Source organism: Carya illinoinensis, chromosome 1 (genome assembly GCF_018687715.1).
Source record: "Carya illinoinensis cultivar Pawnee chromosome 1, C.illinoinensisPawnee_v1, whole genome shotgun sequence".
Taxonomy (NCBI): Eukaryota; Viridiplantae; Streptophyta; class Magnoliopsida; order Fagales; family Juglandaceae; genus Carya; species Carya illinoinensis.
In genome coordinates this window covers 41319147-41424394 of record NC_056752.1, presented here as the reverse complement: position 1 = coordinate 41424394, position 105248 = coordinate 41319147, and the positions used below count along the sequence as shown (strand labels likewise).

The window sequence follows — 105248 nt, the reverse complement described above, 5'->3', positions numbered from 1 at the left end:
GGTACTATTTATATATTAATATTATATATGATATATTTTATATTATATATAATTTTTAATCACATAAAAAATAATCACATATATACTAATACTAATATTCTAATATAGATTATAGTTATACTCATACTAATATAGTTATACTAAATCATCAAAACTAACACTAACATATAGCTATACTAATAGTCTAATATTAATACTATTATATTGTCTAATATATTATATAACTATAACTAATACTAATATATATATACTAATACTAATAGTCTAATATAGGATTATAGCAGATTTTTTTTTTTACACTAGATTTCTTATTTTAGTTTTTGTTTTATAGCAGTTTTTATATAGCGAATTTTGTTTATATAACATATTTTTTTTATAAAACAGATTTTTTATATTATAATTTTTTACATAGCAGATTTTTTTTTTTTATAAACCAGATTTTTTATAGCAGAATTTTTTTACATAGCAGATTTTTTTTTGCAAAGCAGATTTTTGTAAATGGTAAACAGAATTTTTTAAATCATTTTTTTCTTTTAAACAGAATTTTTATAAAAAAATTTGTATTTTATTAAAACCGAAAAACCAGACCGGAATACTGGTTTAGGAGGAAAATCGGTGCGTAATCGATTTTGAAAAATGCAAAACCGGTGCCTACCGGTTCGGTCCTAGATTTTATATAAAACCGGACCGAACCGGACCGGTTACACCCCTAAGTTCAGCCAATAATTTTTAGATTACCCCTGCACGAACTGTTCTACTCCGTTCTCTTAAAATAATTCTTTGCCCTGTTAAACCAACAATTGGCAATATGTAAGAATTTCCACGATCTCAGACTTCGAATTGGTAAACAAGCCATAATGGGAAAATACAATGTTTAAGAGACATAAGAGTTTTCAAACCTAACAATAGAACTCAAGAGAATCCAGATAAGATCATTAGATATCTTCCATCCATCAATTTGACATCACTTGCATGACTTGCTTGCCATTCTACCATGTCAAAAGCTCGCTAAAAAAAGAGTAGCAGAGACAAAAGGGGCTATATCGATCTGGTGCAATGTACAGACGGTAGAAGACTTCCTTGTACCCAAATATACTTTATCTTTCAAGAGCATAAACATGATTTCCACACACATGCATATTACTGCATTAGCTAATGATTTTTTTTAAGAGAAAAGGACGGTACATATAATAGCTTAGAGTTTTTTTTAACACACAGACTCAGTATTGTTATCAAGAAAGGCTTGTCAAGCTGGCTCACAGTATGAGTAAAGTATTAATTCACATGATCCGTTAGTTTAAAATACCTTCCAAGTTCTTCCTCTGTACCCTGTAAGGCAAGACAAAGCAGAACCCCAGATACAAGGCAATTAGTCCCCGGGAAATTAGTAAAAGTTCAGCAGCTGCAAAATTGTTCATCTAACTGAACACATCGACGCTTACTCACAACACATTCATTCATTCATAAGAAAAAAAAAAGTAGAAAATCTAAAGTCAGAGAGCATCATGAGCGTTAAAACACAACAAAATCATACCACGCATGGATCTCCATTTCTACTAGTTCAAGTAGTTCTGAATGATTTACTTATTGTATGCATTTAATTGAGAAAGCACGTCAATGATCAGTGGCACCTCAACCCGAGCCACAACAACAAAGGGAACCATTACACGGCTAAAGATCAAGCAGAATATGTTCCTTGGCTTTGTCGCATGCGCACATCTGTAGCATGTAACAGCAAAATGCCTTCTATTTACACTTCAGCATAGACTTGGGACTCACTTCCTTTTTTTGTTTTTTTTTTTTTTATTCTTTATTTTTATGCATACTTAACGTTGACTTGAAAATGAAAAATAAATGATAGTTCGAGTAAAACATACAATTTCTCGCTTGAATAAAATCAAAGGAATAAAATCAATAGCCAAATGTCAATTTTTATAACTGGAATTGAAAGATCATTTCATACATGGAAATAAAAACAATCATTTTTGCTATTCTTTAATCATAAATGTAGATCAGTGTAACATAATGTGAAGGAAAAATATTAGCCTTCTTACACACACACACAAAGCACATTTCTTTTTTCCTTTCTTTTTATAGGAAGCAATTACAAGCTACAATTCCTGTCTCTCGATGCTTAGGTACACGACATTCATTTATCAGATTTTGCACGAAAAAAGAAGAAAAAATCTTTTCATCTCATCGATTATTGCTGTTTCGGAAAAAGTTGAAATCCCAACGACGCATTAAACCATCCATAACATTGCCTGCCGGGCTACGTTCAACAGTCAATGTGGCTTTTGTATTGGCTGACATGTCCGCATCCAATGAGCTCTGTATGCTTGCTGAAGTATCGCTACGAGCAGAAGTTCCTGTGCTTCCATTTTCCATGCCAGATGAAGAAGCATCAATTGCATGTCCCGCAGTCACACTCGTATCAGGAGATGGCTGCTCAGATGCCAATTTCTGGGCATTGAAGACCGAAGTGGAAGTGGATTCTGTTTTTGACAGTTCACAATGCTCGACTGGATTGGAATTGAGTTGTGTCTCTGAGGACCCACAACGATCTGTAGGAGAAGCATCCTGGTCATCTCTATATAAAGGCTTTATAGAACTGGAGCTATCGATAGGCAGTTCTCCTTCCTGGGGATGTCTCATTTCCAAGTCTTTTAATGATTCCATCACTGCTTCCATAAGCATCTGAAAGTTTTGGACATGTCTAAGGTCAACTCAAAGCAACAATTTCATGGAAAACATTTTGGATTTAGATGATGCGAAAATGTGTAATTTGACTCACTCTTTCTTCCTCCTCCACATTGGACGGAAAACCTGTCAAGTCATCAAGTGGATATTCCACATATTGATCGTCATCTGAAGTAGTTGGAACATGGGGGCCACAAGGACGGCCATTGGAAAATTCAAAGCTAATCATTTCAGATGATGATGGGCAATGCTCATCATCCATTTTTTCATCCTGCTGCAAAGAATCATGTGTTGTAACTGACAGTGTCCCTTTATTTGTATTTGTATTAATAATTTTATTCTATATTGCTTCCATACTTTTTATCTTTTACTTTTCAAAATCGTCCTCTTCCTTTTCCGTAAGTAGAGGATTATTGTATCACATATGTGGCTCAAAAGCCGCTATCTATGGGAGGGACAAACTCAATGGAAGAAAATTTAATATATAAACGGTGAAACAAGAGATGTAAAGAAGATACCTCATCTTCAGATTTATCATCTTTAGAAGGGAAATTAGAAGGAACCTGAGTGAAGTAAAAGAAACCGTAAATAGACAATTTTACAAAACTACATTTGAGTCAATACGGCTGAAGTATCAGAAGTACCATATATTTTGGGGTTAGTCAAGTCAATCTCAGAATCCCCAATCCCCAAAAAGAAAGAAGAAGAGAATGTCAACCTAATTTTTTCCCTGCCAGATTTCCTGTGTGTACATGTGCGTGGGCAACTGTGTGGTTGTGAAGAGATAAAGGGACAAAGAGGAAGAGAATGAGTGGAGCGGGATCCAGAAAATTGTTCCATGCAAATTGGGCATGCAGCACACACTCCTATTGATATAGAATAAATTTGATGATAACAGGTTTGAAAGAAGTAATTTCTGGTCGGCCTTTTTGTATTGGGTATCAATTTGACATCTAAACACCAAACCAACCAATCACTAACCTCTGTCCTGCTCATAGGTCTTCTCGTACGGAGGTTTTTAATGGCATCTGCCGTGCTGCTTGTTGCTGGTTCTGCAAATAAGAAATCAATGAGACAGAAAAAAGAGTGATTACTGAATAAAGATCCTAAAAGTCATCAGTATTTGAGAAGCAAAGAAGATTTACTTATCAAAAAATAAAAGCAAAGAAGATTAGGTACTTGAGTCTTGCCTTTAGATGTAGTTGAAGATTTATGGTCATAGTCAACTCCATGTACATTTCTCCAACCGCCCTGAAGGTTTTATGAAGGGTTGTTATTATGAAAGCTGGCTGCTTGAATAAAATAAAAAATTACAACCAGATCTATCAGCTTTTACCTTACCAAAGTAATCATCCATGGGATCAAAAAATGCTCCAGCTAGTTCATCCTCTGGAGGTTGCAAAACATTGTGGAAAAATATATTTATAGAATCAAAGTAGAACTGTGGACGTGGAGAGTTATGGTCCCCCTCAAACTTGATAATGTTTTTGTCTCCCTGTAAAAAAGAAAGAGCAATGCTACATACAGTTACTTTTGCGTACTCCCTGCGCACTCCACTGATATGATTGGCTGGATTAATTTTTTTTTAATATCCAACCAATCATATCACTGGAGTGCACAAAAGAGTGCACAAAAATGACTGCACATAGAATTTTTGAAAAAGAAATGCATTAAAAGAGAAGCCTGACAGCAAACAATGCATGGAATGGCAAACTACATATGCCTAGATACCATTTTCTCAAAAAAACATATGCCTAGATACCAGAAAGGAGATCCAGGCATCTCACGCTAATTCTAGAAAATAAATGTAGAGACATCTAGTGAATTCAGTATGAAAACCAAAGGTAGGAGGTCTAAAGGCTCTCTTGCAATAGGAAATTTAGAAGATTACTAGAGCATATGTTGGGGATACAAAGGCAGAAACGATCATGAAATTAAAACGTTACAGCCTAATAATGAGTGTGGCTCAACAGTGCATAGGGACTTCCTAACTGAACCGAGACAAAAGGTCAGGTGTTAATCTTCAAAGGGGAGGGGGCTTCTTATGTTTAACCTTCCAAAGCCATGAATTTCTCATCGAGAACAAAACACTAATCAAAATTGAAAACACCAAATTACACGCAGCATGCAGATAATGAAGCATGTCTGCCAAATTTTATACAAATACTTACAAATATCATGCATACCAACATGATGATATGAATGATAATTACCATATATGCCTCAAATATACGATCTGAATGGTGGGGGCGTATGAAATCATCATCAATGGCATGCCCTAGTAAAACAGGGACGAAGCAAGAATTTGCCACCTATAGTGAAGAGCAATAGTCGAACACTTTTGTCAATAAGAGTAAACAACAAGAAATAAATGCTGAACAGGGTCATTCATTTTCTGACATCATGAATATACGTAAACTTCTCACACATGCTTCTTAAAAACTTTGCATTCCCTAAAATTAATTCTCTTTCCTAGTTCAACAATTATTCATGCAAATTAAAGAAAATAAATTAGTTACACAACCACGAGAACAATAGCAGGTTGAGTCCAAGAGCTTGTTTGGAAATAATCGCATCCCAAAATTCTCAATCTCATCTCATCTCATCTCCTTCCCAAACATAATTTAAATACATTTTTTTTTTTGTTTTATAAGTAAAAATATTTTATATATCAAAAGGAGTAAATACAAAATTTTCAAACTAATCATTACAACTTTTTCAAACTAATAATTACAACTTTCCCAAACTTTCAAACAAAAAATAAAAACAATTCAACATTTTCAAATCCCAAAACAAAAATTATATTATAAATATATATTCTAACAATATTTTTACTTTATAATACTTTTTATTCAACTTTTTCCCTCTTTTCCCAAAACCTAAAAAATACTCAACGTATCTCACTACTGGTCATAAACTATCTTACTACTATTCAAAATTTTTTTATCTCATCTCACTACCCAAATGAGCCCTAAGGCTAAAACTAGCTAGCTCGTGTCCAAAAATTAAACAACAAGGAAGCTCAACTGACAAAATACATGGACAGGTTTTGAAAGTTTTATGCATAAACAAGTGCTTCTTGACATTAGGTGGCATCCAACAAATGAAAAATTCTACTCATCATCCCTCACACCACACACCATAACTTTTTTAATTTTTTTTTTTTTCCTTTTTTCCATAATAAGTATGTAGTGTATTGAGGATGAGTAGAACAACACAATTAATTTAACATGAATAAAATAAAATAAAAATATATATTTCAAAATATTTTATAAAAGGTGTGTGGTGTGGAATGATGAGTAGCATCCCTCTTTTACTATTAACACCCTGAACTGGTCCTAGTAAATCATCTCGTGGGTGAGGCTTATTCCATAATTGCTGTATAGTCAGATTTCGCTATCCTCAAAATGAGCAAGCTGTCTTTAACCAAGCATGGCAACTATCCCGAAAGTTTGTTGCACATTAAGCTTGAACATCACTCGATGATATGAAACAAAAACCATAAATCCTCCACAGTGCTTTTATTCAAAGTAATGGACCAGAAATACAACCCAAAAAAAAAAGTAAAATCATTGATAAGACTAAACCTTAATGGTGTTCAGGTCCGTTATGTCAAACTTTGCCTTTTTCTGAATAGCTCTTCGCATGTATTGGATTGCAAACTTCACCTAGAATTAGCAAAGAGGAAAAAAGCAAAGGTGATAACAGTCCTTCGAAATATTTATGCAATTGTGCTCCCAACCATTAATCAAAGTAAACAGTCAAAATCGTGAAATTCAGGGTGACAGCAAATAAGGCAATGATTACAGCAATATACTCGATCAGAAAAAGATACAACTGAATGTCTTAAATAACCCAAAGATGTTTATGAGTGCCTGATGCATATTTAGTATTCAAACCCCATTTAATAGAACATATTCATATAGGATGATCTCATAACTTAAGGTTCCATTCGGTAAATATGTTAACAAATATTCAGACTGAATTTGATGGAAAATTTCACAAAAAGCAAGCGAGGAAAGGCAGCCAAGTTATGAAAGTCATTTTCCAAGTATTTTAGTGGAAATGATTTACTCTAAATGTTAGTAAAGTTACTGAGTTTGGTAGAAAGTTTCGCTATTTGAGAAAACCCAGACCTAATAAAGTTGAAGGTACAATTCCACCAAATAAACTTTGGTATCTACAGATCATAAAGATACATCATAACCAAAGCTGCCTCAAACCAAGCAGAGAAAGGGGTTTTACAATTGTGCCCCAGCATATGAGTATATAATAGTTCCTTGATGCCAATAAAAGGATGAGTGATGAATTTACTTACAGTGAACTTGGGTAAACGGATCTTGTAGGTATCTACCAGTTCCATCATCAGGTCAACTAGGTCTGAGAAGGGACTATCCAAAACCATTCCAGCTATGGAAGGGTCCTCAGCTCCATACATTAGGCTGTGAAAAATAAGTTTATATCATCAATGTCTGATAAAAAACCAGAAGGACCTATTAACTAACCACTAGAGCAAACAGTCAAGCTAAGGCACCATCAACTATTATTAGGCATAACTGACAACAGCACTACCTTCAAAAAAATCCATAAACTTATGGTGGTATTTTTTTTTTTTTTTTAGTTTTTGATAAGTAAAAGATTGTATTAATAAGAATAAGCATAACCTAAGTACACATGGGGTATACAAGAGGTAACACCTAGTTAGGAGGAAGAAATGGAAACAAGAAAATTATGAAAGTCTAGGCAATTGAAATCTACAGCTTTAGCCCATAGGAACAAAGTTTTAACAAAGAACAATCTAATCTTTTTTTCTTTTTCTTTTTTTTTTTTTTCTTTTCTTTGATTTCAGGGAACCTCTCCAAGGCAAGGCCCTTCGGACCCATCCCTGCAGAGTAAACCCCGGTCTCGTGCACCGTACCCTCATAAGTTTCTCCATACAGAACTGGTTAAATCGCTGACTTTTCACCATGGGGTGTGGCCCTAAATGATTGTTTGCACCTATGAAGTGTTGAACCTTGGACCTTGAAGTAAGTGATACCCCAAAACCAAGGCCTTCACTACTTGGGCCAACCTCTTAGGGTTAAGAAGAATCTAATCTCCTTCACTGAGCAGTGAGCGCTCCTTATCTTCAAAAGTCCAAACCTTCCATTCCTTCCATAGGCACCATAGAATACAAATAGAAATCATCTTCCACACAGCTGTGATTTGTGGAATACCACCCAGATTCTTCCAGCTGGCCAGAAGCTCGACCACAATAGCAGGCATAACCCAGGATAACTCTAATCTTCTGAAGACATCGTCCCATAACGCTCTAGCGACCTCACAATGCAGTAGAAGATGATCCACAGTCTCACCACTCTTTCAGCACATACAGCACCAGTCCACAACAACCACCCGGCGCTTCCATAAATTATACAGTCAAAATCTTGCCCAAAGAAGCTGTCCAAGCGAAAATAATACTGCCTTGGGAGGCGCCTTATTTTTCCAAATCCTTCTCCATAGAAAGTGATTGTACTAGGGATGGGCGAGGGACTTATAAAAGGAACAAACAGAAAATGTACCTTTTCTAGCTGGTACCCACCACAAACTGTCAGTTCTTTGAGTACTCGATCTCAGGCATACAAGAGTTTGAAAAACTTGGTGGTATTTCACAACTATTATAGAAAATCATATAAATACAGCTATAGAAAACTTAAGTTGGAATATACAGCTACTACAGCTATAATATATGTATATATATGAGAAAACTACATTTTGGACCCCAAATCTACCTATTAAAAATAAAGTTATTTTTTCCTATAAAAAAAATCTACCACCACCTTGTCAATTTGTACTCTAAACAACAAAAACTGTCAGTAGGCACCCTCAATCTATAGATCCAATCCGACCATTAATATCAGTGAAAAATAGCACATGTGGCACAATTGTAATGGTCAAATCTTGACAGAGGTTGTAAATTGTCAGGATTTAGTAGTTTAGGGCATGATTGACAACATGATAGTTTAGGTGCAAACTGGAAAATTGGTGATAGTTCAGGGACACAAAATATAATATCCATGCCAAAATAGGCATAGCCAAGTGCACGGACATATACAAGACCAACACCTAGCCATGATTCTCTAGAGATGCAAGGAATTCATTTTTGAAAAGTAAAATTAAAATTTTACATGGATTTTAAACCATTGATTCTTGAAATTAAAACATTAATATCATAATACTCGTTTGAAAATAAGCTATTAAACTAAAAAATAACATATTTATGAAGTGAAAATTGTTAAAAATACCAATTGTAATCTTTCTCAAAATTTCCACTTCAATTCACTCCCTCAGCAGAAACCTGCCATACACTCCTACCAGCAGACATGTTAGTGCCATCCTCCTATCTTATTTGGCGGCAACAATCATGCAGATGCAACATTTAGACCCCACGGTTCTTTGTGATTTTTATCCAAGCTGCCAAGTAAAGTTTACAACCACCAGATTTCCTTTTTTAAAAGCCTCAACCACAGCTGATCTTAGTTCATTTAAGGCTTTTATATGAAATAATGTCACAATTCAACAGACTCAACTCAAGAATAGATCAAATCAGATCAAAGAAGGTCCAATAGGTTGGTTCATCTCAAACAGTACATGCTTGTTCTGGTGGTAAGAGATTCACATTGATCTGGTAGGATGTATATATAATTATATATTATATACATTCTTGGTGTCTATTTCTACATTTAGACCCCATAGTTGTATATGTCCGTCCAGCGTATGCCTATTCCTCCATTAGTATTAATAAAATCTCTTTTACATATATAAAAAATATATATAATCGCATAATTCTCTTGATTTTTAGCAGCCAACTAACTTTTTTTTTTATAGATAATAAGAGAATTTATTCCAAGTAAATAGGCATAGCCCAAGTACACAGGAAGTATACAAGTGAGTACACCTAAATACAAGCTAAAGCAAAACAGAACTAAGGCAAAACATTACAAATATTCCCATCCCTCTTCACCCAAAAACTTATAGTGCTAAAGAAATTAGCAGCCAATTAACTATAAGACATTAAAGAAAAAAAGGGTTAAGTAACAACGAATCAAACTGCTATATACAGTCAATGAACGCCCTTTCCCTCCTGGTAAAGTAAAGAAGACTTATATGTTCTAATTTCTGTACACATGAGATTAAAGGAAGACAGAGTGCATGGGAAAAACCTAGTAACAGCACCCATTGAACGGCCCCACAAGCCTATCAAAGAGATATTACCATCAGCCCGCAGATATTCAACCACAGACCTGAGATCATCCTTCTGAAAGACAGTACACAACATCAGACAGAAATTACATGATGAAGAGCAGTGCTCTAATGCATACACAGAACTCTGATGAATAAATATGAGAACTCATATAAATATACAACATAGGTAATGAAAAATAGATGCATAAATATGTGTCGAATTGTGCAGGGAAGTTAGCCCAGATAGTTAAGTTATGTGCAACAAAGGCATACAGATGCACCGGTGTGTAATTATTTTAGAACTAAAAGTGGGTCAAAGATAACATGAATAGACGTAGCAAGAAAGAATAAGGCCATAAATTAATGGAGAATATGCATTTGATAAGGCTGAGAAGATTAAGATGAAAAATCGCATAGGTTCAGAAAAGGACTTCTATAGCCAATAAAGGCTTTATTGAGTAGAGTTAGATGACATGCAATCTTGTGTGGCTGACTTGTAACACCCTGTGGCTATGAGTGTCTCTTTCTTGTATGATCCTGCAAAATATGGATTTAACTGAAAGACTAAAAAGACATTGGGTTTCTTGATAAAAAGCAGAAAACATATTGAAAAGACTCCATGTGAACATGAGACCATGCATGAATAAACACCAGTGTATTTAAACATTTGACTTAATGTTAGTTTCTCAATTTTCGAATAAAAAAACAGCGAGTGTTCACTTCCCTGAAGGTTGCAAGCCCTTTTATATCTAGTTTACCTTCTAACTCCAAAAAGCAGAAGAATTAATGGTGTTGTATGGAATACAAATGGTAAAAATGTGGATTGAACACAAATAAGAGTAGACTATCGTTGTTAAGGTTTATCTGTACGGCAAATATCTTCATATTGGTTATTCAGTGACTTACTTCATTCCACCCCAGGGTGACATGCTCTCCTCCAGAGAGTCCAGATCCAGAGAAATCAAGAGTGAAAACTGAAATGTTCGATGGCAGCAAAATTATCGCAGCTTCACTGGCATCAGCCCTGCACCCACTGCCAAGAAAATAAAGAACTAGTCAAATAAGATTAAATAATCAAATAGCTGAAGAATTTGAATAAGAAACTCTTGAAAAGTTAAATGCTGTCAATCTTGATAGAGAAGGCTAGGCATACAAAAAGATGAAAATAAGCTAGAAGTTTCAGGTTTTCTACGGTCCATCATCCAGTTCTAATAATGGTATCCCAAGAAAGCTGCAGATATATTGCTGTATTAAAGTTCAAATTTTATATGTTGCAGAAAGATATCTTCTAGAGCTATTCAGCAACGTGTCTGTCACGTGTGAAGCACTTCTCATGTTTCTGTAACAGGATTCTTGTAGTGGCACATATGATACAAGGGAGAGAAACTGTCATTCAATCAGAATAAGACCCTTCTATGCCAGAGTTTTCTATATCAAACTATTCATAACACCGTTCTCTCCAATTATAAGAATGTGACCCACATGTACCTCAACTACTATATTGTAGGTTGAACCCAGCCCAAGTAAGAGCCACTTCAAAACCAACCCAGAACATGCCCAACACTGAAAAATAAAAGGAAAATGGCTGCTGGAATGGACCAAACCCAATTCTGCGATTTACAAAGGTAGGGGGTTGAAGGAGTAGACTTTTTAGCTAGGCATATCTACAAATATATGCCTTGTGTACTTGGATAGCACCTTTTTAATCATTATTAAAATTATCCTACTTATGAAAAAGGGTTTAAAATTCCACAAGAACAACTGTAGAATCTATAACTGAAAAAAAAAAATCCTTTAAATCATCCCAAGCAACCATATTTCTCAGGCACAGATTCACCTGTTCCCATGGCAGTATATCACACAGGGCAAAGGCTTTCCTTCGGGAGTAACAATAGGCGCATAATGACTGCACTGAAGAATATCCCCCCGACTGTTTTTAACCTGCAAAATTTCAAAACCCCTAAAATGAAAGGCTGACAAAAGCCTGGGATTCTTAAAGTTCATCAAAGGATGTGCAAAATAAAAGTATCGAAGAATTAAAAAATTAAATAAATAAATAAAAACAGTAACAAAACCAGAGTAACAACTACACTGTCATAGGGTGATATAGCAAGTATACTTAGCAAAGAGTTTAATTGTGTGAGCCTTCTAAGGCTACCCTTACAAGCCAGTCCATTGACCCATTAAGTGTAGGCAGTTAAATGGCTTCACAATGTCGATGGACAAAAGGCCTTTATCCTTCTCTTCCTCCTTTACACAATGAAATTGATACAATACACACCATGACACCATAAAAATCATTTTCCTTGATTAAAGTTATAGTCTTGTAAGATTGTAAGTATTGCTAGGTAATCTCTAGCCACAGAATCTTCTGGATTTTAAAAGCTACCAGATCTTGCAAAGTTCATAACATCATTTCATAAAAGATCTTAGATTTTAAAAGCTAGCAAACCTTTCTTGAAAATTTCATGAATATGCAAACCTAACACAGTTATAAGCATACATCAAAGACTTTTTTCTTTTTAATTTTAAGATTATGAACAGGTTTGAATCCTTCAGGTGGCTATGGTTGTGCTCCTTCAAAAATTAAGCAGTAAAGTAAGATTAGATCTTTTTTTTCACAGGTAAAACTAGGAATGGATCCTTACCTCTACATCTTTCCTCTGATACCACTTCCCTTTCAGCATGAACTCTTGATCTAATAAATCATCTTTTGGGTCATATTCAGCTCTGCAGCCCCGTAAGGGAAAGACCCGTAATCATTTCAACTACTTAAGCAAAGTTCAAAACTTTAAGCCCAAAACACAAATAACTTGCTTGGGCGACAGAGTTCAGATATTAATAACTTTAATTTCCCAAAGTATCTTCTCACAAGTTCATGTGATTATATTTTTTTATTGGTAAAAAATTATAATCACATGAACTTGTGAGAGGGTATCTTGATAAATGGAGTCTTGTGCTTAACTCACATCATTGCCATATTTTTGCTTCTTTTGAGTGCTTCACAGACTGAAATGTGTGCCTTTGAGTATGTGCCTCAAAGTTTCCCAGTTCTCAAATTTCAACCCAAAAACTGAGGATTCTTTTCAAATACTCTAATCATTATTTTTTATGGGTAATTATTTTATAGGTAAATACTGTAATCATTGTCAGTAATATAAACCATCTCATTTTAGATGCAAAAAAAAAAAAAAAAACAACACACTTAAAGCTGACTATGACTTATTGATATTCGACATGATTATCTGCCAGCAGAATAGTCTGTAACTTGATTCAAAAACTGGTTATAAACATAACAACTATTATATTTAAAATCTTGGTGTTGTTGAATCAAATCAGATGATAGCTCATAAATTCGTAGGATTACAGTCACAGCGAATAGCCATGTGAACCTCACAAGCGTATATGGTTGAGGATTTTTTTTGACATTAACCACAGAAATAAATAAGAACTAGAACTTAAATGGTCTAACAAAAAATTTAAATGATCCAAAAATAAAAAATTAAATGATATCTTCAAAAGATCTCAGATTTTGTATGCATCAAATAAATAATAAATGGATCTTAATGCAGCGACTCCCTGCACAAACACCAAAAATAAAAAATAAATAAAAAATAAAAAAAACCCTCTTAGTTGGCAGCTAAGATAATTAAGTAAAACTTGAATCCTATGCTCTACTTTTTGCTTCTTTCCACACATACATAGAAAATAAGGAAACAGAAAGTGGGCTACAACTCAATTTTACTGTGCCAGTTTCCAATTGTTGAATCGGGCTTAAATTTGTGCAGCGTTTCGTTTTCCTAGCATCCCATACTCAGATACCCAAATAAATATCTTCAATTATTATTACTTCCTCACCTTTTTCTCAGCAACCAACGGAACAAAAAACCAAATCCCATTTACAACTTTTTTTTTTATAAGTTCAAATCCCATTTAACCTCATTGTTTTATTTATCAAAAAAAAAAGTTCAAATCCCATTTACAACTTCAACAACAAAATTACAAAAAACTTATCAGAAACAAAGAGAAACAAGATGAGCGGAGGTATTGGGTCTGTTACCTGGGTGGCCGAATGATAAAGTTGACGAGTTGTTCCATGGATTCAAAAGTACACAAGGATCTCCTCCTCTAGCTTTGTCTGAGCTGTTCTCCTAGTATTTTCGTGGAATATGATATTGAAATATACGAGTGCTTTCTTGTGCAATCTCTTTTCTACGATACAAGGGAGAGGAAGATGCAGAACAAGAAAAAGAGAGAGAAGGTTCTTGATGGGTAGTGGTTTGTTTGTTTCTTTAAACAAACCAACAAAACGAAAAGAAGGCGAAGGTGAACCGGCCTTTGTTGGTGGTGTTCCCAATACATGTTTCTTTGCTTGTAAACAAAAACAAAATGATAAAAAAAAAAAAAAACAATATTAATAGTATTCTTATTTTTTTCTCTAAATTTATAAATCGATATGAATATATGTAATATAATATATTATAGTTTAAAATTATTCTTATTAGATAAAATTATTTTAATTTTATTATATATATTTGTGACTATAATATTTCTTCTTAATAAAAAAATATATTATATTATAAAATAAAAATTACAAATTAATAAGATACATGATATAAATTATTTTTATTATAAAATAGATTTGATATATCTTATTAAGTGATTTCTAAATTTAATCTTTTAATACTATTTTAATGTTTTTATCTGAGTGATAAATTTATATAAAATTAAAATATCTGAATAGGTCTGATTTTTTAATTAAATATATGAGATATAATCGATTCATATGCACATTTAGACATGGATTTCATACAAAATTAATGAGTGAAGGAATTAACTTATTTAACTAAATTAAAATTAACTCGTTGTTGTCACGACTTTGCAGCAAAATGTGTGTTGGCCCTGTTGGGTTTGCACTGGGTCTAGTGGTGGTGGGATGGTGGGAATTTAAGCATAATCTTAATGGGCCCTGGGACCCCACCAGACTGAACCCAACTATCCGAATCAAGACCAAACTAAGGTAAGGTAGACAAGTGAGATGAAAGATAAAATTCATCTTATCTTATTTTATTATTATAATTTTTTAAAAATTTTAAATAAAATATAATAAATAATTTAATTTTTTTAAATAATAAAATAATATTATTATTAAAAAAATAATATTTTAAACTTTCATCTAAAATTAAAAATTCTCCAAACCTACCCTAAATCAAAGAAAATAAAAAGATCAAACATAGATAGGAACGTAGAATAAAAAAACGTGAAAGAGATGGAAAGGATACCATTATTGTTCAATTTGTCTGTTTAAAGTAAAAGGTAGGCTCATCGCTTTGAAAGTTGGAGGAAGCGTAGTAGCAGATAAAGCAAACAAGAAGTCGACAAAAGAATAGAAGATTGCTTTCTTACAACTTTAAGGATGTAAAAGTAGCACCAAAATCAGGTTGTGTCAGCAACAAAGACCATTCACGCTCGCTGCCTCTCAGATAATAGACAGCCACAGCCCGCGCCTCATCCAAAGACCATTCATTTCCTCCTCTACTTCTTTGCTAACTACCAAAATTTTGAATATCATATCAAATAATGTAATGATTAAAATAATATTTTGATATTGATATTTTTTTAAAATAATCGATATATAAATAAATTATATATATAAATTATATTTTAAAATAATAATTTATATATAAATAAATTATATATAAATACATATATATATAAATTATAAATAATCTGATATGAATTAAAGATTAAAAAATGAGCTTAAGATTTAAAGAAATGAAAAAAATAATAATAATAAATAAATAGGTAAAGACCGAAAAATCACAGGTACAAGTCAAAATATTGGCCGGTACGACCGGTATATGAGCCAATATAAAATAGGTATAATACCTATACTGGACCAGTAGCCAATACGATATTTAAAACAGTGCTAACTACTCTTTTCTTTTTTTCATTTTCTTGATAAATTTTGGATCTGCTTTGACTTTGATAACCACTCATCTCACTTCTCAAATATGAACCTTATTGCCACAAAGGTTTTTGTCTTCAAGACCGCGAAGCATATTTTGTTAGGAGAAATATTTTAATTATAAAAAGATTATATAAAATTAATCTCACAAACTGATGTGGTAAATTTAATATAATTCGTTAAATTATAAAATTATTTTTATTATAAAGTTGATATAACAGATTACATTAAATCATGTCAATTTATAATATTATATTTACAAAATTTATTAGTGACTGTAACATTTCTCTTTATATATATATATATATATATATATTTCTTAGTGCATATAGTCTCCTTGTCTAAAGCATCTATTTTGAATTGGAATTGTACTCTATGCTCTTTAGACTCTAATTTGGACCCAATGTTTTTAGATTGGAAAATTCACTTCTTTGAGCGTTACCAAACGCATGCATCAAGCTTTCAACAAACTTGCGAGCCTTAGGCCTTATTTGGAAATTAGATTAAACTGAGATCAACTTAATTCAATTTAATTTTAAATTAAATCTAATATTCAAACACTCAATTATTAAATCATTCAACTCATTTTAACTCAAAATCTCTTTACACGTGATATCCACAATATTTTTCAACTCAAAAATTATTTACACACAGGATTCATAATATTTTTTAACTTTCCATAAATATATCTAAATCATCTTAATATTTAAATACATCTAAACTCGTCTTAAGTGAGTTTCTCACTCAATCATCTCAACTCATTATTATTCATAAAAAATTCAATTTAACTCAATTTAACATCTAATCAGGACCTAAATGTGTTTTATAAGTTTAATTACCATAAATTTTTGTTGCGACAAAAGCTCGAATTTTTGCATTTGTGACTGCCATCAATATGATTAGAACTTAAACCTGCATTCATTGCTATAATATTTTTTTAATCCTATATTACTGTTTAAAGATTGGAAAATTCTATACATTATATCACCATTTCATTTTTATCCCATTATATAATATGTGACACATTTATCACTATTAGATGATCATTTATTAAATAATTTTTTATCATCCAATAGTGAAAAATATGTTACATCTTATATAGTGAGGTGAAAGTGAGATGGTGGTGTGTATAGCATTACACTTAAAGATTATATATTTACACAAGTTAAGAGTCTGATAGCATATAATCCGTTTCTCAAAATGAAAACCTAGATTCGAAACCCTCCACTCATTTGTATAAAAAAAAAATTATATGTTTACATTTTTCCCATTTTAGATTCTAATAAGAATTTTAAAATCTAAATTGATTTATGGGATTAAAAGGGGATAATCACAAGCGGGCCCCAAACACACTAATCATTACAATTCATCCATTTTTATCTCATTTAATTATTATAAATTTTTCAAATTTTTAAATAAAATATAATAAATAATTTAATTTTTTCACATCTTTAAACAAAAATTATATTAAAATAATATTTTATTTAACTTTTAACTTATCTCATCTCAATTCACTATCCAAATTTTCCCTAAAAGATAATTCCAATATGGGCCATGATAATCACTAAAGGCGTGATTTGGCAATGAACAAGGCTGACAACCCCAATACAAACCCTTGAAATCGATTGGAGAGGGACACTCCCAAACAAGCCCCATTCATAAAAATAAAGAAGATAAATTATATTTATAATAATAGTTCACAAGTGATGCACACTTTTTTTTTTAAAATAAATAAATATAGAATCTAAATAAAAAATTAATTTTTAAATAATAAATTTTATTATTATTATTTTTTAAAATATACATACTTGCATAACTTATGACTGTATGTAATATTTATTGAATAAAAAAATATGCTAATATGTTAAGAAACCTATAAACCCATCGAGGAGGGAGAACTTAGGTTTCCAACTATATCGAGGCAGCGTTTGGTTACCAAGCCTAATCCAACTTAACTCAATTCATTTTATCTAATCATTACAATTTTTTCAACTTTCAACTTAAAATATAATAAATAATTTAATTTTTCTAAATTTCAAAATAATAATAATATTAAAAAGTAATATTTTAAACTTTCATTTCAACTCAACCCACTATCCAAATCGGACCTAACATATCATAACTAATTACAGATAGACAGTATCATATCATGAATACAAAACACAACTATCAAAGATCTAAAGATCTATTTGATAAAGAAAAATCTCAAACCAACTAAATAAATTACTTATCACATCATGATTTTTTTTTTTTTTTTGTAAAACGAACACGCGATAAGGAAGAGAAATTCTCATCCCAAACAAAGATTCCTCCTCCAACTGCCGTTAAAAGTGCAAAAGAAATGTCATACTCACCAATGCAATCATTCAGTTCCGTTTAGACGTTAAAATGATTTAAATAGATTTGTGAATGGTAATATCTTAAAAAAATGATACTCTCACTATTAGTTCTTACACTTGGTGTTATCGCTGCAATTTTTTATTTAGAGACCAATTATGCCTAAAGGTGGGAGTGTTGGAAGTGGTGGACATAACACTGTCCAATATTTTATGATCTAATTAAAATGTGTTTAAATATAAATACGAATGAAAATAATAATAAAAATGAGAAAAGCTCGCTATCAAAATCAAGCATTTGTCCCACCAAGCAAAAAGATAATACAAATAATAAAGAAAAGAAAAATGCTGTATGAACGGATTGTCGATGATTTGATGATTTTTATTTTTGTTTATAATTTTTTTTTAATGATTAAGTAAAGAAATATTATTGAGTTTATGTATTTTTATAATAAAAAAATATTTAACGATATTTAAAAATAAATAAAAAAAGAAAAAAAATCTGAAATGCACTTATCTGTTGATTATTGGGAGGGTTTATCAGTCCATGTAGCATCATCTTAAAGAAAAATTTTACTTATAAGTATAGATAACACGCATAATAAAATACTTATATAATATAATCATTTTAAAATTGAAAAATTTTAAATTAAATATTATTATTTAAGTTAAGGAAAAGAAATAACTTAACAATAGATATCGTTTTTATTTTTGAAATTTTTGGCCGAGTTGTAAAGTTTACACATTTGCATCAACCACCAATTCCCTAATTTTCGGTATTCCATATTGAGTTATCACTTTCTATAATAATATAAAAAAATTTAGTTACAAGTATAATTATGTATTAATATGTGTATTAATCTAATACAGTTGGTCAAAAAATAGATTTTATTGAAAACAATGCTAATTTAAATTTTGAATATGAAAAAATCGGTATTAATATGTAAATTAATACGCAACTTTATTTGTACGTAGCAAAACTCAGCAATATATATATATATATATTATTCACAACAGTTGGTATAAATTTTCGAACATAATAAATATATATTTTTTTTATAAAGAACATATCAAATATTTAATAAATAATATATAACGTTATCTTTCAGTTTAATCCTTAAAAAATTCAAACATAAATTTAAACGAGAAAGTACGTAGCAAAACTCTAGCAATATATATATATATATATTATTCACAACAGTTGGTATAAATTTTCGAACATAATAAATATATATTTGTTTATAAAGAACATATCAAATATTTAATAACTAATACATAACGTTATCTTTCAGTTTAATCCTTACAAAATTCAAACATAAATTTAAACGAAAAATTGTCATTATAATCCAAGCATCTGTTAGTTTCTCTCTACCAACCATTTTCCACCAATCGTAAAACACCCCTATCTGCATACGGAAAGCCAACAAATCTTTTGCGTATTAAACACCCATTACAAGGCTTCCCCACCGAACAAGCGAACCGGGTCATCACTCTCCCTCTGTGTATCTTCCCTCAAGGTAATTCCGGCAAAACCCACCGGCCATCCGCCATTCCTGATGTAAGTTCTTTGTCTGTCTCTTTACCTTGTCCTTGACAACTTTGCTCTGTACAAGTCAGATGCATTGTTTTAATGAAGTAATGGGCTGCTGGTGTTTGTCAGAGACCCAGGTAGCAATGTCTGACACATATGGTATCATACTTGCCAGAATCTGGCGAATTGGTCGCCAAGTTTAGCACTGCACAATTTGTGCAAGTCTACATTTGTTCTTTTTCTTCTTCAGTAGTAGTTTATTCACAAGTATCTTTAAGTCAGCATCGTTAGAGCAAGACAAAATGTATAATACGTTATCCAATGAGTGCCTGAGGCCAGCTAGTGGGACTGTAATCACTACTGGTTTAACAATTTTCTCAAGTTTTGACAATTGTATCCATCTTTATATTACTATATATTTACATATGGAAAAATGCTAGTATGCAGTTTGCCCACTTATTTTGACAGCTCATGTATTTAATCTTTTTTAATTTTTTTACTTAATGATTAAGGAAGTGATTTTTAATATATTAGTATTTTTTTTAAAAAAATATTTAAATATGTTAAAAAAATGTAAAATGAAAAAAATGAAAAAAGAGATTTGTGCTAGTGAGCACACCTGGCGGTCAAAGCTGGGCGGCAAGCTAGCACTGGCCTTTACATATATATATATTGATGTGTATATATATAGATGTGTATGAATACATATTTGTAGACTCATTGATAGATGTGTGTATGTGTGAGTGTTGTATATAGGATTTCTAAGCAGAGCTGGGCCCCTTAAGGCATGGTTGGGTATATGCCAATGTATAAGATAGACCATGCATGATAAATGTCTACAAAGTCAACTATGTAATGTAGAACTTCATATTTGTTCATTATAATTTTCCTTCAACTTGTCCTTGACAAATGTCCTGTTTTATTTTATATTTTCTATTTCATTTTTTTTGCTTTATAGCGAGTTTTTCCTAAACTTCTTATTTAACTCAAATGCATTTAATTTTAATGTATAAGATTCACGTCTGTGCAATGCACCATGATTATAACTGATGATACCAAAAAATCGATGGCAGGAAAAAGAGAGCAAGGGTGCATAAAATTTTTAGTTGTTAGGCATTCATTTTTCATGACATTTCATCTGAATGTGCCATGATGGTTTTGGTTAGGACTTGGAACAGGTGATTGTTTCAGTGAGAAATGGAAATTTCAATTTGGTGACATGTGATGAGAACCATGTTACTTGACATTTCACCACTCAATAATGGTTGCCAAACAAATATAACGTGTTTCCTTCTAATCTGTTTTGGTTATTGGATTTTTTGTATCTTTAAAACCTTTCGATCTGAATCCATAGCTGTTTCATTTTCTGTTGGAAGCAGCTGAAAATGGCACATATCTTGGCACCCACTACGCAATGGCAGATGGGAATAACAAAGAACCCTGCAAATGCTAGTCCTACGACAGCAAAGATGTGGGGTTCTCTGTTGTTGAAACAAAACAAGAAAGGGTCATCTAAAAGCTCAGCTAAGTTTCGGGTTTTTTCCATGAAGTCGGAGAACAGCACTGTCAACAGAATAGAAAAACTACTAAATTTGGACCTCACTCCATATACTGACAGAGTCATTGCTGAATATATTTGGTACATATATTTTTCTAACATACGTTTGTGAGCAACTTCTGGTTGACTAAATCTGTGTGAGCACCCCGTAACATTTAAAATAATGTCATGTCATTTTGCAACAGGATTGGAGGGTCCGGAATTGACCTGCGTAGCAAGTCAAGGGTATGATAATGTTAATGATGTGATGAAAAAGAGAATGCAAGCTTGCAATCTTCTCAATGTTTCTTCTTTTTTTCTTCATTAGTTTAAATGTTGAATGTTAGTATTCTCGGCAAATTATTTTCAAATTTTCAGACAATTTCCAAGCCTGTTGAACATCCATCTGAGCTTCCTAAGTGGAACTATGATGGATCAAGTACTGGTCAAGCTCCGGGTGAAGATAGTGAAGTAATCCTATAGTAAGATCTTAGAAACAAAATGAATCTCTTTTATGTATGTATTTATTATACCATTGGCTTGACCTAATATTTCCTCCAGCCCTCAAGCGATCTTTAAGGACCCTTTTCGTGGTGGTAACAACATCTTGGTAAGTACCTAGTTACTTCAAAGATAGTGTATTCCAATTTTAGACCAACTTCAACTCTGGATTTGTTTCATTTCGATTGATATCTTATGTCTTGTGCTTTCAAAAGGTAATTTGTGATGCGTACACACCGGCAGGTGAGCCTATCCCAACAAACAAACGCCACAGGGCTGCTGAGATCTTCGCTAACAAGAAGGTCGCAAACGAAGTTCCATGGTCAGTCTATTCTCATTATTGTAGTCATAAATTTAGCTTCCCATGCTCGTCACCAAAAAAGAGTTTAGCGTCCAATGCTTTACAATCCAAATGCCAGTGTATGAAAGAGACAGATTGCATCCACACTACCATGTTGAGAAGACCTGATATACAGCCATACATATACTTTTTAGTGTTACTAACCCTGATTACGAAATGCAACAATGGATATTGGCATATGGCATTTTTCATTGAACAATGATTAGACACAAACAAGACTTTGTTTAGGATAATTCATGGTGGATAGATACCATGCTCATATGCATTTTAGGCAGTGAAATAGATATATAAATGGAAAATATTGTGATGATTACCGATTAATACGTCAGGTATGGAATAGAGCAAGAGTACACCTTACTACAACAAAATGTGAAATGGCCATTAGGTTGGCCTGTTGGAGGCTATCCTGGTCCTCAGGTACTATCAATTTGTATTGTGAAGAGTATGATTACGGGATTCTGTAAATTTAATCTGGTTTTTATTATGACATGAATCTATATGATACTTTTTATGTTTGTTTCAGGGTCCTTACTACTGTGGTGCTGGTGCAGACAAATCATTTGGCCGTGACATATCAGATGCCCATTACAAAGCTTGCTTATATGCTGGAATTAACATCAGTGGTACAAATGGGGAGGTTATGCCTGGCCAGGTTCACCTCTCATCCTCCTCTAGCTTGTCTCGTGTATGAAATCATGTAATCTTTCTTACTGTTGATTTTTATGATTGGGTTGCAGTGGGAGTATCAAGTAGGACCTAGTGTGGGAATTGAAGCTGGAGATCATATATGGTGTTCCAGATACATTCTTGAGGTAATCCTTTCCTTTTTACTTTTGGGTGTACAAAGACTGTAGAAGCCATTTTAATTATTTTTATCCACAAAAGAAAAAAAAAAAAAAAAAAAAAAGAAAGAAAAGAAAAGAAAAGAAAAAAGAAGACTGTAGAAGCCACTTCAATGAGAAAGATTATGAAAAAAAGGAACATAAATGATCTATTCAGAACATTGGGCACATAAAGTGCACGCCACTTATAACACCCCAAGAAGTTCAGTTCTGCCCATGCTCAGACAACAAAATTTAAAAACTGCTGTGCTAAGGAATTTTCATTTAGTTAACAATGTCAGACTTACAGCCTTACAGGCAGGTTTTGTCCCATCTGCTACTTTTATTGCTCTTAGCTAACAGGTATGGTCCATGATATCATTTACAAAATACTTTCTATCCTTATTCTTTACAGCTCAAACTGAGCTCCCCTGTCCTCCCCAACCCCAAGGTGGGTCTTGTCATAATCGAAAAGTGGTACAAGATAGAGCAACTAATTTAATAAATTCTACCAAATTCTATCAAATGATTCACAATCACAACCCTCATAATTTACTTAAAGACTGAATCAGATATCAAACATGTAGTTAATGGGCTGGGGAAGAATTATCCTTGCGTTAGTCTATGCAGGCAGAGCTGTTCTATCATCGAGTTACTCATTTCTTGTTTGTCCTGTCTTACAGAGAATTACTGAACAAGCTGGTGTCGTTCTCTCCCTCGATCCAAAACCAATAGAGGTAATAAACCTCTCTTACACAGTACTCCTTACTTAAAAGAATCTGTTAGATAAACTGTTTAAAATGTCTGTGCATTGCCAGGGTGATTGGAACGGTGCAGGATGCCACACAAATTACAGGTACTTGATCTGCTAGCTTTGTTTCCCTCCCGTTTTTAGTTTGGTGCTATCTGTTTTTGCTTTGTCTTGTATCTCCTCTCTTCAGGCCCATAAGCGGGAAGGAGAGGGACAGGATATTATAAAGTTAAATCTTTGCCATGTATACATGGAAAGCATGCTAATCCTGATATATTATTGATTCCTTGTTGGCCCGCAGTACAAAGAGCATGAGGGAGGGTGGAGGCTTTGAAGTTATAAAGAAGGCAATTTTGAATCTGTCACTTCGCCATAAAGAGCATATCAGTGCCTATGGAGAAGGAAATGAGAGAAGGTTAACTGGAAAGCATGAAACAGCCAGCATTAACACATTTTCTTGGGTAAATTCTTCTCCAATCTATTTCTTATAAACTTAAAACAATTAGAGAATTGAGAAATACGCTTTGTTTTTCTGTTTATAAAATATCTTAAAATCTCAATCTGCAGGGAGTGGCTAATCGTGGATGCTCCATCCGTGTTGGACGTGAAACTGAGAAGCAAGGCAAAGGTACCGCTTCAGCAGTACTGCAGCAATTTTCTTTAAGGCTCCAATTAAACGATAGGGACAAAAACAGAAGATAATTTCATATTCAACTTCTATTGTATTCTAAGTCCAAAGAAGACCAAGGGTTGCAATTCCTTAAGCGACGCTGAAACTATGATTATGGATGTCCTGTTCAACCTGAGTTATAGGCTAAAATAGAAAACAAATATATAAAAAGCATACATGACTAGACTATTACTGAAACTAAAATAAAGATGCTATCAATATATTGTAAGTACTGAAAAGGCATTATTTTATGCATTTATCTTCGCTCAGTCATATGATTATTTCAAATTCCCAATGCTCTTGCCCCATTTTGTTGTCATCATTTGCTTTCTGACTGTCCATCGATTTCTTTTCCCCACTTTGGATTCTGATATCATCTCTGCTTTGATTGCTAAACCTTTTGATGTTATCTATTATTGTGCTAGGGTACTTGGAAGATCGGCGTCCAGCTTCAAACATGGACCCTTATATTGTGACCTCGCTACTGGCAGAAACTACAATATTATGGGAACCAACACTGGAGGCTGAAGCTCTAGCTGCTCAGAAGCTGGCACTGAATGTTTAAAGTTGATTGGTTCAACATAATCTGCAGGCATTCGGGAGGGGATTCACAGGGAATTAGTTAATCCACATGTAGCGAACATTTTTCCCTTCTAGATTGTTTAGAGCAGATTTGTTGTAAATAAGGGATCTTGAAGTGAGGGGTCGTACATGCCCAGGCATGTAGAATAGCAGATGGAATACTTGTGCACCATCATGAATAGATTTGATAGATTATATGCATGTTACTTGGTATGTATGCACCTTAATTTCTCAACCTGGGTTCTTCTAAAATGACGTTTTGTTCCAAATTCATACCAATGATATCGTGGGCTTGTCTTCGGCCATTTTCACCTGTTTTTGCATTGCAAAATGATAATAAAATATTGATGGCAAATGAATTGTGGAGGTTATCTGAGAAATGGACCCTAACCATGACTAAATTCTAGCCTTCGTACAGCTTTTATGGGCCAGCCCATTTGAGCCCAACTGTCAAGCAAGTATCCAATGGACTATTGGGCATGTTTGGTTATAACCAAATGGAATTGGGATGAGCCCCATAACCAAGGGACTCCATTTGTACAGGAAAACTACGCAGGAGAACAGGAATTAAGGGAACCTATATTCTTTTCTTTTGTTTGTTTAGCCAGAGAAAGGTATTCCATTTGAGTGATGTTCTGCAGATTTATTTAATCATGTAAACAAACGAGCCTTACTTGTTAGAAGATATAGAACTTAGTTTTAAAACCAGGAAATTGACATGGATTCTTTTCCCTTCCATGAGGCAAGGCCAACGAGGGAAAGGAATTTTAGCCGTGTCTTTGAATTAAAGATACTCCATTTGGGAAGGTAAGGAACATATTGAGAAAAATATATGGCTGGACCACTCCCTTACGGTTTGCTGGCAAGAGAGAACAACTTACATAATATAAATATACATATTGTGTGTCTCCTGAGATCAAGGAGGGCGACCCAGTTCAGGTTTTTCTTTTCTGTTTTTAAAGATCAAAGGCCATGGCATCTGGAGGATCCAAATCAGCAGCTTCAGTCCTCCTAATCGTCAATCTTGTTTTATATTTCGTTGTAACAGTGATCGCTGCATGGGCTGTAAATCATGGGATTCAGAGATCTCGCGAGACAGGTAGTTTAGATAGTTTGACATAAACGTAATAAGGCCTGCCTCACAATTCTAACTTATTGCAGCATCCGCACGTTTATTGCAGCATCTGTTTTGTCTATTCCGGCTCGCATATTTCCAATATACTTCCCATTCGGAAACATGGCGACTGGTTTCTTTCTCATCTTCTCCCTCATTGCCGGCGTTGTGGGCATGGGTACCTCACTTGCAGGGCTCAACAATGTTTCTCAATGGAATCCACCCAACTTGCACGCAGCAGCCGCCTCTTCTCTGGCAACTTGGGCACTCACTCTATTAGCCCTGGGGTATATATATATATATATATATATTATTTTACTCTCTTCTGTTTCTCTTTTCCTTCATATCGTTTCAATATATAATATTGAATTGAATGTTGCAGACTGGCATGTAAAGAGATCGAACTTGGTTGGACAGGTTCAAAGCTGGTAAGACCTGACCTATTTTATACCCAGAAAAAAAAAAAAGAGAGAGAGAGAAATATATAAGTGGAGTTTATTTTCAACATTGTTGTTTTATATGCAGAGGACTCTTGAGGTCATCACCATTGTTGTGAGTGCGACACAAACGTTTTGCGCTGGTGCTCTCCATGTAGGGCTTAAAGATGTTTGAGCTCCAGCGTGCAAAAACGCTAATTTGATGTTGTCTGTTGATTCCCTCATAACTTGTGTAATTGTATTGCCACTGATTTCGGTTTTTACATTTTATATTTTAAGTTCGTTTTTTTTTTTTGAGGTGAGAATTTCCAAGTGTTGATCTTAATCGGACCATGAAAATAGCATGAACCTTGGCTAGTTTAATAAATGCATGGTCTACTGATAGCTAGCAACGAATGAAAGTGGAATTACTTGCAACCATAACGTGTAGTACTGGCACTACAAGAAAATAGAATTTTTGTGACTAATTTATTGCAACAAAAAGACTATTTGCAATCAAAATGTCCGTTTTTCTTGTAGCGTGTATTAATTAGATTTCCTGGTTTGAGGGAGAGAGAAAGGCAAATGCATGTACTTTCATCCAAAAGTGAAAGAAAAAGAAGAAGGTATGCACTAGGAAGAAGCTGCATCTGTGTCTCATGTGTGTCTGTACGTACCTAATTTCCAACACAGAAGCATGCAGTAGTTGAACAAAGGGACTATAGTCTAATATTATAAGACACATGGTTCCAAGGACTATATATTTAAATCGAAGAACACGATTTTCACAAATATCTATCCTATATTGATGCCAAGAAACGCTGGTTAATCATCCTAATTACAATGGATTGTTTGCATGCAAGTGAGGTGTGAAGGCACAAGTTAAATGAAGATGCATGCTCATGACTTGAAGCCCTTTAACATTCAAAGCACAAGTTATGAGAATCAGAAGTTTCAAATAGAAGCTAGCCCGTAATAAAAGCTCTTTGGCAAATGGTGATCTAGGCCAGTCATGTCCCAACATTACAGAAAGAAAAGATCGATGTGACCCTGACCCAACCCAGAGGGACATCATCTTCTTCCTTTCCTTAGAAAACAAAGCTCTTCGAAACTTTAAAACTCAAGAAAACGGCTGCGTTAACCAACAAGCAACGGCGTCACGCCGTCATGAAGGCTGTTGCATATTAGCATCGCGCATCCAGTTTCTTGCTATAACGGATGGAGCGCCGGCTATATATGCCTATCCGATCGGAAAAAGGTTTTGGAGTGGAGTTCTAGAATGTAACTGCTTTTCTTTTAGGGAGTAATGTTCATGTAAAATAAAAGTGTTATAGTTACAAAAAGATCATATAAAAATAAATATACAAACTGATATAATTTTGTTAGATCTATTTTAAATTAAAGTATCACATTAAATCATGTTAGTTTATGAATTTATTTTTATGGAATGTATTTGTAACTAAAACATTTCTCCAAATAATAAAATGTCAAATGAGACTTAAATCTGAGACTCAAGGTTACATGCATATTGTCAATCCATGCAAAGAGTAAGGAAGAAAAGAAAATGAATGAACATAAAAGATTCAGTATATTAATTCGATATGAAAAACTTTTTGTGCAATATCAAGATTATCTTGGGTAATATTTTTGAAAAATAAAAAGATAAATTCTATATAAAAATTTTACACTACACACTTTTACCTAATTGTGCTGTCATTTTTGTTCTTCTATCTTAATGTTTAAAAAAATGTGCTTACATAGAAAAATAAAAATGATAAATTATATATTGATTAGATAAAAATATGTGACATAAAATTCCCTTGTTTCATTTCTCAAATAAAAAACGACTTTCTTTTAAAAAGGCTATAAAAACTTAAATAAAAATTAAAAAAATAATATTTATAATTATGAGTGTGTAAATATCTTGTAATTTTTTAAAAAATAAATAAATATAGTACTCATATGAAAATAAAATTAATTTTTTAAAAATAAATTTCTTTTTTTTTTTAAAAAACAGTTATACGACATTATACATAATATTATTCTAAAAATTATAACCAAAGTCGGTCCAAGCTGTCTTCTTCATGGACCATATGTAGAGCTCAGCCCATCATATTTTTGGTTAAATATGTATCTGATGAGCCCATCACTTTAGAGGTCGGTTGTATCTAGATTCTAACCTTTCCTTTATCCTCTCACCCTCCCAGCACTGCTCTCTCCCGCCTTCTCAAATCCGCTCTCTCTTCCCCCGATGGATTTCTTCAGGTCCGTATTTGCCGACGACCCACACCCCTCCGATTCAACCGAGCATCATTCAAAACCCCGAAGCGAAGACGTTCCCCTCTCGGACCCCAACCCGAATCCCAGCGGCGCTTGGAGCTTCGGCAGGTTAATTAACACGGTCGCGCGCGACCTCGAGGAGTTCGGTTCCGGTTTGAAGAAAGAGACGGCGCTGATCCGAGACGTCGCCTCTCGCGCGGCCAAGGAGCTACCGGGTTCGCTCGTCGCCGGCGCCTCCGTCACTCAGGAGTCCTTCGAATCGGTCGGCCATGCCATAGACGGCATCGGTAGCTCGGTCTGGAAATCCACAGCCGAGATCATCTCTCAAGGTAGGGACGCGTTTCTAGCCCTTGACTCAGATTCGGATTCCTCTGAAAATAATGATAACAATAATAGTAGAATTATCAAGAATAGCCAGGGTTCGCGCTACAGTAGGTTCGATGCGCAGGTGCGCGCAATTCAGGGTGATATGAATACGTATTTGGAGGAACCGGAGGATTTGGAGAGGTATAATGAGTGGAAATTGGGGTTTGTGTTGGACGAAAAGGGGGAGGAGATAGAGAATCTGATTGGAGAGAATGGGGTAATTGGTGAGATTTATGGGAAGGTTGTTCCAAGTAGAATTGATAAGGACAGCTTTTGGGGTAGGTATTTTTATAGGGTGCATAAGCTGAAGCAAGCGGAGGATGCAAGAGCTAAACTCGTGAAACGAGCGATTTCTGGGGAAGAGGAGGATTTGAGTTGGGATTTTGATGACGAAGGTGAAGAGAACAATGCGTCTGATTCAAAGGTCGAATCAAGCGGCCATGACAATGTTGAAGTTGGATCAAAACAAAAAAACGATGAGACCGGCGGTGAAATTAAGCTGGAAGAGAGATCGGATGAGAAAGGGGTGCTAGAGGGGAAGACAGATAGCGTGGAATGTGGGAGCGAGAGTGAAGTTTCAGTCGTTTCAAGCCAGCGGTTATTGCCCGAGGAAGAAGACCTTGGGTGGGATGAAATTGAAGATGTTGGAAGAAGCATTGATGACAAGAGAGGGGATGCTGTTGGAAGTGCAGATAAGCTTTGATTTGCATGAGCGGCTGAGTGCAGTGGAGGAGGAACAGGATATGAATTAGGATGCTGAAGATGATGATAATTATGATGGGCCTCTTGAGCCATGATACTGTAGGTTCTAAAGATCACATTGTTCCGATTATTATAGTTGATCTCAATACTCTCCCTTATTGTGCTCCCCTGCAAAGCAAAGTGTTCATTTACATGTCAGTCATTTTTTATTATTTACCCTTTATAGATTTAGATGTAAATCCTTGTCTTGGTACTTTTTTTAAGTTGAAATGATTCTTTTACTATTCATTTTTTAAAGACAATTAGAGCCCTGTAGCCTGTTATGACCAATATATGTTCTATTGATTTAAATTTGTTAATTTGCTGCTGAACTTTTAATGATTGCCCATGTTGGTCACCTTGTGGATTTGCCACTTCGGCTCAACACACCTAACCCTGTATGGCTGCGTTCCAATTACTTGAATCAGTTCCATAACTTACATGGAGTTGTTTTCACAATTTAGCTATTTTATACAGGACCGTAATGTCTAAATTACAGGCACTTGTGAATTTTCGTATGGTGTTGCCAGCATTCTTTTGGTTCTCTTTATGTAACATCAAACTATTCAAAGCTGGAGTCTATTGTCAGATTTAATTGTTGTTATGATTGGCAATCTAGATGTATATAGGGGGCACGGCATTATAGTTGCATCGGTTCTTTCTATGTTGATGTCAAAGATCTCCATATGAACTTTTGTATTTCCTTTGTGTAAACCGGCAAACGCTATCTTTCTTCTTAGCGCCACAGAAGTGGGTGGAGTGGCGGTGGCGGTGGCTAATGGCTATATCTCCTACACCGTTGCAGTAACACGTCTCAGAGAAGGTGTACAGAGGTAATTAGGATGGCACTTCAAAATGAGAGTAATGGGATTCGGGGATTGTGTCTAACTCCAAGCTCTGAGTGAGGAGAAAAGATGCATGTGTCACTATCAGTCTGCTGCTATGCTCGAATGTGTTGTGTAATTCTATTCTTTCCGACTATTTTATTCTGAAGTTGGTGCAGTGCGTAAAGCACATTTAGTACAGTACTTACATAATATAATTTATATAATTTGATTTAGAAGATAGATTTTAAAATTTGAATTTTATAAATCAAATTTATCATTATTTAATTGATGTGGATTGTGTATTTCGGTTTGATAATAGAATAGCTCTACTTTCTCCATGCTACAAAGTGTTCTTTGCATAGGGACAAAACTCTTTGGCTATGTAGGGATCAAAGCATTCGGAGAGATGAGCAATGCAATTGCCAATTACCAAATAGTAATGGCTTACTCATTCGTGTTTGATTTGTGGCATTCTGGGAACAAGCCGTCCGCAATTGAAGAACTCGTTCACCCTCAGTCGCACATTTTCAACGAGAGGACTTTAAAAATCGAGTAACAAAAGCAATACATGGCAGCATCTATGGCATCCATAAAGACTCTTGATACAAGTTTTTTTAACATTTAAGATCCTCGAGAAAAGACTTTTAATAATTATATAAAAACTAAACTAAATATAAAATGCGGTTTTATTTAACTTTTATTTTTTATTTTTAAAAGTATTTTCTGTAATCTTTATTTTTAACCAAATAGAATACATTTAAACGTCCTCCATTTTAAGCTTGAAAAACCTGAGACTCCATTAATGAGATTCACGGACAGTGATTCTTCATGGCGAGGGCTCCATCACCCATCTTAATCTTTATACGCCAAAACCCTCGAACTCGCCCAAACCCTAACACCCAGATCCGAAACCTTGCCCTTGAAATCAGAGAAGCTGATTGTGGCGGCGGAGTAATCAAGCCAAACCCAGATCATGAGCCATCACGAAACGCGCACAATGAGTTTACTGAGATTGCCAAAGAGGTTTGTAAGATTACTCGCACGAAACCCAGATGGGAGCAGACCTTGGTCTCCGATTTCCCTTCCTTCAATTTCTCTGATCCCCGGTTCTTCAACGAGCTGATAAAGCACCAAAACAATGTGCTTCTGTCGCTCCGCTTCTTTCACTGGCTATGCTCTTGTGATGGTTTCTCACCTGACCCGTTGTCGTTGAATACCCTTTTTAATGCGCTCGTGGAGGCCAAGGCCTGTAGTGTTGCAAAAGACTTTCTTGATTATACAGGTTTTAAACCTGAGGGGGCTTCTTTGGAGTGCTACGTTCGTTGTCTTTGTGAGGTTGGGTTGGTCGAGGAAGCGCTTGATGTGTTTGATAGATTAAGAGGGGATGGAATTAACCCGTCGATAGCGACTTGGAATTCGGCTTTATCTGGTTTTCTTAAGGTTAGGAGAACTGATCTCGTTTGGAAATTGTACGGGGAGATGATGGAATCCAATGTTGCGGCAAAAGTTGATGTTGAGACTGTTAGGTATCTTATTCAAGCTTTTTGTGATGATGGTAAAGTTTCAAAAGGTTATGAACTTCTTAGGCAGATTTTGGAAGATGGTTTTGACCCTGGGAGTGCTACTTTTAACAGATTGATATCTGGGTTTTGTAAGGAGAGGCAGTATGACAATGTATCTGAACTTCTTCACACCATGATCGCAAAGAACCATGCTCCCACTATTTTTACTTATCAGGAAATCATAAATGGGCTCGGCAAGAGAAGAAATTGGCTAGAGGGTTTTCGGATCTTCAATGATCTAAAGGACAGAGGGTATGCCCCAGATAGGGTCATGTACACAACAATGATACGTGGTCTTTGCAAATTGAGATGGCTTGGTGATGCTAGGAAGTTGTGGTTTGAGATGATTCAGAAGGGGTTTATTCCAAACGAATACACATACAATGCACTGATTTATGGGTTTTGTAAGATTGGTAATCTTGAAGAGGCTAGGAAGCTGTACAAGGAGATGTGTGATAGAGGTTATAGAGAAACCACAGTGAGTTGCAACACGATGATTGCAGGTTTGTGTTTAAATGGAAGAGCGGATGATGCTCGTGGGTTATTTGAAGAAATGCCTCAGAAGAGTGTTATTCGTGATGTGATCACTTATAACACTCTGATTCGGGGCTTTTGCAGGGAAGGCAAGATAGTCGAGAGTATAAATCTGTTAAAAGACCTGCAGGTGCAGGGTTTGCAGCCATCAACAGAGTCGTTTACCCCAATTATTGAAAAGCTTTGTCAGATGGGAGAGATCCAAGAAGCAAAAAAGTTATGGGATGATATGGAAAGTAGGGGTCTGATACCAATGGTTTGTACTCGTGATCATATCATTACTGGCTTATGCGATCAAGGATTCATTGAGGAGGGGATGGAATGGTTGTTAGAAATGCTGAAGCGTAATCTCAAACCAAATAGAAGTACTTTTGAGAGACTGATCCAATGTCTCTCACAAATAGATAGGCCTGATGATACTTTACTTGTATTAGATTTTATGTTTAGGATAGGTTATACTCTTCAAAAAGGCACATGCCAATCTTTAGTTAATAAACTTTGCAAAGAGAATTCCCATTTTGTTGAAGCACTTCTAGGGGAGGTCTTAGAAAGAATGTGATGGATCAGGATTCTTCTTGATATGTTGTTTGTAACTTCTATACCTCATTTATGATCAAAGGCATGGAAATGATCAATTGGCTGTGAAACAAGAGTTATCTTTCGTTTTCTAATGAAGATTTCTCACCTGTCAAAAAAAGAAAAATAAGAGTTATCTTGAATTGTTGCACTTGTTGCACTACATATTGTTTTGGTTTGTCAACGAGACAATGTTGAATAGGCTGAAGTTTACAGCTGAATCACTGGTACTATTCATGCCAGAAAATGGGGCCCAACTGAGTTTTAAATTTTTAGTTTCCTGGCTGAAGCAAAATCAGTTCCAGATGTAAATAACGTTCAAATACTGGTTTCGTCTTGATAATTTGGAGTCAATTAAATTTTTGGTGCTTACAAAAATGAATAGTACTCTAAATATAAGCTGTTAAGTATGGCACTTGTATCCGTAAAAGAGGATATGCTGTGCAGACATTTCATTCTATTTAAATTACACGCTTAGTGCTAAGGTATCATGTTAAAAATTTTGTATATGGCATCATGCAGTTTCATACTTTGTTTCTAATCAGGAAAATCAAAGTGCTACTTCTATATATTCTAACCCTTTGCCAACAGTTACATAAGAGGCATCAGTGTATGTTATAGCTTCTCTAGATGCCTCATTGTAATTCTTTGCTAAAAATTGTTTTCCTTTCCTTATGTCTGCCATAATATGTGCTAGGATTCCATGAGATATTTCTTGAAATATTCCCTCTTCCTGCTAGCATTGCATGTAGAATGGAAAAACTTCAACGTGATTTTTTATGGAGTGGAATAGGAGAGGAGTTTAAGTTTCATTTAGTGGGCTGGGATAAGGTGTGCATTTCCTTGAGAGATGGCGGATTGGGGGTTAGGAATGTGAGGATTCTTAATAGGTCTTTATTAGGAAAATGGCTTTGGCGATATAACAATGAGAGTGGAGCCTTATGGAAAGGGGTGATAGATTTGAAATATGGTTGTGAAATGGGGAGTTGGTGTACAAAAGAGGGAAGGGGGTCCTATGGAGTGGGGTTGTGGAAGTTCATACGGAAAGGATGGGATTCTTTTGCTAGTAATACTCGATTGAGCTTGGGGGATGGAAGAAGGATACGCTTTTGGAAGGATTGTTGGGTGGGTGACACAGTGTTGCAGGAGGCTTATCCTGCTATTTACAGTATTGCAAGGGATCCAGATGCCATGGTAGCTGATTTGAGGGTAACTATACAAGGTTCACAAGAGTGGAATATCAGCCTAAATAGGGAGGTACACGACTGGGAAGTGAACATGCTGGTGGATTTTTTTAATTTGCTGTATAACATTCCTATTGCTGCCACAACTGAAGATGTGATGATTTGGAGACCTTTGAGGAAAGGAAAATTCACAGTACGCTCGTTTTATAATTCTATTACTGGGCAACAAGGACATTCTTTCCCCTGGAAGAACATTTGGAGGACTAAAGCACCAACAAAGGCTGCCTTTTTTGTTTGGACAGCAGCCTTAGGCAAGATACTGACTAATGATAATCTGAGGAGAAGGGGCCTTGTTATCACGGATTGGTGTTGTATGTGTCAGAAGAGTGGGGAAACGGTGGATCATCTACTTTTACACTGTGAGTATGCTAGAGACATGTGGAACTACTTTTTCAGCAAGATGGAAATAGCATGGGTGATGCCAGGCCGGGTGGTTGATCTTCTGGCATGCTGGAGAGGTATTACTGGGACACCACAGATTGCAGCTGTTTGGAAAATGGCCCGTATTTGTATTCTTTGGTGTATTTGGAGTGAACGTAATGAGAGACTCTTTGAGGACCATGAACGTTCCTTGGAAGAGTTTAGGAGTTTCTTTTGGAAGACTCTATTTATGTGGGCTATGGGGTTGGATTTAAATGGGCTTAGTTTTCATGATTTTCTTGTAACTGTTACTAGTTCTTAAAAAGGTGTATGCTTTTGTATACCTCTAGTGTACTTGGGCTATGCCTATCCTTTTATCAATGAAATATCATATTACTTATCAAAAAAAAAGATATTTCTTGAAAACTTCTTATGCGGTTTACAATCTTGAACACATGAAGGATATTGCAGGTATGGGTTCCTTTCATGCTAAGATTTTCACTTGAGGTAATTCTAATGATCTCATTTTTCTGTCTTATTGTGGAGATACTTTGTCCTTATTTTACTTGAAATGAATAAGTATGGAAGTGCTATATCATTTTTCATTATTTCTTTTTCTTTCAAAAAGTTGAGGTAGGATAAACTCTCTCTCTAGGGGGATTTTAAGTTTTAAATCATTGGTAATTTGCGGATAGAACCAAAAAAAAAAGAAAAAGAAAAAGAAAAAAGAAATTAAGAATAACTTGTTGGCTTTTCTGCATTGCTAAGCTAGTGAACTGATTGTTGTATAAAATGAGCAAGCTTAGCAGTATGTTTCTTAGGAGGAAGAAAGTTTTTAGGGGTAGAAAAGTTAGAAAGAATGGGAGAATAAGTTGTACAATGCATGTGATTGAGAATGCAGGATGCATGGTTGGTGGAATTTTTGAGTTTTTGGCTTAAATCAAATCAACTGAGTTAAATTTAGAAGTCACAAGAACTCAGTTCTTGATTCAATACCCACCACCTCAAGGCACCTATTTTTCAAATAAAAGTCCATGTGAATGTAATTGTCTTCTTGAAAAGACAAGCATGATTGGGATACTGTACTAAGTGAGTATAGGAAGGTGGTGAATGGGATTTCATATTGCTCTAGAGGGAAAAGTTCTTGCTTTGTATAATAATTTCAAGGGGTTCCAATTGTAATATTGACTAATTATTTTGACGTCTAGGCTCAGATGTGGCTTAAGCCTTCTTTAGATCGTTGCAAATGGTATTATAACCAATTCTAACCAAAAGTGTGGGACTGGTGTCATGCCACCTATGATAGAATGATTTGATGAAGACGTTGAAGAACTAGGAAGGGAGATTATTATGCCTTGTACTAAGTGAGTATAGGAATGTGGTGAATAGATCCTACATTATTTGGGAAAGAGTAGTTTTCACTCTTTATAATGATTTCAAGGGGCTCCAGATGTAACATTTTCTAGTCATTTTAGAGTATAGGCCTAGATATGACTTGGGCCTTCCTCGAGTCGTTACAAATGGTACCGTAGTCAATCTCAACTAGAACTGTCGGTCTTGAGTCATGCCACCTATAATTAAATGGCCAGACGAGGACCTCAAAGATTTAAGAGGGCGGAGATTGTGATACTCGTGATGGTGTATAGAAAGGGAAGGTGGTAGATGAGATTTCTACCTTGCTTGGGAAGGAGATGCTATTACCCTTTATAACGAATTCCAAGGGACTCTCATTGTAAGCATAACTATTCCTTTTTGGAATCTATATGTCGACGTTGCTTGGGATTTCCCTTGAGTCGTTGACTTGTCTGAAATAAAGATGCGAAAAATGGAAAGGAGTCATTTCAAATTTTCATTATACTACGATATATCAAAGATTCAAAATCCTTTCAGCTGTAGGACAGCTGGTGGCTGTGTATTGGGCCCAATCACAAGGTTCTTTTCTTCCTTCTATGTAAGAATCATCTTTCTTGTAGGACATGCATAATTAGTGTGTTAGGCTGGTCCTATGTAAATCTTGAAAGCTGTAACAAGAGATAATATGTTGATAGTGTCATTACTCTGCATTTAAGGTACCAGAATAGCTCTACCGTGCAAATTTGTAGAATAAGCACATTTGCATATTTCAAAACTTATTCTGCAGAAGGGGCTTGTGGTTGTTCCAAAATTTGTAGTGGTTAGTTGTTCCTTCTCTGTAACCAGGGACTCAAAATGGAGTCCTAGTGAAGTCCAACGGATGCAGTAATAAATACCAGGATTGTCACATGCACACTTCCTTTTCTTTTCTTTTTTTTTTTTTTTTTTTTTTTTTTTTTAAATGTCGGGGAATCTCTCCAAGGCCCCTTTTAGACCCACCTCTGCAGAGTAAACTCTGGTCCCGTGCACCACACCCTTGAAAATTTCCCTACACGTAACTGGTTAAATTATTGGTTTTTCACTAGGGGGTGTGGTCCCAAATGATTGTTTGCACCTATGAGGTGTTGAACCTTAGACCTTGAAGGGAGTGAGACCCCAAGATCAAGGCCTTCACCACTTGCACACTTCTTTTTGTTAAGGAAAGGGAAAGCTCCAGTCATTCCACCCTCGCGAGCACACACAAATACCAGGTCTTGGTCTGTCTTGCTGAAGCAAATGTTGTATTTGCTCTTTTCCTAAGGTCTTATTCCAATATTATCAATTTCTTTGTGTTAATTCCTGTTTATGCCAATATTCTAAGGGCTCATGACGTTTTCATTACTTAATAATCTACTTTTAATCTCAGTACAATTTTGTGGTTGAACTTCGTCGAATGCATTTTCTTCTCTTTTTTTAAACTTTTTGTTTTCTTTTTCAGTTTCTTATTTATCCTGAAATATTCAGCAGTTTAACTGTTGAATGAAATGCCCCAAAAAAGCTGTTCATTGGCTTCACGATGGAAGGAATACCGGTTGGTTTTAACCTCATCCTTTTATGATCCTATATGGATAATTTTTCAAAAGGAAGTGCAAAGAATTGAAGGAAACTTTTTACGTGGAGGACTGGAGTTCCTGCTTGAGACACTGGCGGGAGTAATTTTTTTTCCCTTCACTGCTACCTTCCATAGACATAATGGCCGAAATAGGAATCCTATGGAGGAAACTCGGGCGTTTTTTGGATTTTGTATCAGGAATTGTAGCTTCTTAAGGTAGAGGTGGCAACAGACACTACATAGTTTTGGGGAATTGGTGGGCTCAGGATGGTGAGTTTCACTGGATGGTAAGGGGAGTTTGGGACCAGATTCGACAAATGGCAGATTCTCTTTATGGGGAGTTTGTACAGGGAGGTAAAGAAAGTAGCTGAATTGGCTGCCAGCTAAAGTTGGCCATATGTTGTGGTGGGGGGTGTGTGTGGGATAATAGGGGTGTATAGATCATCATACCTTTTACAATACAAGTTGTTTTCCAATAGATGGTCTAGGTACTATCAGTGAAAATCCTTGTACGTTTATAATGATGTCCAATGTCCAGCAAAACGATTTCTGCAAAGCCAAGTTCCCAGTAGTGACTTATTTATGTGGAAATGATAAACATAGAACCATTTTTACAACATTTTATCCAGTTATGTTTTAAATGATGAATTTTTGTATAGTAACATCACTTTATATAAAATACATTCATTTTAAAACATGGTTGTAAAAAAGGGTTGTACATGTATCGAAGTGAGTGTCGTTCTTTACAGGTCATTTCATTGCATGTGTATTCACGTTTCATCTTGTGTGTTGTTTTCTGATACTGATGTGCCAACTATATCTTGACAACCAACCTAACACATGCAGCATACATTAATGTGTTTTAACATATGTGGAGTGCTTTTAAATGTTCAAAATTAGGCTAATTTTTCACAGAAAGAAAACTATCTGATTGTGTTCATATTCTAATTTCAAAATTGTAGCTTTTATAGTTGTGCATTTGTTTTGATTTTTCACAGGAAGAAGCCGCCAAATCCTGGGGTTGGCCTTTACCTTAAATCCAAAATGGTTCTGCAACTCCCATAATGAATGCTAAGAAATTTGTCATCATCCAAAATGGTTCTTTACTTTCTCCTAATGGCTGGCTGTCACGTTCCATTCATTTCCAAGTTGCTTTTTAACGTTTCCACTACTCTTCCCACCATACTTTTTACTCATTATTTCCACCCCACCAACCCCAAATAAAACTTTAAAAACATAAATAAAATAAAATAAAATAAAATTATTCACACCTTTTAAACGCGTAAAGACCGATTCTCCTTGATTTTGCAGTTGACGTTGAATGTTCTTGGAAAATCTATAATATTAGATTATATCTATATATATATATTAGATTTATTGAATCATCGGTTGAATGTGAGGATGGGTGTAGATTCCAAAAATAATAAAATAGGCATGATCTAATAGTGAAAACAATTTACACTTTTTTTTTATAATTTTTAATAATTTTACAAAAGTCTTTAGTTTTTTTTTTTTTTAATTCATTATTATCCTTTTTTTTTTATTTTGCTAATCTTTTAAAATTAATTATCAAAATTGAAATTCAATTTATACCTGTAAATTAATTGGGGGAAAATTATTTAGTTAAAATTATTTAAATTTTGCTACCAATGTGGGTCCCGGATTGGTAGCAAAATGCCAAAATTTATCCTCAAACCGGGCAACGACGACCATCACCACCTCATTTCCCCTTCCCACGAAGAAAAGAGAACAAAATAAGAGAGAGAATGTACGGGTACGCGGGTGTTAGCACGAAGGGTCGCGAAGAGGTAGACCTAGAGTCCGGTCAGACCCTGTACCCTGGTCTTAGCCCCGGCGAGAACCAGCTCCGATGGGGTTTTATCCGCAAGGTCTACGGTATTCTCGCTGCCCAGCTCGTCCTCACGACCATCGTCTCTTCCGTCACCGTTCTCTCACCTCCCGTCAACGATCTCCTCCGGGGAAATTCCGGGTTGTTGCTCTTCCTCATGTTCCTTCCCCTCGTCTGTACGTAACCTAACTCCTCAGATCCTTGCTTTGGATTCCATTTTTCCTCACCCTTTATTCATGTTCAAACACCTAATTATGTGTATGTACGTATTTTCCGTTGATCTGGGTATTTTGTGAATTGAATTTGTTTTGGTTGGTTGGTTTTTGCTGTTAGATGTAAAATTTAGAATTTTGTATTATGATTCTGTTTATTGCTTGCAAAATTAGATGTAAAGATGGTTTTCTTATTAGAAAAGAGGGCTTGCAACAAGAATTTACGATTGGGCTCTGTTTGATGGGCATTTGATAATCCCCAATAGAAACCTTTTGCAATCTGATGTTTGCTTATTGGAAAAGCCTTAGATTAGGACTTGAGAATCCGCGTTGACTTCTGCTACCCAGCAAGATAAGTGTTTAACAGAACTACTTATTAAAAAAAAAGTGTTTAAAAGGATTTCCAAACCCTTCTCTACCCTCTTTGTGGTTGATGCCGATTTAACAAAAATATATGGATTTCTGCGGTATAATTATCTCCCACCGGTGAGAAGTTTGGTAATTGGAGCTTTCTTGCTAATAGGATTCTCACCGAGGATAAATCAAACCTATATATGTACAGCTGAAGTTCTATGTATCATTTTGAGTGAGCTATACAATCCTACTTTTTTTTATCGGTAAACAAATTTATATCAGCTGTGCTACCCTTAGTCAATTTCATTCTGGAGGACTTGGTTGGATACTTCTTGTGTCTTGTTTTGTTATTGCTATGCTACCTTCATATTTTTAACCAATCCAAGCGTTTGCAGTGTTGTGGCCCCTGTATATGTATCAACAAAAGCATCCCCTGAACTTCATCTTCCTCGGACTCTTCACCATGTCGCTGAGCCTCACAGTTGGTGTAAGCTGTGCGAACACGGATGGTCAGTATATTTCTTTCTCCCTTTAAATTTCGTGTAGAGATTCTAGGATGAAATACAGGTTCTTAGGGTGGTGATCTGACTAGCCTCTTATATTGGGTGCCTGCAGGAAAACTTGTGCTTGAAGCATTAATTTTAACCTCAGCTGTCGTTTCCTCCTTAACTGGTTACACCTTCTGGGCATCTAAGAAGGGCAAGGACTTCAGCTATCTTGGACCAATCTTATTCACCAGCCTCTTTGTCCTTATCCTTACTGGTTTTATCCAGGTCAGACGCCTGCTTTCATTTATCTGGGCATGTTCTTAATTAGTTAAACCTGAAACATAATCACATGCACTTCCATGTGCGGTATCGATCTGACTTGGTGGATCCTGTTTTGTCATGTAGATGTTCTTCCCACTTGGCTCGACATCTGTTGCGATTTATGGTGCAATTGGTGCCATAATTTTCTCGGGCTACATCGTTTATGACACCGACAACCTAATCAAGCGCTACACTTATGATGAGTACATTTGGGCCTCCGTCAATCTTTATCTCGACGTCCTGAACCTGTTCCTTTCCATTTTACGGATGCTGAGACAGGGCAACAATTAGTTGTGTCGGGTAGACGTATACTTTGCCGGCCTGGGGTTTGGCTGATCACTCTAGTGGTGGTTTACATATCATCATCCAAGACTGAAGATATAATTGTGGATAACATATGCTTCCCAAGACTATTTTACCACCGAGTGAAATGTATAACGTTCCTAGTATTTCATATGTTTTGATCGTGTATGGTAAAATATATCTTATGTGGATTGTTTTCCACTCTGGTTGCCATGCTACGCTTATTTATTTTGCTCATTTTAATTTTCGCTCGAGAAGAAAGCCACTACATGGTAGAACGGCATGCCCCCCGTGATCGGGTTTTGGCTACCCTTTATCAAGTGCCATTTGTTATTGCCATGCAAAAGGTCAGCTTCATGCATAAAGTGAAGTGTTTATCTTGGATGATTGATTAGTGTCCATCTCTGCCAGCACTTTCTGGCACATTCATTGTTGACAAGAGATAAACATGAAAGAATCGGTGTGGGTGAAGGGCATGCATTAAATGCCATAGCAATATATTTCCAGTTAAAATCGATCATTGTGAATCCCCAACATAGGATTTTCTAGCAGACTATTAAGAAAGTAATGCATTTTGAATCAACAAGATGAACGTACACAGCTCTCACATATTCTTCCATTAGTTTGTAGGCAGATTATCTACTTACTTCTAGGTCAAAATCAAACAGTGTTTGTAAATTGTAAGATCCATTAATACACAAGAATGGACATTAAGCCTCAAGAATAGGATATCAGACCAGAAGGAAAAGCGACAAACTAGGAGACATGAGCTAGCATTCAAGAACGGGCAAGCGAGATACTCTGGCAATTTCCTTAATGATCAGTTCCTTTTCCTCTTCAAATTGCTCATCTTCGGCACCTGCAAAGATTGATAAGTTAGCGGTGGCAGCCACAACAGAAAATGAAGGTTTCATGCAGACTATTTTAATAGACAATTTCGAGCCCCCTTTTTTAGTGCGTCAATGTGCTGCGGCTGTCTAGAAGATACACTGCTAAAACGATATAATAACCTTTGCCAGCAGAAAGACTGTGAAGCAATTCCAGCAGTTTCTCGTGGTTTTTTGTTAGAATAACCTTTATTTCCCTTGGCTTGTTAGGATTAGCAACAAAAACCTAGAAAACAAACAAATAAATGAGAAGTATGGATGGTAACGCAAGGTAGAAGAACCTAATTCTGAACAAATGGCCAAATATATATGTTGTCAAAGAAGTGGATATTTACAGGACACCAGTGGTACTTTCTAAGTGCATCAGAAGGAACATGTAAAAAAGAAAAAAGACGCAAATTAGCAACTACAGATACAATACAAGAAAGGAGACAAATTTAAGCACCTTGAAAATGTGGAAAGCAGATATCTGGATATTTTTGCTTGAATCCTGTTCAGACAATTAAAAAATTCAAAGCAAAGAGGAGAAACTGTTACATGCATGTATTTTTCAGTAATTTTCATGATACAGGGAACTTGGAAAGCTATTTTATTATAGATTGGGCTTCCCGTCAATTTACCAAGATTTAACCCTATCAACTCAAAGTTCGAATCAACCCAGGAGGCAGAATAGGACAATGTAATCAGACCGGGCAAATAAAGGGGGAAAACAATGCTTGAAAGGCTTAGGTGGATGTGATACATCTAAAGTTCATATTCAAGATAAAACTATTAATTTAGTTTTCCTATATAAAACAGAAATTTTACTGAGCACCAACAACCCATCCACGCTAAGGTAGTTGATACTTTAATTTGTATCGTGAGGACAAATCTAAGGATGGAATTGGATAATTGATAAGATCTCATATCTTGCCATAAACAGCAGAAAGTGATTGTCTTGATGTTGATATGAATATCAGCATAAACAGCAACATCAATTAAACTGTACGCATGTAAACTCGAAATATGAGACAGGGAAAGCTGAGCAAAAGAGGCAAAAGAACATGAAAATGATGTGAATACTGTTTAGTTGCATAAAACTGAAATTCTATTCTCAGCAACTGAACTCTGAAGCATCCATAAAAGAATTTACAGCATTGCCCATTGGTCATGAATGGGCATTCAAACAAATAATACCAAAAGAAACAGAGGACAAAGGACGTGATAAAAAGTACTATACCTTTAGTAATGTCATCATTACTTTCAAGTGCCGAACTTCTAAAATGTAGCGCTTCATTATATTGGAATTTGGAGGCTCCAAAAGAAAATCCGAGAGAAGCTAAAATTCATGAGCAGTCTATTCTTAACACATCTATGGATCAAGAGAATAGCAGAAGACACAACTGGAAACTATGATGAGAACTACCTTTAAAGATTGCCTCCTTGTCACATAATTAGTGGATGTCAAGAGTTTCTCATATGAATCAAAGAACTGCAAAGATAATCTCCTATAGATAAGCTGAATAATAAATGTAAATATGCAAAAATAAGTTTTGAACAAAGCTATGTTCACTGCCTACGCCATGCAGGTTCACAATATCAGGTAGGTGCACTTGATTGTCTCCAAAACAATGAATTAAGAAAATTTAGATTATCCTCCAAAAAGCTTCATGGTCAAGCAGATAGCCTAGGGATAAAATACTTACTAAAAGAACACATTAGAAGTTCCAAGCAATATATGCCGCTGCCTAAATTTGTTCATAATGAGGAAGAAAGATTTGGAGCAAGCAAACCTCATCATAATGAGCAGTCAAATATTCACAGACCACGGTTCCATGTTTAGTAAGCAGATCCTGCCAAGAATTTCTTTAGGGAAAAATAAATATAATGGACTAGCAAAGAAAGGGACTAAGATATTCAATGGGTAAACACAAAAGAATATACAAACTTAAACATTCATAATCTGACCTTAAACGTAGAAAATGCATCAGAAGCAACATCAAAATTAGGCAACTCCACAAATTTGAAGAACAGCTCGAAGCTTGCAGACTCCAATATGTATCTGAAAAATCATTACCAAATGTAAATGTGTAAAAAAATATGAAACTCACTTGCACAAAATAAGACAGCCTCAAAACCAACATTAACCAGCAAAAGCAACGACCACAAAACCCCTTTTTACTTGACAATACAATCGACTTTCAAAGTTTCAAATAACTGTAAAACAAAATTTTAACACAAATGAGAAATCCTCAACTTCTGAAGCTATTCCACTTTGCTCATTCCACTGCATACTGGAACAACCAAATCTTTTTCTTTTTTCTTTTTTCTTTTTTCTTTTTTTTTTCTTTTTTTTATTCTTCTCAAAAATAAAATAGAAGATTATTGAACCTAATAAGTCTCAGAAATAATGGGTTCAACGCTAGACCTCCTCCTTATAAAAGAGAGGGTATGCCTTGAATATAAAGGTCATTGATCAAACTACCATATACGTGAATGCTCCTCTAGAAAACTAAACCCATTACATTTTGCAGGTCCAAGATCCATATGTTTAATATTCATTGAATTTGAAAAAGACACTGACAAGGTGATGAAAGTAGTATTTGTCTATAAAAGCTTGAACACATATAAAATAGACTTAAAAATATACCTAGTGAGCTAGAGGCTCTACAAGAAGGGAAAGGTTGAAAATTTACGGTAGATATCATAAATTGGTTTCAGTAAACATTCAGTAAACATCGGTCCTCAATACGAAGTGGTGGGAAAAGCTTATCACTTTCAATTTCTGGTACCTGGTAACTATGTTAGAAGTAAACTACGCTTCCAAATTTAGGGTAATCTTTAAATTTTAGGCAAAAGGCTCAGGCTTTTTCATAGTTGAATCTAAGCAAAGTTGTGTGATGATAACATGCTCACATTTGATATAAAAACTGCAGTTAACGTATTCAATAATTCCACAGGACAAATTGTATGCGAGTAGATTTTAGCCTATCTAAACAATGATATACAGATCATATATCCTAACAAGAGTCATTAACAATACTTATCACCATCAAAACAAAGTTCAAACTTTTTACAGCTAGCAGTTTTACACATGCACTAGGAATTGAGCCTCATCATCTCACAAATCTCCCAATATATATGCCTCAAAAGACCATAATCAAAATGAAGCATCAAACATAATGATGGTGATGGTGATGATCATAATGTAATGATGATGGTAATGGCAACATATAAGAAAAGTTTGAATGTCTTACTTTGCAAGTGTTGGGAATTTGATGCATTCCCTCAACATATTTCCACAAGTCAAAGCAATTTCCTTGTTATCATAACTGGTAGAAAATGATAACAACATGTTATGTTCAAAAATATCCACTTAATATCAGTAATAATACAGCACTGAAAGGTAGGTACACAGCACCACATGGTAAGTACAGTGCACTGGATGGTAAGTAAATTGAAGGAATATACATGTAGTGGTAAGTAAACAACGCAAGAATTAGCAACAAGGTTTTCTAATTACCACGGCCACTCCATGAAATAGTGGAAACTCAATTTGCTTTTTTTCTTTATTGGCAATGTATGTATATCCAATGTGCATGAAGCACAGAAAATTAATATGACAAATAAAAAGATCAAATAAAAAGTTCAGGAAAAGGATTGAATAACCTTACCACACGACAATAAAGTCTAGTAGCTCCAAATGGTTTTCAATGTATTCCACGCAGCAATACGTGGAGCCAACCTTCTGTTTCAACAGTATGGACCAGCAGTAAACTAAATCCTTTCTTGCCTGTGTTGAAAACACTACATCAATGTGAGAAATCAGTGAAGCTACATGTCAAAATGTTTAATATTCCAGTGGGGAAAAGAAGAAGAGGAAGAAGAAAACACTTACTTCCCATCCTAGTATCATTAACTTGTGAACCAAAAGAGCAATAATGTCCTCCTTACATATTTCTTGCACCAACTGTGAAACCTGATCCGCGTTGGGTTCGGTATCCCCTTCTCCGCAAAGCATACACCTCATAATTCCGAAATTCTTGTCGACTTCTTCCAATGCCTTGAATGCAAAATAAAACAAGCATCAAAATCCGAAAAAAATTTACTGGGACTCGACTCGTGGGCAAGTCAATATGCAAGAAGCAACAGGTGTGCATTGTGCACAATTCAATCTTCCTCGTTAGACAATTTTTGCTTTATAGTAATATAAACCAATTTTTTCGCCTTTCATGTATCGTTTACGCAGCAGATAGAGCCAAAAATGCCTTTTTGTACAAACCGATCCGTACAAAAACCCCAAAAGGAAAGCAAATTCCATAGCCATGGCGGTATTTTGCCGAAATGTGTTGAATAAATCGCTCAATTGACATTAGGAGCACGAATTATTATGGAATGTATTAATGAAAATTTTGGGTGAGAGATAAAGAGGGAGACCTTTTCGAGGGCTTTAACTTCGACGACGGTTTTGGTGTCGAGGGCCGTGAGGCTGTCCTTGATGGCTTTGGCGACCTCCTGTGGGGATCTAGGCCGCGACGGCTTGAAGAAGGAGAAAGACATGATCGATTCCGATCGGCTTCTCGAATTTTTCAGTGCGTACGTGTTTTGGATTTGCTACTTCTGTGGACGAATCGACGGAGCTAGAGCATGCTGTAGATCGCCTGATCATGCAGGGCTTTGACAGCCTTCCTGCTCTATTTCTTTTTCAGTATTTTGGTTACCAAATGGGAAATGCTTAATTTTAATTTTTATCATTCGACTTTTCTTTCATCCTTCTTTCTTTTTCTTTTTCTTTTTGTGGAACTTTACTACTCTTTCCTCGTTATCTTTTCTCTTCTTATTTATAGATATTTATTAAAAGAATTTTAGGTCCTTTTTTGTATATCAAACATTTGAATAAAAGGTCATGTAAAATATATTTATAAGAAATATCTATTCTCAAATTGATATATAGAATACAACTAATAAAATATTTATATAATATAATTAAAATCTGAATCTTTTAAATTAAATCTGATATAGATGGCATGCTATTTATGATAGCTTATAAATAAAACAGCTATAGCTAGAAATCACAACTCAAATAATTTGATAAACCATTGTACTAACCAAATAGATCTATACACATAAATTAAGCATCCTTTTCATTTCCATCCCATTTCAGCTTTTTTTTTTTTTTTTTTTTTTAAAGATACAAAATAGAGCCAAGGTATTTTCCTCTCCGAGTTTTAACCATCTGTCGCCATTTGTGTTGCATCTTAAACTCTTCTCGTCTGCCAACATCACATGTGGCCCGTTTAATATAAAAAGTGTTTCATTTCATTTTATTATTATAATTTTTTAAAATTTTTATATAAAATATAATAAATAATTTAATTTTTTTAATTTTAAAATAATAATAATATTAAAAAATAATACTTTATTCAACTTTAAATTTTCATCTAAATTTATCTCATCTCAACACATTAGTCAAACAACACTGTAATCTCTTTCTTTCTCTCATACAAATCTTTCAATCTTGTTTTATGGTTCATGTTTATCTGGGTGTTTGGTTTTCATGGCGTTGATGCTTTGAGGGTTGGGTGGCAATATATAACACGACCTATTAACCCGACACGAATACAAACACGATACAATAATATCAAGTTTGAGTTTAGTCTTAATGAGATTCGAATCAAAACGGATTGACCAACCAGTTAAGACATACTTGTTTAACGGGTTGATAATAGGTTAATCCGTTTTGACACGTTATAACTTGTTATGACTCGTTAAGAAAGCTAAAATTATAATTATATCCTTACACCTAAAAATAACATTTTTAGAATTTTAATTTAGATATTTTTATTGTTTGGATTGTAATTTTAGACTTGTAGTTAGGTTTAAATTTTTTATAAATATAGTGATTTTAACATTTATATAAAATTATACTAAATTTAATTAGGTCAAACCAGTTAATTTCAAATCCATTCAATCTATTTACATAAAGGGACTGAAACGGATTGACACGACACGACTTGTTATGTTAATGGGTTATATTAGAGTTTGATATTTTGACATGATAAGTTTGACAGGTCAGGTCTGAGTTTACCCATATGGTATGATATACATACATTGATACGACTATAATACGATCCGTTAACACCATTTGAAAGAAATTGAATTGTTTATTATATTTTATGTAAAAATTTAGAAATATTTTTTTTATATTTTATGTAGGAATTTAGAAATTTTTTTTTATCATAACCTATTATATTATAGACTTACTAAACACATAAATATCCCACACATCAACCACCAAATTTTATTGAAAATGCAAGGTAGAAGAAACCTTGAAAAATAAGGGATGACTGACCTCAAAAGGAGTGGTAGATCGATTCTAATCATTTTCAAATGTCGCCAACCACGTCATTTAAGGTTCAACTCACTATTTCGAAAATGAGTTCTTAGAGAGAGAGAAACTTCCCCCAATCTCTAAGGAAAAGCCAGAGTTGTCCAACAGGGAGGTGGGAGCCTCGGCTCTCTCCTTCCTCCCCCTTCCCCTCTTTGTCTTTCTACTTTGTCTGGTTTATTATTCGTCTAGCTAGTTTTTCTGCTTTATCTAGTTTTGGAATAAGTTTGCTCGGTGATGGACTGTGGCGATGGTGGGATGCCATGGCTCATGCGCATAGCCCAAACTTCTGGTGGTTCATCCCTCTCTCTCTCCCTTTTTTCCGATTGGCAATAAAGTTTGAAATGTAGTTATCCATGCACGAGAAGTGGACGGAGAAAGATTCTGGTCGGTTGGTTTTGAAAATGCTCTAGTTTTAAAGCATAAAACAGAATATCAAGTACACGGTGCACCCACAGTTTTAGAGCATAAAACAGAGGATCAATGCACGGTGGACGTTATTAAAAAGTAACGACAGTCTTTGAAGTTAAGAGAATGTCTGCCATAAAGAAATTTATGAACGGGAGAATCCCTCACAGTTGAACAGTTTGGCTAGTAATCTAAATTTTTTCAGTATTAATTAGTTATAATTGTATATTCGATTTCATTAAATAAAATAAAGTCTATTTAAAAAAGAAAAAAAAAAAAACGCGCTATTTCGAACGCATCTTTCGTACCTTCATAAGATTACAAAATTAACGACTCGTGTCACAAGGTGAGAAAGGTGTGTCTAAACATAAAAAATTATAAGTTAAAGCAAACTGCCGACTCCACCGATTCCCCAAAACATAAACATTCCATTCTCATTTCTCACGCACACAAAATCCCTGAAACAGAAACACACAACCCAATCCATAATTATCCATTCTACGTACACACATATCTCGTTTCCTGATAATCCAATTCTCTAATCATGCGAGGCCACGATCGGATCAACACTTGTCTGCCCGACGAACTGCTCGTAGAGATCTTCCGGCGCCTCGACTCCAAGCCGAGCCGCGACGCTTGCTCCCTCGTCTGCAAGCGCTGGCTCAACCTCGAGCGCCTCAGCCGCTCCACCCTCCGTATCGGAGCCTCCGGTAGCCCTGATCATTTCGTCAAGCTCATCACTCGCTGCTTCGTCAATGTCAGGACCGTCCACGTTGACGAAAGATTATCGCTCCCCGCTCAGCTTGTAAGCCATTTCTATGAAATTGATTTCCGATTCTGACTTTTTAGGTTTGAGATTATCCATGATTGCTAGCAATCCTGAACAATTGTTATGTAATCTTGGACAATCAAGGTAATATACATGGACAATTTGATCATTAGTCGGTTCCGATTAAGCAACGGGGATTGCTTGGATTCAATGGTTCATCTTTTTGCGCTGTTAGCATAGGAAAATACTATTTCTAAATAAATTAGAAAGGGTCATTTATTTCCTTGGATATATTTTCCATGAAAACAAACAGTGCATTTGGGAGCAGAAGAACAGGGGCATATTGAAATACCCCGTGTTTACATGTATTTTTATTAAAATATTATTTAAATTATTATAATTAATAATTCTCTCATTTTAAATTTATTATGTTCCTCTTTGGATTATTTTATAATTTTTAAGTTGTGTAATTTATTTTAATGTGTTTTCTTGTTATTAATTATTATTTTGTATTTAAATTACTCTCTAGTCTCTAGTTTAAATTATTTCATTGTTGGACTTATTTGTTTATTTTTATTTATAATTAGTTATAGTGTTTTTATTTGTCTTTTATTTATTTTTATTGTGTATTTTTCTTTTGTTAGACCCTTTATTTTTCGGCCAGGCTTGTTTTAGTGGGATTTTACTCTGATTTTGGGCCCAGCCCTTCCAGTTTTCGGGCTCAGCCCATGTGCCTCAAGCCCAGCCCCTTTCTCTTCCAAAACGGCACCATTTGCTCCCAGCCCTTAGGGCTTTGTTTCCTCTTTTCTCCTGCGCCGCTGCTTCTTTCCTTCTTATTCTTCATTCGGTTTTTTCTCTTCTTCTTCAGTTAGTTGCATTTCTACCTCTTTAATTTTGTTCCTCTTTTGCTTTAAATCTGGGCCCTCTCTCTCTTCTTTTCTGCATTTTTATTTCATAGGTTTTCACCATCTTGCAGGTGTAACACCCCGTTCCCGTAGGATAGAGATGTTACTAACGTACATACTATAATGCCCAGTAAAGAGATTCATATCTTGAAATACCACATTTATTGAAAACATTAATTAAACTGAACATAACTGTTTTTGAAAACATAAAATTGAAAACGTAAAGTAAAAACATAAACTAACCATGCGTGTAACTTTTTATCCAATAACCTAAAAAAAACTAAGTCCTTGCACTAAATCTACTCCTGGCCCTCCAGCTCTGCATCCTTACAATCATCATCTACGACAGTTAAACATAAAAGAGAACAAAGAAACAAAAAAAAAAAAACATGAGTCGTAAATAGTACATCATATTGTAAAATATATTTTAGCTTAGATCTAATTTTTGAAAGACTCTTCAAACAAATATCTATCATTCATAGATTCTCGTAGCATGTTCATTCATCATCAACATGAGCGGAAACATACATAATCATGGTAAACATATAACGTGAATGCATAAATTACTTGTTTATCTTATCTTTTACTTATTATATAGTGAACCACGCTTGAGTCCGTGGCACCCCATAATTTGTTATAACATGGAGTGAAACACACTTGAGTCCGTGTTTCACTTAACATAAGGTGAACCATGCTTGAGTCCGTGACACCGCATAACATAACTTATGATGAACACGCTTAGGTCTGTGTCACCCTTAACATAACTTGTGATGAACACGCTTAGGTTTGTATCACCCTTAACATATCTTGTGATGAACATGCTTATGTATGTGTCATCCTTAACATATCTTGTGATGAACACGTTTAGGTCCGTGTTTCACTTTCACTCAACATATGGTGAACCACACTTAGGTCCATGGTATTGTCTTAACATAGCTTGTGGTGAACACGTTTAGGTTCGTGTCACCCTTAAACATCTTATATTTCTTAATACATGAGAACTTATTTAATATCATGAACTTTTCTATCATGGCATATACTTGTAAATGGTATAGCATAACATGGCATATTCTTGTACATGACATATTCTTGTTCATGGCATAATATGATCTAAACATAAACATTCCATGGCATACATGATCTGAGTTTTATATGAACTTTACATAACATACTTAATCTAAATGCTTCATGACATCACATTGCATATATGATTTAATCACTATATGAACATGGCATACATAATCTGGCTATTTTATTACATAGCATACTTGACTTAAATTACTACATGAACATTTCATGGCTTCTATGTGATTTTATAATCATTCATACAAGCATAATGTCATAATTCATCAAATATTGTGAAAGGAATCTAACCTTGACTTAGCTTGTAGCGTAGCGTAGACAAACATCATATTTTCATATACCATTAGAAAGTTTACAGTAAACATGCAATTATATGATCATACTAATTACCTCTTAGCACTGCTTTCACAATCTCACGTCGCAGCTCGTGACCTATACGAGGCACTAGACGTTACTAAACTTTTCTAGCAAAACGTCTCGTAAGATTCTAAATACTTAGAATAATACTAAAGAGATAATTTAATAATTATTCGATTATACAAGAATTACACAAAATAATATTATTCAAAACTCATTACATATTCCCTAACTTCTATTTAAAAATATAACTTAAAAACATAGTTAAATATAATAGACAATTAGAATATTAATTAAAATAATAGACTAAAAAGTATACTTTAAAATATTCTTAAAATCCCTTAAATATTTTCTGATAAAAACAAGTCTATGGGCTCATATTTATTCATGTAAAACTTTGGGTTAACTTAAATTCCAGCGCAGCCCCAATTAAAGAAAACAGCCCACTTAAAATCACTAAACCAGTTTTCTGCAAACACGACCAGTCCATTAAAAGCATCAAGCCCACGAGAAATCAACTCACTTAACTATTACGATAGTTTCTGCATGAAACAAGTCCACCCGATTTAAAACATTAGCCTAGATAAAAACAAAATCCAGCCCCAGCAAAAAAACTCATCTTACTAAGAAGGGCATGACCTTATATCTCTTCTAAAGTTTTACTTTTAAGGCTCAAGATATTTATTTAAGTTCACTTTATTAGGCCATCATCTGACACCTCTTTGCTGCATAAGACAAAAGTAATAAATTTTGAGAGAAAACGGAGAGAGAGTAGATGAGAGAGAAAATTTGGACTGATTGAGAGAATTGAAAAGTGAGGTTCATTGCTAGCTTTTATGCTTTATACTAGGGATAGCTTCCAGTATCAGTCTGATTGATATAGAAATAGAAAGCTATTGAGAGAGAGAGAGAGAGAGAGCAAATTTTAGAGGGAGAAACTGAAACTCCCACAGCCAAGGGGAAGGAAGGGTGTGGGCGACGACAATGGCTTACCTGAGGGAGTCTGTGCGACGGCACCAGGCTGGCTGGCGGTTTCTGGCACTATTCGTGGTGCTCCGACGTCCTAGGGTGATCGGCAATGGCTGGGTAGAGTACTAAGCTATGCGAGTGATTTTTTTTTTTTTTATTCAACTGGATTTTTCTTGGGTTTATTTCTGAAGGATCCCATGGGATTTATAGATAAGGGAGAGGGAGATGTCGTGAGTAATCTGGAGGGGTTTGAATTCAACTAGACTTTGGAAAACTACTCCCACAAGGAAAGAAACACCGAGAGGATAAGAGTTTTGAAGTTGGGAGTTGGTTCCAATTTAGGAATCTTATTCAAACTGAAAAACAACAGGGGGAAAAACTCAGGATAAGGGAAGGAACCCAATCAACAATAAAACCATCTTAAAATCTATCTTAAAACATATCTCAAATTAATAATAATAATAATAACAACAACAAAAATAATAATAATAATAAACTTTTAGGGTCTTGATGTTACAGCAAATCTGGCCAAAGCTCCCTTATGCGCCTCCTTCCTCATCTCCATTTCTTGTGTATTTCTAGTTAGTGTTGTGTAAAAACCCCTTCTTTTCCCTTTTTTTTTTTTTTTCCCCCTTGAATCGCGACCTGTTTTGGACCCAAAAATCATGCTCTATTATTGTTCCATCCGTGAGCCTTGAAGCTCAGTTTTCCCTCTCTTTTTCCTTTAGTATTCTCGTATTCTAACTTGTGGTTGAACCCTTGAAATTTTCGGGTGTTTTGGCCCCAAAACCGAGCCTTATTCTTGCTCCATTTCGATGCCTTGTTTTGGATCCCAAACCATGAGCTTCATTTTCAGTTTTTGTTGATTTTTGGTTCCTGCCGTGAGTCACATTTTTCAGCCATCATCTTTCAGATTTGCCTTTTTGCACTATAAGTAACTTTTCAAATAACTTTTTGAGATTTAAATATATTTTTGCGCTAACTCATATTTACTGTGATTTGGTTGGTTATGCCGGATTGAATCCGAGGAGTTTGGGGGTCGGTTGGATTGAATGATGGAGTTGTTTGTGTGATTGGATTATATTGGGATTTGGTGGCTGTTGAATATTTGTGTCGTGTCATATACATTGCATAATTGCACACATGTTCATGTTTATAAATGAAAACTGGGTTTTCGCATAATTGCATGTATGTTCATGTGTATATTTGAAAACTGGGTTTTCATGTGAGAAATGGTTTTTAGATGCGTGCGTATCACGACCCCAAACCGAGATGGGGTATTACCTCAGTGGAGCTCCTTGGTCACTCGGGAGCGGAATATACTGAGTGACGTCCCCTGAGTTGTCGCTGGGTGACAACGGGATCAGATGGAATGATAACGCTCTCGTGCCGATTCTGTGACCTCTCTGGAGGCGGGGGCTAGAGGATGCTTGGCCACAAACGCGTTGAGCGCGGAACTAGGCATTGCTTGCTATGAAGTCACATGCACAGTCGTTACCCGTGGTGTGACGAAGGGAGTCAGGGTGTGCGAATGGTCCCTAGGGGAGATCATGGTGCATATGGTAAAAATGGATAATGAACCATTTTCTAGAAAAATGGCGGTTTTGATAAATGGATATATGTTGACAATTTTCTGGGAAAATGATGGATGTTATTTTTAATGGACTTGATTTTTTGGCTAAAATGAGATTTTGGCGTGCGTTGGAAAATAATCATTTTTAGGAAAAATGATGTTTTGGGTATAATGCATATTTCATCATATGCACACATATTTGTTAGTTGCATTAATGCATTTTTATCTCTTGGGTTGTTACTTATTGAAATTCACAATTTGACGGTATTCGACACCCTACGGTACCGTAGATTTTGTTGCAAAACTTGAGGATGCGGCTCCACCAAAGGAGTGATTGGGGATCACTTTCTCAAGTATTGGGATTTATTTCCGGTTTTTGGTTATTGTATTTTGGCTTTATCATGTTTTTATTGGACAACTGTAATACTTTTTGAAACGCTTGTATTTAAGCGAATTTGTATCTAACAATTCTGATACTTAGTTGATTGATTTTAACTTATCCGCTACGTTTTTTGTCTTACACGTATTGCATGTACACACACTTAGTACTTGTCTTTGGGGTGTGTCCCGTGTTGTCATCATCCTGACGTCTCGATTTCCGTGTGTCCGTACGTGGGAGTTGGGGGCGTCACACATATTCATTATGCGAGTGGTCTTTGAACTTGCTTGATTTTACCGAGTCTTATGGAAAAAATTCCATTGGGTGGCTTGATTATATGGACTGATTGAAGATAAGATATCTATATAATTTTTTGAATGCAGGGAAGAAGATTTGGCAGTGAATCTTTTCGCCCATCTCCAAAGCTGCGTTATGTGAAGGAGAAAGCTGGGTCTGAAGACAGTGAGTTTGAGACGTCTTACATTTCAGATGCTGGGTTGACTGTCCTCGGGGAAGGCTTTTCAAAGCTTGAGAAATTGAGCTTAATTTGGTGCAATAATGTGTCAAGTATGGGTTTAGTATCTATAGCTCAGAAGTGTAGGTCGTTGAAGTCTCTGGATTTACAGGTAAATCTTCAGTTAATTAAACACAAAACTGGTTATAGTGTTTTATTTATATTTGTTAATTGTATCATGTAATCTCTTGCCTAAGTTTATGATTGAATACGGGTTTATTCCACTGAGGATGACATTTCCAGAATATCATTTCAGTACATGCAATATGCATGTAGTAGGCAGTGAGGCCAAAACCTCTTGTAAAGGCAGTTTTGGGACATATTGACTCCTCAGTTTCACGTCTTAATCCTTCAGTTGGGAGAGCTTGGCATCAAACCAGCATAATCTTCTGATTGTGTTTTGCTCACGATTTTTTATGCCAGGGAATTGCATTTTCCTAAGCCTTTCTTGCTCACATTGTTTTTCAGGGTTGTTATGTTGGAGATCCAGGTCTAGCTGCTGTTGGAGAGTGCTGTAGGCAACTTGAAGACTTGAATTTGCGATTTTGTGAAGGCTTGAGTGACAAGGGCATGGTTGAATTAGCCCTTGGGTGTGGAAAATCATTAAAATCTCTTGGTGTTGCAGCTTGTGCAAAAATAACGGACATCTCACTGGAAGCAGTTGGGTCGCACTGCAAATCTTTGGAGACCCTGTCTTTGGATTCAGAGTACATAAGCAATAAAGGGTTACTTGCTGTGGCCAAGGGATGTCCCCTTTTGAAAGTTCTGAAGCTACACAGTGTTAATGTTACTGACGAGGCTTTGGCAGCCGTTGGCACTGGTTGTTCATTGCTGGAGTTGCTAGCTCTATACAGTTTGCAGAGATTTACCGATAAGTTAGTTACTCTACAGTCTTTTTGAAAGCTTCTAGGATATATAATTGTTGATTTTGTCCTTCGGTAGTTTCCTTTTTGAATGAGCACTGGAGCTTCTTGAGATATGACTTATTTTTTCACTTGCTACTTCCATCCTTATCAATGCATGATAAGCTTATAAAGGAACTCAGTTTTGCCAAATTTGTATGCTTTTTTATGCCACTTATCTGAATGATAACAAGACTTTGCATATTTTTTTTATTGTTCTTAGAGACATTTATCTTTTCTAGTATTGGGATGATGGATGGACTTGAGCTGGTCTTTCTCATCTCAGATTCTGCACATGGTCGTGCTTTATTCGTTTTCTTTTATGTGACACGTTTCAGGGGTCTACAGGCAATTGGAAATGGTTGTAAGAAGTTAAAAAATCTTACCCTAAGTGATTGTTATTTCCTGAGTGACAAGGGCCTGGAAGCAATTGCAACTGGTTGCAAGGAACTTACGCATCTTGAAGTTAATGGCTGCCATAATATCGGAACTATGGGACTGGAATCCATTGGAAAATCTTGCCAGTATGTTTCTCTTTTGTTTAATCTAAGTTACTTCTGTATGTGGTCACAATATGAATGCATTGACTTGAAGTCAAGTTTTGGGTAGACCAACTACTAGCCTCCTTGTTCAGATACTTACCAGTATTCCAATGAGTAACTTGGTGAAACTATTTTATATTGTTGCCTTGGTATTTTGAACAATCAAGATGCGAAGTTAGCCATGAGATAGATATTTATCTCCGTTCTGCTGCAGCTTGGTAAATATTTTCCACTCAACTTACTGAGAATGGAAAATATTAAGTGAATCAGTGTACTGGGTCAAATTATCATCTAACTTGCAATAAAGTGTCGATTTTCTCTCCCATTAAGGGGTTGGATAGATTCAGTACCTTTTTCGTTGCTTTTATGGTTATGTACTGCTTAACTATATAAAAAAAGAAAAAAGGTTATTTACTGCTAAAATATATTTCTTGCATTTCACATGGATCAGAGCAAGTTGCTTCAACTTCGTTCATGGCTAAATATGTTGAAATCCTGCATAATGCTGTCTATTGATACTCTTGTAATGAGTGTTGATGCTAGCTGTTGATATCTGCAGACAACTCACTGAGTTAGCACTGTTATTCTGCCAGAAGATTGGTAACAATGCCCTTCTTGAAGTTGGAAGGGGCTGTAAGCTCTTGCAAGCTCTTCACTTGGTAGATTGTTCTGGTATTGGAGATGAAGGTATTTGCGGTATAGCTAGGGGCTGCAGGAAGTTGAAGAAACTTCACATTCGTCGCTGTTATGAGGTTCTCTCTGTCTCTGTCTTTTCCCCCCCACCCACGACCCAACCCCCCCCCCCCCCCCCCCCCCCCCCCCCCCCTTTTTCTTCTTTCTCTTGTTTAGTTCTTTTGTAGCATATTTTTAGAAGCCAATGTCTGGTTAATTTGCCAAAAATTTTAAGTTATTCAAATTATTCCGTGCATTATTTATATTCAAATATTATTCCTTCCAAACAAAAATCTCATACACGCGCGCTCTCTCTCTGGTTCATGAAGTTAATGAATTTGAAGTTTTTAAACTAGATATGTTTCTAAACATGTTGATGTTTACTTATTTTTCTAACTTATGGTTAACATAGGAAATATATACCTACCCTAATTTTGCTTTATCCTTCTTTTCAGAGCCTTATATTTTCTACTGAATAATAATTTCTTAGAGTAAATGTTTCAACTGATACAATAGTTAGAGACATATATCTATGTTTTTGTTGTTAATAGATCGGGAACAAGGGAATTGTTGCTATTGGCGAGTATTGCAAGTCTCTAATGGATCTTAGCCTTCGGTTTTGCGATAGGTAAATACATTCTACACAGCCTTTTCTTTTTCTTTTTAAACTAAAAGAATTAGATGCATTTCTTCCCCTACATTAAATGTTTGTCAGGGTGATATCTATATATAAATATTATCATTATCTGGAAGGTTGTAACTCCTACAAGACCTCTGAATGATATATATTTTTTAATCACCAGGGTCGGAGATGAGGCCCTTGTTGCCATCGGTCAGGGTTGCTCACTGCAGCATCTAAATGTCAGTGGCTGCCACCAAATTGGAGATGCTGGGATAATAGCCATTGCAAGAGGATGCCCTCAACTCAGTTACCTGGATGTAAGTGTTCTCCAGGTGTGTCCTCTCTCTATCTCTCTCTCTGTCTCTCTCTCATACCTCATACACACAAACACACACATGAGGGATTGAAACTTTTTATTGAAGAGGCCAAAGGCTTAGTCCAAGACACATGATGTGTACAAGAGAAACACCTAATTATGAACCTTGAAAGATACAAGGAAATCATGAAAACTCAGCCCGTTACAATATGTAGCTGCTGCCCAAAGAAATAATGTATTGAAAAGAAGGTTTTAAAGCTATTATATCTATCAAAGGAAACTAGGGTTTTCTTTTCTTAAGATGTGGCAGTCTCCTAATAGGATATGTTTTCTAATAGTTATCTTGTATTTAAATTCAACTTGTACATATTTAGATAGGATAAAATCAGATTAGTTTAGATAGAGATAAAGATTTAGTTTGTTGAGATTAGATAGAGATAAAGATGTAGTTTGTTGAGATTCAAATTTGAATTCTCAATCTTATCTTTGTAATTATTTCTATATAATGAGAAGGAAGCACCTCAAATGGATTATTCAGCCAAATCTGACATGGTATCTAGAGCAGGTTCCTAATTGCCATACCTTCTACAAATTTTTTTTTTTTCCTGGGATTGTATTCTTGGTCTGGGTATTCTCGGCACTTCTGTGCCTTCATGCTTATCATAGACAGCCAGGGTTCTCTTAGTCTGTCGGCATTTTCTGTGCTGATTTATACTGTTTTCGGCAACTGGGTTGCCTTGTTCTGGCACTCGGCTGTTTAGTGACTTTTGTGCTCTCGATCTAGACCACCAGGGAATTTTTTGACAATCTCTGTCTCAGTTTCTGGCTCTCGAGACTCTGTTTGGTGGTGATTTCCCAGTTCTGGCCATTTTTTTACTCTCGGAATTTGACAGGTTTGTTCTCATGGCATCTGAAAAATCTGATTCCTTGTGCATTCGTTTCAATGGTAAAAATTATTCTGCATGGGCATTTCATTTTCAACTTCTTGTCAAGGGTAAAGAACTTTGGGGTCATATTGATGGCAATATTCCAGCCCCAAAAAGTGCTACGGAGAAGTCTAAATGGGAAAGTAAGGATGCCAAGATCATGTCTTGGATCCTAGGCTCTATGGAGCCTCACATCATTCTCAATTTTCGACCCTACAAAACCTCCAAGGCTATGTGGGAGTATTTAAAGAGAATCTATACTCAAAATAATTCTGCTAGACGGTTTCAGCTAGAATTTGAGATGGCTAATTTTTCTCAAGGTGCCTTATCTATAGAGGAATTCTATTCTGGTTTTTCAAATCTGTGGGCTGAATACACTGATATTGTGTATTCCTCTGTCACTATTGCTGGTCTCCCTCATGTGCAAAGAGTGCATGAAACCAGTAGGAGGGATCAGTTTCTTATGAAACTACGTCCAGATTTTGAATTTGTTCGTTCTCAATTAATGAATAGAGATCCAGTTCCTTCTCTCGATGATTGTTTGGGTGATTTACTTCGGGAGGAACAACGGTTATTTACTCGGAGTAAAATGGAACAGCAGCTGGCTCCTCCAGCTCAAGTGGCATTTACAGCACAAGGGAAATCAAAGGGCCGAGACTATAGCACTACACAATGCTATAGTTGCAAGGGTTTTGGTCACATTGCCACCCATTGTCCGAAGAAATTTTGCAATTATTGCAAAAAATCTAGACATATTATCAAGGATTGTCCAATCCGACCACCTCGAAAGCAAGAACGTGCCTATTCCACTTTGGTTGATTCATCAGGTGCATCCTCTTCTACAGCTCCTGCTGTTGCCACTCATGTTTCAGTGCCTGCTGGTTCCAATTCTACTACTCTTACTCCTGATATGGTACAACAAATGATTATTTCTGCCTTTTCCGCTTTAGGCTTCTCAGGTAAAACAAAATCATCCCCTAATTCATGGCTTATAGATTCTGGTGCCTCAAATCATATGACTAATACTTCCACTTCCTTACATAATCTTCGGTCCTATAATGGTCCTCTCAAAATACACACGGCAAGTGGTAGTTCACTACCAATTTCTGCCGTGGGTGATGTGTCTACTATCATTCGAAATGTTTTGGTTTCTCCTAACCTTTCCTCCAGTTTACTTTCAGTTGGACAGCTTGTTGAAAATGATTGTAGTGTCTCTTTTTCATCTTCTGGTTGTGTTGTACAGGATCAAGTGTCCGGGAGGATGATTGCGAGGGGTCCTAAGGAGGGTCGGCTATTTCCAATAAATCCTAGTACAGCTTTTCTTGAGTCTAGTTCTTTTATTTCTTGTCATGCTGTCAAAACAAGTACTAAAGATTGGCATCGTCGTTTAGGTCATCCCAATCCTAATGTACTCCAAACTTTGTTTAAATCTGGTGCTATTGACAATAAAAATTCAGTTTCAATGGAAATGAGTTCTTTTGATTGTACCTCTTGCAAACTTGCCAAAAGTAAAGTGCTACCGTTTCCACAATCTAGTTCTCATGCCTCTCGGGTGTTTGATATAATTCCTAGCGATGTTTGGGGTATATCTCCGGTTATATCACATGCTCACTACAAGTATTTTGTTACTTTTATTGACGATTGCAGTAGATTCACTTGGATCGATTTTCTTCGTAATAAAAGTGAAGTTTTTTCTGTTTTCAAGGCCTTTTTCGCACTCATTCAGACACAATTTGCTTCCTTTATCAAGGTCTTACGATCTGATTCTGGGGGTGAATATATGTCTCATGAATTTCAAAATTTTCTTCAAGAAAAAGGTATTCTTTCCCAACGTTCTTGCGCATCTACACCACAACAAAATGGGGTAGCTGAACGTAAGAATCGACATTTACTTGATATGGTTCGGGCTCTTCTTATTGATTCATCTGTTCCATCTCGTTTTTGGTGTGAAGCATTAGCTACTGCTGTCCATTTAATTAATCGATTGCCCACACCAGTTTTACATAATGTTTCTCCCTATTTCATTCTATTTGGTCACACACCTAACTATTCTGATTTGCATATCTTTGGTTGTGTGTGCTTTGTTCATCTCCCACCACATGAAAGACATAAATTGACTGCTCAATCAGTTCGGTGTGCTTTTCTTGGATATAGTTCAACTCAAAAAGGATTTCTTTGCTACGATCCTAATGCACGAAGAATTCGAATTTCCAGGAATGTTGTGTTTTTTGAACATCAGCAATTTTTTCTCTCTCATGTTGATCCTATCTCACCTAGTTTTTCAATTCTTCATGATGAGCCCATTCCCTTCCCCATGCCAAATCCAGATACTTTGTCTGCTCCAATGACTCGTTTTAAACCTGGTTTTGTCTACACTCGACATCATCGCACTCCTTTGGCCGAGTCTTCTATGACTTCTCAAGATTCTCCTCCTCCGGCACCTAATCCGACACCCACCATAGCTCCTGTTGCTCCAGTTCTTAGGAAATCTATCCGTGTCTCGCCCACCAGATCGGTATGGTTTTTCTTCCCCTACTTCTATGACTGCTACATTATCTTCCATTGCTATCCCTTCTTCTTACAAATAGGCTATGGAACATGAGTGCTGGAAGCAAGCCATGCAAACAGAACTTGATGCACTTGAGGATAATCAAACTTGGGATGTGGTACAATGTCCTCCTTCGATCAAACCCATTGGTAGTAAATGGGTATACTTAGTCAAGCTTCGTTCCGATGGCTCACTGGAACGATACAAAGCTAGATTGGTTGCTTTGGGGAATCGCCAAGAGTATGGCATAGATTATGATGAGACCTTTGCTCCGGTTGCCAAGATGACTACTGTTCGCTTGTTACTTGCCGTTGCTGCTTCTAAATCTTGGCAATTACATCAGATGGATGTCAAGAATGCTTTCTTGCATGGTGATCTAAAGGAAGATATCTACATGAAGCTCCCATCTAGTATGCCTATTTCCTTCCCTACAGCTGTATGTAAATTGAAGAAGTCATTGTATGGTCTCAAACAAGCTCCTCGAGCTTGGTTTGAGAAATTTCGTAATACTTTGCTAGGGTTTTCTTTTAAGCAAAGTAAGTACGATGCTTCCTTATTTTTGCACAAGGGCAATGCTGGAGTAGTATTTTTGTTGGTTTATGTAGATGATATTATCATCTCTGGCTCGGATGGACCATTGATTCAAAAATTTCAGCAACATCTTCATAATGTGTTTCACATGAAGGATCTTGGGGATCTTACCTACTTTCTAGGGTTGGAAGTTCGGTCTCAGCCACATGGTTTATTTCTCAATCAACACAAGTATATTCAAGACTTAATTCAGTTAGGGAGATTGGAAGATACTACTCCAGTTGATACTCCTCTGGAGGTGAATGTTAAGTATAGAAAAGATGAAGGCGAACTACTCCCAGATCCTACCTTATATCGTAAGTTAGTTGGTAGCTTGATTTATCTCACCATCACGCGCCCTGATATCTCTTATGCTGTCCACACTGTTAGTAAGTTCATGGATTCACCTCGACATCTCCATTTGGTAGCTGTTCGTCGGATTATTCGTTATCTACTTGGGACTCCTAATCGTGGACTGTTTTTTCCTAAGGGTTCTTCTCTTCACTTGACTGTCTATAGTGATGCAGATTGGGCTGGCTGTCCAGACTCTCGACGTTCTACTACTGGATGGTGTGTCTTCCTTGGGGATTCGCTTATCTCTTGGAAGTGTAAGAAGCAAGATTGTGTATCTAAGTCATCTACAGAAGCTGAATATAGGGCAATGTCTGCCGCATGTTCAGAAATCATGTGGTTGCGTGGTATTCTTTCAGAACTCGGGTTTGCACAAACACATCCCACACCTCTTCATGGTGATAATACAAGTGCCATTCAAATTGTAGCCAATCCAGTTTTTCATGAACGTACGAAGCACATTGAGGTTGATTGTCACTATATCCGAGATGCCTATGAGTCTAAAGCTATCATTCTCCCTCATGTGCCAACTGAACACCAAGTAGCTGATATCTTCACCAAAGCTTTAACTCGACAACGACATCAATATCTAGTTAGCAAATTGCTGCTAGTTGACTCACTAGCATCAATTTGAGGGAGGGTATCAAAGGAAACTAGGGTTTTCTTTTCTTAAGATGTGGCAGTCTCCTAATAGGATATGTTTTCTAATAGTTATCTTGTATTTAAATTCAACTTGTACATATTTAGATAGGATAAAATCAGATTAGTTTAGATAGAGATAAAGATTTAGTTTGTTGAGATTAGATAGAGATAAAGATGTAGTTTGTTGAGATTCAAATTTGAATTCTCAATCTTATCTTTGTAATTATTTCTATATAATGAGAAGGAAGCACCTCAAATGGATTATTCAGCCAAATCTGACAATATCGTCAGCTCATTTTTTCTAAAAAATTCTATTATTTATCTCCTTCCAAATACACCACACTAAGCCTGTAAGAGCCATATTTTTCACTGCTGCAATTTGAGGGCTGCCATATACACCCCCCCCCCTTCTCTCTCCTCTCCTTTTTTCTCTTTCAATCATTAGTTTAAACTTCTCTATGTGATAAATTTGCATTAGGATTTATTATCTGATTAGTAACATAATTGGTACTTTATGATTTTTGAAATTGAGATTAGTCACCAAATTGCTGCAATCTTACTGTTATATTGAAGTTCACCCTGTCCGGTTAAGATGGGTTGAAAACTTTGGGTGAAAGGTAGAAAAAATGGTGTCTGATTGCAGACACATGCAAAGTACAGAATTACTTTATTTTTTGAGCAGGTCATTCCCATTGTACATTGAATAGGAAGAGTAGATTTTTATGTGCATACTGATGTGTAATGGGGGCCATTGCTTTGTACAATGATAAAGCCCTTGGCTACTGAGTGCAAGTGCAGTGGTTCAGCCTCAAGAGTGGCCAGTTCATAAATTTTTTTATTGGCACCAAGTGTTTGGGAATAGCATCCCGAATAATCCTAGGGGTGCACAGGCTCTCGGCAAATAGCTTCCCTCAAATACACATCGGGTAATCTAAGGGAAAAATCCTCCAGTCTAATGGCCCCTAGAGATTGTTTGCACTCAATGAGATTTGAACCTTAGACCTGGGGGGAGCATACCCCCAAGCCACCTTTACCACTTGAGCCAACACCGGATGTCCTGGAACAGCGTCCCGACTAATCCCGATGGTGCTCAGGTCCTTGATAAGGAGTTTTCCCGCAAGTACACCTTGGGTAATTCAAGGGGAAAATCCCTTAGTCCAATAACCCTTAGAGATTATTTGCACCCAAGTAGAGTTGAACCTTAGACCTTGGGGGAGCATACCCCCAAACCGCCTTTAGCACTTGAGCCAACCCCTAGGGGTTCTTCATAAAAATGCCAAGAGGTAGGATTGTTTCCAAGCACTCTCCCCTGATCCCACATAATGGTGTCCAGCGTCAAGTAAACGACCTTTCTTGATGCCCATGTTACTTATGTGGATGACAGTGAAATTTGTTGGATTGTTTTTTTTTATAGGTAAAAGATATTTTATTGATCCACGTAAATAGGCAAAGCCCGAGTACACTGGGAGTATACAAAAAGAGCCTAATTACAAACTAAGTGCTACGTATAGTAGCATAAAAGTCATTAAGACTCGTTCCATTCAATACAATAGAAGATGTCCAAAGTAATAAAGTATGAAAGAAAAATGCCCTGAAACCATCCGGAGAGCATTCCCTATTCTCAAAACAGCGTCCATTCCTTCCGATACATGTGCACCACATTAAACATAAAAGTACCATCTTCCAAAATGCTGCTATATGGGATTGTGATATCATTATTACATGTTTAGCTCATAAAAAAGTGGTGATTACGTACAGATCAACTTGTGCACAACAATCCTTGATACAATTTTTTACGTCTTTCCCTCCTTTTACAATTGCTTTTCAATCTAACACATTTGTCCAATGGAGCAGAACTTGGGGGATATGGCAATGGCTGAATTAGGAGAAGGCTGTCCGTTACTCAAAGAAATACTGCTGTCACACTGCCGTCAAATAACTGATGTTGGTATAAGTCATCTGGTAAAGAATTGCACCCTGCTTGAATCCTGCCACATGGTTTATTGCCCTGGTATAACCGCAGCTGGAGTTGCCACCATGGTTTCTGGTTGCGCCAACATGAAGAAGGTTCTTGTAGAGAAGTGGAAGGTTAGCCAGCGGACTAAACGAAGAGCAGGCCCTGTCATCTCTTACCTCTGCATGGACCTTTAGCTTCAACATCAATTTATGTACATGCCCTGAGTCTGTATATGTTTAACACACGACTTTATGGGAAAGAACATATATTGGCACTCCCAGAAAGATTAGTGAGAAAGCCCCGCAACCGAGTTCCTCTTACTAAACACGGAATGTTTACTGATGAGTATGGTTGGCAATCTAAATGTTTCCTTTTCTTTTATTTTTTTCCGTTTTCCTTGGTGGTTCAGTTTCAGTTTATCAGTTTGTTGTTAGTTTCATTCTGTAATGAAAATGTTGAGTGTAGTATTTGGTAGTAAACGCCATAGAGTTTAGGAAACGAGTCGGTTTACAATAATTAATTATGTGTTTTCTGTAGCTTTGATGTAGAAAACTCTTGTTTGAAAAGAAAATGTAGTTTTGCTTTCCAAAGACCGTAGCCTGGATCCCATTTTTCCTTCACTGAATTACACAGGTTAATAGGAAAAAAAGGTCTCAAAATGACCTTATTTTTTGTACATCTTCGTCCTATTCCTTATTATTATTATTATTATTATTTCCTTATCCCTCTCTAAGCAAGCAATTTCAGAAATGAACTATATGGCCATATGATACAAGATTCCACGGGATAGGAGTTCCCAATAATCATCTCAAAATAAACACATGCAACATTGGTGAAATATATATATATATATATATATAAGTGAGATCTAGAACCAAAAATTGGCTTCTATCCATTTCCTACTAGGAAAATTGTTTGAAGCGGTTTTATAATAGCTTAATAAACAAACTATTAGACTGTGACTAAAAGTCGCAGTAAAACCGAGTATGCTACAGCTTGTTTGTCTTGACTGGCTGAATGAGTCTTCCACGACTATTTTTTCTTGATCAATTATTAATAAAAGTAAGAACATAGAAACGTAGCAACCAAAAGATGCGTTGATACACTGGCAAAGGATCGTCATTGTCTGAGGTGGCATATGTGGGACAGGCGCCAGTCGAAGAAAAAAAACGGTGGTCGGATTTGAGAGATCCGATACCACAAATCCTAGTGGTGCCAGGTGTGACCGTGGCAGAGTCCCTCTGGTGCGGCTCTTCTTAGAAGTTCTCTTCAACTGGCCGACAAATTGGCGACTGGAGAGTCTACTGGCGTGGCGCGTGTAGATCATACGTGGCTCGGTAAGTAGTTGATTGGCACATCCTTATGCTTCATTGTTGGTTGGACAAGAGGAGGGAGGGAGGGAGGGAGGAGCTGCAGTTCCAACCCTCCTGGGTGGAGGAAATGTAGGGATACTGAGAAAATCTCATTTGCATACACAATTTAGATAAGATGAGATATTTTGAATAGTAACGAGATGAGATGAATTAACATGAAATAAGATAGTTTGTAAAAAAATGTATGTTTGGATAGTGAGATGAGATGAGATAATTTTGATTTTTATGATTTAATAAAGTGGTGGGTCTCACTAATGATTGGAGATAATTTAATAATTATTAATTATATAATAATGAATATCTTAATAAAAAAGTAATATTGATGAGTAATTAAAAAATTTACCATAAATAAATTTAAATTTTAAAATTTGATTTTTTGTTATTGGTCGAAATTACTTATATTCCTTACATTTAAAATTTCTTTGTTAAAAAATATTGTTGACCTATTTATTTTTCTATATAAAGGAAATTCGAAAATTTTTATTTTAATTATAAATTAAAATAATTATATTTATTAAAAATGTGATAGATATTTTTGAAAAATGGAAAGGAAAAAAGAAATAAAAAAGGGCATTAGAAATGACGAATGGTTCACTGGCATGTACAGGAAGGCAAAAAAAAAAAAATGTATTAAAATGATTTTGGGAAATGGCAAGTTCTTGTGCTGTTTGAGCACCACAGCACGTTTCCCTCCCAAAAATATTAGGGGTGTCAAATCGTGTTAACAGGTCGTATTCGTATCGTGTCAAAACATGTATATTATACTATATAACTCAACTCTAACCCGACCCGTTAAACTTATCGTGTCAAAATATCAAACCCTAACACGACCCGTTAACATAACGGGTCGTGTCGTATCAACCCGTTTTGACTCATTAGTGAATATTATGAAATAAGTTAACACGACACAATACAACCCGTTTCAAACTATTTATTTAAATAGGAAAAAAAAGTCCGAAATTAACTAGTTTGACCTAATTAAATTTAACATAATTTTATATAAATTTAAAAATCACAATATTTATAAAAATTATAAAACTAAATACAAGTCTAAAATTACAATCCAAACAATAAAAATATCAATATTAAAATTCTAACAATTTTACTTATAAGTATAAGGGTATAATTGTAACTTTAACTTTCTTAACGTGTCATAACGGGTTATAACGTGTCATAATGGGTTGACCCGTTATCAACTCGTTAAGCAATCGTGTTTTAACGGGTCAACCCGTTTTGACCCAAACCCGTTAAGACTAAACCCTAACTCGCTATTATCGTGTCATGTTCGTGTTGGATTAACGGATCGTGTAACATATTGCCACCTCTAAAAAAATATAGGATTACAGTGTTACTAAATTTTACTGTATATTGTCAGTAATTGTATTTATTAAAAATCGGCAAAATGAGATATAATTTTATTTTGCCGTTTAGATAGAGCGATCAAATCAACAGTACAGTTCAGATGAGATCAAAGTATCGAAACCTAGAGAGAAAAGGGACGCATGATACAGAAACGTAAGAGAGTCCCGTATGGTGTTTGTATCTTCATCCTATTCATTTGTGAAATGAAATCTATATATTTGGAGAATTTACTGTGATTATTAAAAAAAAAAAAGCGCAGCAGCAGCAGCATATTCATTGATTTTCTTAAGCAGCAAAGAGGAATGCATGAGCAAATTAAAACTCGATCCCAGGATTTTTGCAAACGATTAAAGAAAAATAGGAAAATGGCGTCGTTTCGAGGTGGGAAATTGGGTGAATAAATTACTCAAAAAAAACACTCAACAAAATAAAATAAAGTGACTTAACGAAGATTTAAATTGAATTAACTGTGTCAGTTCATTGTTAATTTGCTGTCTTTAAATAAAATAAAACATAAATACTCCCATTTATTTTCTGAATTATACAATTTTTTTCAATGCAACGAACTTTAATTATAAGTTGGACGATGTGTAATTTACAATGATGTTTTCAAGGTAGTGTATAAAATACATCGTCCATATTATTTAAAGGTATTTATATTACATATTATTTTTGTTTCAATAAAGTTGAGTTTATCTTATTTTGATCTTTACTTTTATTCATGCATTTATTTCCTGCATTTGTTTATTATTATTTATTCTATTATCTGTTAATATATCTATTATATTAGCTATTATATATATATATATATATATATATATCCTGGTATACGTAGTTGGTATCAGAGCCAACGGTTATTATATATATAGTTATTATTATAGCTATTTTATTTTATTGTTGTTTTATTCTGTTTATGTTTAATTTCATGATGAATTATTACGCACATAATATTGGTTTCCGTGATCGCTATGAATTAAATTGTTTAGAATATAATTTGAAACTTGAATTAAAAAATTTACAAGAAAGGATAAAACATCTTAAAGAAAAACAATTATTAATGAAACTAGATTATTGCTCAATGATGGAAAGATATCACGTATATAGAAGTAGGCAAGCTGCAATAGAAGAATTAGAAGATCACTGTAACTTCTTAAGATCTGAAATTAAAAGTTTAAAAAATCACCTAAGTATTCTTGTTTAAAAAAAAAAAAAAAAAGAAGTAAAGATTCGTTGGTATAGAATTTTATCAACGGTAACCTACATAAAAGAAAATAGAGTATATTGAGAATCTTGTGATGGTAAGTCATGAAAATCCGTTGGTCAGCCCAATCTTGCCAAGAAGGCTTTAAGGGTGGTCCCGGTGGTGTTCCATCAAGATCTTAATCTACTTATTTCTCTTTTATATAGGAAATCTTTGCATAAAAATTTTATTTCAATGAATTCTTTATTCAAACCTGAAACATCTACGGTTAACACACCTTTAGAAACTGAAAATGCAAATCAAGAAGATTATAGTATTATAGACATAGAAAGAAATTTACAAGATTGGACAATTCCTAATGTACCTAAAAACCAAATATATAAATATTCAACTTTTTCTTCAAAATTATCATTCCTTACGAATTATACAATTAAAACAGTAGAAAAGACTATTAGCCTAAATAATGATTATGAATCATTACAACTATTAACAAAAGAAGCCATTAAACACCATAAGGAACATAAATACTCATTTATACATATTGGATTAGTACAAGTGGCTGTAAAACCACTTACCAGAAATGGACTAAATGCTTCAGTATTACTCTGTTTAAGAGATGGAAGACATTATAATTTCCATGATTCATTACTTGGCATGGTTGAATCTAGTTTATTCCAAGGCCCAGTATATTTTAATTGTTATCCTAATTATTCACTCTCATTATTTGACTCTAATATTCTACATGCCTTAACATTAAATATTAAAACAAATGACTATCATATGATGAAAGGATCACATCCTTTAACTGTAGTATATAGAATCCATTATAAATTAATGAAAACAACATTAGAGCCACAGGCTCTCATTACTAGTCCAAAGGGCTATACATTATTATTACAATCTAGTACACCAAATTCTAGTATACAAATTCCTAAACAAATTCATTGGAATCAGTTTACCCTTCCTAATGAATGGCAATTAGAAAATATTATTCCATTACCGAATGTAGAAAATAATTCTAAAGACGATTTAGATTATATAGATCAAAACCAGGACGGAACAGTCCAAATTGCCTTCCAACCTTTTAGGAGATCATTTTCTCATTATTCTTCTCCAGCATCCTCCAACTACCATACACCACGATCTACAATTAGTAGGAATAGATCTCAAAATTTTGATAATAGATCTACAATGACTTCAGTCTCTAGAAATAAAATACAAAATCTAGATACACAAGTCCGGGGAGTTATTCCTGGAAATATTATTGATACACCTGTATATTCAGTCAATCACTCTGATTCAGCATCCTCTTCTAATCCTCATCAGAATAAAGAACCTGAACCTTCTTCTCCAACCTATTCACAGGTAGTTGGAGACGATGCCCAAATATTTACCCTGAGTAAAGAAGAATTCAAAATCAATAAAGAATATCTTAAATAAGATTATATGAAAGAAGAAAATAAGCAGAAAAGACTTTTATTTTTCTCTACTTTCTCAAAATTAGAAAGAGATTATATCCAAATAAAATACTATGAATATTTAGAAAGCATAAAAATTAATATACCTTTCTTCATATGGTTTGAAATATATAAATCAAATCAATTGTCGACTATAAATAGGACTACTAATCAATGGGTTAAAGTAGAAAATAATCAAATTATTTATGAAGAATACCCTCCTTTTGAGGCTATTAAATATAATCAAAGAAATACACAAATATTAGTATCACCAATAAAGAGATTAACTTCTCCAGAAACTAAAAATACTGATAATATAATCCAACAAAATAATTATACTAATTTATATTTAAAAACCATGAGTAAACAATTAGAAAGAATTGAAAACTTAATATCTCCTATTAAAACTCCTGTTAAAGAAGCTAAAGAAATTCCTTTGTTTATTCCCCATGAAATACCTGCTCACTTAAAATCTAGTTTTTCTAAGACTAAAGAAGATTTACTAGAATAGATCTCTAGCAAATTAGAAAAATTAAATATTGATAATAATGCATCCACTTCAAGACAATCTCATATTAATGTATTAAGTAAGACAGATTCACCTGATCTATCTGATTCTGAAATTAATAATATTGAAAATCAATTTAAAGAATTACAGATAAACAAAATTAAAGGAAATCATAGTGGGCAATTTTATCTTAGGGAATCAGCAACTCATACTTTTACTACTCGAAATTGGTATCCAAGGCCTATCCCTCCGGATATACAATTCGAGGAAAGAGAACATATAGTGAGATCTACTTTTGCATCAGATGCATTATATGAATGGAATATAAATGGATTATCTGAATATGAAATATTAAATCATTTTTAAGAAATGATTATGGTAGCTAATGTTTATAAAGCCAGTAGAAGATCAGATCATCAAGTAGCACATGTTCTAGTTACAGGATTCACCGGCCAATTAAAAGGCTGGTGGGATCATTATCTTATACAAGAACAAAGAATAAGAATATTGAGTGCCTATAAGTATGATGAAAATCTGCAAGAGATTAAGACAGAAGATGGTCAACCCATAGAAGATGCTGTTAATACTCTAATATTTATATTAACAAAACATTTTGTAAGTGATCCTTCCCAATTTACATAATATAATTTAATTTATAAGATTTAAACTTTTAATTTAAAATAAAATTATTTAAATTTTAAAATTTATCTTTAAAATTAATTATATCATATAAATTTACGACATATATTATATAAACCAATTTGAAATTATTTTATGCAACCGGTAACTCATTTAAAAAAACAATTAAAATTAAGCCCACGGATAAATTGGTAACTTGGCCCATTTTTGGGAAGCTTCGCGACGGTGAGGGCGTTGTCGTTTAGGCAATCGATAGCGAAACGGTGCAGTTCAGTGCATGGGATTCAAGATTGGGTACCAGGAGCCTTCATCTTCTCCATTGCTCCAAATCTCATGCTGGTCGATCGGTTCCAGAGATAGAGCCATGAGCGGTGGCTGCAGCATAAGAGCCATCTGGATCCTTAACAGCCTTGATTCCGTCGTTTTCTCCAGGTATACCCTTAATATACAACCCTATGTCTATATGTTTAGAAACAGCTAACCCTCAAGCCTTCTGTCGACCTCAAAAAATCCAGGAGTCTCTTCTTCTTGCCTCGTCGGTTTTGCATTTCTAAGACGTTAGGTTCCTTCTTTTTGCTCTTTTCTTCCAGATATCCCAATGTGAAAGCTCCGCTTTGTAATTCGTTGATTTCTTCTTTTAGAAATCAGAGTTTATATTTTTTAGATCTTGTAGTTTTTATTTTTCTGCTCTAATTTTGTTTACTGTTTCGTCGAATTTTGCTCTCGTACTTCCAAAATGGTAACGGGACTTGGGGATTGCTTGCTATAAAAATGTTAGTCATGATTTAATATAAAAGTAGCTGCGTGCAAAATCTAGTTTTACATTTCTTTTGCAGAAAAATGGGGCTCTAAGAAATTCAATGCTGGCTTGACTTTTCTCTGTCATATTAGGAGGTTTCCAGTGGTAGAGAAGAGGTGGCAGGCGGCTTGTAAGAGCGAGAATGAGAACGCTAGCGAGGAAAGCTTTAGTTATGCTGTATATTCCTTACTTCCCGCTGACTCGGAATTGGCTTCTGCGTTTGTGGAGAGGAAGCAAAGGTTAGTTTTCTTTGTTCTTTTTTGTTGTTGTTGTTGTTGTTGTTTTGGGGGGGGGGGGGGGGGGGGGGGGGGGGTTGTGTGTGTGTGTGTTAGGGAGGGGTTGACAATAATGATTGAAGGAATGTGGCCTTAGCTTCGTGAGAAGAATATTGAGCTCAGACAGTGGATTGATTTCACAAAGTTATGTATGGAGAACATTCAAGTCATCGTCATTGTTTATTGTCTTTCGCTTCTATGTTTGTGTTTTTTATTTTTCTGACATGACTTTATCTGTAGTTTTTTCCTTCTCCCATATCATTGCTACTAATTTTTCTTGTTTCTATGTAGGGAGGGATCTGCACGTGGGTTTGGCATACGGGTCAGTCAGTCTTCTAAAGGATCTGATTCCTGGGTAGATGATCCAATTACACGTCACATTGTAGGCCTATACATAAACAAAGAAGAGGAAGGAGAGAATAATCTGCTATGGCCTTTAATATTGCACATAAAGGGTAATTATTTCATTATTGTGTTGCCTTTAGTCGAGCCCAGGTATTTGAAGGCATATACAAGGTTATGCAAAAGATCTGATTGTGGAAATGCCATTGGAGCAGACGACAGTTTATCGTCCCTCTTGCTCGATCTTCCATCCATCACAGGGTATGGTAAGTTACTTGCAATGTTGTTCAGGAACTAGACTTTAGTAAAAAAAAATCCCTTGCAATTTTTGCCGTTTATGTTCCCCCTCCCCACTCCCTTTTCATCTAATGGAATTCATCAGACATTTTTCTAGTTTTCCTTAGCTTCAAACTACCCTAAATTTACTTTGAAAGTCTTACCGTTTAGCGTTGCTTGTGAGTTTAACTTGTGAAGTAGCATTGGAATGCATGGTGAAATGAGTGTGTGAGAGAGGTTGTTTAGCTTCTAGTTGTATTACTTCTCATTTATTTTTTTGCTAAATCTATTATGTTGTTTTCTAACCTGACTTTTGATGTTGGAAGTCATTTTCTACATCATTTTGGGCTTTTTCTATGACTACCGACGGTGTGCTGGATCATTTTCTTTGAAACTAATCCACAATATATTGTGAAATGCTTGAATGATTTCTAGCCTACCTAGCTCAATTAGGTATTGTTGGAAACTTGAAAATATGAAGGCTAATCCTCCAAACTGTTACTTTAATATCTTTTAAAATGGTGATTGAAGCATCGTCTATTGGTATAAATTAGGCATCCATGCCCTGCTTACATGTTACAAGGGCCAAAGGTGATTGGATTAATACCATTCATTGAATTCAAGATGATTGGGAAAGCCCTTGATTTTTTTTTTAGCTTATTATGGAATTGGTTGATATATCTAAAATGGTAGGATATTTCTTTGTGTGGATGGCTACATCTGCACCGGCAGTTCTTAAAAAAGATGGCCCTACCTAGCACTACCTTCCTCTTTGCATTTTGGTTTTTGCATTCATGGTTTCAGTTGAATTTTCTTGTAATTTCTCTCTTTCTTTTGAAGTATGGTTTCAAATTCTAATTTAGCCAATCCCTTCAAAATAGCCATTTCATAAAAAAATTTGGGTTTTACTTTTGAAGTATTATTTTCTGTTTAAAGATGATGCTTTTCCCACCCTTTAGAGCTATTGCTGATCTAGAATGCTCAAGGTTTTGGTGTAAAGAAATCTTGTGGTAAGCAGGACCAAGACACTCCCTTGATTGTAAATTGTACCCACAAGCATAGGTATGAGCTACCTACTTGTGATCAGTATTTATGAATTATTTCTTTTAGCAAATTTAGTTCTGCTAGTTTTGGAGTTTTTTTTTATTGAATTGTGATGGTTTGGTCACTCAAAAGGCCTCTTGGGGATATAAATTATAACCCGTCCTTTCTATTTGCAGTTGTCTGTTATACCTTCATACATTTGGGATAACTATTCACTTTTCGTTGCCTGTCCCGTTTATTTGTTCTTCCCCATGGTGATCTATACTTTTTTAATTTTCATTCAAGTTGCCTATATATTACAGGTTCACTTGATTCCTTGGCATTAATATGGGCCTGAATTGTAGTCTTGTATGTTTGTATATTTTTGAAATTTTCTAATGCAGGATTTTCTTTCCTTGAATTGTTGAACTTCATTTTCTTGATATGTTGTTACTACCTTTCACCTAAGATGGGCATCCTTCTTAATGGAGGAAAAGGCAGCTAGCCTTACATGTTGATCACTTGAACTTTTCCACAATAAATGGAGTATATAAGCAGTTTCTTGTTATCGATATTACAGGGCATTCATGGTTGCACATGCTATTGGTGACATAATTTCTGCTGATGTAGCAGAACCTGAGGTGGTTGTAAGCGCTTCTCCATCTGTTGGAGGTTTGTTAGATTCACTAACTGGCAGTATAGGGATATCAGGCATCTCTTCAAGGGCAAAACCTGTAGCTGCACCAGTTGCATCTTCTGTCCCCTCAAACACTGCTGTAGCAGGAGCTGTTGCTGCAGATGCTCCAAAGATTGGTTCTAGGCCTTTGGATAAAGATGCGCTTCGAACTTTCATAAGTAGTTCAATGCCTTTTGGTTGGTACTCTTTATTATGGTATTTCTCATCTCAGATTTATTGTACTTTTTGGCATATCAAACTGCATTACCTAATTCCGGTTAATTTCACATGTCCTTGTATATCTTTTGTATAGGTACACCTTTGGATCTTAGCCATTCCAACATATTCACAATCAAGGTAAATGGCTTTTCTTCATCAGATCTGCCTCCCCCTGATCTCAAGCAACCAGCATGGAAGCCATATCTTTACAAAGGAAAGCAGAGAATGCTATTCACAGTTCATGAGACGATTCATGCTGCTATGTATGATCGAGATGAAATTCCAGATAATATATCAGTTTCTGGTCAAATAAACTGCCGAGCAGAATTGGAAGGATTGCCCGATGTATCATTTCCCTTAACAGGATTGAACACAGCTCATGTTGAGGGCCTATCATTTCATCCTTGTGCTCAAGTACCAGAACATCGTGCCGATAAGCAGGCCGTGATGTTTTCACCACCATTAGGTAATTTTGTTTTAATGCGTTATCAGGCTACATGTAGCCTTGGGCCTCCCATTAAGGGATTTTATCAATTGTCAATGGTCTCTGAGGATAAAGGTGCATTTTTATTCAAGTTGCACCTAATGGAAGGTTATAAGGCTCCTCTGACAATGGAGTTCTGTACTGTGAGTATGCCCTTTCCTAGGAGAAGGGTTGTATCCTTTGACGGGATCCCTTCAATTGGAACAGTTTCAACTACAGAGCACTCTGTTGAGTGGAAAATTGTTACTAGTGGACGTGGCCTTTCTGGGAGAAGTATTGAGGCAACTTTCCCTGGAACAGTTAAGTTTGCACCATGGCAAACCCAAAGATTGCCTTCCTCTAGGTCAGGTTTTGGAATCATAGCTGATGAAGATAGTGATGTTGAGACAGAGAATTGTAATAATGTGGTGAATATAGAGGAATTCTTAATGGATAAAATGAGCAACGATCTTCCTCCAGCTGATCTAGAGGAGCCATTTTGCTGGCAGGCATACGAATATGCTAAAGTAGGTGCTTCCCCTTTTTAGTTCCTGTTTTTAGTTGGATATCTTGTCAATCTACTCTTTTCCCCGTCAAATTATGGACTTTTTGCTGTTTTGTCATCTGTTCATAAATATTACAATGTGAAGTGGCTTATGTACCAAAACAATTCCATTATTGTCATTTCAGCAAAACACAGAAGGCATCCGTTCCACTTGGACAAGATATTGCTATTGTTATCATAATTTTCAACTCTCCAGCTGCATGAACCCAACAAACTTATGCTCTCCAGTGGAATATTTTCCCTGGTTAAAGTTAATCTTGTAGTGCTGATAATCATGATCAGTGATATAATCTTTGTTTATTAGGTGTTTTAGTAAGATAAAAAAAATGTAATTGATTCTGTGATTTCTTCTTTTCGTTATTTGTTACCCTATTGTAAATTTGTGGTATGTCTTTCTTGTTAAAGTTAGTCATTTGCATCTGAAATTAAAAGTATGCATAAAATCTGAGAGTTTAATATGTACTCCGACACACTGAAGACTTGGCTTCACAAAGAGCATGCATTTGTTGTCTCATGATTTCAGGTATCTTTCAAGATTGTTGGGGCATCACTATCTGGAATGTCAATTGATCCTAAAGCAGTAAGTTTGTGGCCCCTTTTCTCTCATCTCCTGGTCACATGTTCTTTCTTTTGGTCAGCACCATGTTTTCTTTAATTTTACCCTTTTTTAAAAAAATAAAAAAATAATTGCTAATTATGAACTTCTGCATTTTGATGGCTAGTTATCAAATTCTCATTGGTTCATCCAAATATATGATATCTACATACCTTTATACTCACCCCACTCCACCTCTTTTGAAGCCTGGAGTTCTAAACCATCCCTTTTTTATCCTTTTTGTCTCCTCCATTCTTGTATTTATTTTGATTAGTTTTTCTCTCTCATTCTTTTCAATTTACGCATATCTAATGCATCATAGAATTGGTTCTGCTGGCTTTCTTGAAATTGCTTGTGCTTTATGCAGGTAAGCATCTATCCAGCTGTTAAAGCACCCATTGACTTTTCGACTCAGGTAGGCCCTTCTTTAGACTCCCTTCTTTTGACTCTAGATGGGTTTTCTTTTTCCTTTTTTAAGAAAATTTGCCAGAGTTTTTCATGTGGTTAGAGCCATCAAATTTCTAATACCAAGATGCTTTCTTTTCCTATTACATTTGTACAAAGAAACTAGGGATGTAGCTCTGTTAGAAGATCTCACAGCTATGGGTGTTGGTGGAACTGAATTAACTTGGTATTCATGGCCAGAAGTGGATCTTATTTACTGTAATTCTAAGTGAGGTTTGGCTCAAGTTAGCAAACCGTGGATCTCAAAGTCTGAAGATAAAGAGAGAAGTATCCAATTTTGGAAATTTATTTTATAAATACAAAGAATATATTTAGAACACTGGATCATCTATTTTCCTGGAGAAATCTAACCCTCGACTTACTTGGACCCATTACTGGTTCATGTATGATTGATCCATAAATTTTTCACCTAATTCAAATGACTGACCAGCTGCTATAGTTGGGAAAGTTCTTATCAAGTCCTTTTTTGATCAATAAACAAAAGCCCGAGTATACGGGACATATACAAGAGCGTCAGCTATGCATATGCTAGTTTAGCGATACAAGAAATTATCAAGTTCTTAAACATGAGACCTAAACAAAATAGACCCAAAGTCTTTTGTTTTGCATGCAGAAGCCGCTTGTCAACTTTGGTAACATTAATGGCTGTTTGCATAAATATTCATCCATAGGCAACTTTATTGGTTCATTATGATTTGCTATGGATGCTGTTCTAACTTGTATTGCTGTGGACTGTGGAGAGCAGCTTAATTTGGCTCTTTCGCCCCCTTCATCTTTTGGTTTTGTCGTTCAATTTCCATTTATGGCCTTGTTATCATAAAAGAGTATTCGAGGCATTGGAGTTAATTTCTCCCATGTGTTTCTTGTTGCTTACGCAAATTGCTAAGGCACTGTAAAATTCATGAAAAAATCTACACAACCTCCTACTATTTACACAACCTCCACACACCATATTTTTTTTAATTTTTATTATTTTTTTCTTTTATCAAATATTTAATATATGAATAATAAATAAAAGAATTGAATTAATTTAAAAACAATAAACTCAAATTTTTTTAAAAAAAATATTAAAAATTTAAAAAATAAATGGTGTGCGGAGGTTGGGAGGTTGTGTAGCATTGCTCAAAATTCATTTGTACTGTAGATCCTTTTTTTTTAGGTCTCATTTATTTATTGTTTTTGTAAATAGGTTACTTCTGGGGATTATATTTTGTGGAACACATTGGGAAAGTGCCCATCTACTGCTGCAGAGAAAGCATAGGTACTACTGGAAACTCAGAGATGTATGATGGCTCTGGTTTTGGTTGCAACTTGCAAGGATGCTTTCTACTGTCCAATCGACTTAACCGTAATCTTGCATTTTAAAGTCTTATGCAAACTGGGCAAGATACAACTTTGAGATGGCTGCATTCTGAGCATAATGAGCCTCAAATCACTTTTTCACAGATTGAGTTGAGAACGAAGGGTTAAAAATGATTGGCAAGTCACGTTTATGGCGTGATGTGTTGTGATCTGAGATCTCATCTTGCTTTCAATTGGCATGGGATTGTGTTCTTATAGATCAAGCATATTAGGGAGAAAACACAAGGCAATCTTTCTTGACAAGTTGAAATGTGCTCCATTTTATTCACTCTCTCGTCTTTGTTTTGATTTTTTCGTACTTTATTTTTTATCAGTGTCAAAGAAAACCTAGTGGGCAAGAGTTTTAATTAAGGATCCTGCTGCTCGGCCATCTGAGTTTACCACTCAGATGGACTGCTTGACTTGCTATTTCATATTTAAAAAAAAAAAAAAAAAAAAAAAAAAAGAAAGAAAGAAAGAAGAGAGAATGTAAATTTTGTATTTTTTTTTCCTTATTATCACCGGTATTAATTTGTTATTATGATGACAAGCATCTCTAGAATGATTTACCGACCATAAACGATTATCAAATCTCTTAATAAGCTCCCAAATTTATGTACCATTCAATTCATTACAAACAATAATGTTGCTAGAAATCTTGATCAGTCTCTCTTATTTTTAAAATCATAATTTCATTTCTATTTTTTTTTAATTAATGGAAGTGTTTTTTTATTATAGGCATTTTCATTAATATATACATATATTTAAAAAAATAGATCGAACGAGAATTATGCCTCAATTGAAAAAAGAAAAAAGAAAAAAAAAAGAGTGGAACGTTCTGTTTGTTTTCTTTTAATAAGACCTAGTGGTCATGCCAAGTCAAACGGTACTCATAAGTCTAATGTCCGCCAGAGTAACATTTTCTAAATAAACTAGTAATTTGCAAGGCACGGATGGACCAGAGCATGGAACAGTTGAGTTTCTTAAATGGAAACTATTATAGGTAACTAAATTAGCATGCATCAACCTTTTATCTATGTATTTTGATTGGGGACATAATGAAATTATTATATAGTATTTTGATTTTCAAAATTTTCGTTGACTTTTATCTTCTCTCATTTATTTTATCCATCTTAGTGACGAGAAAACACTTCACAAATAATATTCAAGCGAAGAAGAGGAATAAAACGCTTAATTTAACGGATATGATTAAATAAGTTTACTGCGATTTTAAGTCTTGTTTAGATATAAGAAGTGTTTCATCTAATTATATCATTACAACTTTTTTAAGTTTCTACATAAAATATAATAAATAATTCAACTTTTTCAAATCTTAAAATAATAATAATATTAAAAAAATAATATTTTAACAATATTTTATTTAATTTTCAACTTTTATCCCATCTCAACTCACTATCTAAATCGTACCTTAATCATCGATCACCCATAGACGTATATATAAAGCTCATGAATTTCATATATATATTAGAAGTAGTAATATATGGTATGACTTGTTAACTTAATACAAATACGAAACAATAAAAGTAGATTTAGATTTAGCCTTAATAGGTTTTGGTTAAAACAAATTGACCCATTAAAACATAATTACTTAACGGATTAACCTGTTAAGGAAGTTAAATTTATATTTTTATCCTTGTACCTAAAAATTAAAAAACCCTACTCTCGCCTCACTCTAACTCAAACTCCTTCACAATTTTACATTCATCCTCAAATATATTGAGTCTCTCTCTTAATTCTCAATTGAACTAGTTCTCACGAGTCACAACCACGTCCCAATTGCGTATCATATGATATACAAGTCTTACCCATTAATACGATTTCTCACCCCTAAAATTTATATATTGCATGAACACTGCACGGTTATGTATGTCCTAAATTAAGAAGCTTATTCCCCAAAGGAAAAATTCTTCTTTTATAGGCTAGCTCCTACCATTTATTTGTAACAATTTTTGCGATCCCGAAACAGAGCAAATGAGTCAAAATCATGTTGTGTAATGTGTATTCTTTTCCATGGTTGAAAGAATTACACCATGCATGCATGTTACAATTAATCCCGAAACAACGCCAGTACTGTACCCAAACCTATCCTCGAAAAAAGAGGGGAAAAAATGAATGGTATTAACAAGCTGGATGCGCTCTCCTTTCACTATGCCATCAATGGCTCGCCTAGCTCTAGTTAGCTTCATTTTCATGAGCCATGGCAAAGGAGACCGAAAGCTGGCATAAAGAACCCAATTTCTGCGTACGCCAACCTTGATGATCTCTTCATCCTTCTAACCATTGTCTCGAAGAACGGTAGAGGTCGTATGGAGCCCAGAGATAATCTATGGCGCATGGCTTCCTAGAATCTAACCTCAACCATGGCTTCCCTTTCCCACTCCAATGGAGAAGGCTAATGGGGCCAGGATGAAGCCCCCTACATTTCCCTTCGAAATTATCACCACCCAAACCATGCTGGTTCCATCTGTGGTCGACTGGCTTGATGTTCCCAGCTAAAACAAGCAAGAATGGTGGCAAAGACCCCAAATGGTATATCCTCTTCTTCTTCTGCACCGCCATCCACTCTTCAACCTTCTCTGTATACCTTCCTTCTCTCCATTTATCCACGTCCATCACCATCACTCCTGTGTTAAAATAGCATGGATTTCTTCCTTGGAATGTTTTCGACAAATCAGGATCCAACCAAAACATCTCGGTGAAATACTGTGCGAAATTTGCACGGCAGTATTGGGGTGCAGCCACAACCTTGTTTTCCATGTCCACAGCCCATAGCTTTGAGATATCGTCCACGACAACAAGGTCGGAATCAAGATAAATAACCCGCCCAACATCGACCGGGATGATGTCTGCAAGGTAGATTCTTGCATAGTTAAGAGGCTGATCAAGAGCTTGTCGGATGGACCTAGAAATCTTCCCATGAACACGGCTCGAGTCGAAGCGGTAAATCTTGAAGTTGAGGTAAGGGAAGGTGGATTTTATGCTTGAAAAGAGGTCGGTATCGGCAAAGTGTGCAGAAAGGAAGTGGAAGGAGAGGTTCTCAGGGCATGCGGAGTGTTGTAACATTGACAGAATCGCAGCCATGGTGCCCCGGAGGTAGTTTGCGTCAAGGGTCATGGCTACATGGATAAGGTTGTTGTGTCCAGACCCACATTCACGCCCGTTTCGAAAGGCGGGGGCTTCATGGAAGATGGGGAGGGAGCCAGTGGGCCGGCGAACGACGCCGAGGCGGACAGCTGTGGCAGTACTGGCGGTGGAGGTGATGGGGTACTGGAGGAGGAGGAGGAGGATGGACAGGAGGCCAAGGAATAGAGGGAGATAAGAGGATCTGATCCAAAAGGCCATCCTGTCTTTCCAAAGATTATTTTCTTGGGATTTTGTAAGGTTAGAATTAAAGAAGCCATTGGAAAGGTTACTTTGCTTAAGAGAAGATCAGGTTTGAGGTCTGAGGGATCAGAGGTTGGGATCCATGCAGATAGTTTTGATTGATGGTTAGGGTAAGATAGAGAGATATAGAGAGAGCGATAATTGTGGGAGGGAATCAATAAAAAATGGTGGAGAAAAAAGCTCGGGGTGTGTTGTCTATCAAAATGTATGACCAGTTTAGAAACTTCTTTGAAACCAGAGATTTCTCTTTTCTGTTTTTAAAAATAATAATTATATAATTGATCAACTACTACTAATTATTATTTATATATATATATATATATATTTCACTTCCATAAGAAAGATATTATGAAATGAAAAATCTAGTTGTAAACGATTATGTGCATCAATACATACACTCGTATAATATGATTGGTCAGAAAATAGATTTTATTGAAATCAGTGTCAATTTAAATTTTAAATATGAAATTATCAGTATTGATACGTAAATTGGTATATAAATTTACTTGTACGTAGCAAAACTCTGAAAAAAATTAATATCCATCTTTTTTATTTATTTATTATTAGAGTAATAGATTGTGTAAGTATCGCACAATTTTTTTTAAATAAAATCTATTATTAAAAAATTAATTTTTTAATATAAATATCATATTTATTTATTTTTTAAAAAAATATGAGATACTTGCGTATTATATAACTATAAATATTACTTCTTTTATTATTATTGATTTTTTGCTTGAAATTTTTCAGTTGTACGTACTTATGCGGCGAGATGCGTGATGATTTTCAGTGCATGCAGTCGCTGATCTTGCTGAAACAATTTTAAGGACGTGCTGCATGCATGCATGCATGCATGGGAAGGTTGATCATTAACTTTTTGCTGCACATAACATTATTGTCCCTTCCCTAGCTACCTACCTACCTCTTCTTTAGCTTTATTTATATATTCGATTTTCTTTTTTATTTTATTTTTATATATAATCGTTCTTCCCAAAAATTTAAAAAAAAAAAAAAAAAAAAAAAAAAAAAAAAAGCTAATGTTTTGATCTAAACATTAATCTAGTCTTCATCGTACTCGAGCTAGCTAGCTAGTTCGGACAATATATATATATATATATTTATATATATTAATTACATATTAATGTATGGCATAAAAAATGATAAAGTAGAATTTTTTAAATTCCTTTACCAATGTTCGGTGTGTAGTTCATTAATGGTCTGTGCAGATCAGTACAAATCATGAAACCCTTCGAGCATTTACAAATTATAATGGGTGTCGCAAGGTGTTAGCCCATTGGGCCTCAACAGTGGCCCGTATTGTCCAGGCCCAAATTACAGTTCCAGGTGGACAAATGCTAACCAAAACAATTAACCTCCATTAGTTTTTACAAACATTAAGATTGGTTTGGTTATACAAAACCAAACTATCTCTCGTCTCATATCATCTCATATTATATAATCATTATAATTTTTTTAAATTTCTACTTAAAATATAATAAATAATTCAAATTTTTTAAATTCCAAAACAAAACTGTTGAAACAGAGAGAGTTATGGGGAGTTATATATTTCTATATGTGTCAAACTATACAAAGGTGACCTATATATAGTTGAATATGACCAAAGTAAATAAGGAAATATAACTAATAGGAAAGATTCTAACCTAGCATAATTACAGGAAATTAAGGATATGATCTAATATTTTAGAGATATTCTAAGATACAAATATAGACACTAACATCCCCCCTCAAACTCTTGGTAGCGAATTCATTGGAGTTTGGAAACAAGATCACCAAGCCTGCCTACCTATCAGATGGATGTGATTTTGTAAAAATGTCAGCAAGATTATCTTCAAAAGAAAATGAATGTAATTGAAGGACACCTTGCTGAAGATGATGGCAAATGGAGTGACAATCAATTTCAATATGTTTGGTACGCTCGTGAAACACATCATTGTGCACAATCTGGATGGCACTACAATTATCACAATGAAGAGGGGAATTTAGTGATTGAGGAATACTCATATCTGTCAGAAGCCAATGTAACCACAAAAGTTCAGACATCGTATTAGCGAGAGCATGATACTCAGCCTTAGTGCTCGAACAGGCAACAACGGATTGTTTCTTACTACGCCATGAAATTAAAGAAGTACCAAGTAAGAGACAATAGCCATGGGTGGAGCGACGATCAGTAGGATCACCAGCCCAATCTGCATCAGAATAAGCCTATAGCTCCAGATATGAGTGAGAGGAGAAGTGCAGACCATGACACGGAGTACCCTTGATGTAGCTTAAAATTTGAAGAACCACAACAAAATGGGTAGATCGATTTGTGCTCATAAATTGATTGACCGAATGAATAGCATATGAAATGTTAGGCCTAGTGACAGTAAGATAAATGAGACTGCCAACTAACTGTCAATAAAGTGTTGCATCTGCAAGTGGGGAACAGTCAGTGGCCAGGAGCTTAGTATTATACTCAAAGGGACTAGTGGCTAACTTGCTATCTATCAACCCAGCTTTGGGAAGTAAATCAAAGGCATATTTGGCTTGAGTGAGATAATAATCATCCTGACTTGAAGTAACTGCAAGGCCGAGGAAGTAGTTAAGATGTCCTAAATCCTTCATCTCAAGATTCTGACTAAGAAAAGTTTGAAGATCTCGAATACCAGCAATATCAACACCAGTAATAATCATATCGTCTACATAGAGAAGAAAAATGATAGTACCTACCCCAGTAGTGCGAAGAAAGAGTGCAGAATCATATGGGCTAGAAAGAAAGCCTTGTTGAGAAACTACTGACTGAAATTTCTCAAACTAAGCTCAATGAGCCTGTTTGAGCCCATAAAGTGTGCGAAAAATACGACAAACTTTATGTGGAGAATGCTCATAACGAGGTGGAGGCTACATGTAAACTTCTTCAGTAAGATCACCATTAAGGAAGGTATTTTTAACATCCATTTGAAAAAACTTCCAACGTCGGACAGCAGCAACTGCAAGCAAAGATTTGACAGAGGTAAGTCTAGCAACAGGATCAAAAGTCCCCTCATAGTCAATCCCGTACTCCTGGGTGAACCCATTTGTAACAAGTCAAGCCTTGTAGCGTTCAACTGATCCATCTGCTCAAGTCTTGATTTTATAAATCCACTTACATCCCATTGCAGGTTTAATACGAGGCAAGTCCACCAGATCCCAAGTATGTGTCTTGACAAGAGCATTCAATTCATCAGACATAGCTTGCTGTCAGAGAAAGTCAGTACAAGCCTCATGATAACTATGAAATTTGTGGAGGGTGTCACGGACAGAGAAATAATGATAATCACGAAGATGAGTAAGAGAAACACTTACCCGACTAGAACGACGAGATACAGGGAGTGGAGAAGACTGAGGAATGGGCGATGTAGCAGGTGGTCCATCAAACGCATCAACTGGATTGGGTGCAACAGTGGAAGAACTGTTTTGGGAGCTCGGAATCTCTGCAAAAGACTCAAAAAATAGAGCAATAGAAGGATCAGTGAATATGAGTAAGTGATTAGAGGAGGAAGGGGAGAATGTGGATAGACTAATAAATGGTTTGTGTTCCCAAAACTCTACATGACGAGAAACTCAAAGACATTTGGAGATAAGATCATAACAAAAATAATCTTTTTGAGTTAAGCCATAACCAAGAAAACAACATAACCGAGAATGGGGTTCAAGTTTGGTCCGTTCATGAGGATGAAGAGTAACAAAACAGGCACAACAAAAAACTCGAAGTAAGGAATAGTTAGGAACCATACCATAGAGAAGCTCATAAGAAGATTTATTATGAAGTATAGGTGAGGGTACCCGATTGATTGTGTACATAGCAGTAAGAGCATCTCCACCCCAAAACTTTTTAGGTAAAGAAACAGAGAGTAAAAGACCTCTTACAGTATCAAGGATATGATGATTTTTTGTTCTGCATGACCATTTTGTTGATAGCTATAGGGACAAGAACGATAGGACAGTGTGCCTTGTTGATTCAAGAACTCGAGGAGAGTTTTGTCATTGTATTCCATGGCATTATCTCAACAAAAAAAACTTTAATAGTACGAGAAAATTGAGTTTGGACCATTTTGTGAAAAGTTTGGTAAACACAAACAAGCTCAGATCGATGTGTAACAAGTATAGCAATATTTAACGAGAATAATCATCAACAATGATAACAAAATAACGAGATCCCCCCTTAATAGGAGTGGGTGCAGGACCCCAAATATCAGAGTGAATCAAATCAAAAGATGCAGTCGAAAAAGACTCACTTATATTAAAAGGTAAATGAGTTTGTCTTTCAAGTTGATAGGAGACACAATCAAAAGACTCAAACCCTATAGAACCTAGGTGACCTTGGGAGGCCAAAAGATGAACACGAGGTATAGAGGTATGACCTAGTTGAGAATGCCATAAATGGGAAGAGATGGCAGGAGCAACAATGGAGCGAGACAGATGGGATGGAAGCTGCAAAGAAGCGAGCTTGAACAGACGTCCAATCTTACGGCTTGTCCCAATGAATTGACCTATTTGTGGATCCTACACATCAACACCAGCATTAGAAAAGGTAAGCTTAAGACCTAATTCACAGAGTTGACTAACTGAAAGGAGATTTAAAGACAATTTGGGAACAAGATAAGTGTTGTCAACAGATAAGGTAGGGGAGGAAATTGACCCAATCTAACTAACAGATAAATGAGAACCATTAGCAGTATATATGATAGGATTGGGTGACAAAGTAGATTTTTGTGAAAAAATAATGGAATCAGAATTCATGTGATTGCAACAGGCAGAATAAAAAAACCAAGGAGATGTACTTGAGGTAACAAACAAAGCACTAAAAGACCGGGATAAAACTTGATGAATTAATGCCTCAATGTCAGCAGCAGTGAGAGTAGTGGATACTGAAGAAGGCTCAGCAGCGGACTCAATAGCAAAAGAAGCAGTTGGAGCCACTGCAACAGCTTGCAACAATGGGGCTTGAGACTGATTTTTGTTCTACAATTTGTTACATTTTGCAACAGAGTGACTCGACCGTTTGCAGTATTTGCAGAAGGCAGTCTTTGAAGAAGGCAGTCTTTGAGGATTGAGAAGGAAAATAGCTCAAGGCTAGAGAAGACTCAAATGTAGTCTTGGGGATGACAGCAACAACAGAATCCTGAGTTTGCATCTGCATGGTGGAATGATGATTCTCTTCGAAAATAAGTTCGATAACTGCAGTTTCAAGAGTGGGAAGAGGTGTGCGATGTAAAAGAGAGACCCGAGTAGATTCAAAATCCTCATGAAGTGCCATCATAAAATGCATAAACTTACGATGATCACGGTAGGTGGCAAACAACTCAATGTCATCAGAACATTTGAGTTGGGGATCTACAGCAGACAACTGTTTCCAAAGATTATAACTTGAAAATAGAAATAAGCAATGAACTGACGTGATTCATGACGCATCTGATAAAGTTTTCTCAAGCGGAAACTGCAATGAAATACCATGAGTGCAGTTGTAGCATTTAGCAAGAAAATCCCAAGCAACTTTAGCATTACCAAGCTTGGGAAGTAGGCTATGAATGGATGGAACAGAAGTATTGATAAACCAAGACAATATCTTATAATTAGGTGTGTAAAAAGAATCGATAAACCGGTAAACCGGACCAGACCGGACCAAACCGGTGGCATCGGTCTGGTCCTGAGGTTGGTTTGGTCCGGTACCGGTTTTAGTTTTCTTAAAATCGGTTAAAATCTGTCCGGTGTCAATTTTTCTTTTTCTAAAACCGGACCGGACCGATTTATATATATTTTAATTTTTTATATTGTATATAATATTTATATATAATAATAACAATATATAAAATAGTTTTGTACTATATGATAAATTACTAATTAATATAATATTAAATTTTAAAATCTTATATCATTTTACTTATTGTATTAATAGTTATACTAATATTATATAGTGCATATTAATAGTTATACTTATACTATATCACTATATATTATAATAGAATATAACATATCATTATAGTCTATAATATAATTATAATATATACTATAATATACTACATTATATTATCACTATAGTATTATATACTATAATATATTATATTATATTATATATATTATATAATATAGTATATTAAAACTGGTAAAATGGGACCGAACTAGACCGGAAACGGGTAAAAATGGAGTACCGGTTTAGGAGGGTAACCAATACGTAATCGGTTTTGAAAAATTTAAAATCGGTACATATCAATTCGGTTCTAAATTTTATTCAAAACCAGACTAAATCGGAGCGGTTACACTCCTACTTATAATGAATACTATGTCAATCTTCAAGCCGGCAGGAAAACACATCAACACTCTCATCATCTTGTTGCTTGGGTGCAAGAATATCACCAGAAACATCGCGCCACAATTTTAGGCCTTTAAGAAGAGCTTCCATATTTTGGTCTCACATATTATAATTAAAGTCATCTAAAATATTATCAATAGAACGAACAATGTTGTCAAAGTTGAGAGAAGGGTGAGACATACTGCTAGAGTTTTTTTTGGTCAACGGTCAATAGCCAAAAGGCTTGGAAGGCTTACTTGGGCTAGGCTATGCGAAATGGGCTGGGCCGAATAGGCTGAATGAGGTTGGGAAGCTGATGGAGAGGATGGGCGCGTGGATCGACGAGCAAAAAGTGTGAACAACGCGTGGGGGCATGTGCGGCAGCGGAGCAAGACGCGGTTGACACCGAAATGTCGATAAAATTCTCAGGAGTCCTCTCAAGATCGGATTTGATGAAAAACTGAGTGAAAAACCAACGAAAATTCATGGTAGGACTTCTGTCAAATGTAAAGGAAAACCCACTGTGAAAACACCAGAAAAAGGCCGTGCACAGACCAAAAAAAAAAACTCAGACGAATGGCTGTGATACCATATTGAAATAGAGAGAGTTATGGAGAATTGTATATTTCTCTATGTGTCAAACTATATAAAGGTGGCCTATATATAGTTGAATATGGCCAAAGTAAATAAAGAAATACAACTAATAGGAAAGATTCTAGCCTAGCATAATTACACGAAATTAAGGATATGATCTAATATTCTAGAGATATTCTAAGATACAAATATATACACTAACGAAAACTAATATTAAAAAATTATATTATAACAATATAATTTTAACAAAATATCTCATCTGAACTGTATAACCAAACGAAATTTCAACTCTATTTGTCCTAAATTTAACACATGGTTTTAATTATCAGCAATCCAAAAAAAAAAAAAAAATCACACATTTATATGTTGTCTAGGATCCTAATTCTCTGACACCTTACACTGCCTACAAGGTGCTAATTTGGCAAGCCAAAAAATAGGAAAAACAAAATTTGGGTCACTTTGTTCATTTATTTAATGGTTACTTAGGAGTGTTATTTGGAGCTTGAAACTCCTGCAGTATGAATGTATAATGAATGTGAAGCTGCTTACCCACATAATCTACTCATAACATATCAACATTACAATCATTAAGTTACATATGTAGCAAGATCCTCTCCTTTTTCTATACTCCTCTTCCATTTCCAATACCACCTTCCAACACATTCCTGCTGGGAATATTATTTATTATGCGTCGTTTTAAAACTCATTAAAATTTTAAAAATTCTGTCGTTGAAATTATCCTAAGAAATTTAGAGCTTGGGAAATAAGAATTGTTATCTTAATTAGAAGGGAAACAAAATTTTCATGGGACTCAAACAGAGGAGGAACAGGAATAGCAAGGGTGAATGTGATATGGTTCATCCCACATCCTTATTGTTTTTGTTTTTTTTTTTTATTCCAAAAAAGATGCAAGGTAATCATAGGAGGCAAACAAATAGAATCTAAATGGTTGCATTATGCACTCATGAAAACAGGAATTAAGACTGTAAAGATGTCGGCAATGCTATGTTTTGGCCCACATTGGTCAAAAGCCTAATCACACTAAGCTCTTTTACTCATTGGGGTAAAAAGAAAGTGGAGATAAGCTGAGCTTTTAAGGCTTTCCAACATCTTAGAGATTTGTCTTTGAGAAAATATATGTAAGAGATGGGATGAGTGAGGCAGGGGATGTGGAAAGTTGGGTTCTTAGATTAATTACTCCAACTTTTAGGAGATGACAGAGAGTTTGTAGCAGAGGGAACATTATGGCCTCCATGCTTACATCTCCATGCCTGACCCTCTCACAATTATCAATGGCTTCAAAAAGAGCTACGAATCTCTTGAAACTCTCCCATACCTCTCTCTCCCTCTCTCTCATGGGTTCTTATTCCTTTTTCCTTTCTTTTTGAAGGGGAATGACAGCATGTTCATGTCAGCAGCACTGTATCAGAAATTGGGAATTTTGGGTAAAGTTCTCACCATTAGTCAGTTGAAGAGATTAGCTGAGTTGTAGCTGAGTTTGATAAAAATAAAAATATTTCAGCAGCATTTTACCAAATAACTAAGATTAAATTTTCCTTCATCAAGTTCTGTTCGTAGATTTAAGTACAATTTCATTTCATGGCTTCCCCATAGCCTTGTTATCCAATTATTTGGGAGACCTACGTCCCATTGAAGCTGTCTGTGCGTGTAGAAAATAAATATTCTGTTGCTACCAGTTCTAACTGCAGAAAAAAAAAAAAAAAAAAAAAAAAAAAAAAAAAAAAAAAACCCAAAGCTTTATAGTCTTGGAAGCACCAAAAAAACAAAGAGAGTTTAGTGCTACATGTTTTAATTGTGTTTAAGTAGATATTCAATGTTCAGGTTCTGCTTAGATAAAAGTTTTATACATATTAAAATATATATAAGCAACAAAATGATGAGATTACAAGGAAATTAGTTTTGTAAAATAGGAATTATTTCAACAAAAATTCTGTAGGTTGGCATAGGGCATGATTGGGTAGCAGACTCGAAAAAAGAGAGCTAGGGGAATGGAAGGGAGTAAGACAGCGAAGCACTGTTGAAGGCCCTGAGGCAAAGAAAGGGTCACAAAGTCACCCAAGAAAATGATGCTTTGCGTGGAGCAATCGAGAGAGATTCCGATTCTAGAAGAAAAAGATGAAAAACAGAACAGAAAATATAGACACAGATCAACAGAGTAAAAAGAAAAGAAAATAGACACATATCAAAGCACGAGAGGAATGATGCTTCTCTCTCTCTCTCTCTCTCTCTCTCTCTCTCTCTCTCTCTCTCTCTCCATATTGCTGGAGATAGATTTTGCTGTGGCAGGGGAGGGCAGGTCTCGAGGTGTGACAAAGAATATCACTGAATATTATTATTATTATTAGGCCACACCCATGGAAGGAGGGAGGGATGGCCTGCTGATTATAAGTTGGTTTGTGACTTTGTGGGGACTCTGATCTGCAGAATTGCAGAAATATTATTATTATTATTATTATTATATGTATCTCCACTTCCCTAACATCTCTGTCTTTGTTTCGTTTTGTTTTGTGGGAGCCATTCTAAGTAGATTAGGATGCATTTTAATATTGAAAAGCTCCACACTTGTCACCATTCAAGCCCCTTTAGACTCCATGCATGATGATCAAATTCATCTTCCCTAGCTAGCTCATGTTAAGGAAAAAGATACAAAGAATACAAAATCAAACTACTCCAACCATGCATGCTGATCAGAGCTGCATGAAAAAAATAAATTAAAAAGCCAGCCCCTTATCATTTCTCGAGATCTCTTTGGAGCATGCCTGGCTAGCTAGCTATATCCTTTTACCCAAAAAAACATAAAAAAGAAGTTCCATTAAACTTGTTTGTGACTGTATTCATCAAAGATTCCACTTACATATGATTACTCTTGCATTTTTTATATATATAGATAACGAGTTCCCATATTTATTTGCGAGTTTTCTTAAATTTGTCTCTTTAATCATTAAGATCTTTCTTACAGATAATAATCTTGTGCACAAGTTTTATGTAGTCCCAATATATATATATATATATATATATATATATATTTTACATAGAAAATGATTCAAAATCTTTTATTTATTTAAAGTAACAAATTAAACTAAATATAAATAATTTAATTAATTGTGTATGTAAAACTTTGCTCCATCGGAACAAAACCCAGGAAGCTTTGAGTTGCTATCAGTCCTATGGTTACATATCACACGTTTGTGGCCTACGGTTTACCTGATTTTGACTTTTCAGGATATCAAACAAAGTTCATATATAATCGTCTCCACGTCAGCTTGCACAGCCACATAAATCTTAATGCAGATTGTTCAAATTAGCTAGGAAAAGCCAAAGGATAGGAATAAGACGTATCGAGTGTGGCCTCAAATCCTCCCAAGAAAACAAAAAGAATCGAGTGTGAGACATTATTGCAAGGAAAATATATGAACCCCAAAACTCTCGAGGATTGTGTACACTAAACTAACTTATCACAGTGGTTCAATCAGCTCATCCAAATACAAAGAGTGGTGGGGCTCAGTCAGCAGCTTAGGCCGGCAATTTTGTGCGCATGGTACAGTAGCACTCAGGGCCGCAGCTCGCTCGATAGTGGTGGAAAAAAACATATCAAGTATAGATACATGACCTAGCTGTGTATTTGGTGACATGCATTTTGATCTACATGTGTGCAAATGCGCGCGTGCAAGCATGTATATATGGCGGCTAAAGGCCGCTTTGTAGTATACATGAAAAACAAGTGCAGATTGTCGCACAGCCGAGGAGCCAGTGGGGACTCCATGTCCCAAGAACGCATTTGGGGCCTAGAACAAGGATGGACCCCAATGTGCAAGGAGTTGGGACACATGCTAGATGATGTGGAGGCGGATGGGGCCCGACCATGGTGGTTGTCGGGGGGGCGCATACGGCTCATGAGTGGGACCAATCATGGGGTTTAGTGCTGCATGATTTTGGGTGGGGGAGGAGATGGAAATGTGGTCACTGGTCAGGCTTACAGGGTTTATAAAAAGGTTACTTAATTAGTGGGATGGGACCAATCAAAGATTAGGGTCTTAAAAAGGTCTTTCGAAATCCTTTTCTTTGTCGCTTCAAATAACCCAAGTTTTGAAACCATTAAAAAAAAAAAGAAACGAATTTAATTCAAGGATGGGGAGATTTTGGCTGCAAAAACTTTTAGTGTTTAAAAGGTGGGAGGGATTTTGCAGAGAGAGAGAGAGAGAGAGAGAGAGAGGATGTGTTTGGTTGGACTTTTTAAGTAAGATCTGATGCAACGTTTGGTATAAAAAGTTGGGGCCGGGAAGTGGTTGACCATTTTTTTTTATGACAAAGAAAGATTGGCTTTTTGTTTTGTCATGCATGATCTTGAATTAATAGTGTTATTTTCAAGCTTTGTGAATTGCGCGTGCAGCACAAAGAAGTGGGTATGTGGTCATAATGGAGGCTGCCAGCCACACCATAAGATTATTCATAACGCATACACTCTGCATCATTCCCCCTTCCCCTTAAAACTGCATAACTTTTTCTTTCTAAACTCACAATGTTCCATCATTACCTTCCCTTCCTGTATACCTAGTTAGCGGCCATCTTTCACCGTCTTCAAATACTAATTTCATTCTTTTACACACACACACACACACATTAATACATATTATACCTACGATATAACTAGCTAGCTGATGATGATCATGTTCAATTATTGGTATAATCTTGGGCATGATATGTCTTTCATTTAAAGCCAAGCCAAGCCAGAAGGAGATGAGTGAAACTGTGACGCGGAAGGTATGTAGTTTAGGACATGAGTCCCGCACGCAACTTCCTACAGAAGCCGGCCAACATGAAGTAGTACTAATTGCATGCTTTCTTTCCTTCGGAATTACTGTACCTCATATATGAAATCTACCAAGCAATCGAAGTCGAAAACTTGCTCTGTTTCCGACCAGTTTTAAAGAAAAAATATGGGTTCAAGTTTTTGAAAAAATAAAAGCAGTATGAAAATGAAAATGGATCATACATTTTCTCATTTTTTAAAACTTTTTAAATCCATTTCGTAGTAGTCAAAAAGTATACTCATCATGATCAAGAATATTAGTCGATATACCTAAACTGAAAAGCTTTTAGAACAACTGTTTCGAGAACGAACCCTTTTCTCTGAATCACGTATATATATGCAGGTGAAAGGAAAAGAAAAACAAGAAAGTGTGCATGCTTTGAGAAATACAAAAATGAAATGATTATAATGGCAACACAGACTACATGAAATTCCAGGGAGAATAAAAATGATGCGAGTGCCTTTAATTTCACGTACGGGGGCCTCCCCAATTCAAGGATATTCTCATTGTTTACAAGCCACGCTCGATTCCTTTTTGTTTTTTCTTTTTTCTTCTTCTTCTTCTTCTTCTTCTTCTTTCTATTATTATCTTGCAAACTTATAAATTTCTATTTTAAGACAAAATGTTGATGATATTCAGAGCACGTCCGGCTTTTTCTGGATTAACATTTGCTCTCCCATGGATCGACAATGCTGTCCCTATCATCAGTTTGTCCTCCAAAAGTACTACTGTTAATGTAATTTTGGTACCTTTCCAGTTTCCATTAATTATTCAATATATAACGCCATCCTCGTATGATTAATTTCTTTAAGCTTTAGAGCTCTGCTTTCTTCTGTACGTTTATATGGCTACTCGAGAACACGCATAAGCGGCGATCGAATTAACCTGATCAGTTGCAACGCTAATAATTGCATGTTATCATGCAAGAGAACGTAAATCTAGTTCTAGTCTATAATTATGTCTGCGATTCATAGTAACTATCATGCAGATAAATGAGTTTGATAATTATTAATGCAGATCATCCTAGCTAGAGCTACTAGGGTTTGACCACCAACACATTTTCCTTCTTTTCTTTAAATGAACAGTTTTATTTTCTATGGAACTGTAGCTAGATTGATATTTGTTGTTCAATCTCGAGCAAAGGTTATCATCTTGTCCCATCCCAGTACTAATGCTTGTCGTTTTCTTGCACCAGTACTGATAACTTATATTCCATTGACTAGAAAAATCACCCTAATGATATATTTGATAAGAAGTTTACATTGATGTTGTTCTTCAAACTATTTACTATGCATGCATTAGGTAAAAAAACTGAGTATGTCGGCTGTGATATCTTCCTCTAATGTGATAAAGGTAGATGACGTATGATATTCACTGTAACTCCAATTATATCATTGACCAAATTTTTTAAAATATATGTTACAGGAACATTATATCAGAAAAGATATTCCTTAAAAAGCATTTGCCTTTCAAACGACTGATTTACTGTCGTTTTTATCATCGAATTAAGATGACACTTAATAATTTTTATTTATCTATATTTTTTAGTATTTGGGTTGGTCAGAAATGGAAGTATTTAATAATTTTCTTCCTAATATATTTCTTGTAAATGACAATCATCCCCAAGAAATAAGACTCGGAATAAAAATTTTAATATATGTTATTTCAAGTCGTTAAAACATTATATGGTATATTTTGTATGTCTCTTTGCAAACCAACCGGGAGTTAACACAAAGTTCTTTGAAAATGATGTGCTATAACTCCATGAAATTGTGTTTATTTTGCAGTCTCTGTCTACTCTATGGGAAAATGATATGGCTTGGAAGAAACTAGTGATTCTGGACAGATCGGCTTAGTGACAGAAAAGAAAAACAAGATTGCGCGTGGGCTTAAATTCCGTTCTCTGTTCCTGTCTGCTGAAAGATTTGGCACAAAAAAATTCGAAACACATATCATCATATTATATACGTCATTATGGCTGCAATAATTACTCTTGGTTGCATAGCCCGCATGCCCAAAACAAAACAAAACGTCTTCCTTCCTTCTTTCCCTGATCACTGCCACATGACTCCACTCTCCCTCTCTCTCACCCACCTATAAATTTCATCCACCCCCACTTCTCTCTCTCACCTGTAGTTCCACACACTTACTCCTCTACATCTGTCTGTCTCTGATCTCTTTCATTTTTGCACATCTATCTAGTTTGCCCTCTACCTCCTACCTCTCTCAATATCAATCTTTTTGCTTTTCATCCCATTAACTTAATGGCCGTCTCTGGTTTTGAAGGCTTTGAGAAGCGCCTAGAACTCCAGTTCTTTGGGGATGAACCTGCAATACTGACGAACATGGGTCTTAGGCAGCTCGAGTTTGAGTCACTAGAACAAGTCCTGCATGCCGTGCAATGCACCGTGGTCTCGGCTGTGGGTAACCCCTACTTCGATGCCTATGTGTTATCAGAGTCCAGCCTCTTCGTCTACCCCACAAAGATCATCATCAAGACCTGTGGGACCACCCAGCTCCTCAAATCCATCCGTCCATTGCTTCACAAAGCCCGCCACCTTGGCCTCACTCTTTGCTCCTGCCGCTACACTAGGGGTAGTTTTATCTTTCCCATGGCACAGCCCTTTCCCCACACCAGCTTCAAGGAAGAAGTTATATATCTGGAAGAGAGCCTCCCTAGCAATCTTTGCTATAGAAAAGCCTCGGTTATGCCTTCCAAAATCAGCTCCCATTCTTGGCACGTTTTCACTGCTAGTGATGAGGCTCGCACGCTGATCAGCCCGCATGTTCCCGACGTGTTCTACACACTCGAAATCTGTATGACCGAGCTCGACCGCGTCCTCGCTCGCAAATTCTTTAAGCGTCCCGGGGATGATAAGACCGGCGACACGGCCGGGAAAGAGATGACCCAGCTGACGGGTATTGGAGACATTAACCCCGGTGCTCTTATTTGTGATTTTGCATTTGATCCATGCGGCTACTCCATGAACGGTGTTATTGATGGTGACCGCTACTCCACCATTCACGTAACCCCGGAAGATGGTTACAGCTACGCCAGCTTCGAGTGCGTCGGGTCCATTTACGATAATCATGACGATGTTGCCCGAGTTTTGAAGAAGGTGGTGCAGGTGTTCCGGCCGGCAACCATGTCAGTATCGACTACATGCACAAGCCATGAGGTGTGGACAAAGGTGGCAACTGCACTCGAGCCCCTTGGATTGAAATGCCGAAGTTGCACAATGGATGAGTTCCCTGCGGCCGGGAATGTGGTGTTTCAAACGTTTACGACTCGCCGGAAGTAAGCCTGGAAGATTTGTTAGTGGTGGTTGGTTGTGTTGGTGGTGGCGGTAGATACAGGGGTCAGAAAAGAGAGCTAGGTCCAAGTTAGAAATAGTTGTAAATTGTAGAGGCTGGCGCGGGTGATGGGGTGATGGATGATGATGATGATGTGGATGAATGTGATTGGGCAATGGGGATGATGAATGCTGGGTTGACTTGTGTAGAAAGATAAAAAGTGGTGGGGGAAAAAGAAAATGTTTGAAGAGATGTGGAGGGGCTGAATGCTGATGTGGTAAGTAGCACAAAAAGGTTGGTGGTATACAGGAATCATCATGATAAGGCACCCCACTTTGGCTCGCACGCCTAAGATTTTGAGAATGGTAGTGGGAGGGGAGAGGTGTTAAAAGTGCACTTGTTTGAGGTCATGTTTAACTTTCTCTTTCTCCATCTCTATGTTCTATTCTTTTCATCTTTCAAAAAAACCAAAAAAATCATTTTCTTTCTCTTTTCTGCACTAGCCGATCTCTCCTTTTTGTCTCTTGTTTTTTTCTAGAATACATATATATTAGAGAGAGAGAAAAAAAAGAGTTTCACACTTGTCGTTTTTATACTTTTCCCAAATGAAGTTGATCATGGGATCAGTAGTAGTACTACTTAGTTACAACATATAAAAGGGCTGGCTATATTAATATTGTATAGCTTGAGAGAGAAATGCATTGGGATTTTGTGTTCTTCTTCATGAGTTAATGAATCTTGTCATTAATGTTGTTCATGCATTAATTGGTTCGTTTGCATGCATTGTTGGCTCGGCTCCTAAACACTTTCACGAACCTTTTTCTTCCAGCATGATTAGTGTTGTCTGCGTACGCACGCATGCAACGATATACATATATGTTGTAGCTAAGGCAGCCGGCCAGTACCTCATGAGTACTACGCCTCAAAATGATGCAATCCAATTACGACTCTTTCTGTGACATTAATAATACTTACATAAACATAATTATAGCCTGCACGTATGTACACGACCATATATAATTGACTTGAAGACTAAATATTTGAGATGGCCATGCCCCTATCCCTAATTTGGCTCATAGGGTGATACGCTTAAAAAGAAATAAAAAAAATTATTCAAGTTTTTATAAGTTACCCCGCTGGAAAAACATAACAAAAACAAAAGGAAAAGCCATAACGTACGTCCTTGTTAATTTTAAGTTTTTCTTCCTCGTACTAGACTTTGGCCGGCCGGTTCTGATCTTTAATTTTCTTAATTTGAACATATATGCTTATGGATAATGTTAAATATAATTTTAGAATTTTAATATGCGTAAATTTCGTATATTAATTATTTAAACAAATAAAATTTATTATTAAAAAATAATTTTTTTATATTCGTCTAGATTTATCCATATTTTTAAAACAAAATTTACGTAGCTTATCCATGCACCATAAGATTGCAAATTTACGCTCATATATGTATGTGTGTGTATATATTATATATATGTATGTATGTATGTATGTATGTATGTATATGCATAAGTCTTGTAAAAAGATGGACTCATCCACGTATGTCTCATCGCATTGGATATAGTAATAGTACTATAATGTCATGTTTAACACGAAGTGGAGATTGTCACGTCCTCACTTTTTTAAGTCATGGAAATTAGCTTGGATAAGACTGACTGCACCTAGGATAAGGATATATATACTCTGATTCACTTTAAATGATGAGTTTTTATTTTATGTAAAATATAAACTATATTTGTTTTTGGGTCATGTTTCTCTTTCTAATTTTAATCTTTTAAAAGCAATAATGACTATGAAACCATGTGTTTTACGGATAAGAATCTTATAATGGGATGGATTGGGCTTGTGTTTTTGCAATCGGGGGACCCAGCACATGTCCATATATATCCTGAAGGCCTTTCCAATGACTAATCCCAACATAGCCCATCTTCTCCCACTAAATTTTGTCAAGTAATTGCTTCAAAAGACGTAATCACCTTTCTATGATGAGAATGGAACCAAATTTCTATTTTTTTTTTTAAATATATATATATATATCGTATCTTATTGGAAGGGATAAAATTTACAAGATTTTATTAGAACGGATAAAATTTACAGGCCCAAAGTAAATCTACTATGCTCAAGCCAAGGGGAGAGGTTCCACCATTAGAAGACAAGAGAAGGGAGATGAAGGAGAGGCAATGAAGGGACAAACAAAATCAGGGCGTCAGAGTAAGAGGAGAAGAAAATAAATAAAAAGGAAATGAAGATGTCAGACAAGTAAGAGAAAGGTGGCTAATCCTTAACACTCATTAGGGGCATGCGACAAGAAAGAGAATATAAAATAAAATAGCCAAACGACTCCAAGCAAACTTTGACTTTCTTTAACCTTTTGAAAGAGGCTTTAGCGAGAAAAGATTCATTGGTAAATATATTTGAGATTTTTATTGTGCAGTGATATATGAGAGGCTATGAAGAACTATAAATAAGTTTATTTGAATATTTTCTCTCTAAAAATTTCGTGGACGTAGACTTTATGCCAAATTACATAAATCTGTGTCAATATCTTTTTTATATTCTCAGTATTTATTTTTCATTCATTACTATGGACATACGCACAGTAGCACCTAACCATGCCAGGGGCTCTAGACTATATCGATCGAGGCCCAAATCATCATAGCGGGTCAGGAATAATGCTTTCTCCATTTCTTGACTGTTGTGCGATATTGCTAGTAAGTAGTTTTATTTATTTTTAGATATTGTGACTACAAATAAATATAGATTTTGTGAAATTTTGTTAATCATGTCGAATAAGTTATATGTATTAGTTCAACATATTTACATGAAATTAGTTAAAATGAGTCGTGTTATAACTTGTGTTGACTTATTTATAATTAATTATGAAACGAATTAAAATTTGTGACACAACACAATCCGCTATTTAAATTAGTCGTTTTATGATTTGAAAGTTTGAGACATTTAGTTTAAAGGGTCAGAATCGGATTGATCTATATAGTCAAATATCTATGACTTAACACGACATAGACACAATACGCAAAGACAAATTTCCACCCGTAATGGATGCTGCAATTTATGTAATTGTGAATAGTGAAAATTATAGTCGGTCGATGTTATTTTTGGGGGTAAGATTAGAGTTTGACTACGTATGATATTGAGGCTACATAAGGCATTAGAAGTTGAGGGAGACATTAAAATTAATGTGACATCTTTTGGATTCTTATAGATCGACCAGACAAATCAAAATTGCATGCTAATGAGGGCTAGCTATAGGGACGTCTCTTTCGTCCTATAACCATATCAAGCACCCAATATTAATAATGCAGGGAATTCTAAACCCATGACTCAAATAATTCCTATATATAATCAAAGCATCCGCATTATAATTAATTAATTTATACGTCTCAATTCTTCGAGTTTTAACAACGTCATGACTCATGAGGTTGGCCGGGAGAGATGACAATGCTAAGCCAATATTTTTTACATGTAATAAGAATTAATCTTGATCCTATTACAAGAAACATGAATATTTATGATCAGTTATTTATGACGAAAATAATTATTTATGATAATAGACTCATCTTAATAAAAAATAATCATTTTCATAAATAATAATTACAAGTTTTTTTAAAGTAATTAATTATATATATATATATATATATATATATATGAAAAACTCTTCTTGCAACCGGTTTTGGGTATTCCGTGTAACCGGGCACGCCTTTTAATAAGCAAAAAATAAATAAAAAATTTCTACTTTCTTACTTCTCTCCATTTCGTTTCCTGTTTTCTCACTTCTTTTCAAAACTTTGTATCTCCCATTTCCTCTATCACACGAAAGCCCCTCTTTTCTCTCTTCTCACCCAGAACTGGAGGAAATAACTCTTTTGGTTGAATTGGAGCATGTGAAACATCAAAGCTACTTCTGAACAAAAATTTGTCCTTTTACGTGGTTTTTATTTTTCAAAAATAAATTATATGTGATTCAGGAATTTGGCCGAGACTTATCCACTACCTCTTTCTGTTATGCAAAATTGGAGTTTTCTCGTGCCCCTTTCTTCTTTCTCTTCTCGCACCTTGAATCTGCAAGCTTGAATCCGCAAGCTACAGTGGCTCGCAATGCCAAACTTCCAAACAATTCACCACCAACTTTCAAACAATCTTAAGAATGATTACCCACAGAAAAACTTGAATAATCCTTTGTTTTCTTTCTTATTTTTAGAGGAATGAGTAATAGAATAGAGTAGGAAACGCTCAAATCGCCTGAGAAATAAGTTCCAAATGCAAATGAAAGAAAAATCAAAATAAGAGACTGAGAAGAAGTAGAAGAAGAAAATTATGGGTAGCAAAGGTGATGGAGAAATAGGAAGGAGAGAACACAGTATAAGGAGGTAAAGATTCCATCAAAAAGCAGTCTAAGAGGAAATTTATCGACAAGCACCCACTTTGTGAACAAAAACAAGAAGCAAACTGCGTTGGGTCTCTACCGAAGAGGCGAAGTTGCATTTAATTTTTTGTTTTTAACGATTAAAGTGGCAGTCGATTTCTCAGCGGTTTCACACCGCGGTTGCACGTAGCAAAGCTGCACATGAATATTAGGCCAAGATGGAACCCTTTCTACCTAGCCAGCCTCTATGCCGGCCCGCCTCGATCTGCCATTGATGACGACTTCTCTCATGGGGTTCTGGTTATCTTCCTCTCTACATTGTTATTAAGATCTGTCGTTTCTGTCTTGTTCATTTACCAGATGTGTTAAACGTTTCGAATGTTGAGGATTCTCACTTTTCTAAGACAGGAATGTTAAGGAATGTGTCCAAGAGTCAAATTCAAGTTCGCCATTGAATTCTCACACAAATCTTTCTCGCCTTTCAATAAAGTGTGTTTTGCTCACCCTCTCACCAGCCAATTGTCGGCTCTTTATGAGTTGGGCCGACGGGTTTTTATGGGTCTCGTAGCCCATATTGCCAACTTCTATGAACATAAAATTTTGACTAAAATGTCGTTGAGACATGGGAGATCAAATAACTTAAAGAAATTTTATAAAGCCAATATAGTATATTATATGAAAATACATCAATTTATAAATTTATATTGTACATCAATTATCAACCAATTGCTAGCTAGAAGAACCTCGTTGCACGTGCGCACGCACACATATGTGTGTATATATATATATTCATAATAAAATAAAATAAAAAAATTATATACACTATACTATAATCTTACTTGTATCTTATTAAGTAATATGTATTACATTTACCGCATTAAATAATCATTTATTATATAATTCTTTATTATCAAATTATGATAAATATATCATATCATATATAATGAAATATAAGTGAAATGATAGGATAGTATATACCATTTTTCAACAAAAAACTAAGCAAATGTATTCCCACCGACTTGAATGATTGAACCGTTTCGGCAGCTGGAGTGGTGCTTATTATATGGCTGAGATCACGTAAACATCCTTGTATTGGTCGGCTTTGGGACCCCTGAAAGGAAAGTGCTTATGTTTCGTCCTTAAGAACGCGTGGTGCATTAATAAAGCCAGCAGAGATCAATTTTTTACCTTCCACCGCCAAAGATTAAACAAAGATCAAAACTTACATGCAAGAGAAGCAAATAAAAAACTTTCATAAAAATTCTAGTAGAATCGGAAATGAAGTTTTCTGGTTGTGTTTGATCACGAAAAATTTTCATCTTAAATATAAAATTTTTATCTAATTATTACAACTTTTTTAAATTTTTATATAAAATATAATAAATAATTTAATTTTTTCTTAACTTTTTTAAATTCCAATACAATAATAATATTAAAATATAATATTTTAATATTTAATCTTAAAACTTAAAATTTTTATCTAAAAAATCTCAGTGGCCAAACAGAACTACATGCCATATAATGAATTTCTTTCGGTTTAAGTAATAAGGCGCATGAACTACATGTGTCTCCACAGTTAGTCATTTACTGACGATTCGATATATTTTTCTATTGATATTGTTTTATATTCATGTTTTTCTTAACTAAGGATTAAGATAAAGTGATCATAAAAATCTACTTCAACGAGTTCAGTCTAGTGCAGTAAATTGCATCACCCTTTTCATCATAGTTTCTAATCGTAGTTTTACAATCTGTTTATCAAATTATGTAAAAATTACTTCAAATAACTTTCCATTGTGAAAAATAGGTGGGAGCCAATCTCCCTCTTCTTTTATTTCACTAGTGTTATATTTGTTAGTTTTGAGATGATTGTTGGGTATTCCTACCCTATTAAATCTTGTATCTTGTAATAAGTAATTTATCTATGAAACATTTGCTTAAAAAAAAAATAGCTTTGCTACATACAATCTCCACATGCAGTCGGCGTGCAGTCGGCTGTATGGAATGAATAAAAAAAAATTATAAAATTTTTTTTTTATATTCAAGGGGACCTACATGAATTATAAAAAGTTATAAAAATAATTTTTTTTTTCATGTAGGTCCCGTATTAATTTTTTTTTACAACTGACTGCACGCCGACTGCATTTCCCGACTGCAAAAAGTATTTCTCAAAACAAAAAACAAAGTAATAAGGCGCGCATGATGTGATATGTTCGCCAATATACAATTCATTATTTTTTATTTTATTTGGGTTGGGAAATAACAACCCCATAAGTATCCTATAATAATGGAGATGGTTATTAAATTGAGAGAAATACTAAAGCTCCCCAAATTCGGTAGTTTTTTTTTTTATTTATCGAATATTTTTTTTACTTAATGATTAAGTAAATTTTTTTAAGTGATGATGTGAATTTTTTTAAAAAAATATTTAAGAATATAAAAAAATAATGAAAAAAAAGAAGAAGCTCTCGGGTGTTTTTTTGGGTACCATTACTGTCTTAATTGATTATTTTAAACCTTTGACCTTGACGTTAAAAGTAAGAAAAGAATAGCCAATTGCTGGAGGTTAGAAGCTTATTATTATTTTTTTCTCTCTGTTTTTTTTTATAGCAAAAATAAATTTTATATATATAGTCGTGAAGTATGTAAGAGTTATGTAGTTTTTTTTTAAATAAAATAAAATCTATTATTAAATTTTTTTATGTAAATTTTATATTTATTTATTTTTTAAAAAATAATTTTGCAAGGTTAACTAACTCATAACTGCTAGCATGATTTTTCATTTATTAAACTCCCAATTTCCGAAAATTAACAGGGTTCTACTTCACGAAATTACCTACGTAAAGAGTCAAGACGAACTCATAAGCCAAGTGAGGGTTCCTCCACTTTTCCTTTCTCGATTAAAAAAAAAAAGAAAAAGAGAAAAAGTGATTGAAAGCTGAAAATGAGAGAACCAGTTTAATATTTAATACAGAAAAATTTTAATCATTAATCATATTATATATATATATTTTAATTTTTTCTCTTATCAAATATATGAATAATAAAAATAAGAATCTCTTTAATGTAACAGTAATAAAATTAAAAA

The 105248-nt window shown here is 35.4% G+C and overlaps 11 protein-coding genes across 19 annotated transcripts; 8 read left to right on the top strand and 3 right to left on the bottom strand.

The window, feature by feature from the left end:
• Positions 1 to 1970: 1970 nt before the first annotated feature.
• Positions 1971 to 14269, bottom strand: LOC122274464. 5 transcript variants are annotated; one of them, XM_043083506.1, is made up of 15 exons: positions 13985 to 14269; positions 12894 to 13503; positions 12573 to 12654; positions 11762 to 11865; positions 10831 to 10957; positions 9903 to 9997; positions 7019 to 7142; positions 6288 to 6368; positions 4914 to 5012; positions 4037 to 4195; positions 3891 to 3951; positions 3682 to 3752; positions 3219 to 3263; positions 2795 to 2974; positions 1971 to 2697 (listed from the first exon to the last, which is right to left on the bottom strand). In XM_043083506.1, the coding sequence occupies exons 2-15, from the start codon at positions 12902 to 12904 to the stop codon at positions 2197 to 2199; spliced, it is 1740 nt and encodes a 579-aa protein (XP_042939440.1). In that variant the 5' UTR covers positions 12905 to 13503; positions 13985 to 14269; the 3' UTR covers positions 1971 to 2196. The 5 variants fall into 5 exon arrangements, with proteins under 5 accessions (XP_042939440.1, XP_042939437.1, XP_042939434.1 ...); XM_043083503.1 differs by lacking the exon at positions 12894 to 13503 and having other exon boundaries at positions 2795 to 2971; XM_043083500.1 differs by lacking the exon at positions 12894 to 13503 and having other exon boundaries at positions 13985 to 14268.
• A 5304-nt stretch (positions 14270 to 19573) lies between these two features.
• Positions 19574 to 25293, top strand: LOC122274449 (glutamine synthetase leaf isozyme, chloroplastic-like). Of its 3 annotated transcripts, none has more exons than XM_043083489.1 (14): positions 19574 to 19786; positions 21139 to 21425; positions 21503 to 21542; positions 21675 to 21778; positions 21858 to 21906; positions 22013 to 22119; positions 22488 to 22575; positions 22682 to 22810; positions 22896 to 22970; positions 23663 to 23716; positions 23798 to 23835; positions 24032 to 24191; positions 24298 to 24358; positions 24826 to 25293. In XM_043083489.1, the coding sequence occupies exons 2-14, from the start codon at positions 21145 to 21147 to the stop codon at positions 24963 to 24965; spliced, it is 1326 nt and encodes a 441-aa protein (XP_042939423.1). In that variant the 5' UTR covers positions 19574 to 19786; positions 21139 to 21144; the 3' UTR covers positions 24966 to 25293. The 3 variants fall into 3 exon arrangements, with proteins under 3 accessions (XP_042939423.1, XP_042939425.1, XP_042939419.1); XM_043083491.1 differs by having other exon boundaries at positions 19591 to 19745; XM_043083485.1 differs by having other exon boundaries at positions 19626 to 19786; positions 21139 to 21398.
• A 539-nt stretch (positions 25294 to 25832) lies between these two features.
• LOC122274459 (membrane protein PM19L) lies at positions 25833 to 26784 on the top strand. The gene is made up of 4 exons (XM_043083497.1): positions 25833 to 26081; positions 26164 to 26383; positions 26479 to 26524; positions 26622 to 26784. The coding sequence occupies exons 1-4, from the start codon at positions 25955 to 25957 to the stop codon at positions 26706 to 26708; spliced, it is 480 nt and encodes a 159-aa protein (XP_042939431.1). The 5' UTR covers positions 25833 to 25954; the 3' UTR covers positions 26709 to 26784.
• A 1879-nt stretch (positions 26785 to 28663) lies between these two features.
• On the top strand, positions 28664 to 30219 carry LOC122274441 (protein DOS2-like). Its single transcript, XM_043083479.1, has one exon. It carries the CDS (start codon positions 28764 to 28766, stop codon positions 29859 to 29861), a length of 1098 nt encoding a protein of 365 aa, XP_042939413.1. The 5' UTR covers positions 28664 to 28763; the 3' UTR covers positions 29862 to 30219.
• A 1262-nt stretch (positions 30220 to 31481) lies between these two features.
• Positions 31482 to 33525, top strand: LOC122274421 (pentatricopeptide repeat-containing protein At5g18950). The gene has a single exon (XM_043083464.1). It carries the CDS (start codon positions 31555 to 31557, stop codon positions 33379 to 33381), a length of 1827 nt encoding a protein of 608 aa, XP_042939398.1. The 5' UTR covers positions 31482 to 31554; the 3' UTR covers positions 33382 to 33525.
• A 6136-nt stretch (positions 33526 to 39661) lies between these two features.
• LOC122274433 (BI1-like protein) lies at positions 39662 to 41674 on the top strand. Its single transcript, XM_043083473.1, has 4 exons — positions 39662 to 39971; positions 40757 to 40870; positions 40977 to 41134; positions 41255 to 41674. Exons 1-4 carry the CDS (start codon positions 39713 to 39715, stop codon positions 41459 to 41461), a joined length of 738 nt encoding a protein of 245 aa, XP_042939407.1. The 5' UTR covers positions 39662 to 39712; the 3' UTR covers positions 41462 to 41674.
• A 353-nt stretch (positions 41675 to 42027) lies between these two features.
• LOC122274428 (calcium-binding protein 39) lies at positions 42028 to 47138 on the bottom strand. The gene is made up of 11 exons (XM_043083469.1): positions 46777 to 47138; positions 46238 to 46402; positions 46014 to 46132; positions 45597 to 45671; positions 44308 to 44401; positions 44133 to 44192; positions 43766 to 43831; positions 43580 to 43678; positions 42806 to 42850; positions 42484 to 42586; positions 42028 to 42332 (listed from the first exon to the last, which is right to left on the bottom strand). Exons 1-11 carry the CDS (start codon positions 46897 to 46899, stop codon positions 42244 to 42246), a joined length of 1038 nt encoding a protein of 345 aa, XP_042939403.1. The 5' UTR covers positions 46900 to 47138; the 3' UTR covers positions 42028 to 42243.
• Positions 47139 to 49511: 2373 nt separating this feature from the next.
• Positions 49512 to 66322, top strand: LOC122274412 (F-box/LRR-repeat protein 4). 2 transcript variants are annotated; one of them, XM_043083459.1, is made up of 8 exons: positions 49512 to 49940; positions 55554 to 55796; positions 56153 to 56559; positions 56925 to 57110; positions 57688 to 57880; positions 58352 to 58428; positions 58604 to 58739; positions 65630 to 66322. In XM_043083459.1, exons 1-8 carry the CDS (start codon positions 49680 to 49682, stop codon positions 65924 to 65926), a joined length of 1800 nt encoding a protein of 599 aa, XP_042939393.1. In that variant the 5' UTR covers positions 49512 to 49679; the 3' UTR covers positions 65927 to 66322. The 2 variants fall into 2 exon arrangements, with proteins under 2 accessions (XP_042939393.1, XP_042939389.1); XM_043083455.1 differs by having other exon boundaries at positions 49516 to 49940; positions 58604 to 58754.
• A 6178-nt stretch (positions 66323 to 72500) lies between these two features.
• LOC122274404 (AP-5 complex subunit mu) lies at positions 72501 to 79600 on the top strand. Of its 2 annotated transcripts, none has more exons than XM_043083451.1 (8): positions 72501 to 72704; positions 73167 to 73310; positions 73638 to 73949; positions 75568 to 75860; positions 75977 to 76872; positions 77434 to 77490; positions 77873 to 77920; positions 79160 to 79600. In XM_043083451.1, the coding sequence occupies exons 1-8, from the start codon at positions 72550 to 72552 to the stop codon at positions 79229 to 79231; spliced, it is 1977 nt and encodes a 658-aa protein (XP_042939385.1). In that variant the 5' UTR covers positions 72501 to 72549; the 3' UTR covers positions 79232 to 79600. The 2 variants fall into 2 exon arrangements, with proteins under 2 accessions (XP_042939385.1, XP_042939381.1); XM_043083447.1 differs by having other exon boundaries at positions 72502 to 72704; positions 73164 to 73310.
• Positions 79601 to 81304: 1704 nt separating this feature from the next.
• On the bottom strand, positions 81305 to 82736 carry LOC122302860 (probable galacturonosyltransferase-like 4). The gene has a single exon (XM_043114309.1). The coding sequence runs from the start codon at positions 82672 to 82674 to the stop codon at positions 81598 to 81600; it is 1077 nt and encodes a 358-aa protein (XP_042970243.1). The 5' UTR covers positions 82675 to 82736; the 3' UTR covers positions 81305 to 81597.
• A 13830-nt stretch (positions 82737 to 96566) lies between these two features.
• LOC122274397 (S-adenosylmethionine decarboxylase proenzyme 4) lies at positions 96567 to 98532 on the top strand. Its single transcript, XM_043083440.1, has one exon. The coding sequence runs from the start codon at positions 96738 to 96740 to the stop codon at positions 97773 to 97775; it is 1038 nt and encodes a 345-aa protein (XP_042939374.1). The 5' UTR covers positions 96567 to 96737; the 3' UTR covers positions 97776 to 98532.
• Positions 98533 to 105248: the final 6716 nt, after the last annotated feature.

Excerpts from the sequence above, each read along its gene's own strand:
- LOC122274421 (XM_043083464.1), top strand. The coding sequence starts at position 31,555 with ATGGCGAGGGCTCCATCACCCATCTTAATCTTTATACGCCAAAACCCT.
- LOC122274412 (XM_043083455.1), top strand. The coding sequence starts at position 49,680 with ATGCGAGGCCACGATCGGATCAACACTTGTCTGCCCGACGAACTGCTC. Across the intron at positions 55,797-56,152 it reads TGAAGTCTCTGGATTTACAG|GGTTGTTATGTTGGAGATCC; the intron begins GTAAATCTTCAG and ends ATTGTTTTTCAG. Across the intron at positions 57,881-58,351 it reads ACATTCGTCGCTGTTATGAG|ATCGGGAACAAGGGAATTGT; the intron begins GTTCTCTCTGTC and ends TGTTGTTAATAG.
- LOC122274464 (XM_043083500.1), bottom strand. The coding sequence starts at position 14,022 with ATGGAACAACTCGTCAACTTTATCATTCGGCCACCCAG. Across the intron at positions 7,143-9,902 it reads TCAATGGGTGCTGTTACTAG|CCTAATGTATGGAGCTGAGG; the intron begins GTTTTTCCCATG and ends TATTTTTCACAG. Across the intron at positions 6,369-7,018 it reads TCCGTTTACCCAAGTTCACT|GTGAAGTTTGCAATCCAATA; the intron begins GTAAGTAAATTC and ends TGCTAATTCTAG.
- LOC122302860 (XM_043114309.1), bottom strand. The coding sequence starts at position 82,674 with ATGGCCTTTTGGATCAGATCCTCTTATCTCCCTCTATTCCTTGGCCTC.
- LOC122274449 (XM_043083489.1), top strand. The coding sequence starts at position 21,145 with ATGGCACATATCTTGGCACCCACTACGCAATGGCAGATGGGAATAACA. Across the intron at positions 22,971-23,662 it reads GTTCCAGATACATTCTTGAG|AGAATTACTGAACAAGCTGG; the intron begins GTAATCCTTTCC and ends CCTGTCTTACAG. Across the intron at positions 23,836-24,031 it reads GGATGCCACACAAATTACAG|TACAAAGAGCATGAGGGAGG; the intron begins GTACTTGATCTG and ends GTTGGCCCGCAG.
- LOC122274433 (XM_043083473.1), top strand. The coding sequence starts at position 39,713 with ATGTACGGGTACGCGGGTGTTAGCACGAAGGGTCGCGAAGAGGTAGAC. Across the intron at positions 39,972-40,756 it reads CATGTTCCTTCCCCTCGTCT|TGTTGTGGCCCCTGTATATG; the intron begins GTACGTAACCTA and ends AAGCGTTTGCAG. Across the intron at positions 40,871-40,976 it reads AAGCTGTGCGAACACGGATG|GAAAACTTGTGCTTGAAGCA; the intron begins GTCAGTATATTT and ends GGGTGCCTGCAG.
- LOC122274404 (XM_043083447.1), top strand. The coding sequence starts at position 72,550 with ATGGGATTCAAGATTGGGTACCAGGAGCCTTCATCTTCTCCATTGCTC. Across the intron at positions 73,311-73,637 it reads TTTGTGGAGAGGAAGCAAAG|GGAGGGATCTGCACGTGGGT; the intron begins GTTAGTTTTCTT and ends GTTTCTATGTAG. Across the intron at positions 77,491-77,872 it reads TGTCAATTGATCCTAAAGCA|GTAAGCATCTATCCAGCTGT; the intron begins GTAAGTTTGTGG and ends TGCTTTATGCAG.
- LOC122274441 (XM_043083479.1), top strand. The coding sequence starts at position 28,764 with ATGGATTTCTTCAGGTCCGTATTTGCCGACGACCCACACCCCTCCGAT.
- LOC122274428 (XM_043083469.1), bottom strand. The coding sequence starts at position 46,899 with ATGTCTTTCTCCTTCTTCAAGCCGTCGCGGCCTAGATCCCCACAGGAG. Across the intron at positions 43,832-44,132 it reads TGACTGCTCATTATGATGAG|TTCTTTGATTCATATGAGAA; the intron begins GTTTGCTTGCTC and ends TTATCTTTGCAG. Across the intron at positions 43,679-43,765 it reads CAAGGAGGCAATCTTTAAAG|CTTCTCTCGGATTTTCTTTT; the intron begins GTAGTTCTCATC and ends CATGAATTTTAG.
- LOC122274397 (XM_043083440.1), top strand. The coding sequence starts at position 96,738 with ATGGCCGTCTCTGGTTTTGAAGGCTTTGAGAAGCGCCTAGAACTCCAG.
- LOC122274459 (XM_043083497.1), top strand. The coding sequence starts at position 25,955 with ATGGCATCTGGAGGATCCAAATCAGCAGCTTCAGTCCTCCTAATCGTC. Across the intron at positions 26,082-26,163 it reads TCAGAGATCTCGCGAGACAG|CATCTGTTTTGTCTATTCCG; the intron begins GTAGTTTAGATA and ends CGTTTATTGCAG. Across the intron at positions 26,384-26,478 it reads CTCACTCTATTAGCCCTGGG|ACTGGCATGTAAAGAGATCG; the intron begins GTATATATATAT and ends TGAATGTTGCAG.